The sequence below is a fragment of the Mauremys mutica genome, chromosome 2, assembly GCF_020497125.1.
Source record: "Mauremys mutica isolate MM-2020 ecotype Southern chromosome 2, ASM2049712v1, whole genome shotgun sequence".
Lineage (NCBI taxonomy): Eukaryota > Metazoa > Chordata > Testudines > Geoemydidae > Mauremys > Mauremys mutica.
Window position 1 is genome coordinate 81,937,530 of NC_059073.1, and position 144,179 is coordinate 82,081,708.

The 144,179-nt window shown below is 42.5% G+C and overlaps 2 protein-coding genes across 3 annotated transcripts; both read right to left on the reverse strand.

Moving 5' to 3' along the window:
• Positions 1-661: 661 nt before the first annotated feature.
• On the reverse strand, positions 662-114,221 carry TAF4B (TATA-box binding protein associated factor 4b). Of its 2 annotated transcripts, none has more exons than XM_045008293.1 (15): positions 113,388-114,221; positions 91,214-91,362; positions 88,068-88,175; positions 84,312-84,479; positions 84,088-84,210; positions 82,309-82,398; positions 74,482-74,991; positions 70,650-70,785; positions 69,862-69,967; positions 65,932-66,101; positions 62,698-62,828; positions 51,449-51,574; positions 50,213-50,269; positions 32,452-32,571; positions 662-2,474 (listed from the first exon to the last, which is right to left on the reverse strand). In XM_045008293.1, exons 1-15 carry the CDS (start codon positions 113,809-113,811, stop codon positions 2,310-2,312), a joined length of 2,583 nt encoding a protein of 860 aa, XP_044864228.1. In that variant the 5' UTR covers positions 113,812-114,221; the 3' UTR covers positions 662-2,309. The 2 variants fall into 2 exon arrangements, with proteins under 2 accessions (XP_044864228.1, XP_044864229.1); XM_045008294.1 differs by lacking the exon at positions 662-2,474 and adding an exon at positions 30,186-30,250.
• Positions 114,222-129,826: 15,605 nt separating this feature from the next.
• PSMA8 (proteasome 20S subunit alpha 8) lies at positions 129,827-143,711 on the reverse strand. Its single transcript, XM_045003158.1, has 7 exons — positions 143,144-143,711; positions 137,638-137,764; positions 135,226-135,350; positions 134,187-134,309; positions 132,744-132,863; positions 132,581-132,643; positions 129,827-130,339 (listed from the first exon to the last, which is right to left on the reverse strand). Exons 1-7 carry the CDS (start codon positions 143,537-143,539, stop codon positions 130,250-130,252), a joined length of 1,044 nt encoding a protein of 347 aa, XP_044859093.1. The 5' UTR covers positions 143,540-143,711; the 3' UTR covers positions 129,827-130,249.
• Positions 143,712-144,179: the final 468 nt, after the last annotated feature.

Genomic DNA, 144,179 nt, shown 5'->3' on the forward strand with positions numbered 1-144,179 from the left:
ATTAGAGAAAATTACCCTGAGTTGCATCTCTTTCAGGTATAAAAGGAAGTCTTAAAAAAAAATCCAAGAAAAGGTTACTGATATAGGCCATGGTAAGGATGTTGAGCTCCCTGCCCAAAATGCATATATTTAAATCATTTAAGGCTGATCCAAAACCTACTGAAGACAATGGAGACACACCCATGGCTCCAATGGGTTTTATATCAGGACCTTAAACTCCCATGTGTTTCTACTTTATGAAGGAAATATTACAGACACCAAGAATAAAAAATTAAAGCCTGTTCCGATTAAAAAAAGCTTTTGCTCTTGATTAAATAATATATTAATCTAGCACAGCTATGGCTTTATATTCTGGAGGTCAACAAATATTTTAAATTTCAATTCTAATTTTTGAGGCTATTTCTATTAAGGAGTTCCTTGCTGATTGTTCCTAATTTTTGTATAGATGGGCATATGTTTAGCCAATCAAAATATTTAAAATAAAGCAAACCACAGCTTCCTGCACATATAACTATGGTGCTGATTACCATGACTAAGAGATAACTGCATCTCTTCTCATTCATTTCTGAATCATCAATTTTCAAAAACACTGAAGACTGCGTATTTCCTAGCATGAGATGGAGAAAAGTTACCCACTATTATTTTTAATAAAATAATTGCTTTAATGCAGTATTTAAAATAATTTTAAACATCTGGTCAATAAGATACAGTACACAAATATGGAAAAATGCTGCACTTTACATAAAAAGTAAAGCTAAGCATTTAATTATACAAAACAATTTTGCCTGATGCCATCAATATCTTGCAAACTACAGCTTCATTGTCAAAGTACTGCTTTTTACATATATGCTATATGTACACAAATAATTTACAGCAATTTACTAGCTTTGTTCACTATTGTCCCAAAACAAAAACATGACTGATTCGAAACATACTGTATTTGGTAAGGGTCTGCAGTGGTCCTAGTGATTGAGGATATGGTTACATTTCTTTTTTTTTTTCCTCCACTTTAGCATGCCAAATAACTGTAGGAAGCCTTTTCCTTAAATTTCAGCAGGAAGGCATTCAATACACAGCTCCTGCCTTCCCTACTAGTTGTGTCAGACAGCCATGCTATACAGTGCTGTGCCATAGGGTATGCAATGCAGTAGGAGGAAGGGATTTTCCCTTCTCCAACAAGGCAGCTTTCACTGGATCGTCAAATGCAGAAAAGAAACTATTCCAACAGTATTAAGAAACTGGAGTCACCTTCACTGAGTGGGAATTACGCAACTGGCTAAACCATTCAGTTTACATTTTTGAGACAATCCCCGGATCATTAATATATTCTGCACATCTTTGCTGTAGTACTTGCATCACATCAGTTAAATTTACATTCTCAATAAAGCAATGAAAGGACTATTTTCTGACTGTATAGTCCTAGAATGTTTAACATTTTAAATAGCCTTTTCTGCAGAAAGCCAATGCAGGCTGCTTTTGACTGTTCCATTTTTTGTTCAAGGTTTAGTTGAACTTATTGCTAGTTTAGATGACTAGCAAAGGAAGATAGACCAAATCTAGTTTCCCATTCCTTTTTAGGCTCCTTTTCTTATTCTGGTCTTTCACTAGCTAGCTCCAGGTTTCCTCAACACTGAAGCTCATGCTATCCAAACTATAGGATGTGAACCTCATGACAGGACCTTTTGCATTTATACTCACATTCCTCTTGGTTGAATCTTTCTTTGGAGGCAATAAAGAAAGGTGAGATTACTTCACATCCCTTTGTTTGCTCCCTCATTCCTTGAAAACTGGCTTTTAGGAATAGTTACAGCAACTAATTCCCAAACTAGGAAATGTAAAGAAATGCTGATACACTAGCATGTTGATTGATTGCTGGCTCATGATTAGATACATTCATCAGGCTATGTAGTGCCTCGAAATGTGTTTTCCTAAATAAGGTTGGATTAGAGGAAGGCTTTACACATAGAACAGATGTTGTCGACTTTGGAGTACTGAAGCAAGTGACAGAGATAACTTGGTACACATCTTAAGTCTTTAGTCTGCAAGAGTTAAATGCATGCAGGTGGGTTGAGTACTTGTGTGCTCTGTGTCTTCACTGTTTTACAGATTGGTTTAACCCGAATGTGATTTATTTTTATAAAACCCTCCAGGTGCTAAATCAGGTATTTAATACAAATGTGCATCTGTAAACAAAAGTTATCCTTATAATGGATTATTTCCCACAAATTGGAATTTCAGGACAGTGCAACAATGCTTCAGTGTTTTCTTTGGCAGTAGACAGCAAGAAATGAAATGCAAGATTTGAATCATCACTTCAGAAGAGCACGGTACAAGGCTAGAGAACGCTTCATCTCCCTCTCTTGTTCCATGCAGAATATCAAGTCCCTGAGACAGACACGTGTTATTCTTGGACGAAACAACTGTTTTGTAAGACTAAAACCAGATCCAGAAGCAACTGCACTGCCATTCAAGCCCTAAACGGGTGGGGAGAAGAGAGAAGAAAGAAAGTTAAAATGAATTATTTTTTAAAATACATGTCACTTTATTCTGAATGGGCTAGACTACTGAAGTCATGTAAAGGCAGACAAAATCTAGCATGTTGATGTTCAGCTTTATGTATGTTTTTGTGAGAGAGAAACCTGCAATCCATAAATCCCATTTCTATATAACCTATGACTTAATTTATCTTTTGCAGTTTAATTACTGTCTGTGATTTTAGTTGGTTATTTCAACAATTGGAAGAAAATATATCACACTAAACCACTATGATTAATTGCATTTTCACTACAGATACAGATCAGTGAATGCTTGTACAGACAAAAACTACGCTGAAAGCCACCTAATTACACAATAGCAGAGTTGAGGAAAACTCTGAATTTTTGGTTTGCGAGAAACTGACGTTTTGGTCTAATCAGGATCAAAACTAATTTTAACATCTGCTATAAACCAAAGATTCCAATTTTTTTTTTTATTTTTTTTTTTGGACAGGCTGAAACGGTGTTTCCAAAAAACAACAAGAACCTTCCTTCCCTTCCCCTCCCCAACCCAGTTCCCTGACAGCAGGAGTGAAATTAAGGTGTTTGTCAGTTTCACTGTTGATCACCACTGAACAGCAGCTGATCTCCAATGCAGGGAAACTGGAAACACAAGGTCCCCTGAAGCTTCAGGATCCCCGGACCTATCAGCATGGCTGGACTGCCAAAGACCATGAAAGTCCAGGCTTCTTAGCATCCCTGCCAGTCAGAGTTCTGAACCTTGTCTGTGATTCAACAAAATTCCATCAAATCTGAACCATGTTTGTAAAACATTTTAGGTTCACTGAACCAACATTTTCTGTTTTGTCAGAAAATTTCCAAACTGCTGTACACAAAAGAATGGGTATGTATGGCAGAGAATACCATAGGAATACACTATTTTGCATAAAGATATAGGTTACGTCCTCATTCCTACCCACAACCACTCTTACGCTTCAGATGTTGATCTCCTCACAAAGACAGCTGTGTCTGAGAATGGACTCAAGTATTAACACATGGTAAACACGGCAAAGAGGAACTGGGACAGTCTAACCATTCGTCTAACAGTGTTTAAAAATAATCCAGGAGATCTTATCGTTCAAGGCAAAACACACACAGCCAGAGTATCTAAATGCTGGGAAGGCATTCCTTGAACATGCAGTCTATCCATCTCCCAATCAGCAAGTTTATCTGGATATGAAAATCCAATTAGAGGGGAAGATGATGATTAGCTGTCATACATTCAAGATGTTAGCAGGAGCATATGTATGCAGCCTCCCTCCATTTTGAAATGAACAGAGATTAATTAATAGAAAAAAAAAGGAAGATTACTATGAGCTGCACAATTGACTGGCTACTTATCTTGGAGCCAATCTATACTATACAGCCAGTTTCTTATCACTACTGCAGGCTTCTTGGTAATGAATGCAATTTGTACAAATACAAGCACTCAGACTAACTTCAACCAGGCGATGCCCACCAGCATCAATTCCACTTGGAGGTGGTGTTACTTGGATGCAATTTTAACTATTGTCAATTCTTATCCTAACAGTCTCTGTGAAACTTCAGCAAAATTGGGCTTTATCACCTTGGTTTAAAAAAAAACCTGATTACTGGCTTTTGTTTCTAATGTATGTTTTTAAAGGACAGTCCACAGCAATGAATTAGATATTTATGCCATAAGGAGAGACTTTACATTAAAGAGCATTTAAATTTATAAGCTAAGATACATTAAAAGGCACTTTCACTAGATATTAGACAATGATTTGCAGAAAATTAAGCAGTATTTCTTACTAGCAACATGCACAGAACTAAGCATTGTTTCATTTGTTTTACAGTCATTTCTATTAAAAACTATCAAATGCCACAATTTGAAACTTTCAGTTTGTTAAATGGCTTGGAACAAATGTGCGTGTGGGGAAGACTGCTGGCCACGTAGCATAAAGAGGGCACTGCTGGCCTGGTAAGATACAAAAGGGTCACAGTTCAAGTTTGTCATATGACAACCCTGAAGGATCCAGGAAAAAGAGAGCTCTGCAGTGCAGCTGCCAGCACAGAGTTGAAAAGGAGGTCAATCCAACAGGATGCAGCAGAAGGCTCAAGGCAATGTTATAAATGAAACAAACCCTCAGGGATTTTCAGTAACCCAACAGCAATGTCCTTTATAATTCAAAGAACTTCATGGAGGTGAAAACATTCTCTCTAGATGTGCAGACTTACCTTTAAAAAATAAACACACACATCCTCTCAATCTAATTCACTCCCTTGGAAAAACGGGGCACACATCTCAAATCCCCAACCTCTGTTTGGGAGCTTATAAGGAAGCGGGAGAGCCAACCCGTCTGGGTTCAAGTTGTGTTTTTATCTTTTTGAAGAGAGTTATAAATTTAGTTTATTCTTAAAGTCTGGAGTCCTTGGAAATCATATCTAGTGCACCCTGCAACTTGGAAAATGCATTACGAAAGAATGTAATTGGACAAAACAAAACAAGCTCATAATAGACTATTAAGCCAGTAAATTCACACTTCCAACTTCATTAGACAGCTGTCATCTATTATACAATTTTTTTTAATCGTTAAGCTATTTGAATACAAAATTCTGATGGCCTTTCAACTGGCTGCTGAACATACCCAAAGCAACAGCCACTAGGGTTCTACAAAATCACTTCTGGAAAGTTCAGGCCACTGCATGTTTATTTGAAAAGAAACAGATCGAAGTCCAGATTTTTAAAAAGGTAATTAGGCATTGCTGCACTCAGCATTGTGATGCCCAACTGATTTAGGAGCCTAAATCTCATTTTCAAAAGGGATTTAGACACTTTGGCAATCAACAGGATTTAAACTATGAGATTTTGGGTCTTAAGTGATTAAATACCTTTACAAATATGGGCTTAAGTCATATTTAGTCTGTTACTGTGCTTTAACAGGCAATCTGGGTCAGGCCACTCACATATCTGAAGAGGTAACTTGGTGCTGCAAAAGGAACGAATCTGGTTGGAATGACACCTAACACACAATGCTGCGTTGCTTTGAGGCTACAGCACATAGAAACCGCCTTTAAAGTACAAGTTAACTGCAGAGCACATACTAGCAAAACCTCAGATATGCATCATTCCAGTTCCCTCTTGGTTTGCCCTTCCCCACCCACAGCAATTTTTTGTCCTTTCATATTTTGTTTTAAACCGGGGAGCAATGGAAGTGTTTGTACTGACACTTTTTACCTCTAAGGGTATTGCTTTAAAAGCAAAACATCTTTCTGAGGTACCAAAACTACAAACCGGTATCAGCACTTACAAGTTCGTGCTCACACTGTGCACCGAGAAGAGCTAATTGCAGCAGATGTCTGCATCTGTCAAGAACAAAAGAAAACTGGCACAATTCACTGCTAATTCCAAAGTCCGGGAGTCAAGACGACTTGGATTTTTGACACTTAGGGCCATATCTGTAGGTGACACTCTAGTGAAAGTGCTGTCTGCAGTGTAACCGTCGGGAGAGTCCTCTACAGCTGCTCTGTGAGTGAGAAGATTAAGATGCCTCGTCAGGATTGGTGCGAGCCCTGTTGGACCCTGGGTGACAGTTACCGACCAACCCTCCTTCCTGGTCTTTCCCCTCCCCACCCTAGATGCCTGTACACCAGCTCCCGCCTCTGCTTTGCGGAACTTACCTGCAAACGGGTCAGGCATATCAGCCCTGCAGGCGCCAGCCTGAACTCCGTCCTGGAGTCTGCATTAGTGATAGTTTTCAAACAGGAAGGAACGTGTCCTCTTCCCTCTCATACTCCTCCTCCTCCCTCTAGAAATGGTAGGTATGCCATGCTAAGATACTTAACCAAACAGAACAATTTAAAAAGAGGATATAAATCCCTTCTATAGGGAATTCCTGCCTATCATCTGTATTACAGTAACAGAGCTAACTAAGGTCAGGGTGCCACTCTACTAGGCTCCACACACGCACAGTGAAAGACTAAGCTCTTTGGGGTAAGGCCTATGACAACAAGTTAGGAGAGGAAGCAGAGGTATAGACAAGTGAAGTGACTGCCCAAAGTCAAAGCAGGTCAGTGGCAGAACCAGGAACAGAACCAAAGATTTCCGACTCCCAGGCCAGTGCCCTAACCAGCAAACCAAGCCTCTCTCTTTTCTGAGAAAATGTTTTAGAAGACATGTTATTGGAAGAATTGTATCAATGCAAATAAAAAATGGCTCAGCAGTATCCACAGAGGGGACCGAATTCCCCTGGATTGTGGGAAATACAGGCTTCTTTCCCTTCAAAAGAGCTTTTTATCAATGCAAATGTGATTTCATACAAAATATAAAGCGATATGTACTCACTGCATATGGACAACTTTTTCAACAATTATGACTTCAGCTAAACCTATTGCCAATTTCTCTCCCCGACATAGTAAAAAGGTGGGATGCTTAAAGTGAATGAGAGTCACAAGCAAGGCCAGCTGAATGACTGCCCTTCCCTCCCACTCAAAGTATTTGCATTTTTACCAATGCAAAGCACAAATGAAGAGTTATCTAGTCATATGTGTAATCTCAAGTGAAGAGAGGTCTGAGACAGAATGAGGAAGCACCAGGCAGTTTGAACAGATGAGGAAGTAGGCTTTGAAATCAGTTAGTGGAATAAAGTTAAGAAAACCCATTATGAGTTCAAAACAAAACAAAAACAAAAAAGCAAGCAAAACAAACTCACTCACTCCTCTAAATTGAAGACAGAGCCTAACAAAGGAAGATCCCTGCTGTGGGCAGCAGCAGATCCACTGTGGGTAAAGGATACCCAGTTCCCTATACAGAGGTCCTGAGCCCAGACAGGCCAGAGCAGTGTTTTCAAAGCCCCAAACCACTTTCTCACCTCCACATCTGTGGTGGAACTAACACTCGAAGCAATTGGTTGTGGACTGCAACTATGGAGAACTTGCTAACACAGACATGTTCTGGCTTTTCCCATAGCCGGCCCCCTTATGTTTTCTACACTGGGGTGGCAGAGGGGGAAAAGGGGCACAGGGCTGTCCGGCCTCATAGCTTTTGAGGATTTCACAAGAATCTCAAACCTTAGGGCAGCTTTGATGTCACCTCACAGGAACTCTCCAACTGCTAATCTGAAAATTGCTTGAGTGGGAGAGAGAGACCCCATCAAAATACCTACTGGGGTAGGCAACGGACAGACATGTGGCCATATCCAGATGTTGGAAACAATTCTAGCATGAGGTATCGAAACCAGAGGAAGATAGACATAAGCTAGCAGATCCAAGAGGCAGTGCAGTAGTCTCCACAAGGCAGTTATAATTAGAGAATTACCACATTACTTCTACTACCATATCCTATATAATAGTTTGTTAAAGAATTATGGCTCTTTATGGAACTTATCTGAAATGAAAACTGGAGCAGCATTGCCTGTATCCAGATAGAAGGAAAAAACACAGTCAGTGATCAGCTTAGTCTTTGGGTACATCTACAGTACAAAATTAATTCGAACTGATTTTATTTGAATTTTTGGAAGCGATTTTATACATTCAGTGTTGTCTCTCCCCACTAACGCGCGTGAATTTGGCAGAGCGCGTCCACAATCCTGAGGCTAGCATCGAATGTCGGAGCAGTGCACTGTGGTAGCTATCCCACAGTTCCCGCAGTCTCTGCCGCCCACTGGAATTGTGGGTTAAGCTCCCAGTGCATGATGGGGCAAACACATTCTCGCGGGTGTTTCTGGGTGCGTGCCGTCACTCGCTCCTCCCTCCGTGAAAGCAGACGCCATACTACCAGCAGATGGTGCAGCACAGTGCACCGCCTGTCTCCTGGTACTATGAAATCCACCTCAAATGTCCTCTCGTCTTTCTATCTACTCTTTCATCTAACCATTTCCCGCCTTTTTTCGGCTACCATGAACAGAGCCGCACAGCTTCCGCCGCTTTTTCCATGTTGTCTGTCCTGGGCTCCCGTGGAAGCGACAGAAGGCAACAGTTCCCCGCCGTTTTTTGGCCATTGTGAACAGAACCACTCAGCTTCCACCGCAAACTCTGCTCTCCTGCTCTTGCAGCTCTAACGAGCTTCCCGACTCCATGAAAGCTACAGAAGACAACCACTTACTGCCTTTTATCGGCCATCTTGAACCGAGCAGCTTGTTTCTTGCCCTTTTTCCAGGATTACCCATGCAGGCGCCATAGCGCGGCAAGCATGGAGCCCGCTCAGATCTCCGCTGCAGTTTTGACCATTGTAAATACCTCATGCATTATCCAGCACTATGTGCAGTACCTGCACAACCGGGCGAGGAAGCGACAACGCAATTACTATACTGAGGAGAACATGGACACAGACATTCCTAGAAGCACAGCATGTGGCAATTGGGAGATCATGGTGGCATTGGGCCTAGTTCATGCCGTGGAACACCGATTCTGGGCCTGGCAAACTCTGTGTGTTGTACCGGGACTAACATGGACTTGGTGTTGTTTACCAACAGGCCCAAAGTGGTGCACATGGACAGAAAGAGTGCCATGTGATCCTGCACTTGTGACCAGGAGCTACCCTTGACCAATCAGTCTTCCAGATAGGGGAAGATCTGGACCCCCCCAGTGCCTGAGATGGGCCGCTCTCACCGACATTCATTTTGTAAATACCCTGGGGGCAGTGGACAGTGGACAGGCCAAACGGGAGGACCGTAAATTGGTAGTGTTCCTGCCCCACCGTGAAACGGAGGAAGCGTCTGTGCCCCTTTGGCCTTCGGGATAAGGAGATAGTAGGAGTAGTACCCCTTGCCTTTGAACTCCCCCAGTACGGCTTCCACAGCTCCTAGGTCCAGGAGCCGCCCCACCTCCTGCTCAAGCACAGACTCGTGCAAGGGGTCCCCCAGGAGGGACAGGGCGGAGGGTGGGGAGGAAGTAAACTGGAGGGTGTAGCCCTGGGAGATGGTGTTGAGGACCCATCGGTCTGAGGTCAACTGCAACCACTCCGGGAGGAAAGCACACAACCGATTGGATAAGGGAAGCTTTACTGAGGGAGAATCCCTGATGAGAACTGGCAGGGTACCCCTGGGCATCCCATCAAAACCGCCTTTTCCCTGCTTGATTGCCCTTGGAGGACCCAGACTGGGGGGCAGGCCAAGACTGCCTCTGTGGGTGCCTCTTAATAGTCCCACAACTTTTTATAAGCAGCCTCGTATTTTGAATGGGTGGCTTGGGCGGGAGTCTGCTGCGCCTTGAACTCAGGTTTAGCCGGAGCCTGAACAGAGAGACCCAGAGACTGGAGCATCGTGCGGGAGTCTTTCAGGCCATGCAGCTTTGTATCCGTTTGTTCCGCAAACAGAACTTTGCTGTCAAACAGGAGGTCCTGCAGAGAGGTCTGCACCTTGCCAGACAGCCCAGAGAGCAGGAGCCATGACGCCCTTCTCATGGACACCATGGAGGCCGTGTCCGCTGCACCTGAAGCTGCCTGCAGGGTTGCCCTGGCAGCTGCTGTACCCTCCTCCACCAGCGCTTTGAACTCCTTCCTGTCGCGATCCTGGAGGGAGTCTTGAACTTGGGCAGGGAGCCCCACAGATTGAACTTATACCAGCCCAGGAGAGCCTGGTGGTTCACCACCCATAACTGAAAGCTCGAGGACGAATACATTTTTCAGGGTAGGGGCTGGTTCGCCCGGCTGTTCCCCGTGGTTGACCAACTCAGCCACAAGGGAGTTAGGCGCAGGGTGGGTGTACAAGTATTCATGCCCTTTGGTGGGCACAAAATACTTGCATTCCGCTCTCTTAGAGATGGGGGCAATAAGGCCGGGTTTGCTACAGGGCATTTGAAATTTTCACCACCCCTTCATGGAGAGGCAAGGCAGTACATTAAACAGGGAGTCCGAGGGCTCCTCCATCTTCTCTGCATGGAGGTGGAGGCTTGATGTCACCCTTTTTAAGAGTTCTTGGTGGGCCCTAAAGTCTTCCTGCAGAACGGAGGGAAGAGGGGCCATAATCACATCATGGAGGGCAAGGAGGCTGGTGTGGTACTTTGTGTGTTCACCGGCACTGGAGGGTCCACCACCTGGTCAGTATCCGGGCACAGTGCCAAGGATGTACGTCCCACCGACTCCTTCCTCAGAGGTCGGGAGAGGGTGTCCGATGGTCCTTTTGAGGCTCTAGCCACCGAGTGAGCCCCCACCGGGGCTGCATCAGAGACCACAATGTCCACTGGTACCATTGGGCTGGCCCTGGGGCTGTGGCAGCGGCCGAGCCAGCTGTTCGGCCTGGCCTACCAATGGACGACTACGAAGGGAGGCCGGGCTGACATATGACCTGCCGCTGTCCCTGGACTGGGAGAAGCAGCAGCGCCAGGAGCGATGCCGACTACAGGACCATGATCCCGACGTGAAGGACTAGTACTGTCAGCAACAGCTGCTCTGGGATTGGCTCCGGCGGGCAGACCCATGATGGCGACATGACGGTGATCAATGTCCAGGGCTGCGGAGGCGGTGCAGTGGCAGGGTCCTGGAGCAGGATGACAAACGGGAACAGTGTCAACGTTCGTGTCAGGACTGGCTGCAATAGCCCCTCCGAGATGAGGACCTTCGGCATCATCTGCCTCGGTCCCGTCGGTGTTCGCTCCTCGAGGTGGAGCAGTGCTGGGAGTCTCAGTCAGACAGAACTCAATCAGACAACCTGGTGGGAGTTGAGAGCGATCCATGTGGATTTTGCCCTGAACGGTCGCTGGCCAGCGAACAGAATCGGGAATGTTCCCTCGACCGAGACTAGTACCAAGTCAGAGGTGACTGCAGAGATCCCAGCGGCACCTTGCCTGTGAAGTGTGGGGCTGATCTCCACGGTGCTCCTGGTACCGGCATGGGCATGATATCCTGGCCGCCTGCAGGGCCTCCAGTGTGGAGGGCTTCTAGACATCTAGGGAGGCCTGCTCCGAATGGGCCAGGCTACTCCGCTCAACTTGAGTTGGAGGCCTAGAGGCTAGTGGGGATCGAGGACTGCCCAACATGGGTCTAGCTTCTGTCCCAGGTTTACTCCAGTGCCGTGGTGAAGAAGGCCTCTTCCTAGCCTTCTTGGCGTACCCTGTGGACGGGGAGCGGTGCTGACTAGTCAATGGTGCCAAAGGGTTGCCGTGCACTGACACTGCAGTGCCGACACAGAGTGGCGCACCGGAGCCAGGGTCAGCGCCAACTCCATCAGAATAGCCTGGAGCCTTAATGTTCCCCTCTCTCTTAGTCCGAGGCTTAAACAACTTTCAAATCTTGCAGCAATCGCTGAGATGGGTTTCCACCAAACAGCATCAATAGTCCACGTGCAGATCACTAACTGGCATAGGTCACCTACAAGTGTGTCACAACTTAAAACCTGGGACATGCCCCGGCCCGGGCGCTCTAGCTAAACTAAACTAACTAATCTATTAACTAACTACAGCTACCACACACTGAATGAGCTACAGCAAAGCTGGAGCAGAGCAGTACCGAAGGAACTGAGGGTGGGGGGAGCACGCAGCGCCCCTTATACTGTGCCATGGAGGCACCGATCCAGGGGGTGCCTGGGGCACTCCCCTACAGGTACTGCTAGGGGAAAAACTTTCAACACCGGTGCATGTGGCAAGCACGCACACCTATTGTGGAATACACATGAGCAATCACTCGAAGAATTTGCATTTACTTCAGACCATTTTTCCAGTTTGTCCAGAATCATTTTGAATTTTAATCCTATCCTCCACAGTGCTTGCAATGTCCGCTCTGTATCGTCTGCAAATAATCTAAAATTATTCATGAAGATATTGAACAGAACATGACCAATCCCTGCAGGAACCCACTTGATTATGCCCTTCCAGTTTGATAGTGAACCACTGATGATTACTCTCTGGGAAAGTTTTTCCAACCAGTTATGCACACACCTTATAGTAGCGCCATCTAGATTATATTTCTCTAGTTTATGAGAAGGACACGCGAGACAATATCAAAAGGCTTAATAAATCAAGATATACCACATCTACTGCTGCCCCTATCCACAAGGCTAGGTATCCTCTCAAAGAAGGATATTAGGTTGGTTTGACATGATTTATTCTTGACAAACCCAGGCTGACTTACTTATCTTCTAGGTGTTTGCAAATTGATTGCTTGATTATTTGCTCCATTATCTTTCTGGGTACTGAAGTTAAGCTGACTGGTCTGTAATTCCCCGGGTTGTCCTTACTCCCCTTTTTCTAGTTGGGCACTATATTTGCCCTTTTCCAGTCCTCTGGACTCTTGCCCGTCTTCCATGAATCTGGCTGCAGCCACCTTCTGAAAGGTTTATATTTAGGGTATCAAGTAGGCAACACGTCACCTTGCCTTCTTTCTGTAAGAATAAGAATCCTTTATGTACCAGTGAACTTACCATAAGATACAATGTGATAAGTCAGAAGGCATACAATTACTACTGCCAGGATGATTTTGGTACAGAGGGAAGAGAACAAATTGTTCCAAAAGAGTTTAGGGTTCCAAATAAAAACTTTTACTGACCTATAAATCAATCACATCTACAACTCAGACTGTTCTTCAGAACTATTGGTTTGAAAGTCTCCAGTGAACCCAGAGCTTTCTCTGGCATTTGTTATGAGCCAACAGTTCAGTACTTGAATTGTACCTCAAAAGGCACGACTGAAGAGTGTGACAACAGTGGTGGTGATTATGAAGTAAGAATACCAAGGTTTGTGCTGTAATTATCTCCATTTTAAGTGATTCGTTCTCCAAGATATTAAGTGAAAGTAAGTGTAACCAATTTAAATGATAAGACTACAGACTTCTGGAATATGTGCTCCAAAGTACTATCAATAGACAGGGGCAGCTCTAGGTATTTTGCTGCCCCAAGCACGGCAGGCAGGCTGCCTTTGGCGGCTTGCCTGCGGGAGGTCCCCGGTCCCGCGGATTCGGCAGCACTCCTGCGGGAGGTCCGCCGAAGCCGCGGGACCAGCAGACCCTCCGCAGGCATGCCGCCAAAGGCAACCTGCCTGCCACCCTCACGGTGACCAGCAGAGCGCCCCCCGCGGCTTGCCGCCCCAAGCACGTGCTTGGCGTGCTGGTGCCTGGAGCCACCCTGTCAATAGAGTCAGTGTTCAGAGCTACCCACTCAGAACCTGATCCAACGCTCACTTGCTTCAGTGACCTTTTCCACACAGAATTAAGGTTTTAAAATAACTAGTTGATATCAAGATCGTTTAAAATGTTAACACAACTAGGAATGCTTATTTTTAATCATTTATGTATGTGTAAGTTTCAAAAGATTCTTTAGGACTTTTCTATATCTGTTCACAGTAATTCTACTGTGTACACCAAAAAAGCAGCAGCAGAGACATAAGATAGTTAAGTTACAAGAGCTACACAAATACAGATCTGATATAGTTGCTGTTCATAATAAATCCTATACAGATAGTAAGGATAGGGCACTGGACTGGGATTTCAATCTGGGTGCAATTCCCAGTTCAGTCAGACTTCATATGTGACCACAGGCAAGTCATTTATAATGGACACTGTGTTTAAGATCCCTATCTGTAAAATGCAGATAACACTTCTCTAACTTCACAGGCTGTTGAGAGGATAAAATCCATTAATGATTGTTAGGTGCTCAGATACTACAGGGATGAAGGCCATATAAAAAGACAGGTTGGTTGAACTGCTGGTTAAATAGTTCATTATCTAAATGCAAAGGAGAAACACTGCCAAAAGTTAGCCACTTTTACATTAAAATATATATCAAAGAAAGCTTGCACAATCTAGCCCATTGTAAATCAGTGGGACTATTCCTGCCAGTCCTCACTAAAATGACAAAGGATCAAGTGTAGCCCATAGAATGCAAAGGGTACTTGGTGGAAACAAATCCATGCTTCTCCAGTTACACCAATCCAGATTACAGCAATTCTGCTTCATTGTTTCTCCTTCTCTGATAAATCCTGATTTGCTAATAGTACTTCTGTGTCCACAAAACTGGCTAGAATGCCCTCTCTCCAACTGTATTTAATGTATTAAAAACTGATTTTTTTAAATAAAAAAACTTGTTTAAAAAGGAGACAGTTATAGACCTTGAGTGTAGATCAAGTTGAAGTCAAGCTTAGATCTCTATTTCCAGGCTGTTTCTCATGCAGCTAAAAACAAACATGTATATTTATATCTTTTGTCTAAAAAGGAGCTTCACTACACTGTCAAAGATCTACAGAACAGAACGAAATATTAAGCTACATTTCTCCCCTCAGATTTCATTGTGACACTTTTACAAGTCCTTTCAAATGTAGGCAACAACATGTTTTACATATTGAAACAAATTACTGCAAATGTAATGTCAGTTTATTCACTATTATGCTCAAGATTCATGTACGCATGTCACTTTCTATGGCTACATCAGATGCTTAATCTGTACCTGCAGGTAATGAATACTGTACAAATATGTCATGTTAGTTAATAGACAATTATTAAGATGAAGTTTTCTGGCTCTTTGCCACATCATTTTAAGCAATATATTGTCAACTAAATTATAAATCTCTTGACCCTTCACATGTCATCAACATTTATGTGTTACCAATATGTTCAGCCTAAAGCTACAGTGCAATTAGTCATTTAAATTGCAGATATCTTTCACACAAGAAAAGAATTAAGTTAATCTCTATACACACAGAACCCACTATGGGCCAATGAACTGCATTCCTTAAATATATAAATGGCAGTCTTGAATATCTTTGTCTACTTACATGGTAAAATATTATGTCAAGAGTATGGCCTAAACTGACAACTGCCAGGAAATTCAGAGCTGAAACAAACTACAGCCTTAACTGACAGGGGTGTGCTTGGGTCTTGCAGCAAAGTACAATATTCTTTGTTTCAAGGTCTCCTTTTTATTACTACAATAGACTGCACCCCAGCTGGACAGGAGAGTTAAGACTAGAGCATGAACTCTTGAGTTGTCTGGTCGTTTTAAGGGTCTGTATATGTGAAATTCATGTGTGTAAAAAACCCCATTCAAGTCAAAAGGACATCAGTAGTCAAGAGTTTATGGCCACCGGTGTTTAAGAACAGCTCATCTAGTCTGACCACGGGCATAACTCAGGCCACCAACACCACCCAGCACCCGCACACTAACCGCAACAACTAACATCAGTCACAAGTATTACAACCCACATTAGACTAGACTAGTGCGTGCCACAGGTACAGAATAGAAGAGACTGAGGTGCACAAGCACTCAGCACCCCTGCAATGTCAGGGAAATGATTAAGTGAGATAGTTCCAGATAAACCTGGCAAATGACTTGCACCCACATACTGTAGAGGAAGGCAGCACCTTCCCCTCCACCCCTCAATCTCTGCTAATTTGACCTGGAGGAAAATTCCTTCCCAAGCTCACATATGGAAATCAGCTAGAGCATGTGAGCCCCAGCCAGCCAAGCACAAGAGAGAATGCTCAGTGCCACCTCAGCACACCTGCCCACCCCTCCCAACGTCCCATCTCCATGCATGGCCCTTCAGAGGAAGGAGACCAAACCCTCCTAGAATACATCATGAGGGGGAATCCCTTCCTGACCTCTGCAGGTGGCCAACTGAAAACCTGAAGCATGAGTTTTGGGGAACATAAGATATACAGTAACTCCTCACTTAACATTATAGTTATGTTCCTAAAAAATGCAGCTTTAAGTGAAACGATGTTAAACTAATCCTATTTTCCCCATAAGATTTAATGTAAATGCAGGGAGTTAGGTTCTAAGGAAATTTTTTGGGGGGGCAACAAAAGGCATTATATACTGTACAGTACTGTACTGTGGTTGGGAAGTGCCCCTGGTTTACCTCACCTCACCCAAGCACAGCCTGCTGAAGGCAAGGACGCTAGGAAGCACCTTCCCCGCAGAAGAACAGGCGCCGACTTTGCCGGGGGGTACTCCAGGCCCGTCTCTTCCGGTTCCCGCTCCACGCCACGTCCACCTCTTCCCACCCACACTCAACCTCCTCTCTGGAGTATGCCACATCCCCGCTCCTCCCCCGCACCTGAAAGTCCTAAGCACCGCCATCTGGCAGTGGGGGAAGCGCTGGGAGGGAGGGAGGGAGAGGAGGCAGAGAAGAGGAACTTGTGCAATGCTCCCTTGTAAAGTTACTGCTCTTCTACAGAATCTTACAAGCAGTGGACAGAGCAGGCAGCCAAATGACGTTATAAGGGAGCATTGCACAACTTTAAACGAGCATTTCCCTAACTGAGCAGCGATGTAACTTTGAAACAACATTAAGCGGGAGGACGTTAAGTGAGGAGTTACTGTAATCCATAATACAAGGAAGAGGAGACACACCCTTAACGTGCACTTTTGTAACAGTATCTGCATATTGGCTCAGTTCTCCAGAGCATCTACTTGCACATGTTAGAAGTTCACGCCCAACTTAAAGTGACTGCTTTCAAAGTCACATGTTCAGCAGCTTTTAAGAAGCTTTTCAGCTGCACTAATGAATGGCATCAAGCAGCAGGCAGGCTGATCAGCTTGGAAGCTGGGTACATCACATGATATACAAGCAGCAGCAACCCAGTTCTCATCTCCTACTGAACCAGTGATTTGAATTTAGTTTAGATTTAAATACAGTTGCATCTTAATCCAATATTTGAGTTGATGAATTATGTTAATACCCACATAAGAATACTTCGCTAAGGGCTCGTCTACACTACCAAGTTTTGTTGACAAAACTTATGTCGACACCCAAAAGTTGACAAAACAAAAATTGCCAAAAGGTGTTCACACTTGCTCCCTCTGTCAACAGATCACATCCACATTGGGGACACCATCAATAGGGTGAGCAATGCACCCTGGATATGTATCCCACAGTGCACTGTTGTGGGAAGGAAGAGCTGATCGCTGAGCATCTTGGGCTTCTCTCCGAGTCATCATGAGTAGCTCCGTGAGCTCTCCATGCTGAGGAATGGCAAAGCAGCACACAAGTGTGTCCCCCTCCCCCTTCAGCAGCAGTCTACCTGCTGCTGTGTTCCTAGCACAGGGCAGAACAGGAGCATTCCAATGATTTGCTCTTTCTTTGTTCTCCAAACGGAGCAGCACACAGATACTTCCCGGAGCTTTGAAAGGGGAGGGGCGCATGCCTGCAGGGCAACAGAGATCAAAACAGTGAGCAGAGCAATCAGGGCAGGCATTGTGGGATACTGGCGGAAGCCAGTTCTGTCGACAAAACAATCAGTAGTGTCTACACTGGCTCTTTGTCCACAATAAAGGGAGGGGAAAAGACAAAAGTATCTCTTGGGGTGGAAGTTTGTCACCAAAACTGAGCATTTTTTGTGACAAAAGTCCCAGTGTAGTGTGTACCCTCTCGCTGTTTTGTCACCAAAAGGCAGTTTTTGGTGACAAAACTTGCTGAAAAGGTGCTTACCCCTACTACAGCTAACATCCAAATGTTAAAACACCTGTTATACGCATTAAACTCTGAAAAATAGAAAGTCCTACTTAATTATTTCCCTTCTGTGGTAGGCCATTCCCCCGATCACCTCCCTAAGGGGTAGGGGTCTCTTTTGGCAGTGATGTGGGGCAGCAAAGACTTGTTGCTCAGGGACTTATCCATGCTCCTTCCAGTGCCCCATATGAGCACTTCCAAAGCTGTAGATGCATTTAAAAGTTTAGTACTGCTGATAGTTGCATCAAATTAAAATGCTGCTAGAAACCCTGTCATAAATGGTGCTCCTAAGATAGAGGACAGAACTCACTCAATCAGCCTGATCAGACTAGAAGGGATTCCAGTTCTAGAAAAGAAAAATATCTGGTAACCATTTACCATCCTAGATCCTGACTTTACCCCCAATTTGTGACAAATTGGACAGTAAGCAGTATGGAGAAATGAAACACACTCCCCCCATACCTGTACTTGGAAGGAACTGCTGGCTTATTTAGGGACCGTTCTGTTCAGTACTTTGTCCAAAGGCTTCATCTGTGGGGGATGAAGATCTAGTTTACAGTGTTTTATAAACATGTAAAACGATGACTGAGTTGAAGCCCTGCATACGTCAGTGGTGATCAATGCCATTTCTACTCAAGAAGGTGCCACAGAACAGGCTGTGTGAACCTTGATTCTTTCTGATACAGGGATTTTGAATTAGATAAGCAAAGATCTGAAATCAAATATACCACTTTATCCATCTGGCAACAGATGACTTGTATGTTATTCCTAAGTTTCAGGGGAAGACGCCTGAAGGCGTCTATATTGTTCAGGTTTTGTCTCCTCACCCTCTAATGTTGTGGGTCTGGGCGCTGGTGTTAAAAGAACAGCTGCTCATAGGGATTTGAATATGAGGGGAAGATCTTCCATGGATTTAGAGGTACCTGCAGAGATGATACTTAAGTGTCTAGACCATGCTGGAGAAAGTCCAGCAATTTTGGAATACTGAGGTTTTGGTATCGTTTCTTCATTCTTTAGAAATGAAGGAGACTCATGCCCATAAATTTAGCATGAGCTGGATAATGGAAGCCATGTAATTTATTACAAGTGTTGTTACCTTGGATCCTAAATCCCTTCCGGTGTCTCATCTTTCTTACTAGCCATGTTGTCAAACTTCTGTGGGCTGGAGTTGGGGTCCCACAGAAGTCAAGGTATTTGCAAGGCTGTGAACTGTGATTTCACCACATCAGCTATAGCATTTGTTATTTACAAAACACTGTCAAGGTGCTCTGTGCGATACAAATCATGGAGATAAATGGAAACATTTGAAAAACAGATTAAAGTGCCATTTTAAAAAGTGATTTAGGCACTTAGGCTCCTAAGTCTCATTTAAAGTCAGTGGAATTTAGGTCCCAAGACACCTGAAAACAGAACAGTGCCTTAGATTGAGAATTTTTTGGCAGAGTTTTTGAGTAACGTTTTGAAAAGCACTTAAGTCCCATTTTCAAAAAGTGTCTTGACCTAAATTCCATTGACTGTCAATGAGACAGACCCTAAAGTACCAAAAATTATTTTTGAAAACGGGTCTTTAAGTGTTTTTTAAAATGTTATCCAGAATCTCAGCCAAAGAATTCTCAATCTCAGACAGACAACAGATCAGGAAACACTGAATGGCCAGACAATCATTTTACCTCATAGTGGTGCTGCATCTTTTAAAATCGAATAGCCATCCAGTGTAGGGTAGAGACAAGAATATCCAAAGGGTGAAAGACAGGGAGCAGTCAATTTAGTTTTAAGCTTCTGTAATGCAACCACAAGCACTGATGATGCAATATACTAGATAGCTGTTCACAGAATGAGATACATTTAGCATGTAAAAAGAATGAGGAGTACGCTTCTGGCACCTGAGAGACTAAAATTTATTTGGGCATAAGCTTTCGTGGGCTAAAACCCACTTCATAAGATGCATGCAGTGGAAAATACAGTAGGAAAACTAAATTTGTTAGTCTCTAAGGTGCCACAAGTACTCCTCATTCTTTTTGCTGATACAGACTAACAGCTACCACTCTGAAACCTGTCATTTAGCATGTAGTGCAAGTACACAAAATAGAGTGTAGACATACCGCTTTCATGTTAACTCTGATGTTCCACTTCTGCATAGAAAGACTTAGGGTATGGCTACACTTATGGTTTGCAGCGCTGGTAGTTTGCAGCGCTGGTCATCCAGCTGTATAGGAGCAGCGCTGGTGTGTGGCCACACTCATAGCTACCAGCGCTGCAGTGTGGCCACATTTGCAACATTTGCAGCGCTGTTGGGAGTGATGCATTATGGGCAGCTATCCCAGCATTCAAGTGGCCGCAACGTGCTTTTCAAAAGAGGGGGGTGGAGTGGGGTCTAGTGTGACAGGGAGCGGGGGGAGAGAGAGAGGGGATTTTTGGAGCCAACACTGTGTGTTGAGCTTCCTGCCTTGAAAAATCAGAACATTTTTCCGACCCCTTAGTCTTAACTCTTAATTGCAAACAGCCTGCAGCCAACACGACTCCCCGCTGTTTCATTCGCTCCCTGCCTGCCTCTCATTTGATTGTTTACAGCCAGGTACAGATGATCACAGCAAACAGGAGCTCTGTTTGTTTTTTAGATAAGCAGCAACGGCAACGGAGTTCCGCGGAGCTCGTTCACAACAAAACAAAGAGAGGCTGCATAACAAAACAAAGAGAGTAATTTATAAAAGCATTCTGGGATACACCTTATACCCTGGAGGCCAATCACAGCGCTGGTGTGTGGCCACACTTGATGACCAGCGCTGCAGCACCAGCGCTGGAATCCTTATTCCCCATGCCGAGTGAGGTGTACGGCCAGCGCTGCAGCCAGGGAGTTGCAGCGCTGGAAGTGCCCTGCAGGTGTGGCCACTTACTAATTGCAGCGCTGGTGGAGGCTTTCCAGCGCTGCAAATCGCCAGTGTAGCCATACCCTTAAATACTCAGCTTTCCTAGAGCAGAGTATCTATGCAGCTAAGTTAGTGGATTTGCATGTGACTGTCAAGATCCTATCTACAAACAATACTGGTGGGAGTCTACATTTCCAGTTTTACTGTAAGCCAGGGTTCCTGTTATTTACTGCTAAAACGGTCCACTCCTGTTGCAGACAGAACTACTCCTCTCCAAGCCATATCTAGAATCAAGGTGTTTCTTCAATCCATTGCAATAGCCAAGAACTATTAACAAGAACTTGATACTACAATGAGAACTGCAAGTCAGTCAATACAAATGTCGCTAACATGAAAGCAAGTGTATGAAAGAAAACACCTACAGCATATGTGGCTTTGTTTATTTCTAAATTGCTAATGTAGTAATGTGGGTCAGAAAGTAACAATTGTTAGCCACACCAATTTTATTTCTTACTCTCCCCAAAACTACATTAGTGTAAATTTCTGATCAGTCTTTTCTGTACATAGTAGAATAGTCTGAAATTCTCTCTACAGAAGTTGGAGATTAAATATGCATTCATTGCAATTTCTTAGTTTCAAATGTAATGTATACATTATATATTCCCAATTTTTATATTATACGGCATATAGGTACAGTGCTGTTAATTTCTAAAACGGCAATAGATTTGCAGGAGCTAGAATCTTGTACAATGGAAACAAATTTTATAAGCCCTTATTTAAAAGCTGTGGTTTTGTACTTCCTCAGAAGATATTCCCTGCATTTGATTTGGGAACTTTGAAGAACTACGTTTCGAAAAAGGATACTTTTCACTATATTTGCTCCAACCCCTCAGACAGAGACAAACACCTACATGATCTCTATCAAGCATTCTTACAACTACAATACCCACCTGCTGAAGTGAAGAAACAGATTGACAGAGCCAGAAGAGTACCCAGAAGTCACCTACTACAGGACAGACCCAACAAAGAAAGTAACAGAACGCCACTAGCCATCACCTTCAGCCCCCAACTAAAACCTCTCCAGCGCATCATCAAGGATCTACAACCTATCCTGAAGGACAATCCATCACTCTCACAGATCTTGGGAGACAGGCCAGTCCTTGCTAACAGACAACTCCCAAACCTGAAGCAAATACTCACCAGCAACCATGCACCACACAACAAAAACACTAACCCAGGAATCTATCTTTGCAACAAAGCCCGTTGTCAACTCTGTCCACATATCTATTCAGGGGACACCATCATAGGACCTAATCACATCAGCCACTCCATCAGGGGCTCGTTCACCTGCACATCTACTAATGTGATATATGCCATCATGTGCCAGCAATGCCCCTCTGCCATGTACATTGGCCAAACTGGACAGTCTCTATGTAAAAGAATGGACACAAATCAGACATCAAGAATTATAACATTCAAAAAACAGTTGGAGAACACTTCAATCTCCCTGGCCACTCGATTACAGACCTAAAAGTCACAATATTACAACAAAAAAACTTCAAAAACAGACTCCAACGAGAGACTGCTGAATTGGAATTAATTTGCAAATTGGACATAATCAAATTAGGCTTGAATAAAGACTGGGAGTGGATGGGCCATTACACAAAGTAAAACTATTTCCCCATGTTTATTCCCCCCACACAGTTCCTTACATCTCCTTGTCCAATTGCTGGAAATGGGCCATTTTCATTACCACTACAAACAGTTCTTTTTCTTTCCTGCTGATAATAGCTCTCCTTAACTGATCACTCTCCTTATAGTGTGTATGGTAACACCCATTGTTTCATGCTCTCTGTGAATATATCTTCCTACTGTATTTTCCACTACATGCATCCAATGAACTGGGCTGTAGCCCACGAAAGCTTATGCTCAAATAAATTTGTTAGTCTTTAAGGTGCCACAAGTACTCCTGTTCTTTTTGCGGATACAGACTAACATGGCTGCTACTCTGAAACTTTTCACAACAACTGTTTCACCACCATACGAGAGAGCCTCCATTTTAGATGGTGACACTTGATTGCCTCATCATAGGTAACAGTTTATATGGCTCATCATGAAGCAATACACACTATAATACATAATTAGAAGAATCAGGGAGAGAATTTGTGGCTCAAAGTGTTCTTCCTCACAAAAGCTAGCACTCTCTCCTTTTAGTGAGAATTTCAAAAACATCCTTGTCACAAATACATTTTAAAAAAAGTGTCCCCATCTTACAATTCATTAACATTTGTCCCCCACTTTTTGGAAGTGTGGCAAAAGAAATCTACAGAATTGAAGTCTCAAGGTCTCCTCTGCACACAGTGTCCATACAAAGGAGTACTCAGGGCCTAGACTTTAAAGAAATTAATGAAGATATAAAATGGTACAACTGAAGAGAACTTCTGATGATACTTGGAATGCAACTTTCACCAACTGGCATGTATCATCATGATAACCAGATTCTTTTACAAGGGCTTAAATCCAAATTCATTTTGAATGCTGATGTTTGCTCCTGGTAAAGAGAATGTAACAAATGTCTCAAACAAGAACAAAAGATAATTCTTCTTTATATTGACATTTATGTAGATTCTAGACCTGGAAATGTTTGCCTTAACTGTCAGCTTGATAGTCTCCATTGATTTTTCCATAGCCATAACCCTGCTGAAATGTAGTGGCATGTATCCATCATCAATAGCCATTATAGCACACAGTTTACCGTATACTGTGGCACAGATGTCCATGGTGCTTTAGAGAACAAAGGAAGGAGTATGTCATTGCCTAGAGGAGTTTACAATTTAATTCAGACATAAAAGCAGGGGATGATAAAGGGTAATGGGGCTTTAAGGGAGACAAAAGGTTCCGACAGTTGATCATATATGCTTGTGTCAGTATCTCAGTTCGCAGCTGATTTGTCCAATTTTGTTCCCTGAAATCTTAAATATTTCTTTAAAATAATTCACAATATTATGTTGTCTTTAAAATATTTAGAGTGCAAGAGTGACCAGCACACCGGAGAGAGTATCTAGCACTGGAATGAGAGTCTTGAGGAGGAAACAGATGAGAGGTTGTACGGCACAGAGGATGAGGAAGAATATTCTCAGGTGAGGAGCCATCATGATCAAAGGTGCAGACTCACTAGTGGGAAGTAGGAGAGTAGGGAAGGGACATGGTGCACACGTTATAAGATGGATTTTAGCCTTTCACTTATTGTTATTTTTGGAGCAGTGACTGGAACCGTTACAGTCTAGTGTGTTAAGCTGCCCTCTGCCAGTGCTTGCTAGGGTTTCTTTGCCCAGTGAAGGTAGATTTGAATATAAAACGTTAATTTATGTAGGTGAAACATTTCACTTCATCACATTTGAAAACTAATCATTTCTCTCCTCCTTCCCTAAACACCCAGGAGCTTTAGTTTACATTACTGACTAATGGCCTGAAACACTTCCATTTATTTTTTAAATACTGAGTTATAGTATGAGGGAACAGAAAAATTAAACATACCAGCATCTTATTCTCTTATTTTAAGCTATGTTGGAGCACAGTTGAATGCCCCAATTTTTGTTTTTGTTTTGTTGTTGTTGTTTTTTTTTTAAACCACAAAATGTTACCTGGTGCAACTTGAACATTCATGGTAAAAGTGACTTTAAAGAAAACCTAATACTACAATTAATATATCTCTAATTGAACTGCACAAAGGGGAACTAGAATGCAAGAAAAAAATCCTTCCAGCACACTACTCAGGTACTGAAAATGGATACAGAAGTATTAGGGACAGATTTATTCCTAGCTTCTCTAAACCACGAAATTCTGGCATTTAAGATGGAGTATAATACTTTCTATATTTGCAATACAAAATGAATAATTATACTCCATGAGTTTAAATTACTCAGACAAGTTGCCCAAAAAGATGATTTTAAACATGCCAAATGTGTATTGGCCTAAAGCCACATTGTACTTGCTTTCATCAGTTTGAATTCATTGCACAAATTCATCACCAGCGTGTGCTCATTCCATGACGGCATGCTGGGTATATACTGCTGGAAAATGGTGCTTCAGAGCCTCTCTGTCACAAATGGTGTTAAGCAGGACTGTGTTCGCATCTACACTATTTACTATTCTCTTTGGGATTATGCTAATAGAGATTCTTTCAGAGACTGAAACAGGTATTTATATGCAATTCTGCACAGCATCTTCAATCTCCTCCACCTTCATGTTCACACTAAACTGACTGATTTGCTCGTTAGGGAGCTCCTCTCGGCTGATGACTGTGCACTCGTAGCACATATCAGTGAAGACGCAGCATCTAATCAACTGCTTTTTTAGATCAGCCAAGCGATTTGAACGCTATCGGCCTCAAGGAAACCAAAGTGCTTTACTAGCCTGTTCCAAGGAAAGAGAGAAGAAAAAAAAAAGGTATTTTGTCCCCAAAATCGCAATTGATGACACACTGCTTAAAACAGTAAAAAATATGGCTATCTAATAATGCCGTGATCAATGATGAAATTGCCTGCATTTCTAAGTGCCTATGGTCGACTCACTGCCTGGGGAAGGTGAGGCGCATTCGACTTCACACCAAGATTAATGTCTACTGTGCAATCACATTCAGCACTCTTCTCTACAGCTGTGAAACAGACACTATAGCAGGCACTTGACACAACTAGAGCATTTTCAAATGCCCTGTCTGCATCTCATCTGTAACATCAAGTGGTCGGACAGGATACCAAAACATGGAAGTCCTGGATTGGTGCTGCATAACTTGTGGTGAATCCCTAATCATAAAGGCACAAATTTGCAGAGTGGTCATCTCGTATGTATGGATGGTTTGCGACTTCCTAAAGCCATATTTTATGGACTGTTGAAAATGGGAACATGTATGCTGGGAGGCCAACAAAAACAACATCAGGACACTCTCAAAGCTCACCTAAAAGCTGGCCAAGTCTAACTGAATAGATGGGAAATTGCTGCTGATGATAGATCAAGATGAATGCAGGCATGTTGGTCTGCAATTAAGCCATTGAGAATAACAGAACAGAAAAAGTCGAAGTGTGAGCGAAGAAAGCAGGCTGTGGCAAAAAACACGTGGCCGTGTCTGCCCAATGGGCGGACACATCTGTGGATTCTTCATTGGTTTATAGTTGAACAAGATGCACTGAAACAAGCGGACTCATACATCAACTATGACTGGAGACTCCAACGATGACAGCCTCTGAAGAAAGGCTGTTTATTGCTTAGCATGTTATCAATGAATTATGGGTATTCTGCTTCTAGCAATATTAAATGGGACTCAGACCAATTTTTATTTTTCTATACCAAATATTACGTTCTTTACAGTCACTAAATTTTGTTCAGACATCTTGGAACATCAGTTCTCTCTTGGAACATCTGTTTTCCCAGAGAAAAACAGAGAGAAGAGGTTACATTCACAAAAAATCTACTGTGAAATTGAATAAAGCATCAAAAAAAGATTTTCCAAAGAATTAGGTATTCTTAGACAAACCACTCCTTTGTTCCCAAGACAACAAATACTACACATGAACATGCAGAGTTGCATTCAAGAAACAGGTTGTTTTCACATGTGAAATTACCTTCATGACATCCTTTACTAATCAGCATGCTAGGATTTAGATGTTGGTCCAACTAGAGATGACATGAGATCAATACAACACACATCAAAAGTTAAATTTATGAATGTGCATTTCCAATGGAACTTACAACAAATGCTACCAGGTTTGTATCAGTTTAAAAAAAGGTTTGGATGTGAACTTAAAGTACTGCATTAATGGCCCAAAACACTGCAATATCACACTATTCTCAGCTGTACTTATCTGGCACAGTGCTACCAAATTTTTAATAAAGGAAACAATGGACATGCCAAAGAATGAGAGTGACAGATGAAATATCTAACAGGAAGCCATTACACAACCTCTTATGCCAAAAGAGGGTTAGCAATTGCAACCTTGTGTTATATAGCTTTTCCTTATCAAAGGCACTGTTAAAAAAACAAGAATGATTAACCAAAAAAACTTGGTGGGAAGGGAGGGAGAGATGAGGAAAGTTATTCTAATGCCAGGCTCATGTTTTCAAGTCTTCCAGTGGTGTTACATAAAAAGGCAGACAACAAGCTCACTTGTACATGCAGAACAAAGGCCACTGTTGATGTATTGAAGATTCCAAGGAAGATAAGTTCTTAATTTGTTTTCTGTGGCCAGGTTGAGCTGGTTCCTCCACCTCACTTGCTCTGAGGGGCAGGATGGCAAATGGGGATCATGGAGGAGTCTCCTACTTGCTAGGTCTTCCTCCTTTGCTTCTCCAGTTTGATTCTTTCTGACCTAGGAGACTGCTTTACTTCCCTAAGGACAAGTCTCCTGTCAAAGGCTGGAGTAAGAAAGGCCTGCAGGATGGGAGTCTCCACAGTATTGACCTAGCTGCAGAAATTAGGCCAGTAAGTGGAAAGATATAGGCTCTTTCCATGCATGTCTCAGTTTGGAACCACAGAAGTGTAGGACTGGAAGGGACCTCAATAGGTCATCTAGTCGAGTCCCCTGCACTCAAGGTGGGAATATGTAATAACCAGACCACTCCTGACACATTAGTTTAACATATTCTTTAAAATCTTCAGTGAGAGATTCCACAACCTCCCTAGGCAACTTGTTTCAGTGCTTAACCACTCTGACAGTTACACAAAGTTTTTCCTAATGTCCAACCTAAACCTCCCTTGCTGCAATTTAAGCTCATTGCTTTTTCTCCTATCCTCAGAGTCTGAGTAGAATTTGTCATCCTCCTCCTCGTAACAAAATTATGTACTTGAAAACTTATATTCCCCCTCAGTGTTCTCTTCTCTAGACTAAACAAACCCATTTTTTTCAATCTTCCCTCATAAGTCATGTTTTCTAGACCAGGGGTCTCAAACTCAAATGACCACAAGGACTAGTACATTGGCCCAAGGGCCGCATTTACTGACACCTCCCCCACAGCGCCCTTGGCCCCACCCCCTCTCCACCCCTTCCATGAAGCCCCGCCCCTGCCCCAGCTCTTCCCTGAAATCCCCACCCCAACTCCGCCCGCTCCGTGCCCCCAGGGGGTGCAGGAGGGGTGATGGGTGCGTCAGGGGGCTCAGGACAGGGGGTTGGGGTGCAGGGTGCAGCAGGGGACTCAGGGCAGGGGGTGGTGGTGCAGGAGGGGTGCGGGGTGTGGCAGGGGGTTCAGGTGCAGCTGCAGGAAGGGTTTAGGGGGCGGTCTCCGGCCTGACGCACACCGGGGGCAGGGCAGGCTCCCTGCCTCCCTGCCCTGTCCCCGCGCCACTCCGGGAAGTAGCCGGAACCTGGGGAAGGAGGGGCGCAGGGGTGTGTGTGGCTGTTGCTTCATCCACCACCCCCAGCAGCTCCCATTGGCCGGGAATGGGGAATCGCGTTGGGCCGGAGCCACTCTAGGTAAATGCTGGGGGAGGGTGGGGGCGTGAGGAGCTCGCGGGCTGCAGAAAATAACCCCGCGGCCTGAGACCCCTGTTCTAGACCTTTAATCATTTTTGTGCTGTCCTATTGACTTTCTCTAGTTTGTTCACATCTTTCCTGCAATGTGGCACCCAAAACTGCAGTACAATACTCCAGTTGAGGCCTTATCAGCACAGAGTAGAGTGGAAAAATTACTACTCCTGTCTTGCTTACCACACTCTTGCTAATATATCCCAGAACAAGGTTTGCTTTTTTGTGCAACAGCACTAGACTGTTGACTCATATTTAGCTTGTGCTCCACTATAACCCCCAGATCCCTTTCTGCAGTACTCCTTCCTAGGCAGTCACTTCCCATTTTGTATGTGTGCAACTGATTGTCTCTTCCTAAGTGGAGTACTTTGTGTTTGTCCTTATTGAATTTCATCCTATTTACTTCAGACCCTTTCTCCAATTTGTCCAGATCATTTTGAATTTTAATCCTATCCTCCAAAGCATTTTCAACTACAGCCCTGCAAACCTGCAGATATTTGCTTTGTATCCCCCTCCATGGATGTGGATATCCACACACCATTTTTGCAGATCACAGCTCGGATGCAGATACAAATTTTGTATTTGCACAGGGCTCTGCAACACACTCACCTGAATGGAGTGGCTGTTACCCAGCCCTCAGGCTTCAGCTCAGTTCTCTGAATCAAGCAGCAGAAGCTTGCTGGGCATTCTGGGAGTTCTAGACCCCAGCTTGCTCAGATACGAGAGGTAAACTGCAACTCAGAGAAGGGAGTGTGATACTGTGCTCCTATGCAGTGAGCACAACGCAGCATGTGTTAGAACCACCGCAGCTGTGTAGGGGTGTCTGAGCCCCCCACCACTGGGAGGGCGGTGCTGCACACGAGGACCCAGGATGTAGCCTCCACCCAGAGTGGGGAAGGAAGTACAACTGGGCAGAGCAGGTTGTGGGAGGTCTCTGGGGAGAAGTAGGAAGACCTGGGGCTTTGACACAGCCCTGCGTCACTGGTGCGAGGTGACCTCTGGAGCTGTTAGCAGAGCCCTGCAAATCCATGGATATCGGATGACAATTTATGCAGATCGGATGCGAATACAAATTTTTGTATCTGCACAGGGCTCTACTTGCAATCCCTCCCAGCGTGGTATCGTCCACAACATTTATAAGTGTACTCTCTATGCTGGGGTAGTCAATAGGCAGACCATGGGCTAAATCTGGACCGCTAGACACTTTTGAACAGCCCCCAAAATCTTTTTATGTTCTTATTATCATTGTTATTTTTATTATTATTTTCTTCTCTGGAGTATGGACTTTGAGTATACATTGACCAAGAAACTGGGACCTTGACAAAGAATTTCCTATTCCTGCACTCTATGCCATTATCTAAATCACTGATCAAGATATTGAACAGAACCAGACCCAGGACTAAACCCTGCGGGACCCCACTGAATATGCCCTTCCAGTTTGACTGTGAACCACTGATAACTACTCCCCAGCCAGGCATTCTGCGAAAGAGAAATGCAAGTCACAAGTTTCTGTAAATTCACGTTAGGACCTGGGTAGAGGCATCCATAGTTAAGTTCTCTGTCTGGATATGGGTGCAGGAGCATCGTTGGCACTGGTGATGCCGCCCTTCCTAGCCATAGCTATTCTATTATGACTCCCACTTACAAATTCTCTCTGAAACTCCTGTTTGTTGTCCCTTGTTCACTAGTTCACCTGGGTCACTTAGCCTCTGGCTTTTTAGCCCTTCTCTCCTAGGTCAGCCCTACCCCCGCTATTCTGCATAGGCACCCTCTGAAAGAAACATTCTAGGAAAGATGATCATGAGAATTGTTGCTGAATTAGAGGATGCAGCATGAGAGCTATGGAGAGGGAAGGAGGAATGGAAACTGCTTACTCCCTTCATTCTTTTACCCCCACCTTCTCATGCAAGACACCTTCTCATGGACTTCTGCTCTAACATTCTGATCACAGGTTGTGTCTGCAGATGTCTGCGTGTCCAACCAGTGGTGGGGCCTAGGGAGCAAGTGCAAGGAATTCCAAGTGGCATATTTGCAAATTTCATCTGATGACGCTTCCCATGTCCAGACCAGGAGGTGGCCATGTCTCTAGTGTAGTGACTCTAAGTCTTGGGGAGAAGTTTGGCAGCCTCATAAGTCTTAGATACCCAACACACCTGGCCAGGGTGTATCCTGCCACCATGAGCTCTTTCCCTGAATCGTGGAAGACAATGAAAAAGGGAATCTTTTCTGCTCAATGTTTCTGATCCAAGAGCACCTCAAAGGCCCATTTGAGATTACAGGTGTTACGGGAAGGGAAAAACTTGAACAAGACTGGAGTAGAAGCTTGGATGGGGGGATATCATGGTTCGGAAATGAGTCTGACATCAGGATTTTTGATAAAAACTAGGACAGAAGCCAAGGATCATGTTATTATGGGAAAGTCAATACCACGAGACTACAGGACCACTATATAAGAGATAGCTACTCAAGCCACCTCAGGGAGAGGAACAGACGATGTGTTAAAGGGAGACTCATACTAGCTATAGCTACACTGCAGCTGGGAGCTAGCCTTGTTTGTGCTAGCAGGGCGTGAGCCATCACACTAAAAATCGCAGCAGGGATTTTGGGGCTTGGGGTTGACCTTTGGCTCTCAAGTCTAGGGGTCAGGAGGGGTGAAAGCCTGAGCCGTATGGGCCAAACTGCTCTTTTAGTGTCATAGCTTGACCCCCTCTGGAGTGAGTCTGTCTACCCGTGCTGGGAGACTCGCCTCCACTGAGATTTATACAAGCCATGTTCTGACTCCCTTTGAGGCACTATGGAACTCAGGGCAGAGGAAGTAGTTTTAGAGAATGCGACACCAGGGAGAGGATCCCACCTTGTCTCACCCCTACTGGGCAAGCAAGGGCTCTAGGCAGAGATTAGGCTTTTGATGAAAGCCAGCTGCTGGAAGTTTAAGGAAGCTGAGATTTTGGTGCAGCTGAAAGAATCTCTATGCCCTACATAAGGGGAATGGTCCACACGCCAAAACAAAAGTATTTCTCTTCAAGGGGTTAGCATGGTCAAGACCACCCTACTGGAGATTCCAGACTCCTTCCTGCCACAAACCACGTTAAAGGACTGTGGCCTGTCTACACAGATTTTGTACCGCTATAACTACCTTGGTATGCGGTGCGATTTTGTAATGAAATACTTAGCAGTACAATCTCTAGTATGGATGCAGATGCCTTATACGGGTATTGCTTAATCCCCTTCCTGTATGTCTGTGATAGTTAAATTGGTATAACTTGTGTGTTTGGACAAGGGCCACCTGGGTCAGGAGAAAATTACTTGAACCCACTGTCCTGACCCATTGGGGAGCATAGCTTGTGTACCAAGGCCCCTCAGTTATCCTAGGACAACTAGGATTAGAAGCCAGATGCCTCTTTACTACTTTCTGTGGGCCGAGACAGCTGGTTTTGTCTTCCAGAGACCACCTCAACAGTTGTTTGTCCCTCTGGGTGAGACTCTTTCCCCTTTAGGGAAGCTAGGCAGCTAGTCTTCTGTGTCAGCCCCAGAAACACTTACGCTCCTGTCACACATCACAGAAGTTGTGGAGGTTTCCTCTCAGAGATTAAGCAGAGACTCATCATTCTTTTGATTACATCTTGTAAATACAGCACTCCTTTTATACAGCATGCTCATCAATAGGGCTCTCTGTGGGTCACGGATTCTGACACTTCTGTAGCGGCCAGTGTGGCTAACCCCAGGGCTGCCAGCAGCTGGCCCCGGGCACTGGCCCCCGGCCAGCTGGCTGGAGCAGCCACAGGTTGTGGCCCCTGGCCAGCTGGTGCCACTGGACCCTGGATGTGCCCCCCCCAGAAGCAGCCCCCTTGACTCCCCCCCAAAATAAGATTTAATCACAGGTATTTTTAGTATAAGTCATGGACAGGTCACAGGCAATAAACAAAAATTCACGGCCTGTGACCTGTCCATGGCTTAATCGTAGCATCACTCATCAATCCATGGCACAATTGTAGCATCGTATTAGAAATTATATTCAAATAATTTCAGTTCACCAAAACTAAAGCTTTTAGTATTTCTTTAGTCATTAAATATTTATTTTCCCTACAATATTCAACAAGCTTCAGGGAGGGCTTCCCTCCCTTTTCCCCCCCAAAGTTATAGAAGATAATTCAATATTAAAATGGAACAAATGCATACAAGACATTTCAGTACCTCGAGCCCAGATCCAAGGTTTGGTGAATCCAGTGGTCTTTTTTTCCTTGGCCCAATCGCTGCCAAAGCTGTGAGATTGGCTTCTCTTTGTTGCATCTGTGCCAGCTCCAACTGTTGCATCTAATTTAAAAAAGAAAAGTATATGATATATGGTATACTGAAGGGCCAGTTTTGTTCATTCAGCTTCAACCATTTGATCTGTCTTTTACGTAGCTTATAAAATCTGCATCATACATGAGACGATGGCTTTTCAGAAGTTGCAATTCCAGTAGTTAGGCCCATTGCCACATTAGTCATTTTAGGAGCCCAGCAAATGCTAACCCCACTACATATGCCATGGCATTGTCCTGAGGTTCAAGTGTTTTGGGAAGACAGCACCTAGGACCAACAATACTACCAGAGAATTCCCTGTTGATCTTCAAATTCAGTTAATTTTGCTATTTATTGATTAGTGAGACAAGAAAAGTTTTGGCTCAGAACCAGTTTAAATGACCAAAAATTAACATTGAGAGTTGAAGGTTCTCGATATTGAGAACGGATCACATTGTACTCAGAGTTTCACAGGTTGTTTCCATTTCAAGTGACCAGATGTCCCAATGTTCAGGGCTTTTTCCTCATATAGGTGCCTATTACCCTCCATCCTCTGTCCTGATTTTTCACACTTGCTATCTGGTCACCCTATTTCCATTTGAGCAAGCAAGAGAAATTCCAAAACATGATGTGTATTTGACAGCATTCATTTTGACTTCAATTATCTGAAGCTTAATTTTGTGAACCTTGTGCCCTGACACTACTCTGAATGTCATGGGGACAGAATACATGGATCAGAGGAATTTTCAGGTGACTGAGGTTTAATAGCATGCAGGTAGCACTTCAATTCTCTCATTAGTTAACTTTTTTCAAAACGTCAGGCTTTTTTTTTTTTTAAATTTGTATGAGATGTTTAACACTCCAGATACTTATTTTCAGTTGTTCATGAAGAAAAGAATTCCCTCAAAATAAGTCAAGACTTAAGAGAACAGATTCCATGATTAGCTGGTTGGATTAGTTTAGCCAAAATGATGACTAACAAGCTTTTTAAATATACTGTCATGCTACCATGAAAAATCACCAGCAGTTTTTAAAAATAAAACTAAGGAAGTTTCATATAGCAGGGCAAGTACTGCTGCTTCCCAAGTGTGTTGAAATATTCTTATGTTACCTATAAGATGGTGGAATAACTCAAGAAAACAGAGGGGGAGTCCGCAAAGTATTCCCCCCTTCATCCCCTGACGAAGGAATATCATTTATAGCAAAAAGGCAAAGCAGAAAGGAAATTATTCTCCAACTCAGGGTTCAAAACATTCCCTGACTGCGAAGCCCATGAATTTGATATTCTAGTCATGCATCAGCTACAGGTTTTTTATATTAAAATGGCAACACTTTCTTTCAAAGCCTAAGAAATTCTCAGCCAAAGGTGAATTCCTGACAGAGTTTTTGACTGCTCAGTTCAACCACTGCATACAAGGAAAGAAGCTATACTTTTCCTCATCTCACAAAATTTCACTGGAACTTTTTGTAGTCTGCTCACATTTTGCTGTTGAACTATAAAAAGAGCATTTACTGAGCTTGCAGCGCAGTTGAACACTTTTGCTTCCCCCCCACTTCTTTAACTTTAATATCCTGTTAAACAGAAGAGGGCTCCTTAAAATGGGAACTTAGTATGCCAGCAAAAACTCTGACATCTGAATTGGCAACCAAATTCGACTCTCTTATTGGTCATTTATACCTTTTCAAGTAGGACTAAAGTGATCCGCAACAAAATAAAAAGGAAACATTACTCAGCCGGTGTAGTAACTGTAGTTCCAGCTACGCTCCCTTACGGGCATTCGCCATTTCAAGGGCTCAAGAGGTGCACGTGATCAGAGATTTCTAGCTAGCAGTACCCGTTTGACCTGCATATGCACCTTATGCCTTTCCATGGCAGACACTGAGGCTATAGCGGGGTGCACAGACAAACTGCCCTCATTTCTTTCTCTACTTTCTCATTCCCTAAGGAACATCTGAAGCAGAAAGGAAGAAGGGTGGGTAGTGGAGCACCCATAGGAACACACATCTTATAGAACTACAATTGCTGCACAGGGTAGGTAACATTTCCTTCATCTTTGAATAGTGTCCCTATGGGGTGCTCCGCTTCAGGTGACTTCTAAGCAGTAACCCAAAGAGAACGGAGATTCAGATCAGGGTCCCGAATTGAAGACAATACTGCAGAGCCAAGTGCCGCAGCAGATCCGATGGAATGACGCAGGGCATAATGCTTTGAAAAACATATGGCCTGAAGTCCACATAGTGGCACTACATATCTCCGATATGGGAACATCCTTCAAAAATGCTGTAGATGTTGTTTGCAATCTGGCTGAATGAACTTTCACATCTGGGGAGGTGGCAGGGAAAGGAGGGCTGAGCACCCACAGACTCATAACAGGTAGGGATACTTTCAAAATGGATATCAGGTGGTCTCTGAGCAGAAATAGGAACCCCTTTGATCTATCTGTGAAAGATATGAAGTGTAGACAATTTCCTTAATCACTTAGTCCTATCTAGATAGAAGGGCTTTGACTTTCTAATACCCAGGTTATGGAAATAGGCCCTCTGGGTGGACGGTAACACTTCCCCCAAAGAGCAACCTTTGAGCAGCCAGTTGTCAAGGTACGGGAAGACAAGAATCTCTTCCTGTCAAAGGTAAGTCAGCAACTACTGCCAGAACGTTCAAAAATACCTTTGGAGCTGAAGAGAACCACTCGATACTGGAAGTAATCTTGGCCTATAGTGAATCATAGGTATTTCCTGTGCGATAGGTGTATAGTTATGTGGACGTAGGCACTGGTAGGTCCAGGGATGAAAAAAATCAATCCCCCTTCCTGTGGCAAAGGAATTATAGTTGCTAGAGTCATCATCCTAAACTTTTGACATTTCACCAACTTGTTCAGCCATCTTAGATCTAAGATCTAAGACTCCAGTCTTCATCCTCCTTTGGTACTAGGAAGAGAAGAACTACCAGCCCCTGTAAGGGGAAGGGACAGATTGTATTGCTCCTAGCTGGAGAAGAGAGTCCCCCTCTTGCCTTAGTAGATGTTCATGTGTGGGTCCCTGATGAGGGACAGAGGAGGGGGGTGGAAACAAAGGAGTGCCAAAAAACTGGATCGTGTAGCCCAGTGTTATGACCTCCAAGACCCACTGGATCATAGTGATCCATTCCCAAGCCCAAAGAAATGAACAAGGTTGTCCCCAAAGGGAAGGCAGGGGCTAAAGGACAGAATTGCAAAAATCAGAAGGGTGGGAGTATTTGGACCCGCAAACTCGTCAAAACTGCTGTTTAGATGATGCCTGGGTCATGGAGGGTGGTCAGGCTGCCTTCTTCCCCTGAAACCTGACTCTTTGGGTGGGTTTTCCCCATGGGTCTGCGATACCTCAAGAACTGAACAGCGTGTGACCTCTGGGCAGTCTGTGACCTACTGAAACATTTCCTGCTTGTAGGTGTATAGATGCCCATGGAACATAGGGCAGCCCCTGCATATGCTGAAAGACTGCAGGAGTCATTCATAGTCTCAGAGAAAAACTTACGACCAAAGGGGAGTCCTCTATAGGGTTCTGAACCTCTCTCAGAAACCCTGAAAGTTGGAGTCAAAACACCCTGCACATAACTACCACTGTGGAGAGAGATCTCGCGGCAATGTCCACAGCATCTAGGGATGCTTGGAGAGCTGTTCAGGCCAATAGCTGAGCCTCCACAATAATGGGCCAGAATTGCTTCCTGCAGTCATGTGACAGCTGTTCAATAAAGGTCATGAGCTTGTTGTAATTAGTCAAGTTGTATTTGGCCACGATTGCCTGACAGTTCACAATCAAGATCTGCATGGTCACAGACAATAAGACTTTTCAAAAAGACCCAGTTGCTTTTGGTGTTTGTCGTGGGTGTAGATCTCAAAATGTGGCTTACACTGTTTGTTCACTGCATCCACCACTAGGGAGTTAAGTGGGGATGAGAAAATAAATAGAATCCTTAGAAGGCACATAGTACTTCTTATCCACCCTTTTTCATGTTGGTTACTGTCGGAAGACGGGATACTGGGCTAAATGGAGTTTTGGTCTGAGCCAGTATGGCTGTTCTTACGTTCTTAGGGGCCGGCATCTGCCATACCATCTTGGCCAGATCCAGCAGAGCTTCATTAATAGGTAGCACCCCTCTGGAAGGTGTTGCAAACTACAAAACATCCAGCAGCTTGTGCTGCTGATCTTTGACCTCCTCCAGAGGGATCTGCAGAGCACCAGCTACCCTTCTAACGAGATCCTGGAACAGTATGAAGTTGTTGGCGGTGGAAAGTGGGGGAGGCACAACAGCCTCATCCAGCAACGACGACGAAATTGTGGTCTCAGATGTGACTACCTCTTCTGCCCTAGCCTCCTGCTCCTCAAATGTCTCCTCCTGTCATGCAAGGGTAGAGAGAGGATGGGAAACCCTGGCCTCCCTGTGGGACAGTACCAGTAGTCTGTTGTATTGTTGCCAATAGGCAGCCCACAGGTCTCAATATGGCCAAGTCATTCACACAATACACAAAGACACCAATCCAAATTTTAAAAAGATTTTTTACAGCTCACCTTATCTCCTCAGAGAAGTTAAACAATGTTTCTACAGCATTAGCTACCATATAACACTTACACATTTTTTATTTCTATTTTCTTTTTAAATGTAAAGTGTAATAGTTTGTTCATCAGAACTTATATTTTGCATGCTTTGCTTCCATTTTTCAGTAGTGTAGACTAACATTTTCAAGAGTGTTTGAGAGTATGTTACCAGTAAAGTTTTGCAATTGCTTAAGTTAGCTACAGCTGCCTTACATAAAAACTTAATATTTGTGATGTGTGTTTTGGAAAGAACACAATTTAAAAAAAATAAAGAGGTAGACGTAGAAAATACTTTCTGAAGTCAAGAATAACTTACTCTAAGCTGGAGAGGAGAAAACAATTTAGATCAAAGTAACTAAATTGAACCTTCACTTAGAAGTTCAGCCAAACTTCAAGATTTGAAAAAATTCAAATAAAAATGAAAAATATTAAAGTTTAACCACTTCCTGGATTCATTAGAAGCAATTAAAAGCCAAGGTTCTTTGACAGTCAGCTGTTCGATTTCCAAGCCCAAGTTTCTAAATCTAGGATGTTCCAAAAACATCCAAACTTGTGGGCAATAATCTGAGCTGAATTTCACAGAATTGTATATCCCTTGTTTTAACCAGACATTCCTATCAATACATTTTTGTAGCAGTGTTTTTCATACAGAGGTGCCACACTGTACTTCACAAGCTCCAAGAGCACATATTTTAGTTTTATGGCTGTTACAATACAGCAAAAAGACAGGTAAGCGCAGATAGACCAGTATATACACCTCTACCCCGATACAACGCTGTCCTCGGGAGCCAAAAAATCTTACCGCGTTATAGGTGAAACTGCGTTATATCAAACTTGCTTTGATTTGCCAGAGGGCACAGCCCCTCCGGAGCACTGCTTTACCGCGTTATATCTGAATTCGTGTCATATCGGGTCGCGTTATATCGGAGTAGAGGTGTAGTTGCTTTCATCAACAGATAGCCAATTAAAAGCAATGGAAATATTAATGAAGAGCAACATGCTAGCAGCCCAGTTCAACACACTGGTGAGTCAATTAAAAAGATCTGATTGAAATGTATTTAGTTTTTATAAATGTACAATACTTGTGACTGAGTGTTGTGAGAGTAGTGAAAGCAGAATGGGAAGGAGAGATTCATGAGACATGAGGAAGGTACTGAGATATGCCAGTGAACAATCACTAGTTTATTATTCCTTTGATACAGTGGTCAGGAACAAGAAGGTCAGAGAAACATCTGAATTAGATTTTTCATTTCAAACAGATATTTCTGTAGTACATCCCTGAGTTATCAGAAACGTGGAGGAAGGGGAGAAATGCAACGGGATTTACAGTGCAGCATAAAGCAGAGAAAGAACTCCCGTTGGGTGGTGAAGACTCAGAAGTGGTTTATGTGGAAGCTACAGAAGGAGTTGGTGCTTGACTGAAAGGTTTCTTGGACTACCAGACTTCCATTTGGAATGGTTAGACGTCAACATCTTTGAATGAGGAAGAGGCAGTGTCCCAGCTAACCCTCTTCTCCCAAATCCACTTAAGATATGCCCTCTAATCTCTTTCTCCACTACCTTCCCTGTCCTCCCACCTCTTCTAAAAACATCCCAGACCCCTCTCAAAATACAGACATCATGCTAATCTTTTGAAGTGTCTTTAAATCTTTTAAAAGGCAGGAAGTTGCATTTAGTATTTCAAATATTTTCCATGGACCCTCTATTTTTCTATCAATAGAGCCTCTTCTTATCTCATTTCAATTAAGATGAGGGATGTGCCCTTACTCAGCACCACACCCGTATACATTGTTTTCTAGGCTATGGAGAATATGAACGCCTTTCAAATTCTCTCTTCATCTTGTTGGATCCCATTACCAGGAGATGGACGATTGATGATGCATCACCACAATAATGTCCACATGACAGCCACCAAAACTGACAAGTTCCTATCCTGACCTACACTTCAGCCACTGAAATAGAAGATGCTGCTGCCGCTATTATGCCACTCCATGAAGAATGATGATTTTGTCAATGCTACTCAAAATTTATGTCTCAAAACAGCATAAAGGAGGCAGCCTTTGGACCAGAAGCAAACCACAAAGTGTTCATGCACATTTTCGTCCCCTGGAGTTTTACTTTCACTGTAAGAATTATAGTACAAAGATTTCTAAAATCCTGTACACAAAGATCAAATTGCTGTGAAAACGTCTCACAAGTTGCAAAATAGTCTTTGTTGCTGCTGGCCTTTTTAATAATAAAAGTGGGTTTTAAAGTCTGGTCTTGCAGCAGTCAGGAACTTCTAGGGTGACAATAACCATTTTAGTTAATCTGACCTGCAGCACAAATCAAAAAAAGGTACATTTTAAAGTCCTTCCTTATAGTGAAATGGCATTTGCAGCATAGCTGTAATCACATAAAATGAAAGCCTCTAAAATTGACCTCTCTCTTCTCCACTCAATTTCTCTACCAATAAAAATATTACTTTTCCAGCTCATGGAAATTGTATTTCTCACTCTTGTGAAGTCTTACTCTCCACATTTCAGTAAAATATGCAAAGCCTCTATCCAATATTAAACTGACTACATTTTTGGTGACAATACCTTTTAAAAATAAAGTTTAACTTATGCAAAGACCAGAAATATTTCAGTTACGAGACTCCAGACTGGTGAAAAAGCCATTTGGGTTGTTATGCAAAGCATTCCCAAGATTGAGATCTTTGGTCACAATGGTGAGTAATGCTTACCAGTGGTCTCCCGTCAGTCCTAAATCTGCTAGCCACAGTTAGGTGCCTGACCAAGGAGACAATTTTTTCTCTTCATTACTTAACAGGTTGTTTTTTTTTTTTGTTTTGGTAATTAAACAAAGCAAAAAGGAAATACTATAGTACTCCTCACATAGACAAAAAAGCAGGGCCATCTGTTTCCAGAGGCAGGTACCATCTTTATCCCATTGGGCAGGAGAACTAGAGTAGTATGAAGTCACTTCTACCTGACAAAAGGAAATGGGACCTGGCTTTTCAAGAAGTTTCCAGCATGCACTCACTAAATAGAAACCTCAGAAGCTGCTTCAAGTCACACTGCCTTCCAAGCAACACATCCAGGGTCTTATGAGCATGAGTTTAAGTTGTTTAATAATTCAAATAAGATGGTCTCAGGTTACCTTTGAAGTACTTCATGAGGAGACTAATCAGAGCCCTATTTCACACTGGGTGAATGTGGATAGTTATGTGCTAAGGAAGAATCGTTTGTTGTAGTGTTCATGAAAATCTGTCTGGGAAACTGGAAGGGAAAGAAACTAATCAGTGTATTGTTAGTGGATCATACTTTTGACTAACTCACAGATTGGTATGTCATGTCTCTAGTATGAGATTTATGTTATTGAACTAGGTCACATTGCCTCAACTATAAGAAAAAGAGCTATTTAACTCAATATTTATTGTGCTTACAATTATTTTGGTAGGACTTGCATTTTGGTCATATACACACACAATACAGGTGTGATGTTATCTTAAAGTGACAGGGAAGAGGAAGACCATGCTTTTTGAGGATCCAGAGAGCATTTTTACTGTTCTCAGGAGCCTGTTTTTTCCTATGCTACCCAACATTTAGGACAGTTTTGCAGAAGAGGCAAAGTGTGTAAGAGGAGCAGGTCTGAACAGCACAGGGTAGATCAGGGGTTCTCAACCTTTCTTTCTGAGGGTCCCCCTCGCAACATGCTATAAAACTCCACGGCCCACCTGTGCCACAGCAACTGGTTTTCTACATATAAAAGACAGGGCTGGTGTTAAGGGGTACCAAGCATGACAATTGCCTGGGACCCCATGACACAGGTGCCCCCGCAAAACTACGTTGCTCGGGCTTCGGCCCCAGGCCTTTGGCTTTCTGCCCTGGGCCCCAGCAAGTCTAACGCTGGCCCTGCTTGACAGACCCTCTGAAACCTGCTCATGGCCTCCCAGGGGCCCCAGACCTCTGGTTGATAACCACAGGGCTAGACAACAGGGTAGCAAATAGGCTACGGTTATTGGAGGATAAGAGGCAGCACTTTGGCAGATGGCAGGTATCCTAGTAGAAAGGTCAATCCAAATGCTCAATTCTGCATGAGTGCAGCACATGACAAAGTACATACAGAAAACGTGACACCCACATACCATGAAAATACCCTTCTACACAACTATGGAAGGAGAAATAGGAATGGAAAAATCAAGTGCTAAGGAACACTGATGTGGACTGAATAGAAGGAGTAATATAAAGGCAGTAAGGAGTATACAACTGTTTGGATGCGAACAGACAGAACAGTATGGAAAGGAAGCTATACAAGGAACAATTCTGGGCTTGGTTTGGAGTGACTTAAGAAAAATGACTGGAAATGTACAGGTGTGGGATCGACCAAGAGTGGCCCTTACACAGATGGGTTTAGTAATTAGCAAAAGAGGGATAATTTCAGCACACCAAATTTAGAAGAACATGAGAAAAGATAGGCTATATCAAACGATTTAAAGCATCAGAGGAACTGGCAGCAAAGGAAACTGGGGAGGGCTGAAAGACAAGTTAATGTATGCCCAAGGGTTATGCATGCTATTCTGCAATAAAAATATGTTCAGAGTAATAAAAGCAGTAACGTGGATGAACAAAAATACATAGAAGGCTTGAGGAAAAAGGAGATGGCGGACAAAGGCATATGAAAGAGACAAAACAAGGTAGAGAGGACTGTTTCAGTTTATAGAATAAAGAGAAATTATAACAAAATAGGTAATCACAAAAGAGTTTACTCAAATGATCATTTACTTTTTCTACTTATTTTAAAAGGATTCAGTTCTCCTTTAAAGTCTTTTCCATTGCTGTATATTGGCTGTACATCTTGAAATTTAACTGTCTTTTTTTAACCTATGCTGTTTATTCTAGATACTGAAATTACTTTCTTCTCTTTTTCTTTCACATTCTCATTTCTTTTTATTCATATATTCTACCTTGCTTCACCTAAAGGCTGAGGGATGCAAGGTGTTTAATCTCCTATCTTTCATGCATCAAGTTTTCAGAAGCTTTTTGCCCCTTCTCTTGAATGCTCTTCTTTATTGCCTTCTGCTCTAAGATATCTACCTACCTTCTCCATTCCCTTTTGCTGCATGCCAAGCAGGTTCCTATTTTAAATGTTTATTTTACTTTGCCTCCTCAGGATCTTACACCAGCTCTCAGCAAACCTAACCCATTGAGCACTGGAGTCTTTACATTTCACTTGTTTTGTAAGCAGTTTTCTGACCTGCAAGGTGAATGCCACATTCTTTCCAGCAGGAGAGGTGGAACTTTAAGACTGTGAAACTAATGCATTTGCCATCTTTTATTTCTTGCCTATGATGCAATTTCTCCCTCCACCCCCTTACACTCTTTCTAACTGAATGCTTTAATTAGCCATATAATATGTTTCTACTGGCTTTTAAAATGTTTTTTAGAGTTAAATACAAGATCTCAGGCAGTATATGGTCTGAAGTGGCTTGGTGTGTAGCTCTTTAAAAAACTATTAAATAAAGTTGCATTAGATTATATTGTGGATTTTAAAAAAAAGTATTTCATAGGCATGGCTTCAGTCACAAAAAAGTCTAAAGTAAATACTACCTAAAATTTGCCCTACCAGGACAGATATTTAATCCACTATCCTGACAGTGGCTATAACCAGATGTTTCAAAACCAAGTGTAAGACAGTTACACAAAAACACAAAAACCTGCGCAGAGATTTTCTTCCCAAATCAATGGCTGGCTTATGATCCAGTGTCTGAGGATTTAGATCCCTTTCAGAAAAGAACGTGTCTAATCCTTTTCTGAATCCTACTAAACTCTTGGCCTCAAATATCTTCTTGTATTGAGTTCCACAGGTTGATTAGGTGCTGTGCCTAAGAGTATTTAAATTTTGTTGCATTTCCGTGTTACAGATGTGCCACTGAGTGAAAATTGGAGCACTTCATTTACCTTCACATTACTATTCATACTGTAAACTTCTGTCATGTCATCTCTAAACAATTTGTCAGTGTTTTTTCACACAAGTGTCTCAGTAGCTATTTGTAGCACCCATCCTTGAACTCCTATTTATGCGATACATTTTGAGAAACAGGGTGGCCTGACTAAAAACAGCATTCCATAAGATAGCGAATTATATAATACCATTCAATACTTCTCATTCTTTTTACATTGAATAGTGTTTCCTTTTGACTGCTGTTGAGTATTCAGCAGTTGCTTGTGTTTAACTGCCTGCAACCCTGCAATAGTGGGGAGGTCTTTTTCCTGAGAGACTAGTTAACTTTAAAGCCAGCAATGAATATCAGTAGTTCCTTCCAGTGTGCATTACACCTTGTATGATATTTATCTGTCGTCATGCTGCCCAGTTACTTACCCTGGTTAAGTCCCTCAACTCTTATCTCATCTTGAGATAGCTAAACTGTGCTCTGCAAGTTTTGCCATCTCACTTTTTACATCCTTTCACCAAATACATTAAACATTGGTCCTATTACAGAATTTTGGGTATTTCCATTTTTAAACATTTTGCTATGTTGAAAGCTATTTATTCTTACTATTTTCTCACTCTTCACACGTTTATCATCTACAGCAGTACACGTTACCTCTCGGCCTGTAATTAAGTAGGGTATGTCTACAATGCAACAACACACTTGCAGATGACTTGGGCTCACAGGGCTCAGGCTAAGGGGCTGTTTAATTGTGGTGTGGACATTTGGGCTCAGGCCCAGGCCCAAGCCCCAGAACCCAGGCTCCAAACTGAGCCCAAACATCTACACTGCAGTTAAACAGCCCTGAGCCTGCGTCAGCTGACACAGGCCAATCGTGGCTGTTTAACTGCAGTGCAGACATACCCTTAATTTCCTTAACAGGCTCTCATGGCTGACTTTGATAAAGACTTCTTCATAACCCCAAAAGACCCTAAACGATCCCCCTTAAAAAACTATATGTACATTTGCTACCTTTCAGTCCTTCAGGATGGCTGATTTTCATAAGGTATGACACACAGTGGCTCAGCAGCTTCATTCCTAAGCTGCTTCAAAATACTAGGATGTACACCCCCCATGTGGTTATGTCTCATCCAGCACCTCTGACACCTCAGTATTTTACTGTGTCTCATCTTTATTTCCTGAAAGAATAGCTCTCCAACATCCTCTGTCGCATGTGCCCTGTACTGCACCCTTATAATAGTTTTCATTTGTTTCAGCTTCATGGAAGTGTGAGCACTTTAATTTTTGTTTAACAGTCAAATTTGCTTCAGCACACAGATATCCACTTTCTTGGTGGGTGGAAGAAATGCTGAAGTCCAGATCACATAACCAAATGACTAAAGCAATGGTCCAAATGACTAACGCCATAGTCCAGCTGCTACCGGAAGAACAAACAGCTGGTTGATGACATTGTGATGTCTTCAATTTGTTTCCAGCTCCGCCACCTGCCTCTTCCAGGGGTTACTACTACATAAAAGAGGTGGCAGTGAACCAGAAATCTGAGCTACCTTGAGGACTAGAGTACTGGGAAAAGGAATGGGTGGAAGAACAGAGAACTAAAAAGTGGGGCACCACATGCATGGGAACAGGGAAAATAATCAGGCAACTGGGAAAAAAAATTTTAAATGGGAGGAGTGAATCTGTAGAAGGGGAACAGATAACCAGAGTTGTAGAGCAAGGGGTGAGATGGGGATAAATGGAACAGAGGTACAGAAGGAACATGAAGGGAAGTGGAAATACAGTAAGACTAGTTTTGAAACTACGACAAATGCAAATATTAGTAACTGCTAAAGTAAGTTAGACCCTCTCCTACTACTGTTTCGCTGAAAAAGGCACAGTAGATGCCACAGTGATTTTAGGTTAAACTAAAGAGGGTGAGGAGACGGTCCATGCAAACACAAGTGCCGGAGAGATGGCCCCCGAGACGCTAAAGTGTGGGACATACTATTAAAAGCAAAAGAACCCCTGAATTAAAGAATTACCGTTTCTAAGGTCCCATGGTACGCACACAAGATTTCAGAAAAGAGGGGAGAGAAAGGGAAGCTCGAAAGATGAGATTTTAATCCAGATGCACAATGAGCACCACACATAGGACAAACGTTCTGGAATTTTCGGTTCACATGAAGCTCATGCTTGCTCATCTCGTATTATATTCCTGCTCTTTAGTACATCTATTTAAGTCACACTGGAATAGAAGGTGTTAGTGGACTAGAGACCAGTCAGCACACTGATATTTAAGAACATATATCATCTGGGAATGATACAAAGTTACTTGCACATTTCACTTTAGGGAAGGGAAAAAAAGTTAAACTAAACAGTTAACTAAAAAATTAAACTAGAAGAGAATGGGGAGTGACAGAAAAAAAACTAGAATGTTAAAGTCCAAAGAACAAGCATCACAGATTCACAAAAAGGAGGTTTATACCCCATAAGCCTGAAGTCAGAGACTAGTGGGAAAGCCATGAACAATTTACCCAGGTTTTGGGAATGCTATTACACAAAAGGCTAACATACAAGGTTAGTAAGTATAGTAGAAAGCACAAAATTCTTGGATGGATAAAGGAGTAGCTTGAGGCGTGCCCAATAGCAGTCTAGAAAGGAATGTGTACTTTCTGTAGGTGATAATTTGCTAACAGGTTTGGGTGAAGGAGGGAAGTAAAAGGATCAAATTTAGTGTGCGCTAGATAGACAGAGCAGGGGCAAATAGGTGGCTGTTAATGTAGAGAAGATTGAGGAGTGAGGTCAGGCCAAAAAGGTCAGTGAAATTATTTATAATCTCATTTATAAAAGCATATGTCCACTGCCCAAGTCTCTGGATGCACTTACAATAAAACAGTTTTAAAAAGATGTTGCAGCCAGCTGTGGGATGAGAGCTAACCCTGAATTTATAACGGTTCCATTGTGACAAAAAACCTGCAAACCCCCCACCCCACCCTCAATTAACAATCCCTAGGATAATGGGCAGATGGCAGGTATAAGTTTATAGAAATGCAGGTTGGTAGTCTATAAAACAAAGAGGAGGACAGAACTGAGGGTGGTAATAGGAGAAAAAATGAGAGGGATAGCGTTTAATGAATGAAGAGCGTAAAGTGGAAGTATGATACGTTATTAGGGCTCCGTGACCCGTGGCTGATCCCAGGGCTGCCCAAGTAGCTGGCCCCGGGGACAACCACACCAGCTGCTGCTGGAGCAGCCCCCAAAGCAGAGCCCCCGTCCTGGCCCCCTAGAGCAGCACCTCTGACCTGGTCCCCCAGAGCAGCACCCCAGCTAAGATGTAGTCAGGGGTATATAGTACAAGTCATGGACAGGTCACGGGCGATAAACAAATTCATGGGCCTGTGACTTACTAAAAATACCCATGACTATACATTGTTCATAGCAGGAGACATGTCATTTATGAAATACAGACACTATGGCCAAGATTGTCAAAAGTGACTGGCTATTTTGGATACCCAACTTCAGGCACATTCAAAACTGTGATTTCCAGTTGAACTGGTACTGAGTATTTCCTTAAAAAAACCCAAACTCCCAGAAACAACAACCACCATCACCACCAGGTTCCTTAAGGTGTCTCAAGTTAGGCATCAAACACTGAAGCACCCAAAGTCACTGGCCACTTTTGAAAGTCTTGGCCCATGTGTCTAAATTGTTTGACAAAGTCTTATTATGCCTCCATTTCTAAGGCTTCCAAACCCAAAGTCCAATCCTCTACAAATTGTTTACCAAACTTTGGAAAACTGAACATCCCTTCAGGAAGGGTTTCATGGTTAGTTTCATTTTCAAATCCCTCCTGTGTTAGAGGCTTACAACCCATGGTTTAGACCTTTAATGGAAGGAAATTGAGTTGTATTTTAATAGACCCTTTCATTTTTATTTCCTAGCTCTTCATGGTGTGATCCTTACTCCTTTCTTCCATGCTTGGATGAGCAGTAAATAGTTAAAACTCTTGACATTTAAAGAATCACTGACATCCAAGTTACCATTCCCCTTTGAAATTAATAGGGCAGTCCACATCTCAGGCTGTGGCTACACTTAGCACTTCAAAGCGCTGCCGCGGCAGCGCTACTGCGGCAGCACTTTGAAGCGCTAAGTGTAGTCAAAGCGCCAGTGCTGGGAGAAAGCTCTCCCAGCGCTGTCCGTACTCCACCTCCCTGTGGGGAATAACGGACAGCGCTGGGAGCCACGCTCCCAGCGCTGGGGCTTTGACCACACTGGCGCTTTGCAGCACTGGAGAGGGTGTGTTTTCACACCCTGCTGCAGCGCTGCAAATTTGTAAGTGTAGCCAAGCCCTCAGTGCTACTGCCACTACTCAGAGCTGCCAATTTAAAAGATGTTTCTGCCATCACAACAGGTTTTTTTGTTTTGGTTTTTTTGGGGGTTTTTTTGGTGTGTTTTTTTTTTAAAGTTGCTCTAACTGAAAGCTGGAACTCTGGAAAACATTGAAAGGCCTGTCTGTTCCCTGCCCCTCCCTCACTCTGCCAGTCCTTTTCACCCCACTCTTCAGGGCACACGGCTTAAAAGGGTCCTGGGATGTTGAAGGCTTCCAATGCTGCAGGGTTTTTCCCTGCAGGTCACCTTCCATTACAAACTTCGGCTTTTTAATTATCTGTGATCTGATCCAGAGACTTAGGAATTGCTCCTGCTATGAACAGTTCTGGGTAGCCACCATGACCTCTCCTTATTGGAAAGGCTGACCTGGAAATGACACTATCCTTGCCTACAGGTGTGCCAAAGCCCCAAAGGCGCTCAGGTGTTTGGGGTCAGGCTACACTCAGGGTTTGACAGGCAAAAAGGTCTTGGTGATAATGAGCCTTTTTCGAGTTTTATTCCTGAATTACCACAGAAATCTGTCAGTGCCATAGGATATTTGTTGATTTCTCTCTGCTCTTAAATTCCATTTGTGTTAGCATTTAAAAAATGCAAACATTCAGCCCTCTTCAAGCTTTCAGTAAAGTACCACCAGAACAGACCAGTTGTATTTGGGCTCAATGCAACACTCAGCCCCAGAATGGAATCTGTTAAGAGAAAATATCCTAGCTCATTAGGCTGAGTTAACCAGCTGCATTTGGAATCTTATGAAGCTCTACTTAACACATTCTTTAAAAGGGACATTGGAATGATAGAGCAGCAGGCAACCAGAATCACACTGATGCAAAGATCTCTATTATTCAAAGAGGTATGGCAAACCTATGCCTGGATTCTTTTGATGGAGCGGTAATTAGAAGGAGCATTCAGTGGGGTGTACAAATTTGATGGAAATATGGGACAGATGGTACAAAAGGCTGTTTAAACTAACACAAAATAGAGGTCTAAAGGACATGAACTCAAATTAAGGAAGGGATGAGCACTAAATTCAGGTGGAGTGTCTTCTCCACCAAGGTGCCTTCTTGCTGGTTTACTAATAAGTCATTTTAAAGAGAACTGAACAAAATATTCAGGACTAATAATACCATCCAACTTCTTCGATTCCAATTTCCTATTGTAGTTTAGGATCTTCAGGCTCTTGTACAACATTGTTTGAAGGAGAAGAGGCCAGGAACTATATCAATTTCTTACATACAGGTACTTCTAGGTTGCAATACTGCATTAAAGTCTCCCTAAAAACCAATAAAGCGCTGTGTGCTAGAAGTTATCTACACAAGATAGATAATGGAAATCAGGATGCAACCACACAAACATTTGAAGAGACACATTTGCTGCAATCTCAGTGACATGAGAATCAATTTGGAGAGAGTATTTAGGCAACACTGCCACTTGCAAATTGTAAGCTTGACAATATTCTTAGCACAAAATGAAAAAAACCCAGCATAATAAAAGCAAGTTCTCCCTTCTGCCCTTCCTCCCTCTCTCATTTTATGTATTTCTCTTTCTACTTTGGTGGAAATCCAGAGCATTGATTTTAGGACTATTTTACTGGATTTCCATTTGTTTTGCCTCAGCTCCTACATTAATCCAAACAATAAGGGCCTTTAAAGCATTCATAAATAACCTGCTAGTGCTGCTGGCACCTAGGAGCCAAGTGCAGCAATGTTAAGCAACAACAAATTTCATAGTTCAAAAGGCACAGTTAAAGAAAAAGGTTGCTCAGAAAAAAATCACTCTCATTTAGCACAAAGATCCTTAAAAATTGCATGAAATCAGTCAAGTAACTATAGAAACCAATTTCTTCAGCTCTGTATCACACGTCTCACACCTCAATTGTCTTTATTATCATCTGCTGTCAGATCCTTAATCAGAAATGTGAACAGGCTTGATGATTTATTCAGCAGGGAAAAGAATCTGTAGGTCAAGTGAAAAATTTCACACACACACACACACACACTCTCCCTCCCCTCCCCCCAACCTTAGGTACTTTCATTTCATTCTGTTCCCAGTAGCTCTGGGGGCAACTCCAGTGAGATCCAATATTAAGGCTCAATTAAAATAAGCTCCAATTAGTGGAGCTTTTTTCTCTCAGGCTAGAAGAGTCAGGAAATGGATATTGGGAAATGTAAAAAGTCAGCTACTGAGAGGAGGCTGCAGACATAAATGAACTTATTTGTTGATTTCTGCAGTTGCTATGCAGAGGCCTCTGGGAGTAAAAGCTTAACCAGTCTAAGCTATAAACTAAAACCCCTGCAGCTAAACATGAACTGTGTGAAACAAGGGCTCCATTCCAGAACAGAAAACTGCTGGGCCCAGAAAATTAAAAGCCAGAGGCGTTTTCCATTTAAAACTAAATCCCAGTACCGCCTCCCAGCCAAAGAATTATAAGCAGTATCAGATTTACAAAACGAACAATTACCCTGGAAAAATGTAGCCTATTGTACAGTCCCAGATGCTAAATCTCAAAGTTTCTTTTTTTTTCTAATCCCACATTATATTCCTACTAAGTGTATGGCTGTAGTTTACAAAGAACCATTTCTAGACAGGCCTAAACTATGAAAATTAAATGTTAAAAAGAGCTCATAATTCATTGACCTCATTTGAAGTACTGCCCTTGCCTGTAGCAGTTCCTGTCCTTCCCCAAGGCCTCTGCAAATGGTATGCAACAGCAAAATAAACCCTGACCTAATTGCCAGGGGAGGGCTGCCAACCTTCCCTCAAAACACAAAGGCAAACATGGTAACTTGAAAGTCCTACCTCTTTCGCTTTCTGCTTTAATCGCAGCTGTTCTGGATCTTCTTTATTGGAACGACTCTATTAAAGGAAGAGGAAAATTTAACAAATTACTAGCATCTAAACACCGCAGCATCCGTTAAATATTTAATAAGTGACAATTTTCTCTTGTGATTGAATGTCTTAGCTCCAGGGGTGAACGCCTCAATCCAGATTGGCTTCTCCCTCCTCCCCCCAGCCTCCCTCCTTTTCATCTGGGCCTGGCTGCCTCTGTTCTAGCCTGGAGGAAGCTTAAACTGAAAATGATGCTAACGCTGTCAGTCAGGTCCAGTCTAGGCATGATGTTGTTCATGTCAGCAGCAGACACTTAAAAGGACAGGAAGTAGAGAAGAAGAAATTGCTTTTGTTTAAGTACAGTGAGATCCTAGTAAGTCTAGATTCCATACCCACCCAAGTGATTGTAGAATATGGGCCCCAGACTTTTATCAGTTCTTAAAAAAATAAACACACTTAAACTGAGCCAAGACCATATAGTCACTCAGTGGTGCAGCATTTACATGTTTTGTTCATGCTCAAACAACACTTTTAACCAACAGAGCATAGGCCAGAAATGGGTCACATATTGGACTGACTGGATTGCAACACACACAGCTTGCCAAGATCGCACCTCCAGAGCATCACCAGAAACAGTGGGGACAAACATTTTGATGAGGCACCATGTAGCAAGTTGGATCCAGAAACAAAGACAGGTGGTCAGATTAAGAATACAGAATAAATACGGTTTTATGTTCACCAGCAGGACTGAATGAACCAAAACATGGCCTTTAAGTAACTACAAGCTTTCAACTATATTCCTTAAAGATTTATTTTTATTTCTGTATCAACAATCGTGATACTATGTTTGCTGAGCATATGTTGTTCTTGCATTTATTTCTGGAAGATTCGGACTCCTCACTTTTAGCGCCAAAAAAATAAATTGAGACCCAGTGAACTGGACAGTAGATATGCAGGGAGATGGCAATAGAAATTTACCCCATGGCTTGCCCGTGAGCTAAACATCCATCTCTAAGAGAAGCAAAAACCCAATAAGAACACCTTTTCTGCATGGCATAGACCATGCTAACATATACTTACATGTTATAATAGCAAAATCAGGGATTGACAAGTTTAATGTAGACTATAACGAGACAGATGTCATTGGATTTCTGGTGTCTAAGACAGTTATTTTTCTCGGTGGCCAACAATAAGATGTTCTCTCACCTTGGCTGCTCGTAAAAGCATTTCTCGTTCCTCTTCATCCTTCCTCTGTTTTTCCATGTGATCCAGCTTCTCAAGAAATCTAAGTTGTGCTCTGGTGTCACTAGATACGATATACTTATTACTCTCCTGCAAAGAAATAACGATTAGAGCTGATCAAGCTTTTATACACTGCTAAAAACCTATCCTAGGTCAAATAAAAACATATTGGAAAGAAGCTGAGTTGCATGAAATTCTCTTTTTCAAAGCTGATCGTTGTAAGTACTTTCCATACGATTCTGCTTACAAGAGAATCCATTTGCATGTCTTCTCTCCAACTACAGTATGGTCCTAGAAGTCTATTCAGCTACTTAATAGCCCTCTGCCATTAGCATCCAGTTCCTCTATTTGACTCCCTATCCTCACTATCTAACAAACTTCGGTTTTAGATGTGTGTGATTTGAAACTGCCAGTTTACACCTAAGGGGGGAAAAAACCCACACACAGAAACCATTTTCTTACTGAGCAAACTTTTTTTTTTTTTTTAAAGTCAAAATGTTATACAACTAGGATATATATGATCCATTTTTACCACCTACATAAGAAAACCATCGTAGAGATAGGAACTATATTTCATGCTGCTGGCAAAATATAATAATTTAAATGTTGCAGCATTGTTTCAGCTAGTCATTCCAGAACATCAATTAAGCCTTACTGGTATTTCCAAAGGGGGTAGAAGAGGGGACTACATTTTTTCCAGAACCAGCTAAAAGATATTTAGATTGAGAATGAGAGTGCACATTAGCACTGTTCATTATAGCTTTAGGAATATATTTTTCACCTTGGTTGATTAACAATTCCCATTAATGCTAATGGTAACTACACTACATTTGTGCATGAAGGTGAGTATAGGTAGAGTCCTGCAAATCAATGGATATCTGCTTTATATCTGTGGGTATCCACATCCACGGATGCAAATATCTGCAGATCATTTTTGCGGATTACAGATCGGATGCGGATACAAATTATGTCTGTGCAGGGCTCTAAGTACAGGACCCTTAGTGTACATTAATGGTAAACACCATCATTGCTCCCCTCCTTGAGCTTTTTTGAATGGAACATACTTTTACCCTTTCTAGATATAAAAAGGTAAAAAACCTAATTTAAATATGCAGGGCATGGAAGGCTAATTTTCATTATATTTTTGTTATTCTTTACATTTTATATTTAATATGCCATGTACTATCCAGAAAATATGTAGACAAGACCAAAGTGGACTTTTTTTTATTTGTTCTAGGTAAGTTACTTGAGTGTCTCCTCTTATTGGTGGTACCCTTTTCACTCTTATCTCAGAGAAACTGAAACCTTGAGACCTACATAATCCTTTTCTCCTCCCTCACAACTTTAAGTTGTCACTAGCCCAGCCCAACCCATTCCCATTCCCATGTTCTTTTTTAAAAAACACTCCTCTACAGATCTGTTCTTGTCTTTTTGTCCCTTTCTCACATGGTTCCTGAAATTTTCACCCCTTCCTTCCTCAGGCTGCCCCCAGCCCCTAATGTTATCCCCTGTGCTGTGTTTATGATATAGTCTTGTTAGGCAAATATTTTGGGATTAGCTTTGTATTTTAACCATCGTTGTCGTATTACAAAATCACTTGGGGCAGGATGAAGCTATACTACCATACCACATTATTTTGAATATGGTGTCTTTCAAAAGAGTACCCCCAAACACTTTACAGCATACACAATAAGTTTATGGGGCAAGGATAAACTCAAACATGTGAGCAGTCAGTGATTTAAGTTCCATCTTTAGCATTTTAGTTTAAACATTCCACAGAAAGAATCCAGTGCCAATCAACAACTTAAAATGGAAAAAGTATAGAACTAGTGGATTCAAAGATATCTTAAAATCCACGACTCGACCCTCTAACTAATACAGAATTCTCAACCAACCATTGCTCCAGACCTAACCAATCCCTTTCTCTCCCCTTATATGCAGCTTGATCCCCTCTAAGAGTTCTTTGTATTACGGTATTGCCTCAGGAGACCAATCAGAGACCAGGCAATTGTTTAGTTTTAAAGTTCAGTTATATATGGAATATGTAAAAACGGAACATGCTAACTCAACAGATCTGCTCCCTGTGAACATTTGGCATCATAACCACTTGTTTTACAGTGATAAAACTATATATTTTACTCCTGTTCATACTGCAGAGCCAATACCGCTATGTGAGAGCAAGATTCTGTTCACACTCATGCACCAACATAATTGTTAAATTTCCAATACAAGATTAAACTGTGCCCCGAGCTACACCTGTGCAATTCCAGCAAAGACACTGAGGTTGCACAGGGGTAACCGAAGGCACAATTTGGTCTGCATAATCTATTATTGCATATCACAAGCCAGAAAGCTGGATTCATATGTCAGGTTGAGTTTGCATGGCTGGTAGTTCAAAAAAATATCCTTTTGTTTTAAAACTGAGCATGTTTGCCCTTGAAGTAATTGAAAGGCAAACACAGACTCTCCCCAAGTGACACTCCAAGAATGTTTTCAGACTAGAACTGCACTTTAAAAATCCCATGCGTGTCAGCTTAAATTCTACAGTTCACCCCCGAACTGAAACCACCAATTCCCCCCACCCTCTTTTTTTGTGTAATGCATGGAGTCCTAAAAGGGCATTGGTGCAGGTTAGTCTAATATGTTGGCTAAAGTGTACATAACTCTCCAAATATTTTACCTTAATTTTGCATGTATACTTATGTATACATAAAGTTATTTCCACATACTCTAATGAAGCGTCTCTGCAGCAGCTAGAGGATTATGAGGCATGTCTTCAGTGGGAAAATACCTGGCAGCAAGTTCAAAAGCAGGTATGTTCCCTGTACGTGACTTGCTGTTTCCTTACTCAATTATCATGCTGTTATGAATGAATGGGAACTCTGACTAAAGCAGCTGCGGTTTAGTATGCCAACTCCTACCAAGAGTTCCCCCGAAATCAGGGCAACAACAAAAAAAACCAGAGACCCCCCTGAAGAGTAGATAGTTCTAGCTCAGTCCAAAAACAAATAAAAAAAGGGACCATTAAGTGGAGGGAGCATTAAGCTGCTTATAGTAATGGCCACCTCTGTCATTTAGGTAGAGCAGGCTGCAGAATGTTCTAACTGTTATTAGTTAAAGCCCTCCTTGAAAATGGCCACCATCTCTCCTTGTTCACAATAGGACTGAAGCTACTGTTGCTCAAGAAAGATGGTGGGCTCATATGAAACAGCAGGGGCACTCAGTCCGGTTGAGATGCTGGCCACTTCAAAAGAGCACTTCTCCATAGGATTCCCTGTAGTACACCATTGCATCCTTCTGCCTCTAGAGAGGCATGGGAAAACTGATCACCAATCCTAAAAAATGCTCAAGTGTTGTACGTGAACAAAATTGCAGTGAGTTTTTCACTATATGGGAAGTTTGAAGAATGTGTTCAGTTATTGAGATTACTGGGCACAAAAAAGGCTGATAGTAGGTACTAAATTGCTTAAAGGCCCTACTTAGTTTTAACTCCTGAACAGATTAGCAAACTTGCTGAGTACATAATGATATTTTCTGAGAAGTGATGAGTCAGCACAGTAGTTTGGGGGAGGATACATACATAAAGGGTTGAACCCTTGCTTTATGCAGAAAAACTCAACTTTATGGAGTTGCTAGTGATGCCGCCACAACACAGCCTAACTTCTCATTTGCTTTGACTGGTGTTCTACAGTGATCCATCCACAATGACACCTAGATGTCTCTCCCATACACAAAGCCCATCAACATGTAGGAAAAATTTGAACTACTCATGTTTCAATGCAGACAAGCACAAGAATCTTTTGTCACTGTGTTGTCTAATTGCTTAAGACTGTTGGGACCCTTTTGAAATACCTTACAATCCTTTAGTTTTGGCTAACCCAAAATTGTGTCATCTGCAAGATTTTCCAGCCTCACTATTCACAACTTCTTCCATCTCATTCAATACACTAAAAACTCTTCTGAGAAGACATACCTTAGATACTTTACTATTAACCTCTTCCCATGTAGAAACTGACCATTTACTCCCACTCTATTCTCTAGCTAGTTTCTAAGCCGTGACAGAATTTTACCGTGTATACTGTGACTACATGAATACCTATGAGAAGCTTTTGTGGCAACTATCAAAGGCTTTTTGAAAGGCAGTCATATCTACTACTCTCCTTGAGCTATTCTGTTGATTCCCTCAAAGAGCTAATAAGGGTGGACAGGCAGGTCTACTTTTATACAGCTTAAAGTCCATACCAATTTCTATCAGGATGGAGAATTTGGATGGAGAGGGCCTGGAAGTGCCCATACCAAAATTAAACACACTCTTTGCCTAGCAACAGGCTTACTTGGGGACATGAGCTTCTCTCATACACAGTTCATTTGTTTCATTTTTGTGGTCTTCCTATTGTTACAACCCATTATAAAACTGCATCATCATATAACAACACCCAAGAAGATAGCTGCCAAGATTGGCTAGCTCACCCTCCTTTATTGATCTGCATTAGCTACTAGTTATAACAGCTGTAACAACTTCGTATCTTCATAGAGTAACTAGACTTATCTATGGATTCACATGCGTTGTAATGGCTACGCACAACAGAGCTAAAATTAAAGAAGTTATGGAAGCTTCAACATCGGTTTCCTTACTTTTGAGAACAGGAGAGCAATATAGCACATTAAGTCAGTTACTTTAATAAAAGATGCATTGAAAAAGTTGTGTCTGACTAGCTCACAGGATGCAGAATTTCATAGTGGACTCAAATGCAGATTTTACCGTACAGACTGTTTTTTTAGAAGGACTAGAACAAAAATACTATGCATGTTGCTCTCTGTAATATTTACTTCTCTGTCCAGCAAGGGGAAGAATTACTTGCTTTTGGCCAGACTCAACTTCCAAGAGGATTTTTCTCCCATTTTCACTGCTCCTATTGTACAGTATGGGTGGAAGTTATTTTAACCAAAGTGTAATTCTTGAAGAGTTGCATGGTGTATCTCATATCCTGCTTTAGATACACAAATTTGAAATCTAGCTCTTTTGCACATGCAAGTCTGAATTTGTGAATGCTCACCTGGCTGGTAGAACACATGCAAAATAGGAATGCATTCCCATGTTGCAAACGAATACCTAGCCCTAGCGGAGAAGGGAAGGAGAATTACACTGAGGCCACATAAACCTACAGTGTTCTTTACTTTCTACATTTGGGAATTTATCACACTTTAAAAAAAACGTATATTCCTAGTTACATTATGAAAAGAGGTAGCCCCCATTTAAAAAAAAACCAACACATTATAGAGGAAGTTCATACAAGAAAAACACTACCTATGCAAAAACAGGTATCTAACAAAGACTTATTTTTCAGAGCCTGCATTTTTGCTTAAGACTATCTACATGATTGTGAATTGTTAAGGCCTTTGTTTTGAGGAAATGGGACATCTGATGAAGTGTTATAATCTTTCTATCTTAGCTTCTAGCAGTTCAATTGAGAGTTCAATCCTTGAGGAGGCCATTTAGGGAACTGGGGTAAAAATCTGTCTGGGGATTGGTCCTGCTTTGAGCAGGGGGTTGGACTACATGACCTCCTGAGGTCCCTTCCAACCCTGATATTCTATGATCTATGAAGCTCTTGATTTGACAAATCTATTGGTTTCCATTCCATTAGGACAAAGGCAGTCAGAAGTCTATGTGCTACATTAAGACCATTGTTCAGAAATTACCCTTTGCGGTCTTGTCTTTACAGGATGCTAAAGGCATAGCTCCCCAATGTTCCTGCAAGCTTTCAGCAGCTGCTTCACCTCACTTGTGCTAAAAAGGCTTCTAATTTCCAAGTCTTTGGTTGGGATACAGAGATGTCAAACTTTGCTGACTTCCAGAGGCTCTTCTCATTAGGCGTTGGTACACTTTTTCAGATTGGATTTCGTTCCATGTCATCTTTCTGTTTTGGAGCAGCATGTCCAGTGGCTTCAGACACTATTACGTAGACACGGTCAGGTACTTCATTTCCCATTCTCTGATAGTGCCTCTTCCATGTTTACTAATCTATAAAATGTATTTAAAAATTAAAAACCTCCTTGTGACAGTGTGCACTCACCTCTTCTGAGCACTTGCTGTCAGATGGGAGCAATCCTGCACTCTTTCCTTTCTTTGCAGCCAGCGTCCCCTGTTGGCTATGGCCCTCAGGCAGGTCTTCAGTGGCTCAGCCCTCCAGCTAAGTCACTCAGTTAATAGTTGAATGGATGGATGAACCCCTTGTGGGGTAAAAGGTTTAACAGGGCTTGTCCCTGTGCTCTTATTCGTGTCTTTAGTCCAGTCTCTGGGCTCAGTTCTCAGCCCCTGCTGGGCTAGCGTTAGTCTGTGTCTGCTCTGGTATATAGCAGTGCCCCCAAGGCACAGGCACTGCCCTGGTACAGAGTAGTCTCCCTGGAGACTCTCTGCCTTTATCAGTTCTTACTGCCCCAGCTCTGAAGCCAGGTCACTCCTTCAAGTTCAGTCCCCTTCCGGGGTAACGAAGTCCAACAAATGGTTGGCCTTCTGCAGGGTCTTCAGCCCTGTCCATGAGCCCTTTAAATTCCTGTGCTTAAGGTTCTAAACTAAACTTGTCTCCTTTTCATGCGGAACTTGGAGCGGACCATAAACCGGTTGAGATCCTGTAGGTCCAGGATGGGCCTCAGCCCCCCTTTTGCCTTTGGGATCAGGAAGTACTGGGAGAAGAAGCCTCTGCCCTGGAAGTCTACTGGTACTCCTTCCAAAGCCCCCAAGTGGAGCAGACACGCCACCTCCTGCCCTAGAAGGTGAGCATGCTCCGGGTCCCCGGGGCTCAGCAGGGACGGGGGATGGTAAGGTGGGGGAGAGGTGAACTGCAACACACAGCCCTTGGAAAGGGTGTTGAGGACCCAGTGGTCCAACGTTATACATGACCACTCCACTCAGAAGGCAGACAATCAATTGCAGAACACAAACTTTATTAATCAGGCGGTTTCCCTGGCAACAAGCCTGGTGCCCCCCTGCAAATAGTCAAAACTGCTTCTTTCCCTGCCTCTTGCCCTTAGAGGGCCTGGGCTGCGGGGCAGAGCGGGACTGACTTTGAGACCAATGCCTCTGGTCTCTCAGCCTCTTGGATGGGGGCTGGTATCTGCTCCATGCAGGTGGAGCTGAAGTTTGAGGCCTGGGCTTGTCCTTAGCCGGTGGGATGTAGAGGCCCAAGGTTTGCAGGGTGGTACGGGAATCCTTCACCCCACGCAGACAGACATCCGTTTGGTCCGCAAACGGCGCTTTCCCGTCAAACGGCAGGTCCTGCATGAGGGACTGGGCCCCCGCTGACAGCCCAGATAGGAGGAGCCACGACACCCCGCACATGGAAATGGCGGAAGTCATCGAGTTGGCTGCCACATCGGCCGCATCCGACGCTGCCTGGAGGGCTGCTTTTGCCACTGCCGCCCCTTCCTCTACCAGAGTCTTGAAGTCCTTTTTGTCCCGCTCCTGGAGGAGACATTCAAACTTTGATAGGGATCCCCATAAGTTAAAGTCATAGCAGCTTAGTAGGGCCTGATGATTGGCCACGTTGAGCTGGAAGCTTGCTGAAGAGTAAACTTTACTGCCAAAAATATCCAGTCTCCTGGTGTCTTTAACCTTGGGGGTAGGTGCGGGCTGGCCATGTTGTTCTCGGTGGTTTACAGATTCTACCACCAGAGAGTTAGGTGCCGGGTGGGAATAAAGATACTCATGGTCCTTAGCTGGCACGAAGTACTTCCTCTCCGCCTTTTTGGAAATGGGGGCCAAGGAAGCAGGAGTTTGCCACAAGGTATTGGAAATGTTGGCTACTCCCTGGTGGAAGGGCAGGGCCACAGCCTGGTGCCAAGGATGTCAGCATGTTGAAAAGGGAGTCAGTTGGGCCCTCCATCTCCTCAGCCTCTACCTGGAGGTTGGACGCCACCCTCTTAAGGAGGTGCCCTGAAGTCCTTCTGTGGAATGAGCGGTGGTGCTGTAATAACATCATCCAGTGCTGGAGAGGGGGCCGGTACGGAGCCAAGAGTCTCGGGCGGTACCGGGGGGCGGGGTGTCGGTCCCCAGGTCGGAGTCTGGGTGTGGGGCCACCGACTTGGGACCTGTTGACTTGTCCCTCTACCGAGAAGAGGAGGCCAAAGGAGCCTGGTACACTCCAGCCACCGATCAGGTTCCTGTCTGGGTGGGCATCTGCAGCCACGGTGCCTATTGACACCACTGTCGTTGCCACAGTGCCCCTTGCCACTGACCGATTTGGGGGCCCAGTGGTGTCATCTGTTCTGGCTTAGCCGCACGACCTGGTGATGGGCGGCTGGGTGCCGATGCTGAGGTCACCGTCGAGTGCATGTCTCATAGGAGCAGCAAGATCGATGGTGCCTTCTGCGGGACTGGGACCTCAACGCCAAGGACCGGTACCCATCAAAGTGCTGCTCCTGTACTCGTCCCGGCACCAGGAGCAATGATGTTCCAGTGCCAGTGAATTGCAAGAGGAGTCCTGAGTGTGATGCCTGGCAAAGCGGGAACTCGAGTAGGAGCATCAACATCGATGGCGTCGGGACTGGCTCCGGTAGCTGCGATGCGAGGAAGAGCGCCAGCAGAGCCTATCACGGTGCCTGCACCCATTGCTGCACGGCGTGGAGGGGCCTCAAGACTCCCATTCGAGCGGTGAGCTGGTCAACCTGACTGGTGTAGAGGGCTGGCATAAGCTGCGAGAAGACCACGTCGAACGAGGTAAGGAGTGGCTCTCAGTGCAGGAGCTGCGCCGTGCCGGGGAGGTCTGATGAGTGCCCAGCGGCGGCTTGCCTCGGGACCGACACTGGCAATGCACTGGTATCGGTAAGCTCAAGGTGTCTCGCGTGGCCTGAGCAGCCTCCGGCGTTGACGGCATCCTCTCCGCAGGGGAGGCATGCGCGGACGGAACCGGGCTGCTCTGCTCAACACGAGTGGGAGACCTAGGGCCTGGGGGGGGAAAATCGAGGGCTGCCCGGCTCGGGACCAGCCTCACCCCTCTCCTTTTCTCGGTGCCACTGTGAGATGGAAGTCTTCCCTTGCTTCTTGGAAGGGGAGCGGTGCCAGCTAGTGGAGGGGACTTCGCTATGCACTGAAGATGCGGTGCCGGGCACCAAGTGCGCTCGGCGTGCCAGGGTAGGGCCCAGCACAGATTCCATCAGGAGAACGCGAAGGCTGACATTCCTCTCTTTCTTAGTCTGCGACTTGAATGACCTGCAGATCTTGCAGCGCTCATTCACGTGAGTTTCGTCCAAGCAGCGGAGGCACCAGCGTGCAGATCACTTCTGGGCATAGAACGACGACAAGAGTCGCACAACTTGAAGCCTGGGACACGGGGCATGCCCCGAGCCCACTCTAACTACTGAAAAAACTAGTAAGAGTAACTGTACCACTAAGGTCAATTAGAGAAACTGCAGCAAGGCTGGAGCAAGACGTTCCGACTACCTTCACCGGCGGCAAGAAGGAACTGAGGGTGGGGGGAGTGTGCAGCTCCCCTTATAGCGCGATATAGAGGCACCACTCTAGGGGTCGCAGCAGCGCTCCCCTGTATGGGTACTGCTAAGGGAAAAACTGACACCGGTGCATATGGCGAGCATGCACACCTACTGTGGAATACATATGAGTAATCACTCAAAGAAGAACTCCTCCTTACTCCTCTGGTACCAACCAAGAATGACTAGCTCAAACCTTGCAGTTCCTTTCAGCTGAGCTTGCTGTGCTATGATTGGCTGGGGTCTCAAAGCAAGGGGTCTCAAAGGCGTGGTACACCTGGGCACACTCCTGATAGTTTCACTAGTTATTAACTTTCTTCCCACATGCAGCTTCATTTGTAAACAATTCGGCAACTACATAAGTGGCAGGATCCTAGCAGTGCAAGGGTGTTTTCAGTGGTTTTAATCTGAAATGTGTCTAAAAATAGTACTAGAGGATCCACGTTTGTGGTCTTTCAATTACTTCCTTATGAAGTACCATATATACTAATTCATAAGCCGAATTTTTTTTTAGTAAAAAAGGGAAGCACCAGAGAAGGGGGTCAGCTTATGAATGGAGACGGAGAGGAGGGACAGCCCCTCCCCCCAACAGAGGGACCAAGGAGAGGCAGCACAGCCAGCAGGGACAGAAGAGAAGAGGCAAGGCCAGTCTCTCCCCACTTCTGGCCACGCTGCTCTCCCTCCAGCCTCCGAAACAGCTGCAGCTCCGGGGCTGGCAGGCTGCAGCCGCGCCGCCCAGCCCGCCGCGCCGCCCAGCCCAGCCCGCCGCAACATGCTGCGGCCAGGTCAGAGACATCCTCCCCTGGCCCTCCCCAGATAAGGTGGGAAGGGATGGGATGGGGAGAGTGTGGGTGTCCCAGACTAGGGGAGAGGTCATGTGGGGGGTGGTCACAGGGGTTACTCACCTGACTCCCAGCTTTTCCCCCTCAAAAAATTTCCCCACCAGTTGCTGTCCCAGACCTTCAGGGTAAGCAGCTGGCATGCCGGGACACTCTCTACTTAGGTTTCCCTCCATGCCTCTGGATGCTCGAGGTAAACAAATCATCTCGACTCCCCCAGTGGCTTATCCTGATGGCCGGGGAGCCAAAGTTTGCTGACCCCTGAATTATAAGGTTGGCTTATGAACGGGTTATAAAAATTTTGCATTTTTACTTATACATCTTGGGGAGGTCGGCTTATAAACAAACCAGCTTATGATCGAGTATACACAGTAAGTTCAATTTGCAAGTTACTGTCAGCCCCTCAAACAAGCTGAGATCAGAAAGCCAAGCTCTGTTCTTTCAAGCTCATGCATCACTACCAGTAATGAAAGTTCTACAGGCAATTCAACCCTGCTTTACGGCTGTGCAAGTGTTAGCGTCACTGAAGTCAATACAGACTAACTAGCCATGTGAAAAGCATTTCGTTTTTAGAAATGGTACAATGGTAAAGTGCCATGAGAAAGGTCCTTGAATTAAAATTACCATTTCCATGAAATGTTTGAATTAGGGTTTTTTCCTTTGTTTATCCGTATTTTAACTTTTGGTGCACATAGCAAAGATGTCAAAAGGGAAACATCAGGATTAATTGTAAGCCACCATTAACAGTAGCAAGCCTGAAAAATAGTCTTGGGCCAGATTAAAAACTTACATATAGCATGTGTGTGTTTATATGGAGAGAAAGCTTGCCTTTAAGGCTGCAGAAGAGAAACTTTAATGCAAAACTTGCTTAATAATTTCTTTTACCTTATAGGTTGTCATTCGATGCTGAGCAATTATAGTCAGTTTTTCTAGGAGCCCTCGTAATCTCTCCTGTGTAGCATGGGAGATCAAGTTCACAACATCAGAGTTAGGTTCCATAATGTCATGCCTTTTACCTGTGGAAGCAGAGAAAATCCATTACGTGTTTTAGGAGTAGTTGATAATTGAAATAATTAGCACAGCAGGTATTCTGTTCCCCCTGGAAGTCATACCCATTACGAATAAAGGTTTGGAGATTATGATTTTCCTGGTAAAGTCACAACTTCAAAGATCTTAGACATTACATTAATAAAACTTAGCCTGGAGCTTCAGAAAATATAGACATTGTTTCACTTAGCCTCTAGAATCATTCTCCTTGCAAGGTCATTTATAGGACAAAGTTAATAAGAACACAAATCAAGCCTTATGTTCAGGGGGGAGAAATAGTAGCTGTAGAAATTAGTGCCATATTCTGTTAATTTCAGTAATTAAAAAAAATAGAGAATTACATTTTGCCCTGTTAGACACTGCTTGTTAACAACTCATGACATTTATTTCAATGATGTTTTTTGCAATGTACTCCAGGCGTAAGAGCCTCTTCTCATCTACCTCTGACCAAACAGTATATACCAAATTAATCTAGGATTCCCTAGGTGGTAACTTGGGAAATATATATCTAGTCCAATTGGGGTCATAATGCCATCACCTCTGACCTGTTCTCTTGGGTTGCCACTCCTCTCCCTGTTCCCTGATGAGCCCTACCGCCTCTCTCCATATTTCAACAGCTGATATCAAAAAGGAAGACAGCTTTGAGCAAAGCTGCTTGGGCCATACACCCAATGCTAAGTGTTACTTCTGCAACTTTCACAGTCGCGGATAGCCAAAGAGAAGTATTCCTGTGGTTGACACAATCAACATGTCTGCACATCTACACATAGGTACTTGGACAACCCTGACTTCTTTTTAAATAGACAGCACAGTTTAGCTACTGATAACCAACGCTGATATCAGTAAAAACTATGAAGAGTCCTTGTGGTACCTTAGAGACTAACGTTTATTTGGGCATAAGCTTCCATGGGCTAGAGCCCACTTCATCAGATGCATGAAGTGAAAAATACAGGAGCAGGTATAAATACATGAAAGGATGGGGGTTGCTTTACCAAGTGTGAGGTCAGTAACAAATTAAATCAATTAACAGCAGGATACCACAGGAGGAAAAATAACTTCTGAAGTGGTAAGAGTGGTCCATTAGAGACAGTTGACAAGAAGGTGAGTAACAGTAGGGAGAAATTAGTAATGGGGAAATTAAGTTTAGGTTTTGTAATGACCCAACCACTCCCAGTCTTTGTTCAGGCCTAATCTGATGGTATCCAGTTTGCAAATTAATTCCTGTTCTGCAGTTTCATGTTGGAATCTGTTTAAGTTTTTTTGTTGAAGAATTGCCACTTTTAGGTCTGTTATTGAGTGATCAGAGAGACTGAAGTGTTCTCCTACTGGTTTCTGAATGTTATGATTCCGGATGTCAGATTTGTGTCCAACCTAACCTGAAGGACGATCCCTCACTCTCACAGACCTTGGGACACAGGCCAGTCTTCGCCTACAGACAGCCCCCCGACCTGAAACAAATACTCACCAGCAACTGCACACCACACAACAAAAACATCAACCCAGGAACCAAGCCCTGCTACAAACCCCGGTGCCAACTCTATCCACATATCTATTCAAGGGACACCATCATAGGACCTAACCACATCAGCCACACCATCCAGGGCTCGTTCACCTGCACATCTACTAATGTGATATATACCATCATGTGACAGCAATGCCCCTCTGCCATATACATTGGCCAAACCGGACAGTCTCTACGCAAAAGAATAAATGGACAAAAATCTGACATCAGGAATCATAACATTCAAAAACCAATAGAAGAACACTTCAATCTCTCCGGTCAGTCAATAACAGACCTAAAAGTGGCAATTCTTCAACAAAATTTCAGGATTAGGATCTCATTCTGCTAGGTGCTGTACAAATGTGTGTTCTCTGCAGCAAACAATCTAACACTTAGGCTATATCTAGATTACCGCGGTAAGTCAACCTACACTATGCAACTCCGGCTATGTGAATAACGTAGCTAGAGTCAACGTACCTTCGGTTGAGTTACTGCGGGTCTACACTGTGGGGGGTCAACAGGAGGAACTCTCCCGTTGACTTACCTTACTCTTCCCGTCAGGGATAGAGTACGGGGGTCAACTGGAGAGCGATCTGCTGTCGATTTGGCGGGTCTTCACTAAACCCACTAAATCAACCGCAGATGGATCGATCTCAGAGAGTTGATCCCGGCTGTACTGTAGACATAGCCTGAGGTTGGGGGAGAGACACAATCAAGTTTTTAAATATATGCACTCTTGGTATATGCTCCCAATATTATTCATAAATACATAAATAAAAATACATAACATAGTCTTGCCCCAACTGCCTTCAGCCCAGCTCTTTAAAATGTGAGCTGAGTTCCTGCAGGCGTTGAAGCAAAAATGGTCTGAAGAAGAGGTGTCAAGGGAAAACACTAGTTTTTATCATCAATGCATGCCAACAAGATTGCTACTCCTGAAACAGCTTTCAAGATTATCAAGGGCCCTGAAGACACTGAAATAGGAGTATGTTGGAATGTCACCTTCCTACTAAACAGATCTGTGTCCTGTGTATAAGCTAGTATGGGTTTACTTCTGATCATATGAGCATAATCTGTAACACTTGTGTAAGAAGTACATATTTAATAGTGAGATTTCAAAGCTTGAGAGCTGTCACTGGGTTGGGGGAAGGAAGGCAATTATTCATACTTTCCTACGTTACGGATCTGCATCAGTAGAAAGCTGACTAACCAACATCCCGTTCCAATATGTCTGTGGGTAACAGATACTGTGCAGTACCTATTACAGTTCACAATCATAATTAAAAAGGTTCACAGCTTCTGTTCATGCCTTTGCTGCTGTTGGAGCATTTTCTCTTTGGGTTATCCTACAAAGCTTATTTTTAAGACCCACCCAAAAATGTTTAGGACAGATTTCCTGATTGGAAGTTCAAATAAATAAGTATAGCTGTCTTGTTTTCCAGACTAAATAGAGTTTTAACAACTTAGCATGAGATTACAATACATTCCTATTTCATTTTTTTTAAAAGAGTGAAAATTGTTCAATGCAATCATTGAGTCCAGAATGCCAATTACGGATGCTTTGGTCTCACCTATGTCTAAGATCTTCTTTTGCAAAGCCTCTCGGGAGAGAAACGGTTCATCTGCACAAGATCGGATCAGTGTACCAACCACTTCAGAATTTGTTGCCAAGATGCATGCATTCTCTTCACTTAGGTTGACCCCAGCCATAGAAGTCACATCATTGATGTCATCTTCGTCTCTACCAGCAAGAAAGCCAATTGTTATTTTGTTTTCCATCACATCCTGAAAGAGCCTTTTGTATTGGTGACCAATTTTATACACAAGTGTAAACTACCTGTATATAATCATCCCCATGCATCAGTGGGCAAACAGTCTACTACAGAACACCTTTGGAATGGAGGTTGTTCGTAACGCTTAACAAAACGTTACTGATTGTTCTTTCAAAAGTTTACAACTGAACTTTGATTTAATACAGCTTTGAAACTTTACTATGCAGAAGAAAAATGCTGCTTTTAAAACTATCTGAATTTAAATAAAACAAGCACAGAAACACTCTTTACCTTTTCCAATTTTGTTTTAAACTTCCCCTTTTTTTAGTTTACATTTAACATGGTACTGTACTGTATTTGCTTGGTCTCTGCTGCTGCCTGATTGCATACTTTGGATTCCAAATGAGGTCTGTGGCTGACTGGTCAGTTCATAACTCTGGTGTTCGTAACTCTGAGGTTCTACTGTATCTTCAGTATTCAGTGCAGCTTCTGTCCCTTTTCATTTATCTACTTTTCCAGCTAGGCTGTTTCTACATAATTTGTTTAGGGAAAAGGAGGCTAACTGATACTCAAACCTGTTTAATTTATTCTTAAGTAGCTGACAGACTTGTACTCCAATTCAATGTATTAAGAAAAGGGCTAAAGCCCAGGATTATCAGAACAGTTAGTGACTAGTGATGATTTAAAACTAAAGTCACCACTGATGTTTCCTCCCTCTACTCACCAGTAGCTGTTGAGCAATTTCAAGAGTGTATTCATAATGTATTAGCAGAATAGAATTCTTAATCTTTCAGGAAATGTGCAAATTAAGCCTTCAATGCCTGGTAATTGAGTGCTAATTGATCTTCACAAGTACACTCCAATTCCCCTCTTCCTAATGACCACAGAATCTTTGGCTGCTGTGATCCCACTGTGGTATAATTACAGCTACTACCATGGGCCAGCCTGTAAAGGGGGTTATGTAGTCAGTGTACATATTAATACAGGATACACACTAAGCCACCAGAGGACTTAACAGAAGTTCATGCTGAAATTTGGTGCTTAGATCCTTCAAGGATGGGTTTTAAAGAAAAACTTGCATCTCTGGTAGCATTTCATAATACTTAGTCCAAATGACTCTCTCTCACCTAACTTGTAGTTTAGTACTCAAGTAAGGGACTGACAGAACATGTGGCTAAATTATAACATGCTTTTCCTCATGTAGCGTAGCTCTACTAATGTAGCCATTTCTCTAAATAGCCCTGCCAATTACTAGTTTCTATGATACATTCAATTAATTTATTTCAAGTAGGGCACTATGTAATGAACTCCAGTTGAAAGTTAAAGGCACTCTCACAATATAGCTAACAGAAGTTAGATTCTGGCTATCACCCTGAAGTATTTTCAAGTTATTCCATATAATGGTCATACTGGAAAACTTGCATGACAACTCTATATATTAAAAAAAGCAATATTTTTCCACAGTAATTTCTCTTAACGCTCTTAAACTAGGTATTGTGTTGAATCCCTGAGAAATAGCCCTTTTACCAGTCAGAAGTACATGGCTAAAGATGTTATCAGTCTACCAGTACATTGGCAAAAAAAATTGCACATACACGCTGCTCTCTGCTTATCTCTACTTGAAGTTGAGATTCTCACAACATTTGTTAAATGGGAATGAAAGTCATGCAATGTAGATGTACTTCACTGTGTGAACTTGAATATATTAGACAAAAAGTGAGTCTCTGGCACCCTCTGGTGTTTGACTATGCCTGTTTTCCTCTTATTCAATCTTTTATTTACTCCATTTTACTGAAGGGAGACAAGGCGGCTAGAAAGAAACACTTAAATCTATCCTATATTATATTGACCCTGGGCTACTAATCAAAATAAGCATATGGCCTTTAAATCCTACCAAGGTGAGACTGCTTCTTTCTCTCTACCAAGCTTATCAACCTGGAGAGTGAGCAAGAATTCTACCAGCACTCAGAGGTCAGAGTGAGACCACCAACAGATGCAAACAGCTGTCAGCAATGCATTCTGTGAAGGCCCCTCAACAGTGGTTTCTTGCTCCTACCCTTTGTCTGATAGGGCCCAAATTTGTTAGCCTTTCAGACAAGTGTCAAGGCCCATCTTTTCACATAAGTATTTGGGGAGGTCTGTCTATTTCTGCAGTGGTCTACGGTTAATATAGTTATAAATATATGTAGAGCCATTATATATATATATATTTTTCACTTCTGTAAGAGCTTTTTAGTGCAGGGATGATAAAAGTAACAGGAAAAAGAAAAGGGAAGTGCCAACATTAGAATTGGAGATGATTTCAATTGTTAAAGAAATATTTCTCAGGTGTTTTCTTGAAAAGTGTGCGCAGTAGTTCCAGGGCACTCAATTGTTCCATAGCATCTATTGTAAAAACAGGGGTCATTGGCATATACTGTATGCTCATGATTTTCTGAAATCCTATTATCTAAACCCCCACATTATCTGAATCCCAGCATGCGGAACAAGGAAGGTGTTCGGATAATAGAGCAGAGATCCTCGGCCATGGGGGAGGCCACCCTGACATTGAATGGCTCTCATGGCAGTGTGAGGAGCCCCCTGAAGACTTGCTGTCATGGGAGGGAGGGAAGGAGGGAGCAGGGCTGTTCCTGCACTGCCACCAAGCTGGTGACATCTGATCCCTGCAGGCACAAGATGCAGGCAAGGCTGCGGGACCCCAGCAGGGCAGAGGAGAGTCCTAGCCATGGGTCTCTGCTCTGCAGCCAGGACCCACAGGCTCCCCCCAGCACTTTGCACCTGCAAAAATCGAGAGGGCAGGAATGGCAGCAAAGGAAGCCCTCTGCAGCCCCTAGGTTCAAGTCTGATTTAAGTCGGAAGTGGAACTGTTTTTGTAGTCTCCATCTCCACTTCTGTTCCAACACTGATTTTCAAGAGGAAAACTGATTTTGTATAACGCGACCTGATATAACGCGAATTTGGATATAGCACAGTAAAGCAGCACTCCAGGGGGTGGGGCTGCACACTCTGGTGGATCAAAGCAAGTTTGACATAACGCGGTTTCACCTATTACACGGTAAGATTTTTTGGCTCCCAAGAATCGAGGTAGAGGTGTAGTTCTGAAATTTAATGAGTTACTGGGACTAAAATCTTTAAGAATTCTAGTGACCTAAAGGGCCAGGTATTTTGCTAGCCACTACAGTCAGAACTTTAGCAGGAGACTTTTACCTCTACCTAAAAGGAGCAAATATCTAAGAGGAGGTAATAAGAGATTCCTTAAAAGCTCCCAGATGTATTGGGAGGTTACCAGTACAGCCCAAATTACAGTTCAATGGTATCTGGCTGTTTGGACTGAGCAGAGGTCATTTTTAGTTTAACCCCAACTATCTAATAAAAGATAACAGTGCGAGCTACTTAATGCTCATCTCATAGGGCAAAGCATTGACATGCCTCCTCACTATAAAAGCATCATCATTAAAACACAAAGTTATCAGGCCAACACTGTGATAAATAGAATGCTGACAAAAACCCAGACCCAACAGTACAATTCCCATATAATTAATCCAAGTTTCTCAAATTTTCAGGTCAATGTTTTTAGGTTCTTCCCCCACCCCATCATTAAGAGATCCATCAGAAATCTCTAAATTATTTATTGAGGCATCATTCTCTGTATCTATACTGCTGTCTGTTCCTTTTGTTGAAGTCTTGTTTCCTACAGCCACACAAACTTCCGACTTTGTTTATTTTTACCTGAAGGTTGTTGTTCCATTCTCTTTTATTTTATTTTTCTGAACAGGAGATGCTTGAAGCGACAGAATTTTGTTTCCTGGCAGTGTAATTTGTTTCAGAAAGGAACCTAAAAAAAACAGCAACATGCCACAATGAAAAACAAAATCCAAGAAAGATGACTGCTTATTCAGTACATATTCTAAACAAAAGTCTTTGTTGCAGGCTGAAGAACCAATTATATCCATTTGGAAACCAGACACTCAAAAGTACTACATTCTACATATTCTGCAAGGATAACAAATTAATATTTTCTTCCCCCTCTTAATGAAATAGTGTTTCACCATCTTATTGCTAACCTACATAGGGTCACATATCCCAGTGCGGGAATGAGCTAGCTGAGACAAAACTGAACCCAAAATTTACTAAATTATACGTTAATTTAACTTGTACCAGTAGAAGTCTCACTTAATATCATGAAGCACCAAAAAGAGAGTTTATAGAAGCAGCATCAATTTGCTGGAATGAGCATACTTAGAGTACTCAAAATAGTAAAACTACTTATCTTTTAAGTGAAATGTTTTCTCAACAGGCAAGGTGATGGACAGAGTACTCCCAAGGCTCTGAGTATACAGTTCCAAGCAACTTCGAAAGACACCCATATAATTTTACCATAATTGACTGGTTTGAATACATTATTTCCTTTGTCCCTTCAGTGTCATTCTAATATCTAATGTTATGACGAAGCATTTTCCCACCTCCCTGTTTAACACAAAACAAAAACCCGCAAAAATATAGAAGTTCAACCCTACCTGCAGGAAACTGGTTAGTCTGAATTAGTGTGTTCAATGGCATCCTTTTTTCGCCAGGTTTCTGGAGAGTCAGCGTTGCTGTTTGTGGAAGCGTGGCCACTTGTTTAACAATGCCTCCTGATGGCTGCTGGACTACCTGGAAACAGTATATCCAATATCAAACATGGAAAGAGCTAAATATAGAGAGACATGAATCCTATCAACATGCTCATTCAACCAAAACTGCTCGGGGACATGCATGCATGTCTAGATTTCACTTTAAGAAATACATTATGCTCATGAAACTACAAATATACTTTTTCTCTTGACAAGAAAAGTAAACCTACCAGTTGTTCAAATTTGTAGTTAGCAACACTGACTTGTTTGGAGTGTTAAAACTGTTTGGACAACAGACATCTCACCCCTAGTCATGTTGCCTATTTCCAATGGCTGTATCAGAACAGTTTCCTAATACCATATAATTCATTGCACTAAAGGCCTTAACTCTTTGATTAATGAAACTGGCATTAAGGGCTATCAATAGATTGAACTTGTTATATGGATTCAAACTATCACACACGATTCAAAAGAAAGCCAGCATTTTTTAATTCACAGACAATGCGTTTCATAACTAGTTCTTAAATTGTCTTTATATATAGATAGCTGAAGACTATATGCATCTACAAAAGCGTTAGTACAGATATCTAAAAACTATGGGTTTTTTCCTGCATAAACTAGTTTTTAATACATATTTTTTGTACATTTGAGGACCCCTCAAGTCCATACTTCCGCTGTGACTGACAAGTACTATCCGGCAACACTTTCATTGCATGCACTCTTGGGAGTGCTGCAACAACGGAAAAGGAGAGTTGTGCTGTACCAAATGGTCTGACCCAGTATGGCAATTCTTATGTTCAAATAGATTGTTTTGGTTCTCTTTTCAGGGGCATTTTTGTTAGACAGGTATTTAAATAAAACCCGGTTAGCGTGATTTCGATGCTACATTAACAACAGCACCTATGTGAGACTTTACTTTTCAAAGCCACATTCAAACGTTTTCCAGACGCATCACTTTGTTTCCTCTCACTCAGAGCAGATAATGAAGTTTGACATAAGCAAGCAAAAGTTTTATTAGTTACTCTGTGAATGTAGCTTTCCTTGCCAATGGAACCTGGCTTGTAACTTCTAATCTAGATCTTTGCAGATGATATGGAATAGAAGTGATTTAAAAAAAAAAAAAAAAAGACAACAACCAAGTACAAATTGTAAGATTTTTTTCACCAAGACACAGACGGTACGTCCACACTGCAGCTGGGAGCGAGTGTCCCAGCAGAGGCAGACTGACTCATGCTAGCAGAGCCAGAGCTGGTGCACTAAAAATCGCAAGGTGGACATTGGAGCTCAGATGGAAGAGTGGGTTCTCAAGCCCTACCAACCTGGCATATAAGGAGTGGTGGATAACAGGACAAAAGAGGAGATAAAGCCTTTCCTTCAGAAAAAGCCTGTTAATCAGAAGGGTAGTGTTGCATCTAAAAGAACGGATGTAAAGAGCGGGATATGGCAGAAGAACCAGAAGAGAATGGATCAATTGACCAGATGCAGAGGTCCTAGAACAGGGCAGGGGCCAGGAGGCCATGGCTCTTCCACTTTTTACTGGCCATAAGGGCGAGCAATGCGTGGAGGGGGCAGAGAGGAGCAAGCAGGAGGCGGGCCCTCAGGGGAAGAGGAGGCACGAAGGTGGAGGCAGAGCCACGGTTCAGGCACCTAGGTCCCCCTCCCCCCACTTTTAAGGCACTTCCTCTGCTCCCGACCAGAAGTATAAAGGATGTGCTGGCAGTAGAATGACAGCTCTATACACTGTCTCCTGCTCTCAGGGCTGGAAGTGCTGGGATGTATGAGGTGGAGAGGAAGAATGGGTAACAACCCTGCTAGCCAATTAAGTAGTGTTACTGAGAAACTTCAGAAAGGAGACCCTGCTGGAAGGAGTGCAAAAATACACTAGCTGTGTAAGAAGCTGAATCTCCATGTTTTTCAGGACCTTGCACATGCTAAAGGGACTATTTTCCTTTGTGCCTTGGTCAGCAGAATGGCAGCCAGCAGCAGTGCAGAGGTTGATAAAGCGGGCTATAAAACCAGGATATAAACAGAGCCCTGTGAAATTGTTTATTTTTCATAACTTATTTTTGGGGAATTTCATTTTATCCATGCAGGGGAGGCCTGGTCCTGCTCCCCGGCTAAACAGCTTAGCCCCATAGCAGAAGCTATTCAAATGGTCAAGTTAAAAAGCAACAGGCTGACTTCACCCGTTCACCTCTCTCAGGAAGGGCCAGACCTTTGAAATAGCCAGAGTCTAGAGGTCTGAGCACTAGGCACAACCAGGAACTCGAAGTTTGCGCTGGATGTAACTTGACTCCCTGATGAGTGGGAAAATAGTTTAACCTTGGGGTTGAGGGCCCTCTGCGCCCCCCACCTACCCCAAATAATTAAAACAGGGATAATGTCTCCTCATATGGATGTTACAATAATGAAATGAATGAATTAAGAGAGAATGAATAATAACTATACACTGGTTAAGGCACTCACCTGGGAAGTAGGACACCCAAGTTCAACTCCTTGATACAATAAATATTTAGCACATAAGTAGTGGAACAATTTCAACAGGAGAGATAGAGACAGTCCCCGCCCCTTCCAAATACATTGTAGCCCCGTGGTCAGGACTTTCACCAAGAAGGGAGGGAGACAAGTTCAAATCCCAGCGCCACACCAAGCAGAGGGAGGAACTGAACCTGGGTCTCTCATATCTCAGGTGAGTGCCCTAAACAATTAGCCAAATTGACCTCAAAATGCCCCTGTATTTAGGGTACCTGTGATGCATTTTTCTTAGGCTTCTCCTTAGTTAAGATTCTTGAGAAAAAGTTAATATTGGGAGCGTCTCCTTAAATGATATCACTCTGGATAGTTTATGTACCTTGCTCTAAAAATAACCAAAAAACCCAACACACGCACTGTTGAAGACCCAGGGCTGGACAAGAAACTCAGAGATAAAGAGAATTTTTCTCTTTAAATATTATTCTTTGGTCATTTTAATAATTAGTTGAGTTTCTTTTATAATATTAAAAAAACGAAGAGACAGGAGCTTACTAAAATAGTTTAGCCACTTAGCTCTGAAAGCACCATGTACTTCTACATGAGTTTAGTTTGCTGATTTCAGTTCGGTCTGCAGTGAACAGGAATCCACACTGCAATCCACAGTATCAATACTTCTAGGAAAAACCCGGGACAGAATCTTTAACATGGAGACAGGACTCCCTCACCTTTAGACTGTCTCTCTGCCTAAGGATTGAAATTTTCGGTAGAACACCTATTAGGGCATTCAGCTATACCGACACTTGGCTTTTTTCTTTTTCCTGCTAAAGAAAAAAATCTCCCTCTTTTTGCTATGGAATAACCGTGACGGCATTAGAAGTCAGGAGCTGAGACCCGCCTCAAATCCTGTTGGGGCAATTAGCATACCTTGCAAGATCAGATCCCAAAACAAACACTCAGCTCAGAATAAAATTCATGTTCACTACAACTACTTGACAACACCCAGATTTGTGAACTAGAACATTAATTAGTAGTAAGGTGTCTTCATCACTACACTTGCTCTCCCTTACATGTTAAAACAGCTGCAAACCATAATACTCAGAGACAATATATTTAATTTATCAAGCATAACAGAACAATGTCTCAAGGAAACCTGGAATAGCCCATTAACTCTTGGCAGAATACACTTATCTAAACATTTATACTACTTTAGATCAAAAAGCACAATCTTAGATCTGAAGACAAAGGCAGAGAAGTTTAATCTTACCAGCTGTTTCACTTTAACTGCCTGTTGAGCATGGACTGACTGTGCCACAATAGAGTTGGGCTGCGTAATTTTAATACTGATCGGTGTCCCAATGACTGATTTCATAGGCTGAAGAGGGGTTGTCGTCGTGGTCGCCACTGCAGATGCAAAGATTGGTTTAACAGCCTGGAGAGAGGTTGTTGCCACTGCAGACTTGGGGACCGGATTTGCAAGTTGAAGAGGGGCTGTCACTGGTTTCACAGTCTGGAGGGAGGCTGCTGCTGCTGCCACCGTTGAGGAGGGGACTGGTTTTACAGTTTGAGAGGCTGTGATCACTGCAGAAGAAGGGACCGGTTTTATGGGCTGAAGAGAGGTTGTCGCCAGAGCTGAGGTGGTCATGACTGTGGAGGAAGTTGGTGCTGCAGAGATACAGGTAGAAACAGCTGCTTGGGTTGTAGCCTGCTGCTGAATACACTGCTGGATAAAACTTTGGGCATTGGGCATTAGCTGCCGTAAGGCAAGCATACTTTTCTAGAAAAAGAGAAAGACAGCAGCAATCATAATACTGTGAATACCTTTTTCAAGTTTAAGAACTACATTACTTTTCAACTGATTTTTCAAAGTTAATCTCGTTTCATGAGCAAGACAATAAATTTGTTATTCATAATTACATACAACTGCTGTCAAAATAATAAAACAAAACCATGCATAATGCAATAGTTACTAGCATATAATGTGCAATAGTCAGAAGTTATCCACTGCTTCCCCCCATGGAATAAAGCCCATCTGATATTCAATTAATTAAAGTTTCCTTTTAATTAGTTACCTTTCATTTAGTAACTAGGCTGCAGTCCATGTTTCACAATGAGAATAATATAATTACACTGCTTTTGATCTTTGTTTCAAAAAATAGCAGCTTATTCATGGCATTGTGTTTATTCCATTAAATATCTTATACAGAAGCAAAATTCTGACAGTTTAAGATTCACGTGGAGAGTCACCCATATTCAGTTTTACACTTCCTGTAGTGAAATATGCCCATTCAGTCCAATTCCAGTATTGTTCACATATGAAATGTCATTTATGGCACATTCTAATCATTTATAAAATTTTGGGATCCAATAAAGTGTTAACTTCATACTGGAAGGGAATAGCCCTACTATTCTTTATTCCCCAAAATTAGCAGACAAAAGACTTACCTTACTTATTACTAGAGTTACACATTGAATTTTAAGTCTGAATAATGCATTATCTGCTTTGTTGGCTGGTGTATTTGGTTCAGATTTCCTAAATTAAATTCTGATAAATCATCTTAGTAAATGTCTCAAACTTTTAATGAGAACTTCAAAGAAAGCAGCCAGTGGAAGTTTCTCTTTCTAAGGGATCACCTAATTATGCACATTTTAATATATGCTTCCACTATCTCACATAAGTGAGCTTCATCATTTAGTTAAAAAAGTATTCAAGTTTTTGCTCTATTCTACTTGCAAATCATTTTTCCTTTAAAAAAACCCAAAAGATGTAAAGCATTCACTTAAGTGGCATGTGCAACTAGCATACAAGGGGGCATTACTATTATTTGTTAGAATGATTACCATATAATAAGATTTAATATTTCAATATGATTTCTGTCTTCAACTAGTATATTTAGTCTCTTATGTTTATTTGCTTTGCCTCCCATCATAAGGCATAGCCTTGCTCATTGTGAAAGTCTAAAGCCTGGTCTACACTTAAGTCTTACTGCCATTACTTAGGATACTTAGGGGTTTTATTTTTTGCCAACATTGTTACACTGGCAAAAGCACTAGTGTCGATGCAATTGCATCTGTATAAAGGCGCCTTATACATTATAGCTTTTTTCAGATGAGGGAGCTGGGGGGAGGGAGGAGGCTACAGAGGTATAAGCACTATTGTACAACTGCACCCATACTAGGGGAGGTTATTGCTTTAATTATGCTAGTATATTGTAAGCATAGTGGAGAGTAATTTGCAAATTAAGTATAAATAATCCCTAACTGTTAATAAGAGGATTATGCTAACAAATTGAGATGTCTGGCTACTTTTCACCTTTTGGTGGTTACAATCATAGACTCTCAGAACTGGAAGGGATCTCAAGAGGTCATCTAATCCAGTCCCCTGCACTCAAGGCAGGATTAAGTATTATCTAGACCATCCCTGACAGGTTTGTCCAACCTGCTCTTAAAAAAGGGCTTTGGAGCTCCGGCTCCGCTCCTGGCAAAAACCTGCAGCTCCACTGCTCTGGAGCTGCTTCGCGCTCCAGCTCCAGGCTCTGCTCCAAAGCCCTGCTTAAAAATCCCCAATGATGGAGATTCCACAACCCTAGGCAATTTATTCCAGTGCTTACCCACTCTAACAGTTAAGAAGTTTTTCCTAATGTCCAACCTAAACCGCCTTTGCTGCAATTTAAGCCCATTGCTTCTTGTCCTATCCTCAGAGGTTACGAAGAACAATTTTTCTCCCTCTTCCTTGTAATAACCTTTTATGTACTTGAAAACTTATGTCTTCTCTTCTACAGACTAAACAAACCCAATTTTTTCAATCTTGCCTCATAGGTCATATTTTCTAGACCTTTAATCATTTTTGTTGCTCTTCTCTGCTTGAGGTTTCAGAGGCTAAAAAATAGAAAGGAGCATAAACTCTGGCAAATTAATTGTAAAAATATAATTAGGAAGACCAAAAAGAATTTGAAGTACAGCTAACCAAGGACTCAAAAAGTAATAGCAAAATTGTTTTAAGTACCTCAGAAGCAGGAAGCCTGCTAAAGAACCAGTTGGGCCACTGGACAATTAGGATGCTAAAGGAGCACTCAAGAATGATAAGGCCATTGTAGAGAAACTAAATTAATTCTTTGCATCAGTCTTCACCGTTGAGAATGCGAGGGAGATTCCCAAACCTGAGCCCTTTTTTTTTTTTTTTTTTAAAGGTGACAAATTTGAGGAACTGTCCCAGGTGTCCCAGACTGAGGTGTCATTAGAGGTGGTTTTGGAACAAATTGATAAAATAAAACAGTAATAAGTCACCAGGACCAGATAGTATTCAGCCAAGAGTTGTGAAGGAACTCAATGTGAAATTGCAGGACTACTAGCTGTAATCTGTAACCTATCATTTAAATCAGCTTCTGTACCAAATGACTGGAATATAACTAATATGACGCCAATTTTTAAAAAGGGCTCCAGAGGTGACCTAAGCAATTACAGGCTGGTAAGCCTGACTTCAGTACCAGGCAAACTGCTTGAAACTATAGAAAAGTCAGCCACATAGATGAACATAATTTCTTGGGGAACAGTCAACATGGTTTTTGTAAAGGAAAATCATGCCTCACTAATCTACTAGAATTCTTTGAGAGGGTCAACAAGCATGTGAACAAGGGGGGATCCAGTGGATGTAGAGTATTTAGATTTTCAGAAAGCCTTTGACAAGGTCCCTCACCAAAGGCTCTTAAGCAAAGTAAGCAGTCATGGGATGAGCGGGAAGATTCTCTCATGGATCGGCAACAGGTTAAAAGATAGGAAACAAAAGGAAGGAATAAATGGCCAGTGTTCACAGTGGAGAGAAGTAACTAGTGGTGTCCCCCAGAGGTCTGTACTGGGCCCAGCCCTATTCAATATATTCATAAATGATCTGGAAAAACGGGTAAAGAGTGAGGTGGCAAAATTTGCAGATGATACAAAATTGCAACAGTTAAGTCCCAGGCAGACTGCAAGAGCTACAAAAGGATCTCTCAAAACTGGGTGACTGGGCAACAAAATGGTTGTAAATTTTGATGTTGATAAATGCAAAGTAATGCACATTGGAAAACATAATCCTAACTACACATATAAAATGATGGGGTCTAAATTAGCTGTTACCACTCAAGAAAGAACTTGGAGTCATTGTGGATAGTTCTCTGAAAACATCCAATGTGCAGCAGCAGCAGTCAAAAAAGCAAACAGAATGTTGGGAATCATTAAGGGGTAGATAAGACAGAAAATATCTTATTGCCTCTATATAAATCCATGGTATGCCCACATCTTGAATACTGCGTGCAGATATGGTCGTTCCATCTCAAAAAAAAATTATATATATTATACATATATAGGAAAAGGTTCAGAAAACAACATTTATTAGGGGTATGGAATGGTTGCTGTATGAGGAGAGATTAATAAGACTGGGACTTTTCAGCTTGGAAGATAGACAACTAAGGGGGGATATGATAGAGGTCTATAAAATCATGACTGATGTGGAGAAAGTAAACAAGGAAGTGTTATTTACTCTCTCATTACACAAGAAGTAGGGGCCACTAAATGAAATTAATAGGCAGCAGGTTTAAAACAAACAAAAGGAAGTATTTTTTCCACACAACACAATCACCCTGTGGAACAGGGTTTAAAAAATGAACTAGATAAATTCATAGAAGATACGTCCATCAATGGCTATTAGCCAGGATGGGCAGGGATGGGTGACAGGAGATGGATCACTTGACTACCTGTTCTGTTCATTCCCTCTGGGGCACCTGGCATTGCTACTGTTGGAAGACAAGATACTGGGCTAGATGGCCCTTTGGTCTGCCCCAGTTTGGCCATTCTTATGGTCTTATGATCCAAAAGACCTAAACAGTTTTCTTCATTGATTAAACTCTGCCATAATTCTTAAAACAAAGTGAATCTAATATTAATAGCTACAGGAAGACACTCCCATCTTTCAGTCCATATAGTTTTAAAAAGCTCCGTAAAACTTGTACAAGTCAAAGTTACATTATACTGAGATTAGAGACACTACAGCTGTGGACTTCTTGAAGACCTGAGCTGAAAAAGTGTAGCTAGCCTACATGCCAGATGCACTGTGGGTGGATAGGGTAAAGTTAAGGTTTTTTGGATAATTAGTTACATCTTTAAAAATGAGTTAAGAATTTTCTGACTTTCCAATGTATGGAACACATAACATTTAAAAAAAAATCCCATGTTTTCCTATGCTTGAGCCCACATCTGTAGGCTAAAGTTTATGCAGCAACGCCCATCCACCATGACTGATTTGAGAATGAACCATTGTCCTAGCCAGTGTTGCTATCCGTACTGAACAGTAAAACAGGTTAGCAATGAAGACACTTTTGTACGTTACTCATTTAAGAGTGATGGCATACTTTACACTTTTTTTGTGATCTCTTTCTAAACTAATTTAAAAAAGGTAACAGCTGAAATAAATGAGATAAGACAAACTGGAAATAGCTTGTATCCATACAAAAGTCTACTGCATTTGAACATGAATGTTAAGAACTGCTTTAGATTATGCCAATTCACATTCTGCTGAGTACTTCTCACCAAATCAAGTTTTATTCAGCATTGTGTTAGCTAGTTGTGATGAAGTTCTCAGGGTTTCATCTACATGATTAAGCCTGGTCTGTACTGGCTGCAAAGTCATGGTTGGCAAGTCAGCCAACTCACTTCTTGACAGCATTCAAACAAAGAAAAGTTTCGTAGCATAGATCAGCCTATATGCAATTAACAATGAAGTGCATGTTTCAGTTATTATGCTATGTTCATTTCATAAGATGTGAAGTGAGAATTTATATACAGTAGAACCTCAGTTACTAACTGACCAGTCAACCACACACCTCATAGGACCAGAAGTATTCAATTAGGCAGCAGCAGAGACTAAAAAAGCAAATACTGTGTTAAACGTAAACTATTAAAAAATAAAGGGAAAGGAGCATTTTTCTTCTGCATAGTAAAGTTTCAAAGCTGTATTAAGTCAATGTTCAGTTGTAAACTTTTGAAAGAACCACGTTTTGTTCAGCGTTACGAGCAACCTCCATTCCTGAGGTGTTCATAACTCTGAAGTTCTACTTTAAGAGGAAACTGTTCTAAAAAGAGTAATACAGTAAAATATGCTATTACTTCATCTCTAATGGAACAAGCTACAACCCCACACTGTAAATCCACTGCAGAAAGCCTTTATTCTGCCTAAATGCCTTTGCAAAAGTTATTTTAAAAAAATCAAGAAAAAATGGGAATGACAGATTATATTACTGAGAACTCACAAATGCCAAGTTTTGCATTAAGCACTGTAGAGTACAGTGGCACTGACAGACTCCAGGCTGAAACAGACAAGCTTACTGACAAGGAGTTCGAGGGTTGCCATTGAAAAATATGTATTAGCTCAATATTTGACAAATTACCAGCAGCCAAAGTACTACAATATGCAGGACAAACGGATAGCAATCCTCACATTCCCTCTAACCCAGTTCTGCCAGTTCGCTTTTATCCCCTAGGTTTTGAGGTCTTTGCTCTGTACTATGTCTATACTAGGTAGGCAGGTACATTTCTGTGAAGTCTCATGCACACAATAGATTTGGACCTAAGTGCCTCTGTGTATCGCTGTACACAGATACACAACTGCTTTCATGAGTGGTGCAGGTGTTCACTGGATTTAGTACTTAAGTCAGATCTTTGCCTGATAATAGAATGAACCCTTTGGGAGAACATGATTCACTGCTAATAAAAAAATTAGCAATTGGGCTTTCGATCAAATTGGCTGAATGGGGTTATAGTTGTCCTGGACTTTTTTTCAGGGTTGTAGTACCCTGGTTGGGCAGTTCCTGGTGCAATTTAAGTAAAAACCAGGTTTTTTTAAAAAATAGTTTAACTATGGATAGCGCCTAAAGCTAGGCAATACTTATTTCATTATATTATGATAGTATCTTTATTCTTTTTCCATCAGAAATAATTAAATACACAGCTTTATTCAGCTCTATAAGGAACTGATTACAACTTTCACTATGTTTGACTGGATATTAAGTTTCAGAACAGCTGCAAAAGGATTCTCCAGGAATTAGTGCCAAGTATTATAAGAACAGATTCTAGAATTATATCAGTGAAAGCATAAATTCTGGGAAGATCTAAGTTATTTCTGTAAGAAGGGGGTATGTTTTATATAGGTTAGCTTTCTTTGCTACAAGTATTATTGTTGCACTCCCTGGAAACTGGATCTGCAAGCACTTTGATAAGTGAACTGAAAGGTTGTATATTTTCGTTGTGGCTTCTTTAATACAAAACCCGTGTCCTTCACTGAAATTCGATTCTGAAGCTTATTTACTTTACTGATACTCATATATAATAGAGATCCCTCTACCTGACAGCAGTAAAATAGTGGGAGTTGTGCGCAGGGACAAAAGTAGCTTATTCTTTCTATAGCAGCAAAGTCACAGCTATTTCATAAAGACTCAAGCACTAGCCCTCTAGCCCCTACACATAAGATGGCAACTTAAAAAAAGTTTTATAAGCAAATATTGCTCTATTATTATCACCACTTTAGATTAACAGTGAAAGAATTTTACAAATTCATCTGATCTGTAACTATTTGTGCTCAGTTTCTTTTGCATTTCTCTCTGCTCAGACAATGAAACAAACAGAAGTAATTGACTTCATTTCGCTATCAGGTTCTTAGCACTGCAATGCATTTCAAGCCCTACAATTGAATATTAGACAACTAACTTTTTATTAGAACTGTTTAATTTTTGAAAGCTCTCTATTGATCTTAGGTTTTATAAAACAAAAAAACTAAGCACAAGTGTAAGTTTTGGACCAAACACTAAAAGTTGGTTGGGTCACTGGAGGAAAAAGAGAGTTTACAGTTTGTGATGTTGGAAGTGGGATGTAACAACCAAAAGAAAGGGATTAGTCATGAAGTGGTTGACAGACAATATCGTAGCATATTTCCTGCTATGTTTTTCTCAAGTTTGATTTGATGGTGTTTTGCAACATGGGTTTGAAATTAGCTCCTAATATTGTATGACAAACCTGTTTAAAAAAAATGTATACTACAAATTTCAGAACCACCACACAAACTTACCTTGAGGAAAGGAACTAGATATGGTTGTGGCGAAGATTTGAGTTCAACATACAATTTTTTTGTAAATTCTTCTGGTTCAATTTTTGCTTCCTAAAGTGAACAAGAAAAGCTTTTTATATGAAGTTGATCCAACCATAAATAGGAGTAATATCAAATTCTACCTAAAAAGGCAAGACATAGCATCCTGATTCATTGGAATTCCAAGGCACATGGAGTTATTGAATTCCCAAGGGCTTTTATTCATTTGATGTTTTTAAACTTAACTGATGTTATATTATAAATTAAATACTGTATTATAGAATTAATTTCATTTTATCTCTGAACAGTTATATAACAGCAATAACGGCTCAAGCACGCATTACAAGTGGGCAGCAAGTGCTTTCTAAGAGAAATGTTACTTACAAATATGTTGACCCCTCTGAGTACCATCAGTGTTGTGCAAAAATACTGTTTAATATAATTTTGTATTTTCTGTAAAATTAAGGTAATTTATCTATACATGAATCAAGGTGGACTTAACTTCTAAGGTCTTAAAAAGCACAATTCAAAAAGATAATTCAATAATTATATGTAATTCTCCTGTAAAAAACACAGTGTATGAAAGCAGAGTACTTAGAGGCCCCTTATAAAACACAATACAAAAAATAAGCCTTATAATGCTCAGTTATATAATCTGCAGAGGCTAATGGTATCTGAAAGTGGACAGGCCAACTAACCAAATGACAGTTTTAGTTTTAGATCTTTTTATTCCATTCTGTTGCTTGTTTTGTCTCACTGAGCTTGAGCATAGATAGGGCCCTACCAAATTCACGGCCATGAAAAACGTCACAGACTGTGGAATCTGGTATTTTGTGCGCTTTTACCCTATACTATATAGATATCACTGGGGAGCCCAGCATTGCTCAAATTGGTGGTCCTGACCCAAAAAGGAGTTGTAGGGGGATCCCGAGGTTATGTTATTTTATTTTATTTTGGGGGGGGGGGGGAGGGAGGGGTCTGCAGTATTGCCACCCTTACTGCCACGCTGCTGCAGGTGGCGGCGTTGCCTTCAGAGCTGGGCAGCCGGAGAGCAGGTGGTTGTTGGCAGATTTAAATAGCTGAAATCATGAAATTTACAATATCTAAAATCCTATGACTGTGAAATTGACCAAATTGGAGAGTAAGTTGGTAGGGCCCTAAGCATAGATCAATGAAAACCAGGCCAGGTGCTGCTACCAAAGGAGGCATGTAGTCTCTAAAGTGGAACCACAAGAGAAGAGCAAAAATGAGCTACTGAAAATCAAAAAAAGTCAAAAGAGGAGAGCAGATTAAAGACAATGCAACTGACAGAGTAGAGAACAAGAGGACACAGGAGAGGAGCTATTCATCCACAAGTCAATTGTGAGGAGATGTCTATCAGGGAGAACTCAAGACCAGTTGAATTCAACCCTCAATCCCACATACTAGAATCATCAGATTACCTTGTGCACTGAATAGGACAAAGCTTCTGTGTAGAAAAAATAGCATGTGATCATCTAATTAAAGCCTGAATCATTCATAGGCACGAAGGGGCTAAATTAAGGTTGCCAGAATTCAGGTTTCCCATGTATTTCTTAGCTTTAGCCTGCTTGACTTGACAACCTAAGTAATGTTTATGAATTTTTAATGCATAATTAGAAAAAACGTAAGTAGTGATGGTGGAGGAGAGGGAGAATAAGCTAACTTTCCAAAGTGCTTTCCATATATAATGCCTTAAGTATTAAATATTGATACAAGAAGATTTTGAATAAAAAGTCTTACCAATAGATGTTGTACCAGATTCTTCACATTCTGTCCCATTTCTGGGGCTTGAGGTCCACTAGATGCCAGCTTTATTAATGTTGCAAGAAAATTCTTGCATTTCTTCACATTCTCTAGCATTTCCTGGTTATGGAAGTCAAGGAAAGACTTAGTGAGACACTGCACTGACTTTAAACCTCAGCAGCTTAGAGAAAGTGATATTTTAAATGACTTATTTGCCTTACCGTGGAAGTGTTGGGATGTGCTACTGTTGTGCTCTCTGCTTTGACAGAGATTGCCTTTTGAGAGACAGATTGTGCAGGAGGTCCTGTAACTGGAAGCTTTACAGGTGTTCCAGTACCTGGCGGTTTTACAGCAGTAACTGTCGTAACACTGTTAGTTGCACCTGCTGGCTGAAAAGAGATATGAACACTTGCTTAACTGATACCTTCCCAACCTCACAAACATACCATATACTCCTAAAGTGTAAGTAGTATTTTTCCCTAAGTCACCAAGTCAAACCATATCAGGACATAAAAATGTATCAAAAACACATATGCCTCAGACATTAAACTTGCAACAATAATCATTAAATGTTATGTGCTTTATGCAACTGCAATTTAATCTTATTTAGCCAAAACAGAGAAGAAAAATCACAGCCCTGTTTCTCCAATCAATATTGGAAAAGGTCAGTCTTAGCTTGTAGCTTGTGAGCTCTCCAGAATAAAAACAGGGTAATCAACAATTTTGAATGAGCTGATGCTGCGATTGTATAAAGCTTACACTACACAGTCTAGGATACAACAGTCTAGGACAGTGTTGGGGCAGCAGATGCCATTCTGAAAGACTGACTAACAAAAACTAAAACACCACAATTGCCAGCTTTTACTTAAGATCCTAGAACTTAACACTTGCTGCTAAGTTAAAAACAGAATTCAGCTCACTCATCTACAGTTGGCCTTTGCTCTACAGTGGCACACAGGACTAAAGTAGTAAAAACTAATCTTTCAGTGAAGTAAGCAGGCATGACTGGATACATACCAAGTACAGACCTGTTGAGTAAGGAGGTGCTATATTGGCTCTGTTTTAAGAGGTCACTTTTCAGAATCAGAAAGCACTAACATTTAAATTTATGACAAATGTGATCATTCTTTCAATTCCTCTTCTCATTTCTTTGCTGTGAGTGGGCATGTCTCCAGGTAGTTGCCAACCATCACAAGCTGATCCACCTGATATGGAAGAGGCAAGCAGTTTCAAGAAAGCATGCCAGCTTAGCTTCCTGCTGCTGGCACACTTTAGCAGCTCTCTGCAGGATCTTTGCCACCACTGTCTCTTCCAAAGATGCAGCTCAACAGATCCATGGCCATAGGGAGGCCGACTGTGCAAGAGAATCCCAGAAACAGATGGATGGGAAGAGGACTGATAGGAACAGAGTACAGAACTGTCAAGTTGCAATGTTTTGGGTTTAAAAAAAAGTTGCTTTGGAGCCACTCTCTTGTGAGTTCTGATATATTTATAGGTCAAGACAAGATCAGTGTTCTATAAGTTGGAGAGGGGGTCAGGAAGTCTACTTTCCCATTCCCCAGAAAAACTGATATATTGGAATAAAATTCTACCACCTGCCTCTCAATCTTCTCCACTACTCTGACACGATGTTTGTTCTTAGACCAAGTAATGGAGAAATTCACATAAATGATAGATCTTGTATTAGTAGCATCTATCCTGCATATTTGGAAAAGGTTTGTATGGGGAGCAGTTGCTGTCTTGAAATGACAGTACCCCAGCATGATGCTAATTAGATAGTCAACTTTGTGATCCCCTCTGGGGAGAATGAGACAAACAGCCTGCACAATCTGAAATGAGGAGGGGTGCACAGGATTTGAGGTTTTTAAGAAAAAAAGAGCTGAAACAAAGAATAAGAACAATACCGCTGTAGACTGGACGGAATATTGAATTGGTAATATTTATTGCAGAATATGTTGTGCCAATAGTTTTACACACTATTGACTACAGTAGTTTTAGTACAGGAAAAAGCTAAATTAAACTAGCTTAGCATTGTATCTCTCCATATTAACCTTTTTTTGCTGCTGGCCCCATGTTTGTTTGTTTTTCTCAACATTTTCTGACTATGGTCTTCAGATGCTCGATACCATTGCTAGCAAGGTGATTTTTTTGGGTTGGCTAGTTGATACGACATAGCTATGGAACAAGCTTCTTGGGCTCCATTCTTTCCTTTCTCAAAGACAGTTCAAGACAAGCTTAGATGCTCCAATGGCTGCTCCATGGCCAGGAACGGAAGGGGAGAAGTGGTCCTGTGGTGGCAGGACCCCTCTATACTACACTCATTTATTCAGGATTTCTGAGAGAGGGCAGGATGATTTGCTCTTTAGCACACTGGTGTTTAGACTTTGATCCTTTAAAAAACTGGAAGTCTATAAGGCTGCTTCTGTATAAGACAAAGCACCTATCATTCTTCAGACAGTGATCTTTCTTGTCTAGTCAGACTCACAGGATGACCAGGAGTTTTGGGGGTTTTTTTAAACCAAATACTGCTAAGCATCCCTTTGTAAAAGACCACTATGTATTCTTTGTTAGGTATTTCTTATAAAAAAAATTTAAAACTTTAACTGGCCAAACAGGCTGACAACACAAACTGAAGAGAAGAGAGATGCAAACTGCAAAAGGATGGCAGAATTAAAAGTGTGTGTGTAACAAAGGGAGATTTGTTATCAAATATAAAGCCACAGAATTAAATACAGGGCTGGAGAATTGGGCTGCAAGGACTAAAATGAGCAGCATCACCCATAAGATTAAACAGATTTATCTTCACCTCATCTCCCTACTAGCCTAGTATTTTCCTACATCCAAAAGTGGTGTAGGATCTGGAATGGATAGGTCCATGAGAGGACCTCTGCCTAAAGACATCACCAGCATCTGAGAAGGTTTACAAACACCTGTAATTAGACCAAACTGAAGAACAAACAGCAATGCATAACACCCATATCTGTTCTTGATGGATGCAAGATTTACATTCTTCCCTATGCATATAAATAAAATAGGAAATTTAAAAATGAAGTGACTGCCATATTTCTCTCCTCACCCCCTTTGCTTCCTCCTCATTGCAGGGGGTGAAGACTGTCCCCCTTACCCTCTCTTTATGATGTCATAAGCTGATCTGTTGCCAATATATGTGGGCATCTGAAGACAGCAGGAGGACAGCTTTAGAAGTCGGCTTGTTAATTACTGCTGTAGGCTAGGAAGTCCCTTCCCTAATGACCAGCCAAGTCAAGAACTCTCAGCCAGTGAGTGACCTGACAGCCCAAGTCCCTTCATGCTGTCTTTTCATGATGGGAAAGAGAACATGGTGGCAAAGAAGCCAGGGTGGGGAAGTTGGCCTGGGGGAAGTCTGACATGTTAACCAAGAAGAAAGGAGTAGAGAGTATTTTAGTACAGAAAGGATTAGTTTGCTATTATTATACAGTGTTTACCCAGTATTTTGCTCCCTAAGAACAGATAGGTAGCCCTGTCCAGAAAGTTAGACAAAGGATTCTTTTAAAAAAGAAAGCATGCCCAGAGACAATACTGCTGTGGATAGTGAAACACTACACTGAGACAGCTGTCTCTATCCCAATATCCAGATAGAATTTTTATATTTAAAAAAATATAGCTATGGAATTTAAACTCAGATTGTACATACAAGCAACTGCCAATCTGTATACAATCATATGGTGTTATTGTAGCCACGTTGGTCCCAGGATATTAGAGACAAGGTGGGTGAGGGAATATCTTATTGGATGAACTGCTGTTGATAAGGGACACAAGCTTTCGAGCTTACACAAAGCTCTGTGATATTATCTTGTCTCTCTAATCTAGATGCTTGGCTCTCCTGAGCTGTTTGGGCAACCCCGTAAAATTATAAATTTTAAACATACAATCTTCATTTCTATCTTAAAAACATTAAAGAACTCAACGCCAGCTTTAAAAAAAAGCTAAAGACATACCTGTACTATAGCAGGTCTTTGATCAGTAGATACAACTGAATTTGTTGCTTGAGTTACTGTTTTCACAGGAGTTGCTACTACTTTTTTTAGTAAGTGGGTGCCAGTGTTCTTTAAAATAAAAAGATAGAATATTTAAGATACAGGAGGCATAGAACAGTAGTTAGACTAATTAATAGTATTACAAACATTTACCTAAACTAGTACTTACTCTTGCCCAATGCAAAACATTGTTAAGAAGGCATTAATTTAACCCAACAATTTAAAAATGAATTTGGGAAGGAGTGTGCAGGTGTAAATAAACCTACTTAACTACTAATGTTATAACAAGGTAAGCAGATACAGTACAGTAAACAAAATAGTTTGGGCATGTTTGCTGATTAGTACAGAAGTAGTCAAACAGTGACCATGTCATGAAGAGAATCACTCAGGTTACTCGTCATTTTGGTATGTCCAGATGTGTGTGGTTCATATATTAAGGCTAAAATTCTACGTATTTTCAGATATACATAGAATCAGAGAAAAGTAGGGCTGGGAGGAGTCACTAGTCCAGTCCCATGTGCTGAGGCAGGATGAAGTATATCTAGACCATCGGCGAGAGCTGTTTGTCTAGCCTGTTCCTAAAAACCTCCAGCGACATGAGTGCAACACCCTCCCTTGGTAGCTTATACCAGTGCTTAATTATCCTTATAGTTAAAAAGCTTTTCCTAATATCTAACCTAAACCTTCCTTGCTGCAGATTAAACCCATTACTTCTTGACCCACCTTCAACGGACATGGAGAACAACTGACCACAGTCCTCTTTATAACAGCCTTATCAGATCCTCTCTGTCTTCTTAAAACTAAACATGCCCAATTTTTGAAACCTTTCCTCATAGGTCAGGTTTTCTACACCCTCTTTCATTGTTGTTGCTCTTCTCTGGACTCTCTCCAGTTTGTCCACATTTTTCCTCAAGTGCGGCACCCAAAGCTGTACACAATACTCCAGCTGAAGCATCACTAGTGTCAGAGTGGGACAGTTACCTCCCATGTCTTACATGACACTGCTGTTGAGACAGCCCAAAATATCAGCCTTTCACAATTGCATCATGTTGGTTCATATATGCAATTTGTGATCCACTATAACTCCCAGACTTTTTTAGCAGTACTACCACCTAGCTAGCTATTTCCCCATTTTGTAGTTGTGCATTTGATTTTTCCTTCCTAAATGTAGTCCTTTTCACTTGTCTTTATTGGATTTCATCCTGTGGTCTCAGACCAGTACTCCAGTTTGTCAAGGTCATTTTGAATTCTAATCCCATCCTCCACAGTGCTTGCAACCCCTCCGAGTTAGATGTCATCTGCAAATTTCATAAGCACATTTTCCACTACATCATTCAAGTCATTAAAGAAAATATTGATTAGTACCTGACACAGAAGAGACCCTACTCCGTACATCCCTCTACTTTGACAGCAAATCATTGATAGCTACTCTGAGTATATGGTCTTTCAACCAGCTGTGCACACACCATATAGTAATTTCATCTAGTCCACACTTCCCTAGGTTGCGTAGGAGAATGTCATGTGGGACTGTGTCAAATACCTACCTAAAATCAAGATATACCACATCCACAGCTTCCCCCCTTAACCACTAAACTAATAACTAATAGCTCCGTCCAAGGAGGATGCCTAAAGATAGACCTCCAAGTTCAGAACTTTTGAAATTCAGGGCACTTACCTAGGTGCTTAAATATCGATTTTAAGTCTTAGAAAAACTGAGTTTTATCAACGGATCAAGTGGTTTTGTTTTTTTCGAACCACACGCAAACCTTTTATCATTTACTTTTTTTATTTTATTCATTTTAGATAGCGAATGGTGCGTCTTCTCCAATTTGAAGGCACTGCCACAATAACTTAGCTGCAAACACTGCAGGGGAATGTTAAAATCAAAATATAACTACTTAGCACATATATAGTGCTTTCAGAAGCAAGTGCTACACAAACATTAAAAGTTTTTTGTTTTTGTTTTTTTAATTCCAGGGTTGGGTTTTTGTTGTTCTTTGTTTTGAAGACATACAAAGTGTGCCTAGAAGACCCAGCAATGCCCTTCTATTTGTATTGTGGTAACACCTTCAGGCGCCATTGTGCTAGGCACCCTACAGATACAACAAGATGGCGGCCCTCTGCCAGAGAGAGTTTACAAGCTAAATAGGAGGAACAAGCAGCAGATCAGGGAGGAGCATATAAACTAGTAACTGCACAACTAGTAATTTCAGAACAGTTTTGTTTTCAAAATCAGCATTTGAGCCAATTACAGGGGCCACTACACTGGTTAAAAGGGACCATGTGTCAGAACAGCAAAACTGAAATCCACAGTTAGAGATTTGCTAGCTATGCTATAAAAATAATTACCTTAGGAAGTTTTACAGGATTTCATTGGAAGGGTTTTCAAGTTCAATACTAATTTAAGTAATGTGTCTATTGAAAGGAAAAGGAAGCCAATACCAATGCTAGTTTAGTTACAATTAAGCATCAAAGTGTTTTAAAATTTTGTTATAACAGTCTTCTCTCATCAGGTGAGCTACGCAATCCAGAGCAAAGTAGCAGAGTATGTTTTAAATAGGCTTTGCACAATCAGATTTTTATTTTTAAAATCAACAGAATTGATTTTTTAATTTTTTCATTAATCAATGTAAATGTTCACAGCTGTACGAAATTATGGGGTAGATGAATCGACAATAAAGGGTCAGGAATTTTATTTAATGACAGACAGATTACAAAATAGAAAGCTTTATTAACTGTTAAGACAGTCATCACCAGGTCAAAATATACAAAATAAATATTCTTAACTCAAACTAAAATTTGAGCAGCATTTTTTTACTTTGCCTATCTGTAAATTCTGATGATTATTGATGGAAATATTTTAGTCAGTTTGTGCATCTATGGTGAAACTGACATTTACTGATAAAAATCTAAACTGGCCAAACCTAGTTTTTAAAAGTATGAAAGCAACATACACAGTGACACTCATTCTAATGAAAAACAGACTTTCAAACAACGTTTAATGAATCTTCTACAAGGTTTGCAAATACTAAGTTACAAATACATCACATTAAGTAACATAATATGGTACAGCTATTGCAAAATCAAGCTGCTTGAAGAAGTTTTACCTGTACAGTACATATTCTGACTGAAGGTGTGCTGGTAGGTATTGATGGTCTTGCACCTGTGTTATTTTGTGTCTGGCTCTGTGCTCGAGCTATTGCTTGTTGAGATACTAACATTAGTTGACCATTGTTACTTCTGATGAGAACTGTACCTGTTGGCAAGAAAAAGGAACAGACTGTTAAGAGGAATTACTGCATTGAAGAGTACCTAAGGATTTTTTAAAAGTTATATTACATGCAAAGAACTGAGGTAATGTGATATCAATATCCCCACAATGTGACAAGAGTGAGAAAATGCAAGGGCTAAGGTTCGAAGAGCAGTCTTGTCTTGACTGTCTTGCACTTTATTTATGCTTCATGACAGCAAAATTATTTAACTATTACAGTCACAGACAGCAACATTAAACAAATAGCAATACTGAGCCACACGTTTAATACACCACATATTACATTTTGATTTTAATTATACACAATTGTATTTTGCTTTTCCAATTATATTTGTTTTTGTTTGCTTGGTATTTTTTTCTTTTCTTTTTTTAAAGAAATATGAAGAAAATCCAGAGCAGATTGGTTGGCAGCACTTGCTTGTGCAACTATCTGACGGAGAGCTTAAGGAGATCTTCTAGATTTGTTTGCACTTAATTCCCTGAACCAACAAGTGTACCCTTAAACACAGTTACAGTTTAGAGGAAGCTTGCAATGGAAACTGAAATAGGTAGGCAGACTAATATTTATTAAAAAGCAATTTCGCTCCCAGTAAGAGCCAGCCATTGGCTGAAGACCTCTTCAAAATAGGTTTAAAAAATTTTAAACCGAAACAAGAGACTTTATTTAGACATTCAGGATAAAGACATCCTGCTTTCTTTGCCCCTTTCCTGTGTTTGAAAGGTCTTTTTTCCTATACGTTTCTTTCACGGTAGCAACTCCCAATATCCAAAACCTTTTCTTAAAAAGCATGTTAAAATTTTACTCAAGGTATCTTTAATAACCAAGCTTTTCCAGAGCTTTCCATAGCAGTGAAAGATCAGTAAGCATATGAAACAATTCAACCAAGCATTCTGCAAGTCTACATTTATTACATAATACAGACCAGAATTGCTCAACATGATACTTTTTGCTTGAGGTACTTCACGCTCTTTAGCCTCTGTACTTTTAAACAAGATTGTAGTTCAAGTTTGCTACTCTATAGTTGGATTTCTCTAGCACCTATCCCATGCTCAAGGCATCTCACATAATTTAATACATTGAACGGTTTTAAAAGTTATCCAATCCAATATCAGTTCTCAGGATGTGCAAACCACGAAACAAACCCACTCAAGGTCTGACAGCTATTGCACAAACAAGGAGGAAGTTTACACAACAACCAGGAGGTGTAATTTGCAACACAGGTAGACGTGTGTTAGTGCCTCAATACAGCAGTGTGGCTGTGACAACTTGGATGGTGACTGAGATTAGCCACCCAAGTACAATCCTGCCAGACCCCCACATATGTACTCAGGAGGTATAATTCCCAGCATGGACAGACATACGTATGCTAGCTCTCCTTGAGCTAGCACCTGAAAATAAGTGTGCCTGCTGAGTCTCAAGCTAGCCACCTAGCTGCTTTGCAGACATACCCATAATGAGGTATGGTTTGCAATATTAACAGACTAGTTATCTTTTAGCAGACTGGAGCTGGTTGGTCTTCAAGACCCTACTCCTACAAACACTTACGCACATGCCTAACATCACTTACATGACCAGTCCCATTGACTTCAATTGGACTACTCACATGAGTAACGTTAAGCAAATGCATATGTGTTTGCAGGACTGGGGCCCAAGTGTGGTGTTCACTAATGATGTAATAGGCATTAGTTACGTTATTTATACACAAGTTCCCATGAGAAGGAAAAACATCTGATAAGCAGTCAATTACAGTAAATCATTCTGCTGGTATTAAAGATGTCCAAGTAAATAGAGAAAATTCACTGTTGCTGCATATATTCACTTTGGTATATTGACATTTGGAAGACATTAAAGGGACACTGTCAGATCAGTTTTGGCCCACTCCTAAAACTCCATATTACAAAATCTAAAGAAATTTTGAGATGGATTTTTGTTGTTGTTCTAACATTCTTTTAACATTCCAGAGGAAACAAGGCCTTTGGTTTCTTTAAACAAAAGATTTGCCTATCATGTCTCTGCAACCTTAACTTTGGGCTTGTTTTCACTACTGGGGTAAGTTGACTTAAGTTACACTACTCCAGCTGGAGCTGGAGCTGGAGTCTACATAGCTTAGGTCAACTTACCCCAGTGTCTTCACTGCACTGAGTCGATGAGAGACACACTCCAGTCAACTTCCCTTACCCTTCTCCAAGAGCTGGAGTAATGGAGTCGACTGGAGAGTGCTCTGCCATTGATTTATCAGGTCTTCACTAGATACCTGTTGCATCGACTGCAGCAGCATTGATCTCCCCGTAGCGGAGACCAGCCCTTTGTGCAATGCCGGAAGAGGATGAGAAGTGACAGACTATGCCTACAATAGCACTTTTGTCAGTACAAATTATGACGCTCCAAGGGATGTTTTTTCACACCCAAGTGACATAAGTTACACCGACAGAAGGGCCAGTGTGCACAGTGCTGTCAGCAGGAAACGTTCTCCCGCCAACATTGCTACCACTGCTCATGGAGGTGGTTTTATTACGCTGATGGGAGCTCTCTCCAGTCAGCATAGAGCCACTATATGAGCCATCTTACATCAGCACAGCTTTAGTTTAGTTTAGCATGACTTTAGTATGCTGTGCCACTATAAGATTGCTAGTGTGGACACTGCCTTAGTCTGCTACAAAATAAATCATTCAGAGTTCCTCCAGTGAAGTGTGAATTTGACCCAACTGTCCTAATAAAACAGGAATTACTACAGCTGAACTTTCAAAGCAAGAGCATTTAAATTTATTCCAGTAGGAGAGCTTCATTTTTGTTAGTTAAAAGTTTGTTGCCAACTCTGTTAATATTCACTTTTCAAAATCTGATTGAAATACGGAAGAAGGCAAAGATTTTTAAAAAGACGTTCAGACCTCAGACCAATAAGTGAACATGTCTAGACATAATAGCAAATACACTTATATTTTAAAGCATTCAAGTCACTCCCTTCCTCCTTCACTTACATAACCTTACCAAGATTTGGACTTTGCACATTTCTTGTGATATGCGCCCACAATAGAGTGTGGAACATTTCTGAGTAAAATAGAACTGATTTCCATTGACTAGTGAGTGAAGACGACATATGAGAAAACAGCTAAACGTTTACCTTGATTGAAAGAGTGAGTTGGGAAGGAGAAACGTGGGATGGAATTTTCAGAGATGCCTAAGAAAGTGAGGGGCTCAAATACAACTGAAAATTAGTAGGCTGTAAACACTCAAATGAGTAAGGAATCACTTAAGGCATTACAAACAGGGTATTAATATGGTTGAACTTTAACAAAAACAAAGATAGGACAATTTACCTGATACATAGCCTACAAATACTGAGGCCTCTTCTGCTATGAAAAAAGTCAAAAATAAGTGAAAGCCCTGATCACTTATACTGTTTAAAACTATACTGGATAAAGCAGGACATGCTAAGATATCTTAAAGGGAAAGGAAATTAACTCAAAAGCTGCAAATTACATCTGAAAGAGACCTAACCTTTATATGACTTGAATAAAAGTTTTGAAGCTGTGGGGCTGTATGGTTTCCTACACAACACAGATTAAGGTTTATATTTTGTCTTTAAGGACACTGCTGGCTAAGTAAAATACATTCTTCTACTCCCACTATGACCTAACTTTGGGGAAGGAGTTCTCAATTACTCCCCTCCCAGATAGCCTTTTAGGGGTCCTCCCCACTTGTGAATAGCTCCTGTGTTTGCATCTGCTACTGCTTAGTTTTACTCTGCTGCTTAGGAAAACTAACAGTTTCCCTACAACCCAGCTGTGAAATGGACCTGTCTTGTTCATTTCACTAGCAGCAGTGGCCAGATTATGAGGAGAGACTGGGATGTAACCAGGCCAGATTATGAGGAGAGACTGGGATGTAACCAGCATTAGGCCTGGTCTACACTGGGGATCAGCCCCAACTACAGCCATTAGTTTAGCTGCCCTAACGTAGCTGCCTAGCATAGGCTAGCAAAACTGCTATAGACAGTGAGGTGCATCCATGCAGTTTACCAGTTTCAAGTAGGGGTAAAATGCACTGATGAACACTGTTGCTTATATTAGCTTTGACTGTCTACACTAGGGTTCTGCACCCAAGCTGGCCACTGAATGACTGACTATCCGGCAAAGGCAGAGACAAGATGAGGGGGTGGATAAGGGAGGTCCTCAAGGTAGGGTGCAGCAAGTCAACCAAGCTAATTTTATACTTTAGAACACCTCACAGTAATGGATGTACGTTAAGGATTAACGATGTCTCCAGCGCAGATCCTCTTTTTAGGCACATACTAAGTGCTAGAGTTGCTAATGTTTGGACAGCAAGATAGGTTTCATGTACTGCCTTATCACACTGGTGTCTCTCCTGGCCTTGGATTCTGGACGTTCAGATTAAAAAAAACATAGTAAAAATAGGAGTGCTATGTTCACAGTGCAATGTAAGCCCAGGGTTTGAATTGAGGCTCAAGCCTAATCACCCTTCCATCTACACACACAAATTGTGCTAATCCTGGGCTTGGACCCAGGATCTCAGGACCCCATAGTTTGGAGGGTCCAAGCATGAGACAAGCCAGGACCCAGGGTCCAAGCCCTATTGTTTTGCAGTATAGTCACAGCCTCACTGAACTTGTGCTCTGGTATCTGCCAAAAGTATTCCACAATCCCATGAGATGACTTTCTTGGTCCTCTGGACAGACAAGTTTGGTGGGCGGTCAAACTTTCTCATATTGCACCATGAACAATGGACTGGAGTAGCCACCTTTTGGGAAAGCACTAGGAAGTCTGGGATATGGGTGGTTACACTCGGGCCCACATAATGTAGCCCCAGGTTGGGACCCAAAATTCAACAATTCCTAGCCTGGGGTTACAAATGAGTATAAATGCTCAAGCCCTCTAGATTAACAATGCTCTGCTAATCTGAGTTCTACTAACCCTGGATTTACATTGCAGGGTAGACATACCTGAATTGCACATGGCCAGGAGGTTGAATTTCTTGTTTGGAATAATCCTTCTCTGACCTTAAAACGAGATAACTAGTGAGACTGTCATCCAATGTACTCTACTTGGCACTTCATCTGAAGTCCATGGAGAATTAAGGTGATGCTAAATGGCAGCTGCCATTTAGTTAATTGGAAAGATAATTATATCAGATGCCCCACAGTCTGCACTGACTAACCTTTACTTATGGAGGTTCAATTAGTGATATGGTTTTGCACAGGTGCCATCATCCATTTGTTCCAGGGGGTGCTCAGCCCCAGGCCCCCGCCCCACTCCATCCCATCTCCAACCCGCCTTTCTGCCCCACTCCTGACCCCACATCCCTTCCCACCCTCTCCCCCAAGCATGCCCTGCCCCACTCCTCCCCCTCCCTCTCAGCACCTCCTGCATGCTGCAAAACAGCTGATTGCAGTGGGTGGGAGGCACTGGGAGAGAGGTGGAAGAGTTGATTGTTGGAGCCACTGGTGGGCAGGAGGTGCTCTGGGGGGAGCTCGACACCCACTAATTCCCCGCCCACCCCATCTGTGCTCCAGCCCTGGAGCACCCACAGAGTCTGTGCCTATGTGATTTTGACATCTGACACCTAAACGACGTGGATCCTGACTACCTTATCGTGATATCATGACAACAGACTAAATGATAACACAGTGCTCTCCATCTCAGCCTCATTAATCTCCCTGGGGATAGGCAATTTCATTCTCTTCGCCAGGTCTTCAAATTTTCACACTTATATCGTCCAAACATGGTGTAATAATGATGACTTTAGTATGCAAGACCTTGGCCTGAATTAATACTTGCTCAAGTGGTTCATCTCTATTTACTTATAAAGTCCTTTCTAAGGGCTCGTCTACAAGGGGACTGTTGTGAATATTGGGCCTAAAAAATACACCCCTATTGAAAGCTCAAATGTAAAAAGTGAGCAAGAGTTCATAAAAGTTACAATAACCTACAATTCTTCTCTGCTTGGAATTTAACCATGAAAAACAGGTTGAGTACACTTTCAGTAAAGGAATATTACAAACAAGTGTAAGAGAACTAGACAAAGAAGCTGGATTAGTTCAAACAAAAAGGACCTGCTGATCTGAGTCAGTTACTGTTGAAATTGTGCTTGGTTAAAACAGAAGATGTGGCACCAGACGCTTAATAGTCCAAAATTGGTGTGATGGATATTACGTCTAATTTGTGGACAAAACACTGAGGGGGATGAACTATGCTGCTCATTTCCACACACCCCCCTTTAGTGATTTCTTAGAGAGACTTTGGGAAAATTGTCTCCTCTCTTATTTCCTCCCCTACCAGCCCCCGTCCTACCTTGCATCCCAGCTTGTCTCATCTCATCTTCCCTGACCCCAAGCTAGGAGGAGGAGACCAGACGGAGACAGTCTTCCAGGAGGAAGGCCAGCCAGCTGGCCTTGCTCTTATTTAAGAAACTGTCACTTCTGAGAGCTGAATATCATCGTGACACCCTGTGTCCTCAGCCCAGCAGTGGAGATACTTAATTGCTAGCATTGCAGAGGCACGCAAGATCCTGTTTTCCCTGCCTTCCATGTTGTTACTTTCTTCCCCACTATTTTACTTCCAATCCTCTTGGCTTTTCTCTTCTAAAGTCAGTTGCATTGCATCAGCATAGTGAGATGAGAAGACCACAGCCCTGCCCGCTCTAATAAGAAAAGACCCAATCAGATGTCCCTGACTGGAAAAGTGACCCAAGGTTCCAAGCAACAGGTGCCATGGTCAGTCTGCCAGCCAAAGCATCCATTTGTGACTAGCCTGCCATCCAGCATTCCAAAGACATCAATAAAAGCCGTATTTCCTCCACCTTGTCTGCTAGAAACAGGAGAAATGAATACTCTTTATGCATCAGGAGTGAAAGTAAAATTAACCCTTTCCTTTTCATCGAGAGGTTGATGTGAAAATAAGAGACACTAATATTTTGCTCCCAAAAAGAGATAGTCTTCAAAGGTTTCGATTTAGGTTTGTTTTGCATAATCACTCAACCATAGTTTCAGTAAAATGGCTTGTTTTAATTTCGTATTCTTGTGTTTAGTCAATAAACTTTCAACTTTAGAATGAATGGATTTTAGTGTTTGCCAAATAACTGGGTAAAACCAAGGGCTCTGTTTAAAATAATCTCCAAACCTATATCACTGTTCAATGTTCAGAGTTTATAAACACCTCTAATTTTTATTAATTAGCTCAAATTAAGCCACCAGTCAATGCTCTATATACGGACTTGTCTATATGGGGAAAGTGACCGGAATAAGCTATTTCACCACAGCTCCCTATTTGGCATTCAGTGCAAATAAGAACACTTCATTATGGAACAATTTTCCCATGAAGAAAAGCCCTTAGGCTTTGTCTAGACTAGGATTTAAAAGCGTAATGTTAGATTAGATTGAGCGAGGTGACTCAGTTAGCATCTTCAAAAATCCTGGCCAAGACAAAGCAGTTGTGTAGTAGCATATGGGCTTCCTTAGGGCTTGTCTACACTGGCAATTTACAGCACTGCAACTTTCTCGCTCACGAGTGTGAAAACACATCCCCCCCCCTCGAGCACGGCAAGTTTCAGCACTATAAAGCATCAGTGTAGACAGTGCACCAGCGATGGGAGTTACACCCCTCATGGAGGAGGTTTTTTGTTTTGTTTTTTTGTTTTTAAAGAGCACTGAGAGAGCTGTGCCACAACCACACAAGGCACGTTAAAGCGCTGCTGCAGCAGTGCTTTAGTGTTGCCAGTGTAGACTAGCCCTTAGGCTTTCACTTGACAAAGCTCTTAGCATATGCTAAAGTAAAATTGCTTTATCTTGCCCGGGGTCTTTGAAGATGCTAACTAGAGCTACGTAACTATCTAACACTTTATGGTGTGCTGGGGAGAATCGAGTTCCTCTCCTGACACATTCAAAAACTTTGAGACACTTTCTTTGTTCTATCCATTGTAACATGAAAGCTATACAAATAGAAAAGATCTGTCCTGGGGCTAGAGGGAGCATTACAGTATCTATATTGCAGTGTAGCTATATATAATGCTGTATGCTGTGTGAATGTGCCACACAGTTGACTTGCTATTCAAAGCAATTAAATTAAAGCGGGCATAAACTAGACCGAGCAATACACAGCAGAAAGAACAGGGTGTGGCGTGTGAATTACATGCTTCATGGAGCAGCAGTTTCTTTGAATGTGAAGATGTGGCAACCTTACTTACCAGCAGACAGCTCAGCCAATAGTAATTTAACATCAGTTCAAGGAGCCTGACTCCCTCAGCAGCAACTAAGGTCCCAGGAGTTCTTGGGCTCAGGTGAATAAATCTCACACAATTGACTGAGGATAAATGGTCCAGACAGTATTACTTGAGACTTCAATTACTCAGCTTTCAAGCCAGCAAATCTATCAAGGTTCTACAAGAGCAAAGAGTTGGGATGCAGAAGTGCTGACGAAAATCTGTCTGAGCTGTTCAAAGGCTTGGCTGCAGAGCAGCAGTCAAATAGGGTTCGGTGGCAGTCTTCAAATAGTCTCTGCCCAGAGAGACGTGAAAAGTTAGGCCCGAACACCCTTCACCTTTCTACAGTATAGAACAGGCAAATCTGAACCAAAGCACAGCCGTTTTCTTCAAGAGGAATTTTCATATTATATTGTGGCTTAGTCAATTTTAAGTGTCAGTAGAAACAATGCCATCAGTTAAAGGTTTGACTGGTAACACCGATTACATTGATTCTTGCTGGATTTTAAATGATTAAGACAGACTAAAATGTTAGGCTCTGAGATGCCATATTTCTTCGTCTCTAATGTGAAACACTTACTTTATCGGTTATGAACAAGGACTGTACCTCAGTAAGTTAGCGTTGCTTAAAAACTGAACAATTACCATCTTTTCTGATAAGAAATGTAAGACTTCTGTGAAATTTGGGTATAAACATGTCCCTAAATAATAACATAATGAAAATTCATATGCAATCTAGGCAAACTATCATCACTTCATACGAAAAGTGAAAATTTAATACCCAGATGAAAAATGGATACCACCACCAGTTATTTAGGGGCCTAGTTCTGCTAGCTGTACTCACATTGAATAGTACGTCACAAACTTGGGCACCTCTAGGTATGATTGTTTCCACTGATGTGCTTTTGGCCCCACTTGCTTCTTTGAAACTTGCTAGAAGTCTGGCCTCTTATGTAGCACAGACCATAGAACTTCCCCAAGTTTTTTCTGAAAATGCGTTAGGAATTAAACATCCAATCTTGATGTAAAAATCACCCATGATAGAGAATCCACCATGATTCTTGATAAGTTGTTCCAATAATTAATTAGCCTCACTGTTAAAACTTTACACAGTATTTCCAGTTTACCCATATTTGACTTTCAGCCACTGGATCACATTATACCTTTCTCTGCTAGACTGAAGAGCTCACTATCAAATATTAGTTACTTACAAATTGTAATCAAACTGGGAACAATGTCACCCCTTAATCTTCTCTAAGATAAAAAATTGAACTCCTTGAGTTTATCGCCATAAGGCACGTTTTCTAATCTTTTAATCATTCATGACTTTTCTCTGAACTCTCTTCAATTTATCAATATTCTTCTTGAATTGTGGACATCAGTATTGGACACAGTATTCCAGTTGCACCAGTGCTAACATACTATTACTAAAGATTCCCTTGTTTATGCCTTCAAGGATTACAATAGCCCTTTCGGCCAGTGTCTCAGTGCAAGCTCATGTTCATCTGATTCTCCACCATGACCCCCAATTTCCCCCCCCCCCCCAGAGTCATTGACTCCCAAGATAGAGAAACACTCCCCCCTACATCCGGCAAGTATGACCTACATTCTTTGTCCTTAGGTGTATACATGTGCATTAACTGTATTAAAACATATGTATTGTTTGCTTGCACCTAGCTGCTCAAGGGATCCAGACTGCACTATATCAGTGACCTCTTCATTTTTTACCACTCCACCAATATTTGGGTCATCTCCAAGCTTTATCAGTGATTTTATATTTTCTTCCAGGTTCATTGGTAAAAAAAAAAAAAGTTAAACATCGTAGGGTGCAGAACCAGTCCCTGTGGGATCCCACAGGAAAAACCTGTTCAATAACAATTCCCTGTCCTGTCAGTTTTCAATTCACTTAAATGTGTGCCATGTTAATTTTAGATCGTTTGTTTTTAAATCAAAATGTCATGCAGTACCAAGTCAAACACTTTACAGACGTCCAAGTATGTTACATCAATACTATTACCTTAATCAACCAAACTTGTAATAAAAAAAGATATCAAGTAGTCTGACAGGATCTATTTTTCCATAAACCCATATTGATTGGCATTAATTCTTGAACAACGAGTCCTGTATCAGCTGCTCCATTATTTTTCCCTGGATCTGTGTGAGACTGACAGACCTATGACAGCTTGGCTGGTTCCATTTACTCTTTAAATACTAGCACAAAATCAGCTCTCTTCCAGTCTCCTGGAACTTCCTCAACCTACAAAGACTTACTAAAAATCAACATCAGTAGTCCAGCAAGCTCCTCAGATAGCTCTTTTAAAACTCTTAGATGCAGGTTATCCAGACCTGCTGTTTTAAATATGTCTAACTTTAGTAGTTGCTGTTTAACATCCAGAAGCAGCCAATCCAACAGGACAGCAAAACTGAAAACCGGTGTAAAGAAGTCAGCAAACATAAGCTGAACGAGCCAATGCAACCTTTGCTACTTCCTCTGATTGCTCCCTCTATTCAAAAAAAGTTAGCTCATGGAGTTGAAATTTTTTCTTCTTCTATTAGATCTGAAATTTGCCCATTGATTAGATGTAAAGAGGGCTTTTCAGTTGACCTTTGCACATCTTCAAAGGATACACCAGAGACTGATTATTTCCTTGAGATCCTCATGGGAAAGATCATGTCATAATCAAGTCCATAAGAAATTATCAGGTGTAAGTTCTTTGCATTTCTGGATCTACCTTGGAATAGTCAGGCCAAGTGACAAGCAGTTGACTTTAAACATTGGCATCCCTTTCATGTTGTTGATTATGACTATTCTGCTGGAAAATAACAGCTTTAAAAATCGAGAATGGCTTCAGCAAAATGAAGTAGTAAAACACAAAGTAAAAAAACATTTGAACAGGATGATCATGTTACTGATCATTTTTCCATCCAAATCAGAAGTTTTGCCAGAGTCACAGCAAGAACCTAAATATGTCTATTAACTTACTATTCTATGCATTTTAGCATGCTATGAGTTTCTATCAAGGGGTGCATCGCATATTCAGATGCGAAGTGTTCTTTTGTCACTTAAAGAATTATTAAATTAAAGTGATATTGCAGCACTTTCAACAATTCACCCAGGGGTTATCCATTCATGGGGTTTTATCTATGTTTGCTTTCAAGGGCTTTGTGAGGAGCATCTTATTCATTCTATTCTCACTATAATGAGACAAATGAACACTCTCCCAATTAAGTCATTTATATTTCCTTCTAGTCTCACACACGCAAATAACCTGTGATAATCTGCTAAGCAGAAAAAAAAAGTAGAATAGAATGACACACTGTTCTTCTACCTAGCAGCAATACTGCTCCTTCACCTGAATTTATGTGCACAGACCTGAGTGATTAGCAACATATAAAATAGGAGCCTTTGGAGCAGAGCTTATTTCAAAGTCAAGAGATTTAAAAAGAGATGGATAGAGCAGGCTCACTGTCCTCCTCCTCCATAATATAAAACACAGCAATTAAAAACAGAGAACTTCCTTTCACTTCAAAGTACTTTAAAAAAAAAACCCCAGCATGCTCAGTACGGTACAGAAGACAAATCTGAGGACAATCCTATGTCCTAGAAGAGTTTACAATCAAGAGATAATGAACAGGACAGATTGGGAGATCCAGAAGTGTGTGCTGGCATGTGTGTTGATTTCATGTTCCTGCCTTTATCTCCCCACATGATGAATACCTAGAACTAAAGCCAAACTTTGGAAGAGGCAAGCCAGAACAGAACAAGTTCTGTTGCCACCCAATAGCTCTTTGGAGATGATCATATCAATTTCTTCCACCTCAAAGGTGCTTATGTGCTGTACACATCACACACTTCTGGCCACATGCCTGCCACTTCTCCTCCCCAGCCTTTCTGCTGATTTTGAGCAGTCAGATACAAGGGCAATTAGAGGGGCACAGCAGGAGGCTATTTGAATCAAGGAGTCTTTGAAGGAACATTTTGACAACAATTCCCTGTATGTGATGAATTTGGCCAGGCAATGTTTACTTGCCACCATGAATTACTCCTGTAGTGCTTGCTTCTTGAGCGTTAGTTGCAAGGAGCAAATATTCCTACCTATAGCCACTGTGTTTCAATGGTAGCATTGAGCGATGTAGGTATGTCACAAATAAAGACTCGTTATTTCAAAGACTCAAGTTTAATAACTGGATAAAATACAAACTTTTGGACAAACAGGAAACATAAAAGTGAGGAACAGTCTTGCAGTTAGGGCTCTCACAACTGGGTGTAATTCCAGCTTTCATTGGAAAACCAGTCCCCAGGCGTGGAGTGCACAGGGTACAGTGAGGAACCAGGACCATGCAACAATTGTGGTGGGAGAGTTTGGGGAGGGCATGGACCGGTGTTCTGTTGTGGCTGGAAGGAGAGTCAGGCATGGATTTGCTCTGATTGCAGGCTAATGAGGGACTTCAACATCTCTGGCTGGTCCTCCAGGAACTTTATCATCCACTCCTGCCCATGTCCTTTTGCAGCTATCCAGCCTCAGTCTTTCATTTACTGTCTCCCTCCACGCTCATTTCACTATATGCTGCATCTATTCACTGCAGCACTTCAAGAAACATATCCTCTTTACTCCTCCTGGGTCACTGCCTTATCTGATGGAGATGCATCGCTGGTGTGGAGGAGTGTTCAAGGGCACATCTGCAGAAAGCAAAGAAACAATCAAAAGAGACGGTATTGAGAGTGCCCTCACAGCCGTGAATCACAAAAGTTACACACACTTCTTTCTCACGGTCCTGTGGCTAGCACACAGGTCATTGAGTCCCAATTATGGTGAGTTCACAGCTGGGGTGGGAAAAGGCAAGAAGGGACAAAGCTGGTTTGCAAAGGGGGCTATTATAAGTGACTATGGAGCTATTCTGAATACTAGTACCCTTCCCTTTTCCATAGGCCAGGAATCGAACCAGATATCTCACTCCTCAGGGTAACTCAGGATGCAAGGGAGCATCTCCTGCATGCGTGTGGCTTCAGACCAGCTCTGTATGCTGATCATTTATGTACTGCTTTGGTCCCTGCAGAGATAATTGCTGGGTAGTACAGCAAAGTTTCCTACAGTAGCGGAGAGAAACAAGGCAGCTCTCCCAAGGAACCTTCGGCAGAGGATGGCAGAATTCCTAGAGGACAGTTTCCTAGAGATCACTATGGAGGATTCCAGAGACATCCCCGTGTACAGTAACATACTTTTTGCTGTGGCCCCAGTGCATAATGGGCAGGCTTTATTAATTTCTGTCCCTTACTCCTCCTCTACCATACAACGAAGTACATGAGAGCTCAATCTCCTCTCACCTTGCAGTATCAAAGCAAAACGAGCACTTACCAGAGCTCCCCTCTCCTGCATCCTGCAAGCCAGAGTCGGAGTGCTGGGACCGACTAGACTCCTCCGGAGTGGAAAAGAGGTCCTGACTCGCCATGCATCTGGACAACTTTGCCTTGTGCTCCACCTTGCCCTCCAGTTCCACCTTCTCGTCCACCAGTTCCTCATTGAGGTTGAGTCAACTGGCTGCTGCTTCCAGTCCCCCCAGAAAGTATCCACAGGTCTCTTGGTGGAGGTGGGGTCGCCACCAAGGATAACATGCCGCTCCTTATAGAAGTGGCATGTCTTCAATGCTGCTCCAGAGCAACAGCTGGCCTCCCTTACCTTCTGGTACATCTGCCTCAGCGCCTTGATTTTATCATGACACTGCTGCGTGTGCCTTTCATGTAATCAGCCCCATAGTATTGAAATTTCTACAGCTGGTGCAAAGCTCCAATTGCGCAGCCTCTTCTCTCCATATACTCAGCAGATCAGACAGCTCCGGTGTGTGCCACATGGAAGCACGTCTGCTGCGTGACAGTCAGCTGGGAAGATGCTGTGTGAACTGTGTACCAGGAGCAACCAGGAATTGGAATTTCAAAAATTCCCAGGCTTCTAAGCAGGGGAAGGCGCATACCTGTGTATCTTCAGGGCAGCAGAGTTCTAACTGCTGACCAGAGCAGTCATGATGGGCACTGTGAGACACCTCCTGGAGGCCACTTAGGGTGACATAAGTAAGTGAGGAGCCAGAGTGACGCAGCATCGCTCTATGTTGCAAAAAAGCTCTATGCTGCTCATCAAGGTGGTTTTATGATGTCAGCATAGCAGGGGAGTTACCTTGGGAAGAGCATTTCAGTGTGTACACCTTCACTGTTTTGTCGATGAAAGCTGAGTTGAACAGTTTTCTGAACAGTTATCCACAATCAGCTTGAACAGACCTTAGGTGGCAGTGAACTTGCCAGAAGCAAGTAAAACAGTTCTTTGTAGAGGACCCAGATGAAAAGAGAAAGTGACTAAATTCCCATAATTTTAGTCACTTGCTTTCTGCAGCAAGTAGAAAAGCATGTTATGCACTGTAGGGCCCTGCCTACACTAGGGCTGGTTTTCAAAGCTTACCTATCCACTGTTGCTAACATACCTGTTCAGCTCCATTGGCGTTAACAATTTTGGTAACCCTAGAGTAAACTGGCTGCTGCTACTGTTTTAAGCATCCTCTAACCCTGCTCACAGGACACATACCTGACATAAAACAGTAGCTGGCAGCCCTCGTACACTACAACATTGCTAACACCAGTAGAGCTAGACCAGATTTAGTAACCATTGTAAGCGTTTGGAAAGTATCCCTACTGTAAGCATATTGAAGTAACAAAGGTGACTCCATCAGTATCTAGGCAAGTTTCACACTTCACTGCACTGCCCTTCCATAAGGGAAACGGATCTGTTTGGCTGCTTGCGACCCTTCAAAAATGGCCTTTAAAACATTCCCCAGATAAACAGAGGAAGGATGAGACGAAGTAGACAGACAACTGGAAAGATGAACAGTGACAGAAAGGGCAAAAAAGAATAAGGAGATTCAAGAATAAGGATGGGGGAAAGGAAGATAACGTACTGAAATTAGGATTGCTGCTGTTCTTTTTGCTCTATGTCATTTCTCTCCTCCATAAATGTGTCGGACCCCAGAATGTGAGATCAGTTATCAGAGGTTTTTTGGTTTTTATTTTTGTAGCCCTGTAGACTCATGTGCTAAGACAGTGAGAAAGCTTGTTCACCCTACTAGCCATTTTGAAAGATAAGAGCTGTATCAAAAATATTAACAGGAACCTTATCCTCTAAACCCAGCCTTCAACTATTTCCAGCACTGACACTTGCACAGTATTTATCACCACTATTTTTCTAACAGTAAATTGAAGTGAGTGGTCAGTCCGCTCCTCAGCAAACAGATTGTCTTGTGTGTCATGACTCTCTCACAATCTGAACTACCATTAGCAATATCAGTATAGGCCAAGGGCTGAATGAACACAGATCAGGACAATGGCATATTTGCACAGCCAGGAAGTAAATACTGCACATGCTGTTCGTGTTCTGTATGCAGACAGCATCGACTGTAAAGTTCTCTCAAAAACAACACTCACTTTTTAAAGAGAAGGCAGAGCGGGTAGAGTCTCATATGAAAGACGAAAACCCTACCTTTAAGGAAGCAATTTGTTTAGTCTGAGTGTTTATTATATTTCAAGATGAAGGGGCCAAAATACATACTCTGGAGCAGGGTCTCTGCCCTGTTCTGGTGACACAAAGGGACCTGCTAGTCCCCCACCTGCAAGTGCCTGCTAGGGATCCCCCTCTGGTGGCAGTACATCTTCCAGTGGCTGTGAAACTGACAACAGCCCATACACCTCAAGCACAGTGGGCAGTGGCTTGCGTGCACAACGCTCTGGCTATCTGCTAGATAGTCCTTAGCAGACAGTTTGCCAGCTAGCACAAGACTAACCTGTCCCAGGCCAGAGAGTCAGGGAGCTGTAACTGTTTTTCCTCTTCCCCTGGGCTTCCCAGGATGGCTGTTTAGGGGGAAGGGAAACAGTGACAGAAAGGGCAAAAAAGAATATAAGGAGATCCAAGAACAAGGATGGGGCAAAAAGGAAGATAAAGTACTGAAATTAGGATTGCTGCTGTTCTTTTTGATCCACTAGACCCAGCAGAGCCAGGCATGCTCCTATCCTGCTCCCTCAGGACTCCTACAGCCCAGCACAACTCTCTCCTCCCATCTCTTTCACAAAGCAGCAGGCAGCCAGCAGGGGAGCTAATGAGCAGCTGCAACTGAGGGTACGTCTTCACTACCCGCCGTATCGGCGGGTAGCAATCGATTTCTCGGGGATCGATATATCGCATCTCATCTAGACGCGATATATCGATCCCCGAGTGAGCTCCTGTCGACTCCGGAAATCCACCAACCTGAATGGCGGTAGCGGAGTTGACATGGGGAGCCACGGACATCAATCCTGCGCAGTGAGGACGGTAGGTAATTCGATTTAAGATACTTCGACTTCAGCTACGTTATTCACGTAGCTGAAGTTGCGTATCTTAGATCGATTTCCCCCCGTAGTGTAGACCAGCCCTGAGAAAGGGCATCTGCTGCTATAGATGGCACCCAGTACACACTGCAAGTGCTTTAAAACAAACAGTATAAGTGGTGCTCCTTACCTCTCCCCATAGCAACAGGGCCAATTCAAACACTTCAAGAATCACAGGGAACATGCTTTTAATTCATAATTAAATGCATATTTTCTCAATAGTTGCTCTCAAGGGCCACAGATTGACCACCATTATTTTGAAGACTAATTGTATTCTCTTACTTACCATTTTTCATTTGCCTGTTAGATTTTATAGCTATTTATTTTCAAATATAAGCTTTGACACACTGTGATTAAGTCAACCATGTGTTTGAGGCATTCACATTAACACTTACATATTTGTAATGCTACAATTCAGCATCAGAACTTCCTGCCGGAATTACTTTTTTTTTTTTGGCTAATTATTAAGAATGAAACCCATAAGACAGAAGACAAATAGAATAAAGCCTTCTCAAGTGCAAGAGTCTCTTTTTAAAGGATCAAAATAATCATTCGAAGAGCATCACCCAGTGATGTTTGTACATTTGAATTTTAACTAATTTTGTACACTGGTAGCACAGAAGGAAACTCTATGTGCTTTTTAAGAGACAAGTTGCAACATTTTTAAATATTAAAACCTCTAAACTCCAGTCTGAAATCTAGCTCAGCTTCATCCTTTTGTATCCCAGGCTCAAACAGAAGATGCAATGTAATGCTGCATTTATGACATCTGTGTAGTTCCAAAGATACCATATTCAACACTATTTCCTCACTTAAGTAGGAAAGACGACTGATAGGGAAAAAAAAGCCTTGTATAAAACTACATCTTCAATACAGATTATACACAAGTTATGAAAAAACACATGAAAAGTGAATAGATTTAAAAACTATGATAATCATTAGTGAGCATGCACTTCAGTTTTTTTCCTTAAACTCATCTTCATGTCAAAAGTCAGTATGTAGTAAAAGGACCTTATTAGAGGCCAAAACGTAGATTTTATAAATGAATTCACAAAACCTAACACTCACACTTCTGCAATGTTTCATTTAAATGGAAACCTGGACAGAATTTAAACATGTCCTTGATGTGCTCACAACCCAGACTCCACATCACTGTGCTGAGTCAGAGAACCAGAAAGTGAAACTGACTAATGAAAATAGGTTAGTTTTTTTAAATTTGATAAAGTTCCATAACAGGAATTTTGTGAAGTATTCTTTAATATAAAAGAATACATAAAGTGCATTTCAGGATAGTGAATTTGTTTTGAAAATTGTGGATAATATGTAATAGGAATATAAGAATTACCATATTGGATCAGATCAGTGACCCATCTAGTCCAGTATCCTATCTGACTGTTAGTAACAAATGCTTTTAATATAGGAATTTTCTGGCGGTAGACAATTACGGAACTACAAATATTTTCATTAAAATTGGGGTATGAACTTTCAGGGCATAAGTTAACCTCCAACAGAAGTATGATTCTTTCCCTTATAATGTCAAGAACTTCATCTAATCTAGATCAGTGTTCATCAGTTCTTGAATTCCACTAAACCCTTGCGGTCTCAATATATAGTGGCAGTGAATTCCAGTGAACAGACTTTTTTTTAAAAAAGCTGTCTGTGAATCAGACTCAAGGTAACATGGGGATGGAGGGGACCATAAGCGGTCATCTAATCCAGCCTTGTGATGAGGTAGGCAGAACAGCAAGTTTAACACTGATAAGAGGAATAACCCATTGTTTGCAATATTATGAGGAAGGGTGAGCAGAGCACAGGATCAAACTTCTATATATCATATCGCCACTTCACCTGCCCCCTAAACTGCATGTTCCAATCCTTTCAATCTCTTTTCATGAAGACTTTTTCTACACCTCCAATCATTTTTGGTATACGTCTCTGAATCCAGTCTATTTCTGCTATCTGCTTTTTGGGAGAGGGTGGCTAGAACCAAACATTTCAGGAATAAATTCTATCATTTGAAAATATCACCACCTGGATGTTCACCACCTTTTTGCACACTGAACTGTAGATTAAAAGCCGATTGACCTAGGTCCTCTTCTCCCTCCACCACCAGTATTATCTAAGCACCTCACAAATGTTAATGGATGTATCTGCACAATACCTCTATGAGGTAGAGAACTAACCTTATTTTACAAGAAACTTTAGGCAGAGCAATTAAGTAAGTTCACTAAGATCACAATAGCCCACCATAATAGCGCTGAATTTCAGAAAGGGGAAAAATGAGGAAGCTAAACGGAAATTAAAAAGTAGTCACAAAAAAGTGAAATGCCTGCAAGCTGCATGGAAACTTTTTTAAAATCACCATAATAGAGTCTCAAATTAAATCTATAGCTCAAATTAAAAAATATAGTAAGAGGACCAAAATAATTTTACCATGGCTAACCAAAGTAAAAGAAGTGGTTGGAAGCAAAGAGGCATCCTTAAAGAAGTGAAAGTAAAATCTTACTGAGGAAAACCAAGAGGATGCAACAAAGTGGGTATTCACCCACGTAAGCTCATGCTCCAAAACGTCTGTTAGTCTATAAGGTGCCACAAGACTCTTCGCTAATTTTACAGATCCAGACTAACACGGCTACCCCTCTGATACAAAAAAAAATTAGTGCATCAGAAGCAGGAAGCCTGCCAAACAATCAGTAGAGCCATTGGAAAATCGAGGTGCTGAAGGAGCACTCAAGGAAGATAAGATTGCTGCAGACAAGCTAATGAATTCTTCACTGCAGAGAATGTGAGGGAGATTCCCATATTTGAGCCATTCTTTTCTAGGGTGACAAATCTGAGGAACTGTCCCAGATTGAGGACTCAATAAATGAGACAGTTCCTCAGATGGTATTCACACAAGTGTTCTGAAGAAACTCAAATATGAAATTGCAGAACTACCTTTGCTCTGTAACTTATTTAAATCAGATTCTGTACCAGATAACTGGACCACAGTTAATGTGACACCAATTTTTAGAAAAGGCTCCAGAGAGGATCCTGGTAATTAAAGGGCAGCAAATCTAACTTCAGTACCAGGCAATTTGGTTGAAACTGTAGTAAGAACAGAATTATCAGACACAGATGAACACATTTGGGAAGAGTGAACATGGCTTTTGTTAAGAGAAATCACACCTCACCAATCTATTAGAATTCTTTGAGGGGAAACAACAAACGTGGACAAGGGTGATCCAGTGGATATAGTGTACTTGGACTTTCTGAAAGCCTTTGACAAGGTCCTTCACCAAAGGCTCTTAATCAAAGTAAGCAGTCATGGGATAAGAGGGGAGGGTCCTCTCATTAATCAGCAACTAGTTAAAAGACAGGGTAGGAAACAAATGGTAGGAGGAAACGGTCAGTTTTCAGAATGGAGAGTCAAAGAGTGATGTCCCTTGGGGACCTGTTCTGAGACCAGAGCTGTTCAACATATTTATACACAATCTGGAAAAACGGGTAAACTGTGAGGCAGCAAAAGTTTGCAGACAATACAAAATTACTCAAGATAGTTAAGTCCAAAGCTGACTGTGAAGAGTTACAAAGGGACCTAACAAAACTGGGTGATTGAGCAACAAAATGGCAGATGAAATTCAATGTTGATAAATGCAAGGTAGTGCATATTGGAAAACAATCCCAACCATATATACAAAATGATGGGATCTAAATTAGCTGTTACCACTCAAAGAGATCTTGGAGTCATTGTGGACAGTTCTCTGAAAACATCTGTTAAATGCGCAGCAGCAGTCAAAAATGCTAACAGAATGTTAGGAACCATTAGGAAAGTGATAGATGATAAAGCAGAAAATAGCACAATGCCACTATATAAATCCATGGTACCCCTACACCTTGAATACTGGTCACACCATCTCAAAAAGATTGATAAGACTCTGACTTTTCAGTTTTGAAAAGAGATGACTAAAAATGGATATGATAGAGGTCTATAAAATCATTAATGGTGTGGAGAAAGTGAATAAGAAAGCATTATTTACCCCTATACAGCACAAGTTCCAGACATGTCACCCAATGAAATGAATGGGCAGCGGTTAAAAAAAAGGTAAAAAGGAAAGTACTTCTTCACACAACACAGAGTCAACCTGTGTAACTCACTGCCAGGGGAAGTTATGAAGGACAAAACTGTAAAGGAGTTCAAAAAAGAATTAGATAAGTTCATGGAAGATAGGTCCATCAATGGCTATTAGCCAGGATGGTCAGGGATCCCATGCAACCCCATGCTCTGGGTGTGCTTAGCCTCCAATTGCCAGAAGCTAGGAGCAGACAACAGGGGATGGATCAGTCAATGATTGCCTATTCTGTTCATTCTCTCTGAAGCACCTACGCTGATACAAAATGTACATACGCGGATAGCTGTGGATATCCGTGGCGTTGTAGGGCTCTAGCAACAAATGAGACCAGTAGGGCCATGGCCAGCGACCAGGCCAGGAACTGCAGCAGCCAGTCTGGAGAAGCTCCTCCAGCATGGCTGTACCACCCCCAGCCCTACCCACTGGGGTGGGCACTAGGATTACCAGCAGCTGTCCCTTATCATGCTATTGTGTGCAAATGGCTCGCATGCTCCCGGGCAGGAGTCCCTTCCACGCAGCGGTGTGCGTCTCCTGTCTGGAAGCACACAAGCCACTTGCACACACTAGCGCAGTGGTTCTCAACCTATTTACCATTGTGGGCCACATTCAATACTACCTCTACGGCCCTGAGGATGCCATATGAGCCGCAGCTCTGTGCTGTTTGAGCTACAAGCAGCCCATGGGCTGCAGGTTGAGAACCACTAGCATGATCAGGGATAGCTGCAGGTGAACCTGGTACCCACCCCAGTGAGTAGGGATGGGGGAAATAGAGCCACACCAGAGGAACTACCCAGGTTGGGCACTGGCTCCTGCAAGTGGTGGCCTGACATACTTCTGATGCTTCTGCAGCGCCAGTTCCTGGCCCAGTCACTGACCAGGGCCCTGCTGGTCATGCTCGTTGTTGCTAGAGCCCTGCAACTCCAGAGATATCTGCTTTATATCCAGATATAAATTTTGTATCCACACTGGGCTCTAACTGGCAGAAGACAGGATACTGGGCTAGAGGGACTATTGGTCTGACCCAGTATGGCCATTCTTAAGTGACTACATGAGAACATATAAACAGAAAGATATAAAAGTTCCTGATTTTTCCTCCTACTTGAGAGCTTTACAAAAGAATCTAGAACAGTACTTCAGGCTCAGAGTGGAGCACTTTGCATTATGACTGTAGTCAGCTTGCTAAAGAAGTTTCACAGGGCACTGAACTCTCCTAGCACAGCAGCAATCCCTTAGCAGTGCAATGCCTTTCAGCGTGTGTAGAAGAGAAAAGCAGGCGACTCACCTGGTGGGATCTGGAAGTTTGCAGGCAGTTGTATTGTAGTGGTCTGGGGGGCTTTGGGAGCCACGGTTTGCGGAGCTGCCAGCCTAGGCCCACCAGAGTTCTTGGGTGGCTGCTGGGCAGCGGTGACAGTGGCCACTTTAGCCACCAGAGTCCCCACGGGGGCAGTCACCACCCGTGACTGCTGGGTGACGGCAGGCACCAGGCTGATGGGACCCTTAGTCACTGCGTGGCTCAAGACAACTGCCTGGGCCCCCGCGGGAGCGCCAGCGGCGGAGACAGAAGCAGGGGGCACCGTGCTCGGGGAGCAGAGGAGCGCAGGTGCCGGCTGAGCCCCACCGGCCCCGCTCGCTGCAGGGGCCGCCACTGCCTGCTCAGGGTGCCCGGCGGGCACTACCCTCACCGGGGCTGCCGCAGAGGCGCTCATGGAGGAGGAGAACGGGACCAAGGCGGGGAGGGCTGGAGTTTCCCGGGGCGTCCGCGTTATCCCACAGCATAGCAGCCGGGAAGGGGGGTGGGGGCTGGTCTCGCAGCGGGATCCGGGGCTCACACACTGCCTCGGCGCGCGGGCTGCTCCGGGAGGCTCCCGCTGCCACACCGGCGAAAACACATGGTCATCCGTCCCCTGCCGGCTGCGCGCACGTGGGGCGGGCTGGGCCTCCCCCCCGCAGCGGCGGCCGGGTGCAGGGAGCCGGCTCACGCTACTGCGCCGGCGCCCTGGGCTCCTGGTGCCGGGCACTTGGACCCGCCCCCGCGCGGCGGGCCCCAGCCATGTTTATAGAGCCACGCGGAGCCCCCCGCGCACGCGCTCCGGGCGCGCGGGGCCGCAGCCGGGCTTTCCCCGGGCACTCTGCCTTCGGATTGGTGGCGCCGAGCGAGCCTATGGGGCGGAGCTTTGTGGCGTCATAGGGGCCGCGTTCCGAACAGCCGGGAGGCTGAGGAGGCAGGTGTGGGAGCTCTCCGCGGGGGAAGCGGCTGGGCGGACTCCCGAGCGGGAGCCGCGGGGTTCAGGCCGAACGATTCGGATTCGCTCGGCGTTTTTTCTTACAAACCCGCAAAGCCAAAGAAGCGTCAGGCCGTTTTAAACATTACAATTTGAAGGGCAGGATTTAAAAATCCTCCTAGAGCACCTTCAGCCAATATCGTGTTCTGGCACGGGCTCCCTGGGTGTCTTTGGGCAAGTCACATAGGGTGAAAAAAAGCCTGCAAGGTAGTGAGCCCCTCTCTGCGCCCGCTAAAGTAAACAGGACTTGAGGGCACTCAATACATTACAGGCAGGGGCTCTTAAAGAGTGGGTTCTGTTCTGCAAAACAACCATATTAATACTCCTCTACCCCAGTATAACAGTCTCCTCAGGAGCCAAAAAATCTTACCATGTTATAGGTGAAACCGCGTTATATCGAACTTGCTTTGATTTGCTGGAGCGCGCAGCCCCGACCCCCCCCCCTCCCCCCCAGCGGTGCTTTACCGTGTTATATCCAAATTCATGTTACATCCGGTTGTGTTATTCTGGGGTAGATGTGTAGTTGCCTTTTTACGCACCCCATCTACTGCCTGTTTAGACTCAACGTCACACCTGCTGATTGAAGTGATTAAAATGAGGTTTTACAGTTGTTATCACTACAGAACCGACAAAGATAAAAGGGAATGAACTAGATTATATTTCCTCTAAGGTACCCTCAGTCATTTATGCCTGTGCAAATGCTGTAAAAGCCATTGAGGAGTCAATGAGAGGACAATTTAAAAACAATAGTTACAGAGGTGTAACCACAGGTGCTGGAAGTGTGGGTGCTAACCATATACAGGGTTTACAGTTTGGTTCAATGGTTCTCAGCATCCCCACTGTACAAATTGTTCCAGAACACCTGGGTGTAACTAAGGTCTTGATGCCACAACAATTGCCTGGAAGGACTAATGTTCAAGACTAAAATTTGGCCTATTTTTGGTGAATGAGAAGGAAAGAACCCAGCTTGACTTTCAGATCCCAGGTTGAATTTACAGAGAAAAAAAATGAAAATATTTTCCCATGTAAACTAAGCATATTTTATTATGGAAGTCAATAGGAGACAAGATGTAATTTTTCAGAGTGGAATGCCTCTTCTGTCTCTGCCTCAGTTTCCATTGCCTGTTTAATAGGGATAACAATACTTTACTACTGTGAGTAGTTCCATCACTGTGGTAAATTGAAGATGATGAATGAAATTGTTGCAGGATTAGGGCCATAGTCCCAATCCTGTGAATGTTTATGCATATACATATGCTCATCTTTAAGCAAATAATTAGTGCCATGGAAGTCATGCATATAAAGTTAACTGCAAAAATAAGTGATTGCAGAATCAAGGCCTACTATACAGAACAGTGAAATTGATCATATGTAAAGTGCTATCAAATGCACAATGTAAACAATTTATTAAAACTGCAGCAAAATGCTGTTCATTGACCTCTGTCCTGGTGCTGGTAGGTGTTTCTTTTAACAGTAGCAGGTGCAATATTTGCAAACAGAAATGTGGGATTATCATATTGAAACACTCATTTTTGTAAATATTGAGAGATTTTTTTATGGAAAATGTTGTAGAAATGAAAAGTATTACTTTAATCAGTGCATGGAAAATCATGAACACAGCAAGTAGGCACTGGAAAAGCTTCCATTAGCATCCACAGAATCTAAATTTTCATTACAACAAACACTAGTCTTCATGGATACAAAAAACATGAACTGAGTGTAAAAGGATGCAGTATTGTTTTCCTAACATGGAGATAGACAGCTCCACGTTGACACTCATAGGTTTGCCAGCCTGCTGCAGGGTGAAAACTAACTACAATTGTTGCAACTTTTACCATTTCTGTTCAGAGCTTTGGACAATTTCACTCTATCACTGCTTGAAAAAGCTATGAACAACACATGAGGTTGACACTGGAGGTAGTCACTGGAGAGGAGTCATCTAAAAGAGAGGTTGAGTGAGGGACAGAGTGGCAAAGACACTTCCATCACAGGAGACTGGGAAGAGGTAGAGTAGTGTGAGACCTCCACATCGCAATGGCGAAGTGATTCTGTGGTGGGATGGGAACAGAGAAGGAATTCTCTTCTCCCTTCCTGCAATGAAAGGGGTTGTGGGCAGGGGCGGCTCTAGGTATTTTGCCGCCCCAAGCACGGCAGGCAGGCTGCCTTCGGCGGCTTGCCTGCGGAGGGTCTGCTGGTCCCGTGGCTTTGGAGGACCTCCCGCAGGAGTGGATCCTCCGCAGGCACACCTGCGGGCGGTCCACTGAAGCCGCGGTACCAGCGGACCCTCCGCAGGCAAGCCACCGAAGGCAGCCTGCCTGCCGCCCTCGCGGGGCCGGCAGAGCGCCCCCCACAGCTTGCCACCCCAAGCACACGGTTGGCGTGCTGGGGCCTGGAGCCGCCCCTGGTTATGGGGCATAAATATTTATCAGTGACCTGACACTAGTTGGAACTGGATACAAAGAGTAGACCACCAGGCAGTGTCCATGGGCAACATCTTTAGGTGCGCAATGGAGCAGCAGGCTTGTCTGTTATGTCCTAGGGGCAGCCGGTGTAGGAAGCAATCACTTGAGGCCAGAGAGCAGACAGCTAACCAAAACCTCCATTTTATTTACAGAAACAGAGAGCTCACTCAGCCGGTTGAAACCGGCTGAGCTATCCCTTAATAGTCTAACTCAGTTGCCATAGTAACAAAACCCATGACAACCAAATACACAACATATTCCTCCCCCGCTAATAAGAACATCCCCTAAATAAAACACACACTAAACTAGAGAAGGAGGGTAGACTGCCTCCATTCCCGGCTAAACCCTGGGGATTATTTTGCCCCATAACCGTGGGTTCGCCCTAACTAAAGATCCAGCCGATGAGGAGGCCTTCTGTCTCTAGGTGGATTACGGCGAACTTCTGGTGTTGTTGCATCCGAAAGTACTAGGGGCTCAGGGTCCGCAGCACGAATAGGTGAGGAGGTGGTATCAGCTCGTGCTGGGCAAAGGGGTATCTCAGCTGCCGGCAGTAATGGAGGAGAACAGTCAGGAACAGGTGACTCATGATTCGGTGTCTCACCAGGAGGGGTGAAGTCAGACCCCTCAACTGCAGATGGGTCCTGAAGACTGGCATGACCTGGCAACAGCTGATCTACATGTCGCCGCCAGGTAAGATTCTCTGCAGTCCGGACTGTATAGGAAACAGGTCCTGTTTGAGTGATGACTGTGGCCGGGACCCATTTAGCTCTGGAAGTATAATTCCGAGCCAAAACTGGCTGCCCTGGGCTAAAGGTTCGGTCTTTTGCTCTGGGTGCCCGTCTGATTACTTGATATTGCTGCTGATGTTGCACAGTTTGTCTGGGTTCAGAAGGTTTCAGCAGATCAAAGCAAGTGCGCAGCTGTCGTCCCATCATTAGAAAGGCTAGGGAAGCCTGGGTCGTAGCATGAGGTGTGTTTCTATAGGAAAGTAAGAAGGTATCCAGACGCTTTTGAATGGAGTGTTGTCCCTTTGCTGATTTCAAAGCGTTTTTCATTGTCTGCACAAATCTTTCAGCTAATCCGTTGGTGGACGGATGATATGGTGCTGACGTGATGTGGTGTATCCCATTTGCCTTCATAAAATTTTGAAACTCCTGAGAGACGAACTGCGGTCCGTTGTCGCTCACAAGTTGTTCTGGCAGACCAAAACGACTAAAGAGTCCTCGTAGTTTTTGGATAGTACTCTCTGCAGTAGTGGACTGCATTATAGAGACTTCTGGCCATTTAGAATGGGCATCTACTGCCACCAAGAACATGCTTCCTTCAAGGGGGCCAGCAAAGTCAACGTGAATACGTTGGCACGGGTTTTCAGGCCAGTCCCATGGGTGTAGGGGTGCCCACTGGGGTGCATTTCTTACACTCTGACATGACATACAAGCTTTTGCCTTCTCTTCAATAGCCCTGTCCATTGAGCTCCACCTTAACATCAATAGTGCCCAACATGGGCACAGCTTCACCTGTATACGTCTTCAGAACAGTTTTTGTTGCCTTAAGCGGAAGATGCTGTAGCTTTTCCTTATACACAGTCTCAGGAACCAGCGAGACAGCTGCACCGGTGTCTAGTTCCATGCGTATAGGTTTGCCCTCCAATAAGGGGGTTACCCAGTATTCATGTGAGCCCGCTGCCAAAGACAAAACATGCAGTGGCACTTCCTCTTGTGAGGAGGTGTCACCTTGATCATCCTGGGTCTGCTCTTGGGTATGCAAGGTTCCTCTTTTTGTCGGCCAGACCACAGGCCTCTTTTTCTTTTGTTTACAGGCATACTCAATGTGTCCCTTTTTGCCACAGTGTCGACACACCAGGTCCTTACACCAGCATTCTGATGCCTGGTGACCCAGCTTACCACAGCGGTAACATTCTTGACTCTGCACCGTTTTGTGGGTCAGTTCTTGTGACACTTTTTGCACCCTAGGGGATGCACCGATGTATTGTGCCTCCCTTGTAGCCAGTTCCATGGAGACAGCAATATCAACAGCCTTCTGTAATGTAAGCTGAGCCTCTGTCAGTAGGCGCTTCCGTATAGCTTCACTGCAGAGGCCACACACTAACCTGTCACGCGGGGCATCATTTAACATCTCTTTAAATTCACAGTGTTCTGCTAGCTTTTTTAAAATGGCTACAAATTGTACAACTGTTTCATCTTCCTTTTGGTCTCTTTTGTGGAACCTATATCTTTCAACAATTACCAGTGGTTTTGGGGAGAAATGAGACCCCAGGATTTCCACAATGTCACTGTAAGATTTAGTCTCAGGCTTAACAGGGTGTAGTAAGCTGCGTAGCAGAGAGTAGGTTTTAGCCCCTACAACAGTTAAGAATATTGGCACCTTCTTCGCTTCTGTAATGTCATTTGCCATACCAAAAAGCTCAAAACGCTCAGTATACACATGCCACTGCTCTGTATTCTCATCAAAAGGCTCCAGGGGCCTGGTCAGAGTAGCCATGATTTTTAGTTTCACTTTCACAGTCAGTGCAAACAAGCAGCTTTTTTTCTTTGTTTGGTCTTTACCTTGACTTCTACTTCCTTCTGTTACTGGAGCAGCACCAGGATCCCACCCTCGTCGCCAGTGTTATGTCCTAGGGGCAGCCGGTGTAGGAAGCAATCACTTGAGGCCAGAGAGCAGACAGCTAACCAAAACCTCCATTTTATTTACAGAAACAGAGAGCTCACTCAGCCGGTTGAAACCGGCTGAGCTATCCCTTAATAGTCTAACTCAGTTGCCATAGTGTTAGCCAAAAGGGCTCGTTTCCCCCTGGAGCTTACCTAATTACACCAAGGAGGCACGGAGACAGGAAGACAAGTACCACACCCTTTATTGATCGGTCAGCTGAGCGGGTGTTCCTCTCGGCTAGTGCCAGAGAAAGAGACACACCTTACATGGCCAGATGGGCTTACCTTTATACCCCGAAACAAACAACTTAGCCTACGTTTGTCTACGTCATTTGGTTGACCTATAGACCCTGTACATGTATCTATTAGGGGATAATTGGGTACGCAGGATACATATATCATTTTGTGGGGCCTACAAGATACATCTGTTGAGGATACATTTGTCATTCTGAAGGGGACACAAGATACATCCGTTGACCCTTTGTACTAGATACTTTGGATGCATACATGTGAACGCAGCTGCATACACTTGGGGAGCCAACATATACTTGGGGAGCCAAACAAAACTGATAAGCGAAATAGCTGACTTAGGTAGATACACGGCCTTCAGTCTAATGAGTTCTGTAAGCTTTCCAACACAGTTTGGACAAGCATAACATAACTTTGGTTTACTCAGGCCTAATACGGAAAGGCTTCATTAGCACTATGATTTTCCAACAACTCCCCCCTTTGAGAATACTCACCAAACCTTTTGGCTGAGTTTTCTCACACTTTGAGGCCAAAAAGCAATGAAGCTCTGCAGAAATATTTACAACTGCTTTTTTTTTTAAGCTTAGTCACCCCCAACCCAGGTATAAATGCATGGACAAAAGAGTGGAACCTTGTTCATTTAACAACGAAGGGATCGGGGCACTGACTATAACTCAGGTAGGTATACCCAGTGGTTTAATTTCCCAGATGTCTCAGTGAATAATTTAGTCCCATATGCATCCTCCCCATGGACCCGGCAGGATTCGGTATGTGGGAGCCCACACCCTAACCGGTCCATATGCTTGGAAGGAGCACTGTAAATGTTCACACTTCCATTTAGAAAGTGTCCAAGTATGTCTCCATGACCACAGATCAGATGGTACTTCAGATGTGTCTGTAAGGGCAGTGGGCCAAGTCTGGTGCTCAAGATCACTCCAAATGGCCATCAGCTGGTCATTCAGGAAATCCTGAAATTTTAAACATACTAGATCCCACTGCAATGCCTTCCCAGTCTCAGTGATTTTTAATACCATCCCTATCAGTAACTTCTGGGTCGTAGAACTAAGGGTGGAAATGACATGTAACTCACCAACTTCAGCGTATACTTGGGTTAGCTGAACTTCATAAATAAGGCTAGTGGCCCTTTCTAGTCGGCCCAATTTCTTATTATGTTCTTGGCCTTTGAAAAATAATTCAGATGACTGCAACACTATTGGCCCCAGCCCACAGGGATCTGGTCAATTCCCTTTCCTTCTATAGGAAATAACCCAGGCTCTTTGTTGTGCTAATCTAATGGCAGCCCCTTGTGAGCAATCTGGGTATGTAAAAGTGATCTGAAAACTGGATAAAGACAATACCATTTAAAATCCAATGAGGGAGGGCAAGACATACTAAAGGATTTATCCAAAACACAGGGCGCAGCCTGTAGAATAAACCCCAACATTCAATTAATACCACATTCCCAAGCAGGGGTCCCACAAGTTTGTTCCTGCCAGTGTATAATTCTTCGATTCTTCACCAGGGTCAGTTCTCAATGTCCTTTCTGGTCAGGAATTCCTGGACTTTGGCAGTGTCAGTGAAGTGAGTGTTTCTTCTAGAAAAGTTCAAAGGCACAGTTGGTCTGTCAGTGGACAAGGGAGAGGTTAGCTAGCACGTCACCTTGTCCTTTTTCCCTGCTGTCCAGAAGCACAGTTGAACTAGAAGAAAGAATAGGCTAATTATCAGTAGGAGAATTCTCCTGATGTGGAGGGGTCTTTTTGCAGTGAGAATCCTGGGTTCAGGCAGTCAGTCTTTGGCACTTCACAGCGGTGTTGGTAGTCAGCAGGATTCAATAAGGGCCTTTCCAGCATGGAGCCAAAGCAGTCTTTCATTGGTGGACCTGTACATTGATCCGGTCTCCAGGTTCCATGGAGTGGCAGGGCTGCTAGGGTCTTCGGGTAGTGCGTCTTTACCTGTGTAAAAAGGAAACCTAACACATTGCATTAGTGTCTGTGCAGATTTTACATCTGCTTGGGTATATTCAAGCCCCCCCCCTTTTCTGGTTGTTAAAACTTGGCTAACTGTGAACAGTGTCCTTGAACGAAGTCAGTGTATCTTTTTTTTGGACTGAGCTCGCTAATTAAAGTTTTTCTCAGTTAACTCGTTCTTTTTCCTTTTTCCCTTTTTGGCTTCCTTTTTTAACCTACAAAGGAAACTTTTACTTTTTATTTATACGCCTTTTGTTAACAATGAACACATACACATTGCTGTTATACAGTACATTAGTCTTATTATTTAATGTATGCCACATATACCCTTCTACTAAAATAACCTTATTACAGAGCTTTGGAACAACAAGCCAGGACAAGCACACCCACTTTGATGAGTTGATTCAATACAACCTCTAGTCCAATAGCTTCCCACCATCCCCAGTCCTCTGGCTAGAAATCTGAGGTAGCCAGAAGGATCCCATGTACAATATGGGGAGTGGGTTAACTTTTTATGTCCTTGCTTCCAAAGACTGTTAGTATGCAATTTGGCCAATGCAGTTTTTTTCTTTTACTTAAGAAAATACATAAGACTTTAGTATATCACATTTTTCTGATGTATCCAAACACTTTGTATTTTAAGTTGAACAAAACAAATATCTGCATTTCAATTCAAACCTTCTGCTTTATTTCAAACCAGACCATCCCATGAAAATATTAATCACAACAATTTGGCTACAAGACAAACACCACAAGACAGAACATAGAACACAAAACTTAATTTTTACTCTGCCAGTAAATCATGGTACGTTGAATGCTGTTTAGCTGGCATTAGTTTTCTTTGATTATCTGAAAGACAAAAACAAAGGTCTACCCCTTCTGGGCAGTCAATCATTGCTTAAAATATACAAATACCCTTGTTGATTTCAGGCAAAACAAGGGAATTACCCCATATTGTCTTATATGTGTTTCATAGACAGCCCAGATTTCAGTGGCCTCTACCTTATCAGTTAGATAATTTGCATTAATACAGATGCTTTCTGGTTTGCTTTTTACTTTTAACTCCTGCTTTTAAACACTGAAAGAAAACATCACCACTTATAGTGCCTTAGAGCCTAATAAATTTTCATTTACATAGCACTGTATACATTTTTTTAGCTAATTCAACAAAATTGTTCATAGCCAAATGATTGCAATCTAATAATTTCTTTGCCTGAATTTATTTACAAACATTTAAAAAAAAACACCAAGAACTTTTCTCTTTAGCATTTTTACAAAGTTCAACTACTATTCCCTCCAGCAACTACAGAGTTAACTCTTCACTCTCCTTCAAATCACTTGCTCTTTCCTTATATCACTTGCTTTGTCTTTCAACAGCCACTTACCAATTCAAATCGCCATTCCAAATATCCTCCTGAGTATTTGAAATCCCCATGCTTACACTCACTTACTTCTTCCTTCCACTAGACCCTCAAAAGTTTCCAACCTGTTCTCCAAGCTCTCTGTCTGTTGCCTGCCTGCCTGGGCCCGATCCTTTTTTTTTTTTTTTTTTTTGCGCTGAACCGTTTCTTTCATGGGTTTCTGCCCCCACCCTTCTGGTTTTTTTTTTTTTCCTAAAACATTTTATTCACAAGACGACCCGAGTCTTCCCTCGTGAGGCTTGCCACCTGGGCAAAACGCATGGCCCACTGGCGTTAACTATTTAATTGCCTCTTGTAGCAAACACACTGCTGTTACGGCATATGCTGAGCACGAATGGTTACATTTTAACAAGTCCCTGAAGGACTGGTACTTGCTTAGCCAGGGCTTCCTTTTCTAACTGGAAGTCCTGTCTCAAGGCCTGCAACTTGCCCTGGGCGCAGGTTTGAGTTGCTGCCTGGTTCATGATCTATGCTCTTAATTGCTTAATTCTAGTTATCAAATACACATTTTTTTCCTTTTCTCCAACTACTCTATTGCCCAGTCCTGCTACGACTGGGGGTAGATTCACCTGCCACCCTTCCTGGTCAACCAGGGTGGAGAGAGGAATGCTAAACCCTTCTCCAGTTCTCAGACTTACTGCAGCTGAGAATGGGCACACCTTTAATTATGCAATCCTCAACATATAACACCAACAGAACCAAATAAAACAAACATAAAACAACAAGGGTAAAACAAATAGATGGTGTAAATTCTACAGGGTTCCCCCATTCTCTATTGCTCACCAAACTGTGACAAATTTCTGTTACCAATTATCCCTCATGTCAGGTGATCAAACTGACACTGCAGGACGTTGCAGGAGGATAGAGAAAATACACCATATAACCAAATTTTAAAGCTTCATTAAAATGATAAAACAACAATGGAGAGTGTTGGGAACACTTCCACATCACTCAAAAAAAAATACGAATGCCCCATACTTACACATATCCAGACTGGCCACGTCTGTATACAACATTCAGAAAAGGGGAATAGGTGGATGGGAGATTATCCTGTATACAGCTTGTTCAGAATTTCCAACATGCTTCCGCTCTTGGGAAGGCTGTTCTTTTACACCCTGGAATCTCCTGCGGTGTCTCTTTCAGAGATTCTAGTCCAGGTCAGCTACCTCTGGCTTCTCCAGTGTCACCAAGCCACACCAGCACCGGCATCCGTCACAAAGTCAGACTGTTGGATCTCACCAAACAGTTAAGCTTTGCAAATGTAATCTCAGTTCTGTAACTTGTACTGCCTTTGGTTTGCTTGACCTTGAGCATAAAACAACTTTCTCTTTTTATCTCTGGGCGAAGCTGAGTTTTAAATTAACCCGTTTTTAGACAAATTGCTCACACTGTGTCAGAGGCTTTTCTTTGGTGATTAAAAGCTCCTCTGAGATACATGATCTTATTTAGATTAAAGGTACCTTTTAATGGGCATTGTTTAGATGGATCTTCACGCGTATAAAGATTCCAATTCTCTAAATACCTGCAGGTTTTAGAACCATAATGTACGTACATGTAATATGCTGGGGTACCCTAAGGGGGTGAGGTGGAATGTTTAGACTGTCCCTTACCCACACGGAAAAGAAGGGGGGGGAGAGAAGATGGGTTCACACGCTCCTAGACCCAGTTACAGTTTTGGCTTCCAGCATACCAATAGAACAAGAAACAAAAGTACCCCTACCAAAAAGAAAAGCCAGCCCTGGGGCTGCTCTAAGTCCCAGTAATTGTTCAGCACGGCCCACGGACTCGTGGAGTTAATGGAATTATTCATTAGCTGTGTCTGAACCTAGGTACCTTAACCAGAAAGCTTTTACCCACACACACCTTCCTATTTGTGGGTTCCTTTACCATTAGGGGCCCAAGGTCCCAACCCTCACTCTTCGGGGGCGTTAATCCTCAAACCCAGGAGGTAACGCACTTACCACGCCCGGAGTGGCCACGTCTGGCAGGTGGACTCCCCTCTTCTGGTACTGTCTTGCCTCCGTGTCGTTTGGAGTTCTCTATGGAGGGGGCGTAGCCGTCCCGGCCGATTGCGGCGACCCGGAGCTTGAGCAAACCAATAGCTCAAGGTGGCCACTCTCCTGAGCCGTCCTCGGCCGCCGGTCAGCGCCCCCAACAGGGAGAGAAGTCCCGGCGTGGAGTCGCCATTTGTTAGCCAAAAGGGCTCGTTTCCCCCTGGAGCTTACCTAATTACACCAAGGAGGCACGGAGACAGGAAGACAAGTACCACACCCTTTATTGATCGGTCAGCTGAGCGGGTGTTCCTCTCGGCTAGTGCCAGAGAAAGAGACACACCTTACATGGCCAGATGGGCTTACCTTTATACCCCGAAACAAACAACTTAGCCTACGTTTGTCTACGTCATTTGGTTGATCTATAGACCCTGTACATGTATCTATTAGGGGATAATTGGGTACGCAGGATACATATATCATTTTGTGGGGCCTACAAGATACATCTGTTGAGGATACATTTGTCATTCTGAAGGGGACACAAGATACATCCGTTGACCCTTTGTACTAGATACTTTGGATGCATACATGTGAACGCAGCTGCATACACTTGGGGAGCCAACATATACTTGGGGAGCCAAACAAAACTGATAAGCGAAATAGCTGACTTAGGTAGATACACGGCCTTCAGTCTAATGAGTTCTGTAAGCTTTCCAACACAGTTTGGACAAGCATAACATAACTTTGGTTTACTCAGGCCTAATACGGAAAGGCTTCATTAGCACTATGATTTTCCAACAATAGTAACAAAACCCATGACAACCAAATACACAACATTGTCCCTTGGACATTGCCTCTGTACCTTGGGGTCAACCTACCATTCTTTGGCCAGAAGGATTAATCCTCCATTAAATGTCTGATAAAATTTCAAAGACCCATATCTGAATGGACCAGGGTGAGAGGGTGTATGTGAAGCAGGTAGACATAGATGGGTGAAGCTGAGAGATGAGTAAGAGAGAGTTTTTGAAAGGAGGAAAAGAAAAAAAAGGAAGTAGAGAACACAAGGAAGTATGAGAAAGAGAAGTACCTGAAGATAGTGAAAGTAATGGAGGAAGTGACACTGACGACAATATAGCATGATTGGGGGGAGGGGGTTTGAGAGACAGTGAGAGAACTCCAGAAGGGAAAAACAAAAGAGATTTAGGAAGTTACATTAAAAAAAAAATCTGTGAAGAGTACACAATTGCATTATTCCATTACATTGCAAGGGGAGTAGGGGAACAGTTTTTCATCTTGGCTAGTCATTTAATCCTTGGTTTATGGGTACTGAATAACTATTTCAGTTATAATAAACAAGTTTAATTAGCCAATCTCCATTGACCAAGCTGAAAGAAATGCAAAAGTAATCCAGAATAGTAAAGAGTATGGAATCTGGATTCTTAAAATTATTTCCGTAATAATCTCAGGGGTTATAACGCTGGTAAGGAAATTATTTTAAGTAAGATTTTTAATCTGACAGTGACCCTTTTAAAACAGAGTTACATTTTATAATTTTAATTGAACACAGAAATTCTTTGTCAGAGTGAGAAACTTTTAATACTTGCCTTAAATGAGGGAGGCTTGGGAGGGCTGCTGACAATTTTATTCATTCACATAATTGCAACAATTGGAAACGTATTTGAGGAATCAATCTCACTAGTTAAATTAAAATTATATTCTCACAGAAAAAATTAAATGATCATGACTAGATTTATCAGCACTCCAAATGCATTAAAGTGGCAGCATAACTTCACACCAGAGAACTTGAGCTCTTCAGGATGAATTGCCAAAAGAGACAGCAAGCAGAGCAGTAAAAGTCAGGAAGGAAAAGGAGATACTATACAAACACAGAAAAAAAAACTAGGACTATTTAGTCTGGAAAAGAGAAGAGTGAGGGAAGAGATTAAACAATGAAGGTGTAGTTACAACCGTGAATGCAAATCATGTATTTACTGATTCAAATGGCCAATTGGGTGCATAACTGGCTATTCGTATACAACCTCAGTAATCACACTAGCATATTAGGTGTGCAGTTGTAGACGCATTTTTTGAAATTCATACCTGATGTCACAAATCCCCACCACCACCACCACCTATGTCTCCTCCTCCGTCCTCTTGTGCTAGCTGACCTTTTATATGGGTGGACTTCTCTTCTGAACATTCAGGCTTGTAGACATCAAACAGTATTTTAAATTTACACACTGTTGTGATTAATTTGAACAAGAGTGTTGTCAGGCTTAAAAAGAACAATAGTATTGTCAGTATTAGGCCTAAAACTTCCAGAAGCTTCCTAAAGCAAGCCTTGTAGAATTAGTTTTAAGAAGCAAGCTTTGCAAAAGGAAACAGACTTGTGGTCAAGACACTCTGCTACCAGTTACCACATTATGCTAACTCCTATAAAGTGAGATAAGTTGTACCCCCTCCCTGGGTCCAGCTTGTCTAACCCACATTGACTATATTTGGAATATTCGGATATTAGACAAACCACAATCGAGACAATGGGCTATATGGATAGAAGTTATCTCCTTGTGCATAACTTATCACATTAAAACAACAATTGGCTACAAGAAAATAAGTAAGCATGAATATACCGCCAACTCTAATCACATTAAAGATCTGGCCTAACCTGATTGGTTGACCAGTTTCAAAATACAGTGGTCAGGTAAGAATGTGTAGAGCCTCAGGTGTGCGTGTGTGCACATCTTGGTCTAGGATGTGGTTCCTTTTGACCATCTGACCCACACCCCCTAAACCGAGGAAACCTGAATCACATTGACTATCTGTACCTGGCCAGTGCAAAGAGCGGTCAACTAAAGGGTAACGTATTCTCAGTAGGGTAAGATTTTAAAGTAAAATAGTCTGGTTGCATGCAGTATAAGGTTACGGAGTAAAGAAGTCTGGGTTGCTCGAGCTGTTTTGATCACAAGTTGTACTGATACTATAATATTAAGAATGGTAGTGTCGGGATAATTTGATCTTAGATTATATTAATGCTGCCGTATTAGAAATAGTAGTAAAAATTTTATACTAGTGTTGTTTAGGAATAGTAGAAAGTTGTTCATCAACTGATAGTATCTTTCTTTGTACTTGTGGTTATTAAGGGTAGGAATAGAATTTATAAGGTTAATAGTTAACAAATAATAATAGCTTTGCATGTACTCGTGCCTGTCATCAGTAAAACTTGCCACTGTTAAGAATATGTTTTTATAGTAATAAGTAGCTAATGTATAATATTACCTGTACTTGTGTTTGTTTACAATTTATATTAATCCTTATTCAATGCTGGTCTTTAGTTTTTATTTTCCTATTCTGTCTGTGTTGCATTTATAGCTGTAAGTCATTAAAAGCCTGTCTTGAGGAATAATCAATAGTTTTAATTTCTTTATACGGACACCACTTAACCTCACTACATCTGTGTTGGGTGGTGTGTTGGGTGGTGATCACCCAGAGCCCCATTTGGGCCCTGGTGTGTGTCCCCTTCTTCCTATATCTCCGCAACTGTCTTCATAAATATCAGAATAAAAGAACAGCCATAATACAACAGAACTCTACATTAATATAAAATGTCTAAAAATACAAGAAGAATGCATGGTAAAAAGTATATTCTAAAGATCTTGCTAGAAAGTATTTAGTTACCAATAATCATCAGGAGCTTGATTTAGCCATGAGGTAAGACAGTGGATATATCTCAGGGCAGCTTGCTCATACCAGCAGAAAGCCTCCCTGGCAGGGGCGGCTCTACAAATTCGGCCGCCCCAAGCAGTCATGCCCGGGAGGCGCCCCCGAGCCGCGGGAGCAGGGGACCTCCCGCGGGCATGACTGCGGCAGGTCCGCCGGCCCAGCCTGCCGCCCCCCCGGGAAAGGGCCGCCCCAGGCGGGTGCTTGCCCCGCTGGGCTCTGGAGCCGGCCCTGCTCCCTGGAGGTATATCTGCAATTCTTGCTGCACCAGAGACCCATAACCAGCTAATGCAGCCCCTAAAGTGGCCCAGTGAGGTGGCAAGGTCATGGGATCATGAGGACCTAACTGGTTGGGGTTAGAGTGCAGGAGAAGAACCGGAATAGAATTGTTGGAGTAAGACAGGGGAGTAAGTAGAGAGAGAAACTGAGGGAGAGAAGGTAAAGGAGGGAAGAGAGGAAGAAAAATAATAAGGGTAAGGAGAGATAAGTTGGGCAACTGAAAGGTTGCAGTGGTAGGAGAGATTCAATTAAAAAAAATACTCCTGAGAAGGGGTGCAATGTTTAACTCTGCAACAAATATATTCTCAGTGGAGTACTAACATAATAGGCTTTGTATGCAGTGTAGTTGTTGCCATATCAATCCCAGGATATCAGGCAGACAAGGTAGGTGTGGTAATATCTTTTATTGGATCCACTTCTGTTGGAGAACAGAAGTGGGTCCAATAAATGATAGGCTTCATCAGTTAAGATTTTGAAAATTAAATGCAATACAAATGCATTAAGAAAAATACCATTCACTATCTTGTACAATCCACTAATAGGAGAAAGGTGTTTCTATCATTCAAAAAGTGGTGCAATTCAATGTGTTGTGCCATCTACGATAAAGACTAGCAGTGCAACATGCTTTGGAAAATGCAACACAATAAATTAAACGGTCAAAACATAAATCAGAACTTTATTGCATTCTTAATTTGCATTCCATATGTAACAGTAATAGTATGTAAACATAAACTTATCAAACTTGCAAAAAGTTACATAAGAAAAAATTGAACACTTGGAAACCTTTAATATCTTGTACAGAGATGTGCCAATAGTTTGGTGATAATCTGCTTACAGGAAGTTTGACAATGCCTTTTAATGCTGAATATGTAAACAATAAATAAATGGAGGAATGGTAAGGTGCAAATACCTGCCTGTTTGCACACCATAATAAATACAAGCACATTAGGACTAGCATATTTGTAATTGTAACAGGTTTCAGAAAACTAGAGTATTTGATAATGAAAGAGACAAGTTTATTCACCAGCTGTAAATATTGTGGTCAGCTAGCATTTGTTAAAACTTTGGAAACATTTTAATAAGCAGCAATCAGCATTTATCTGGGATTTAAATACTTTTCTTCTTTTTCTTTTCAGATTCTTCTTTTTCCTTCTCTATTTCTGCAACTTGTGATTCAATATCCTTTGCACTAAAAATCTGAAATGGAACATAGGACAAAGAATTGTATAAAGCGTAACTAATACGGATTCCATCTGCACTTTTTTAATCCATAGATTCAATTACATTTCACAGCTCCAAAATATACTCCTGATGTGTTGAAAAAAATGTTTCAAAAGCTCCCATCTGAGATACAAATTGACAGAACCAAATTTGTGTGAATTCTTTGAAGTCAAGACATGTGTTTATACAGATCTGCATTTATAAACCTGGCAGGTTAAGAGACTGCCAGGGATGATTATTTTCCTTATAAGTAAATTCACAGGCCAGATATTCTGAGATAGCTGTACCGTGAGCTACTCCGCTAACAACTTTAACTTCAACAGCAGAAGGTAATTTAGCATCTATACTGGCACAAACCTAGGCTTCTTCATTACGGACTGGCAATTCTGTCAAATTATGTGTGAGGGTTTCGTTTTATTGGGCTGTCCACTAGCAATTTAAATGAGTTTTGTGGACACTCACTCAGACTTCCAGCTGGAACCAAATACTAACAGGCTCTTACCAGAAATTAAAGGCGAATGGTTTATCTAATATCCCCCTTAGTTCTTTATAAATATGTTGTTACCCAAATCTTCAAATTGGTTACAAGTGTTAGAAATCCATATAAACATCATTGAAAGAAAATAGTGAATATAAGAATTAAAGCCAGGTTTATGGACTCGGGGGGGGAGGGGGGGAATGTCTATGAAAAGTGATGTTTTCCCATGATGCTCTACCACCCTGCTAACAGAAGAAAGAATACTAAGGGCCACTTTTATCCGTGGCAGAGATGGCCAAACTTACTGACCCTCCTAGCCACATGACAATCTTCAGAAGTTCAAGAGCCAGGGCGCAAAACTGCTGGGGCTCAGGGCTTTAGTCCTGTGTGAGGCACCTGATGGGGCACGGGGCTTCAGCCTTGCTCCTGCTGAAGCCCCAAGCCCTGGCAGGTGCACTTCACAGGGCTGAAGCCCCGAGACCCCCACACTGGGGAAAAGCCTATACTCCCATCACCCATAAGTGGAGAATGGGGGGACTTGAGGGGGCTCCGTGAGCCGCACTTTAACTGTAAAAGAGTCACACATGGCTCATGAGCCACAGTTTGGCCGCCCCAATCTATGAAGTACATGCCCTACTCTTTCAAAGGGTTAGGCAGTGTCCTCATTTCCCCTGCATTCCCAGAGGTAAATGTCCTGGGGAGCTCCTGCTGAGTTGATGCACCTTCACATCCCCTCCACTTCTCCAGGGCTTCATGCAATAAACCTGTCCTAACAGGGTGTCTTTCTTATCAGTCTATCTTTGATAAAGCACATATGTAATTTTGGCTAAACTTCTAGCCAGCTATCTTCTATCAACAATTCCTCATTCAATTCACCCTCAGTATGCAGAATTCACAATAGCAATGTATGAACATAAAGGTTTACTGAACTTGAGTCTACAGGATGTGGGTGTTACTGCAGGAAATGGTGATACATTGCTAAGGGTGTAATGATGAATGCAGATTGTAGAAGATGCGTTTATTTCAAGAGTGCACACACCACCATTTATCTTTATAAGTCAAAATCTTTTTACTATAATGCCAAGAATTTATTCTAGAGCTGGGCTTCTTTCATTTGGGACTGAGGACTAAATATCATATCTTACTAAAATTCCAGACAACTCAAACAGTTAAAATTGCTTAAAGAGATTACATACAGTTATCTATTATGGGGGTAATGTATGCAGAAGAATGGAGTTGTTTATTCCAAAAGAAGGGAAATACTCTATGGAAATCTTATTTTTTATTTGTCATGCCTGGAGTCTGTCTTTTCCACTGTAATAGCAGCTACAAAAGAAGTCACAAAATGTTTGCCAGAAATATTAAATTGCAAAAATGCTTCTTTAGAACTGTACAATAGCAAAATTTACTGAGTCTCGCCATGTAAACTACGTGAAAATGTCTCCCACACACAAGACAGAAAAGTATGTTTCGATATGCTTTCCCAGAACTGTTTCCTGCACTGAATTTTCCCAACACAGCTTCTTATAGTACAATATAAATTATCAGCAGTTACTATATAGCTCACAGCATCATCAATCTACAGAGACACAACAGAAGTCACATAATATTGTTTTACCAGATGTTAGGGACACTTTATACATCCAGTTGAAATGCACAGGTGTAAACTGGTATAATTTTTGTCAAAAGATTCTGCATAGGAATTATCGTTTTATCCTTATGTAATCAATAACTCATACCTGCAGTGGTTGGTTTCTCCTTATTATTGCAAGTTCAATGTTTTTTCCACCAGATTGCACAACCTAGTATACAACAAAAACATCATTACAAGTAAGTTTCAAAATAAAGAAAAACAAGCTTTTCTGAAAGCATTTATTGTATGCATTCTACTGGATTACATACTTCTAGCAAAGCTCTTATTGCTAATTTGATAGCTTCCTTGTCAGTTGCTATAGCTTCTTCTGTGTAATTCTTCTCCAAAAATTCACGCACAGTTTTAGCATTGCGGCCAATTACATTTGCCTGTAGAAGACACACAGTTATGCATCTCACCACGATGTACATTAATTTGTTTTATCTAATCAAACCCATTTGGTCTGCACACATTTCTCAGATGATACTGATTTGGCAATCCCCCACTATCATTATGTAACATGTGATTTGGGTTTTGCAATGTTGGCAGCAAAGACTTTATTTCACTGTTTCCATGTGGAACAGTGCAACATTTTCAAGATTTCCAGGCCTTTACGTTTTTAAGGAAAGATGACAAAAGAGCATAATAAACCTTGTTAATTTGAAGCACTTTGAAAACATCATTAGTGGTCCTAGGTCTTGTAATACCTGAGGACATGAAATATTAGAACAGTGGTTCTCAAGCTTTTTCACACCGGAACCCCCTTTTCCATAAATTGACCATGCTAGGACTTGCTTGCTGTAACAGGGTAGTCTCCCCATTTAAGGGCCTGGGGCCAGCAGTCCTGTGCAATTATCGGACCCATCTGAGAAGGGGCCAGGTGATGCCTATAAATGGAAACAGAAGGCTTGAAAAAATAGTAAGAAGCTGTTTTTGAGCAAAACGAGACAAATAAAATTTAAAATAAGGTAGTTTTTAATGACCTGTAACTCATAAGGTTGGACCCACTGTCTTTAAATCTCTCTCTTATGTTTTCTTTTGCTCTCATAGTAGATATGGTAATTTTCAGGCCATGGGAAAGTTTAAAAGGAGAGGCGGAGTTTGAAATAGGGCTCTATAATGGAATCTGGTTTCAACATTCACTATGGAGAGGTTATCTCCTCATAATCGGTGACAGCGTACACACAATCACCATGCAATATGTTTGCTGTTGTAAATATTTTAAATTTATTTTCTTATTTTTGCTGTGGGTTCACTAATTCTTTAACTATAAGGCTAAGGGTATATCTATACAGCAATTCAACACCCACAGCTAACTCAGTTCATCTGCCTGGGGACTGTAAAATTGCTGTGCAGATGTTTGGGCTTAGGATGGAGCCCAAGCTCTGGGACCCTGGCTGGGGGGAGAAGCCCAGAGTTCCGGCTCCAGCCTGAGCCCAAACACGTACGCAGCAATTTGTAGCCCTGCAACACAAGTCAGCTGACCTGGACCAACCATGGCTGGGCCACAGGTCTTTTATTCCAGTGTAAACGTACCCTAAATTAGCTTTGGTGCTCAAACAACTGTAACTAGCCTGCTGAAAGCATGGAACAGATTCTTTGGTTATGTGACTCCATAGTACAAAATGCAACATCAGACTTCATTGGGATACACTGCCTATGCAAATATTTGCACTAAGATAATACAATTTATGAATTAAGTTGGAGCTTACCTTCCAAGAATGATATGTACCAGATGGGTCTGTCTGATACAATCTGGGACTACCATCATCATCAAAGCCCACAATCAAGGCAGAAATACCAAAAGGTCTGCGTCCATTGCTCTGTGTATAGCGCTATGAACAAGATGTACAGTTTTCACATTTTTACCTTCATGGAATGTTATCAGTCTAGTACACATGAAACAGCATAAAACTGAAAAGGCTCTACACAGCAATTTGACCTATAACTGATTATTATTAACATACTATTGGGAGAATGCAATTCCTAAATATTCTGGGATTAAATTCTACTCTGTGTTATCCTTGCACAACCCTAGTGAAGTTGCACAAGAGTAACTGACAGCAGAATGTGGCTTTTAGTGAGAGATAAAGTACACTATGAAATATTCTCAACTAGGCCTAACCTAATTGTAGGAATTTAAAAATAAACATATTGCTTAAATATTTTTACATATGAAGCTATTGCAAACAGAGTGCAGGGTACTGTTATTAGCAGATTTCAACAGACATCTCCCCATAGATTTATGATTGATTACACTATTCCTAACTGTCCCACTAATATGAAGAAAGAAAGGACATTTTGAGATTAAGGATCTGCATCTATGTGTTACCTTAAATTCAGCTCTTCATACTATCTAGTACTGATCTGAAAAAAGCTTTTTAAAATTTGTTTAATCTATTTTTTGTTATACAATAATATATTTTCATTTCCAAATATGATTGGAAATGCATGAAAGGGACTACAGCACATGAGAGTAGAGCAGGAGCGATATTTGCAGGTGGTCCGTCGAACAGAAAAGCTGATAATGGAAACTATTTTCTTGTGGAAAATACTAGTATTTCTTTTAAACACTATATGCATTCTTAAAAGTCCAGTGACAGAAAATGTAACCAGGCTCCCATTTTTACTGGCAATCTGACACCTGGCTTCTATTTCTACTGCTGTGAAATAGAAGCAGCTTGGTTGCTTTTAAATAGTGTTATCTAAAGGCCCTTATAGAAAACTAACAACACTAAGTAAGATACTTACCTGCTTTAAAGATGCTATATAGCGTGTTATATATTCTACTGTGACTGGATCCTCAACAGTAAGTTTATGGCTTTGACACTCCACACGGGCTCTGTTAATTATTATTCTAGCATCAGCAGTCAGACCTACATAATCATAATTATCAAATATGTTACAACAACGTGAATATTCATTATCAAATAATACATGTATCATTTATGAAGAAATGTACTATTAAAATAAAGTATTTTCTTTAGTATCAAAAACCAATTTGCTCAAAACCTGACTAACAGAGACAGAAATACAGGATACAAATAGAACACAAGTTGTTCTAAGAAAATAGTGTTTAAAATAAACATTTTTGTAAGAAATGCACATTTCAGAACATGTACATTTTTAAGATTAAGGAATACGGATTTACTGAGCACTTGCATTAGCAGCAAAAACAAATCACTGTGCCTTAAAGGATATCGACAACTTGAAGTTTAGTGCATTTAAAAAGTGAGTTAAAAAGTAGTTTCTGGTACTACACCTGCCGTGAGCCTCTTTCCAAGTTTTGTGTTTTTACAAACATTACTTTTTTCCCCTCCCTCTTGCTTTGTGAAAGTCATTTTCCTCTGTCTGAGTCTGACTACAGAAGAGAAACTGACCATTCACAAAGTATGGCAAATTGCACAAAAGCAAACAAACTGAGAAGGAAAGAAAAAAAAATAAAGATGAAAAAACACTGTTCTCTACTTTGTTTAGTTATAATCATCTTCCATGTTGCCTGTAACAGTAGTAGGCAAGACATTTTTAGACAGAATCATAGAATATCAGGGTTGGAAGGGACCTCAGGAGGTCATCTAGTCCAACCCCCTGCTCAAAGCAGGACCACTCCCCAGACAGATTTTTACCCCAGTTCCCTAAATGGCCCCCTCAAGGGTTGAACTGACAATCCTGGGTTTAGCAGGCCAATGTTCAAACCACTGAGCTATCCCTCCCCCAAGCTTGATTTAAGTTGACTGTGTATCTTTAAATTATCAAGTGGGTCAAGTGACAACCAAAAAACTTATTTGTTACACCTTCTTCTAAAATAAAATACACCCTTATGTCCTCTTCAAACTGTCTTTCCACTCTAATCTCTCAAACCTCAATCCTGCAAACACAGTCAATGAGGGTACTTGTGTGCTTAATATTAAACACATGCACAAGTGTTACAGGATCTAATTACATTATACTTCTTTTCTCGTACAAAAAATGATGCAGCAAGGTGGGCACTAAAGAGCTGTTGAGGCAAATGGACATCTTAGGAAGTTCTTGCTGAATCTTCCATAAAAACCCTAGCAGTTTTATTAATTTATCACTTTTTACAACAGTAAGAGCTAGGGTGGGTAAATGACTAATTATGCTCTCTGCGTGTGTGTGTGTGTATGTACACGCATGCCCGTGCATGTGTTTTGAACATTTAAGGACTCCTAGCTGATCCTTTCCTTTTCCTTCTATTCTGCAGGTACAAGTCTCACCCCTGTTCAGACAGATCCATACATAATTAGCAGAGGCACTCAGGCCTAGCAGAAGCAGGCTGTAGAAGCTACAGTAGCCCTAAAATAAACAAGGGAAGGGAGAGCTGAAAGGAGCATCACCACAGCCCCAAAAGAGGAGTTCTAGGGGTCTCTCTATGGTCCCCTCTCTTTTCTCCCCCTGCAAGCAGTAATAAGGAGGGAATGGGAAACTGCAAACGCGTAAACAAACCGCTGAGGAGTTCTTCCCCCAACCTTTTCTGAAGGGGGATGTTTGTCTAAATGCCCCCCAAGCTACTCCTTGGGTGGGTGGGGACAGCAGGTGTTCACAAGTGCTCCTTCCCCCCAACACCAGTTGCCTGGGAGGGTATTTCTCTCCCTACCCTCAGAAAGTGATTCCAGGGGCAGACACAGTGAAGAAGAATGGGATAGGTGTGCTTTTTCAGTCCCATAATGTCTTTCCCATATTTGTGGGTTTTCCCCCAATATTACCCCAATTTCTTTTTCTGGGGATGGAGTCACAGGTATAGTGTTCTCTTCTCTCTTGGTCTGTTTAAGGCTATTGCAGCCAGTCTACAGGCAGCTTGCTGCTCCAACTGGCCCCATCACTGCTAATGATCTACATATCTACCTGAGCAAGAGGGAAAAAAAGGAAAGGATCAATCAAAAATCCCTAAATGTTCAGAATTTTCTAAAAGACCAAATTATTTCCCACCAGCCACAGAAAAGACCCCACTCCATTAGGCAGTGATTTCTGGTCACTACATTCAAACCTATGATGTAAAAGCAAAAGCCTTACCAGTCTCTTGAACTATCCTGACCACCTCAGTAATATTTTTTCTTAAATCCAGGAACAGGTCTTTAAAGGCCTCTTGCACAACATATATCTGCAATAAGATGCTCCATAGAGCAATAACTCTATAACCAATACCTGCAAAAGCCATGCAGACATGATCATCAAGTGCACAAATCTTTCTCACAGTTCTTTCTTCCTGAAGTTTGGCAACAGACTTTCTCTCTACCCCCAATACAACTATGTCCAGCCCTCGAATTCCAACCTGTTAAGTCATCATAAAAAAATAATTAAACTTTAGAAACAGAAATGTTTTCATCGTTAACAATATAATGAAGATATTATGGTACTTAGGGTAAGAATGACCCTTTACATTTAAGTCCCCAAGCTATGATAATGAAATTATGTATATGCCTAATTCTTTGCAGAATAAGAGCCTTAGACTGTTACAGTGTCCACAGTGATGGTACTCAGTAAGTCATAAACAATAATATTTGACCCTCTGCTAGAAATGAAAATGGTAAGGTGGCTATGCTGCCATACTGAGAAGCTGTGGATGTCTTATTTATTATTTGTATTGCAGTAGCACCTAGGAGTCCCAGTCACAGACTAGCATCTCACTGTAGTAGGTGCTGTACAATCCAAGAACAAAAAGACAATCACTGCCCAAAGAATTTACAGTCTAAGTATAAAACAAGTTACAAGAGGTGAATACAGTCAGACAGATAGAAGAGCAGAAGGAACCAGTGAGGTAATATTGGGCAGCATAATAGCCTGTGGTATCAGCATGCCAGCTGCCTAACTGATGTCAAGGTTTTTTTGTAGGCATCATGGCAAAGGAGAATTTTAAGGAGGGTTTTTTAAAAGGATAAAGATGTACTTTGTGGATGTTTACAGGAAGCTCCAACCACGTGTAAGGGGCAGAATGGGAGAGATGGGCAACAAAAACTGATATTATTGTAATAGCAGAGACAATTTTCAACATCTCAATAGTGTATGAGAACTTTGTTTCTATCTTTCTTTTATTTATTACTTGGTATTTTCTCCCCATTCTAATCAGAACTTATTCCCTGGATGACTGAATCACTGTCAGACTTCAAAGTGCTCTAAATACTCCTGAGGGCATTCTGCACCAAACAATTAAAAATTCTGCGTGCAATAATAAAAATAATAAATAAGAAAATAATAAAAATAAAATTGTGCAAGTTTTATTTGTCAATAAATAAATGCAGAGGCTCCAGCACAGCAGTGGGGAACACAGGCCACTGACTGCACGAAGGTGAGAGATTACTCTGCAGCCTCCACACTCCTCAACCCCGGGACACAGACTCAGTGGTGAGGCTGCACCCGAACCTGACACAGCACAAGGCCTGGGCCTGCCCCAGAAATACCCTAGGGTCCTGTCCCTTTGCACCTGGTGCAGGGCAGGCAGGCTCAACCAGGCAGGATCCAAGTGTGGAGGGGGCTCAGTGTAAGGGGATCCAGGTGTGGGGTGAGAGGATTCTCTGTGGACAATCTGGGTGCAGGCAGCTCAGTGGGGGGGGGGTCTAGGTGTGGGGGGATTTGCATGCACAGAGGTTCGTTGGGGTGGTTCCAGGTGCAGGGGCAATGGGACTCTGCAGGGACTTCCAGGTGAAAGTGGTTGGGGCTCAGCAGAGGGGTCTGGGTGTGGGGGTCTCAGCAGGGGAGTCCTGGTGCTGCGGGAGTGGGGCTTGGTGGGGTGGGGTCTGGGTGCAGCTAGTTGGGGGTCGGTAGGGTGGGGGTCTGAGTGCAGCTAGTTGGGGGTTGGTGGGGTAAGGGTCTGGACATGGGGGCTCAGGGAGGTGGGGCTCCTCAGAGTGGGGGGTTGAGTGCAGGGAGCTCAGTGGGGGGGTGGTCTGGGTGCAGGGATGGGGGTCCAGAGGCAGGGGGTCTGGGTGCAGGGGGCTCCAAATGCAGGGGTTGAAGTTCAATGGGTTGGGGCTCAGGTATGGAGGGCTAGGGAGGTTCTGGGTATGGAAGGTCCGGAGAGGGCTTTGGAGCGCAGCCCGGAGCTGGAGCGTGGAGCAGCTCTGGAGCAGCAGAGCTGCAGGTTTTTGCCTGGAGCTGGAGCGGAGCCAGAGCACAGCTCCAAAGCCCTGGGTCTGGATGGGGGAGCAGCCTGGGCGGATGGGGGAGCAGCTCCCTGTACAGTGATCCCTCCACCCACAGCTGAGGAGCAATGGGGGCAGGAAGCAGGGGAGGATGCTGAACTTCCTGCAGCTGGGAGAGGCTTCTGGGGGTGGGTCTGACACAGCCTCAGCCACTTCTTGCAGGGGAAGAGGAAATCCCCTTCTCTACTGCTTCCAACCCGGCCAGGACTAGCAGATGATCCCGGCTCAGGGTAGGAGCCATTAGCTGGGGTGTCTGCAGCCCTGTGGTGATTTACCGATCTGATGGCTGCTCTGGGTGCCTGAAATGATATACCCGAGCAGCTAGGGAGTGGAGTGTGACTGCTCTTGCAGCTTCCCTTTGCTTCCCTTTCAGAAAATCACTTTTCTGCGGGAAAGCAAAGATATCTGCGGGGAAATGAATTCTGCACATGCGCAGTGGTGCAGAATTCCCCCAGGAGTATCTAAAGGTGAAAATGAATTGAAGATACAGTAGGGTGTGCAGAGGAACAGAGTTTAGGAGCTGCTAGGTCCCAAGACAGAATCAGATTGCTCACAGACTCCTCCAAGACAGAGCTTCCAAAAAACAGTACCACTACCTCGGCAGGGGAGGACAAACAAACAGAAGGAATACTCTCTCCTCCAAAAAAAAAAAAAAAAAGGAAGGAGGTGGGGTGGTGAAAGGCAAGCAGAAATCATGGAAATGCCTCAATCCCAGAAGGAAGCTCCCATCTCCCACTGGCACCTAAGAAAAGCACCTCAGAGTGCAAAGTACCCCAAACCTCATGACCCTTACGTTACACAACTTACTAACTAGTGACAAGCATTCCAATATCATCCCCCTATCACTTTCCCAAAACTAAACCTTTACTGTATTCTAACCAATGATAAGCTTCCCCTGACATTTTGTGTTACCCTTAGACACAAATATAGGTCAACTTCATGTGAGGTAAAAGGTCACAATATCAAATGTAGGAAACATTACACAAATATGAAGATATAAGCTGGAGTTTTAGAATGTTTAGGAAAGATATACCCAGTGGTCTCATACCTTCACTGCATCTTAAAAATGCCTATCCTTTAAAAGGTGACAGTATGTCCATCAATTCTATTTGTTGCAGCTTCCCAAGACATTTTAATTAGTCCGGGAGTTTTCTATAGATGATTTCTTATGACATTTCCATCTTCTCCACATTACGCCTTTTATTCTTGATTTTAAGGTCCCATTCCTGCAAATTATTCTATGCAAGCAGACCTCTGCATCCATGTCAGTGAGGTCTACTTGTGCACAACTTCTTGCAGGATTAAGGACTGCGTGTGTGTGCGTGTGCGTGCAATTTTCTAAACATTGGGAGATAAAAAAGGATTCTATTTTGATATAGATGTTTGGGTCACAAAAAGGTTTTCCTCTACAAATCTAAAAAATTATTAAAGTGCAGTTATGATAAAAAAATGATTACATTAAAGGTCATCTTCTTCAGTTATATCTATTTACATTATTTATAAAAATACTACTTTTTTTACTCCTGCTAGCACAGCTGAGTCATTATAGGTGTGCAAGTAACCTGGGAATGATCCCACCTTGCCATCCACATCAACAAAATTACTAATCAAGCTCTAATTGTAGAATTTTTATACTGGTGATAATATGATACCCAGAAAGAACCCAACTTGACTTTCAGACTAAACTTCCAGAGCTGGCAATAAGAAAAATAATTGTTTTACTTGTAAGCTGAGCTAATACTAGATGGAAGTGCACGAGAGACAGAATTACAGAATGTCACAATGGTAGTTTTACAGAATAACTGTTCAGAGTAGAACCATACTTTAAATTTTCTTATAGAACGGATCTAAACATGGGGTTAGCAGAAAAAATTGCAGTTTCTTTAAACAAAGTACACACTAAAATCAGCCCACTTATTTTTTTCCACGTTTTTTAACTAACTTTTTTTGTACGGTGGTTAAAATGTGTGACGTGGTTCTACAACGTAGCCTTATTACACCTTAATACACACGTGCAACCTGAAAACTACAAGTTCTAATATGCAATTTTCTATCTTGACGCAAGTGGCAACAGGTCAGATTGTACATAGTGAAGGTCTATTTGGGAGTATGCCATAGGATGGCTGTCTCTTTTAGAGCTTGACTTCTCTGTGACCTTTCTGCATGACCACATCTAGCCCTGTAAGGCCTGGTCGGGGGGGGGGGACAGAACGAAGGGGAATCGATCTAAGATGCACAACTTCAGCTACGAGAATAGCGTAGCTGAAGTCGACATATCTTAGATCGACTTAGACTGACTTACTTCACGTCCTCGTGACGCAGGATTGACGGCCACCGCTCCCCCGTCGACTCCGCTTCCACCTCTCGCCCTAGTGGAGTTCCGGAGTCAATGGGGAGCACATTCAGGGATTGATGTATCGCGTCTAGACGAGACACGATACATCGATCCCCGATAGATCGATCACTACCCGCAGATCCAGCAGGTAGTGTAGACATACTCTAAGTGTGTAAGCAGTTCCTTCTAGGCAGTCATGAACTAGGCAAGGAGTCACCTATTCTGTGAGTGGGATACCTGAATCAATATTTTCTTGTCATTACCTAAGCCTGCATCTCCTGTATGTCTATATGCTCAATACCAAAACACAGATCAAGCTAGAGGATAGCGTGCTACAACCAATCAACCCTGCAGGCCACACCTTTGCGTATTACAGACAACCCAGCTGTCTGCTCTGCTTTATGCATATTTGGAATGCCACTTGGGCTTCTGGCAAATTGCTCACATGGGTCCCACAGCTAGGCAGTTTGGGCATCTCCTAGTTTACTACACCTGTAGAGGCACTTTCCTTCATTTTTTAGTGGGGGTCGGTGCTGTGACGTTACTGGCTTCTATTAAAAAGCTCTCCCTTTCTGTAGCAAACCAACCAGGGCTGGTATCATGAGCTCTGGGGAAAATCTGATGGAGAGAGGCCTTTGCTGTTTGTTTTTTTAAAATGGCACAAAACTCCTGAAGGTAAATGTCACTTTGAAACACACCAAAACAATATCCTCCATCCCAAGCAGGGATGGTGAGACTTAATACCCAAAGCCAGGAGGGAGCCTCCAGTTCCTTTCTCCTCAGGATTTGGGGCAGTCTCTTGGTATGTACTTGGGGCAATTGGTCACACCAATGTGTCGTGTCATTCCAATGGGCATACAAAACCATAACTCCCCCTGAGTCTCTCCCTCTGCTGGCCCCTGGAAGAGTCTCCTCTATCCCAGCTCCTCTGAGGGAGTGTCTCCTTATCCCAGCCCCGCATGGAGGGGTCTCTTTGGGGGAGGAGAGTCTCTCTTTTCTCCAGCCCCTCCCCATGGGGGTGTCTCCCTATCACACCCCGAGGAGATGGGGAGCCTCCTTTCCTTCCCCTCCCTCCGGGGGCCGGTCAGTGCCAGGGACTGTCTCTTCCCTGCTGGAAGGCGCAGGGGAGGCAGGGCGGGCGTTGCCGGGGGGGACCGGCTGCACAGGGCGCACTCACAGCCGTGGAGCCCTTCTTCACGGCCTCCTGGGCGTACTCCACTTGGAAGAGGTGCCCGTCCGGGGAGAACACGGTGATGGCGCGGTCATAGCGGGCAGCCATGCTCCTCCTGCGGCGCGCTGGGGACGCCCCGGCCGCAGCTCCCGCTCCGGCTCCGCGCACCTGCTGCTGCGGGCGAGGGACCCCTCCCTGCCTGCCGGGCTGGCTGGCTGCTGTTCCGGAGCCGGCCGGCAGGCGGCTGCCTAGGGAGCGCGCCAGCCGCCGGGAGAGCGCTCCTCGCCCACAGGCCTGGATCGCCCAGAGCCCCCAGGCATTCGGGGCTGCACAAACCAGCCCAGCAAACGCTGGTGGGGGGGAGACTAGAAACGAGTGTCGCCTCGTTACAAGTGGACGCATGTAGTCATGGGACAAAAGCTGCTGGGGAGCTAGAGGCTGCAGGGTTGTTGGAGTGCGGCTGGCCCCAGGAGAGCAGAGAGCCAGGGAACAGCTTTGATTGGTCACCCCAGGAAGAACCCTGGGCACCCTGAAGGCTTGGCTTGCTCTCCAGCCAGAGGGCCAATGCTGAAAGCTATCACCTGACCAACTTCGGCTCCTCATTAGAGTGATATTCAGCAGCTGTTCTGTGCCTTTTTAACTCTAGAGTTTCCCTCCCCACTAAAAAAGTCTATTCCTCTGTAGTCCCATGGAGTTAAGAAATGTATCCACAGTTCCCCACTGCAATGCTCCTGTCAGTAGCGTTCCCATATGCACAAGTACCATATACAAGCAAACACCTCCTCCCACCATTCCCAAAACATACTGTCACTACCCCAGTCCTCCAGCTGGAACTGCAGAGTCAGAGCCCCATGCCCACAGGGAACCTTGTTTTTCCAGTTGTAGGAATGAGGCCAATATTTGCATTTTGCATTAACACTTTGATAGTGTTACTTGAAAATCTGCAAACAAGGGTACCAGACTGGGACTCAGGAGACTTTGGTTCAATTCCTGTGTCTCCCACTGGCCTGCTTGGTGACCTTCAACAGGTCACTTCACTTCT

Excerpts from the sequence above, each read along its gene's own strand:
- TAF4B (XM_045008293.1), bottom strand. The coding sequence starts at position 113,811 with ATGAGCGCCTCTGCGGCAGCCCCGGTGAGGGTAGTGCCCGCCGGGCAC. Across the intron at positions 91,363-113,387 it reads AAACTTCCAGATCCCACCAG|GTACAGTTCTCATCAGAAGT; the intron begins GTGAGTCGCCTG and ends TCTTGCCAACAG. Across the intron at positions 70,786-74,481 it reads CAGTTAAAGTGAAACAGCTG|GTAGTCCAGCAGCCATCAGG; the intron begins GTAAGATTAAAC and ends TACTGTTTCCAG.
- PSMA8 (XM_045003158.1), bottom strand. The coding sequence starts at position 143,539 with ATGCGTCCACTTGTAACGAGGCGACACTCGTTTCTAGTCTCCCCCCCA. Across the intron at positions 137,765-143,143 it reads TGAAGAAGGGCTCCACGGCT|GTTGGAATTCGAGGGCTGGA; the intron begins GTGAGTGCGCCC and ends ATGACTTAACAG. Across the intron at positions 134,310-135,225 it reads ATATAGCATCTTTAAAGCAG|CGCTATACACAGAGCAATGG; the intron begins GTAAGTATCTTA and ends TCTTGTTCATAG.